This window comes from Bactrocera dorsalis, chromosome 3 (genome assembly GCF_023373825.1).
Source record: "Bactrocera dorsalis isolate Fly_Bdor chromosome 3, ASM2337382v1, whole genome shotgun sequence".
NCBI lineage: Eukaryota > Metazoa > Arthropoda > Insecta > Diptera > Tephritidae > Bactrocera > Bactrocera dorsalis.
In genome coordinates this window covers 30,615,969-30,760,147 of record NC_064305.1, presented here as the reverse complement: position 1 = coordinate 30,760,147, position 144,179 = coordinate 30,615,969, and the positions used below count along the sequence as shown (strand labels likewise).

At 37.8% G+C, this 144,179-nt stretch overlaps 1 protein-coding gene across 1 annotated transcript; it reads left to right on the top strand.

Moving 5' to 3' along the window:
• Positions 1 to 32,786: 32,786 nt before the first annotated feature.
• LOC125777530 (uncharacterized) lies at positions 32,787 to 95,555 on the top strand. The gene is made up of 5 exons (XM_049452634.1): positions 32,787 to 33,029; positions 33,171 to 34,119; positions 34,183 to 34,737; positions 34,926 to 35,365; positions 95,484 to 95,555. Exons 1-5 carry the CDS (start codon positions 32,787 to 32,789, stop codon positions 95,553 to 95,555), a joined length of 2,259 nt encoding a protein of 752 aa, XP_049308591.1.
• Positions 95,556 to 144,179: the final 48,624 nt, after the last annotated feature.

The window sequence follows — 144,179 nt, the reverse complement described above, 5'->3', positions numbered from 1 at the left end:
GTCTTTTTGATCTGACAAAGTTGTTCCTTTCGTTAATGCTTAATTTTTTAAACTTCTCGCAAGTTTTAAGTTTATGCCCTCTTTTACATAGTTCGCATGGCGTATGTTTTCTTTGTTCGGATGTGAACGATTGTGTTTTGTTAAAAATTATGTTTGATATGTTTTTGCTTCTAGCTTGGGGTCTATTGAAGCTTACATTGAGGTCGTGTTAAATGTTCTTATTTTTTATTATGTTTTCTTCTAACCTTTCCGCAATTTCATATTGGGTGGTGAGAAAATCTTTCATTTGTTGCCACGTTGGGCACTTTTTTCGAGATGAGAGCGATTGCTCCCATAGAAGTAACGACTTTTCTGGTAATGCGGCGGTGCAAATGTTTACCAGAATTGGGTCCCAGCTGTCTGTGGGAATATTTTGTGTCGATAGAAGCGACAAACAATTAGAAACAGTGGATTGTAGTGTCACAAATTCTTCACTTGTTCCTTTCTTGATGTTAGGCAAGTTTAGTAGTGTCGTTACTTGTTTATCGACCAGTATTCTTTCATTTTCGTATCTAGCTTTTAGAGCTTCCCAAGCCAAATTGAAATTATTGTCATTAAGAGCGAACTGTTTTACTATTATGCCTGCTTGACCTTTAGTTTTGTATCTGAGGTGATACAATTTTTGCGCTTGTGATAATTGAGGATGGTTTATGTACACGGCCGTGAACATGTCCCGGAAGGACGGCCATTCTTCATAACCTCCGTAAAAGGTTTCTGTGTCATAAGCGGGCAACTCGAGTTGGATGCCTGTACTTGCCTCTTGATATTGTTGCATTTGTGGCAGCTCTACTCTCGGATGTGGAGTAGGTGCAATTGCTTTTATTAGCTTTAATTGATCGGAGATCATAGCTTTTGTTTCTTCATATTGGTCTAAGCAGTTTTCATATATTGCGTAAGCCGATTGTTTCAAATTTTGTGGTACGTTTGAATCGTCAGATTCTACTATGGCGTCATGAGCCGCTTGGAGACGAGACCAGAAATTTTTAAGATTTTGGCTTTTTATTTCTAATAACGATTCAAAGTTTTCTTGAATCGGTGAAGAGGCAAATCTAGTGCAGTATCTTGTTAAACTGTCACTTTCTGAAATAAATTTAGCAACCTGTTTTGGGCGTGTAGCTCCTGCAGGTATACTTTGATTTTTGTTATTGTTCATTATTTTGGTTGTAAGTAGAAATATTTTTAAAATGAATTAAAGGTTTCTCAGTGTGAACTGAATATTTTTTTTTAAGTATATATACGTTTTTTTGTAAAAGACGGGTTATTTTCTTTTTTTTCTTTTAATTTTATTTTTATTTTATATGCTTTACTTTCAAACCGCAATATTAATTTTAAGTGTTTTTTATATAGGTATATAGGCACACCCTAATGATTGGCTTGCCTGTACTTGTTTTTGTGCAATTGAGAGCTCGTCGAAGAGATCAATATGCTTTGTACATGCACGAATTGTTTGTGCTAATGATTTTATGTTTATGTTTTTGTTCTTAAGGAATTGAGCGCTCGATAAAGAGATCAATTCGCTATTTGTTCGTGAGTATGCACAAAATGTTTGTGCTAATACATACTATATGTCTGTTTAATTTCGGTTTTTTTTTTAGTGCAATCCTGCTTGTTTTGTTTGATAAAGACCAAGAGGTATTGAGAATCAATGTGTGCTTTGAATATACATACATATGTTTGTGTATGTATAGTAATGTACGGACAATTGTAAATGCACCAATAATATATTTATGTGTATATAGTGTTCATTTAATTAATAATTTAAATAAAATTACAGGCAGATTCTATGATATTATATATGTACAAATATATGTATGTATGTACATATGCGCAGGTATGTTCCTTTTGCACTTATGTATATATTTTTGTATATAGAAATATACATATATGTATATCATAATTATGTTTAGAGACGTACAGAATTTTGCATATATGTATGTATGTTTGTTTTTTGTTTCTCTTTTCGTTTTTAATTTATGCAACCCTGGTTATTGTTCTTGTTAAACAAAGGCGGTATTGCCAGAGAGTTTTTGTTAGTAAGTATTTGAATTTATGTAAAATGTTTGAGTATATGTATATTTTTTACCAACTGTGCCGTATTATATTGATAAACGGATTTGGTGTTACATACATATGTGCATTTAATAACTAAAATGTGAAATTAATACTCTCATTCTGATTTTGGGGTTAATGTACGTATGTACATATGTATATGTGTATGTATCTCTCGCCAATTTTGTTCCTCCGCTTCTTCCAGTTGGTTGGACCTGTTGTGTTTGTTGTATGTATGTATATTTGTTTTAATCTTCGCGCCCGTTTGTTTCGTTTTGTTTCGTGTTGTTTGTTTCATTAGTGCTTTAGTTTTTGGCGGCCGATTTAGGTTTTGTTTTTAGGTTTCGCGCGTTTGTGTTGTTTGTTTTTTTTTTCTATTTGTTTGTTGAAATTGTTTTATATATTTTGTTTTTCCATGTAATTTGTTTTTGTCACATTTGTTTTATCCACCGTCGTGAATCTTTACTGCACAGTTCTGCACTTTCTTTGTTTCTTTATTTTTTTATATATTGTTTTATTATTGTTATATATTTTTTTTTTTTTATTTTTGTTTTTTTTTGGTTCGCCACTGCATTTCACTGCACTTTCTGTTGATTATTATTTTTGTTTATTATATGTATGTATATAAGTACATGGGTATGTTTTTTTTCTTGTTGGGCCAGCACTGTTTTTTATTCTGTTTTTGTTCTTTTTCTGACTGCACACTTTTATTTGTTTTTTTGTACTGCACAAGTATATAATGTATTAATATATTTATATGTTTATTGTGGTTTATGTTTTTCCACTAGTGCCTTTCTTTGAGGCTCGAAGGACCATATTTAAATCTCAAATTGGGTAGGGTATGCACAACTCACTTACACCCGCGATTAAGCATACAAATGAAAATGCGCGAGTAATTTTGTGTACAATTAACTTTAATGTTTAAGATAAGTATTTAAAATACAATGCAATTCTCAAAATACACATCTAACTGTGGTGTTTAAACCATCACAGTGCGAAATTGTTGTTGAATCACGTAGAGTTCTGGCGAATTTTGTACGACGAACGAAAGCTGCCAACAGCGAGGTATAGAGCAGTACACTCAAACGAACGTAGTGTTTACGCGGCGCAGTGAGGAATCGAATGGTTGATCATCGAATTGGGTGTGACGAAGGAATTGTGTCAAAAGCTGCCGACGCGGCCCAGTGAAGAAGCGAATGTTGATGCCCGGCTTGTATAAATCGAATTGTGTCAAGCAAATGTGCCTGCTTTCTCTTTGCCCATCCTTTTTGTTAAGTGGGTTTGCTGGTGTGGTGAGTTATGCTGTAGTGTCATCAGCTGAGGTGAATGGCAACGTAGCATTAGAATGCGCCAGTTTTACCGAATAGAGGGGGTGGATGCTTAACTCATTTAACTCAATAAAAAAGAAGTTTTTATTTAGGTATGGAAGGAAATTGTGGTAAACTCAATGTTTATTTGAAGTGTTTAATGCAAAACTCCCAAATAGAGATTAAACTCGAATTTGTTGCGCAAGTAGTAAATTAAATTATGGTAAACTCTTCCTTTTTTAAGACGAATTGAAAAAAAATATGTTAAACTTTACTTATATTTAAAGGGTTTAATGATAAACTCGAAATGAAATAGACTATGCGGCGCAGATAATTTTTTTGTAAGCTGCCACGTATGACTGCATGGTTTGCACCCCATTCTTAAAACTTCTTTACACATATTAAATGACGTATACGTATACTTGTGGGTCGTCCCTAAGTTGCCACTTAAGTACTTAAAAAACATATGCTTAAGTACAGGGATTAAATAAAATTGTGGTCAAAAATAGAATAGCAATTTCAAACAATGTATGCTGGAAGGATGGAGTCATGTGTAAAAGTTCACGCAAGGAAGGAAAGTTCCCTGATCGTCATTCACTTGGGCGTGGCTATAAACGATTGTTTTACATATGGCTCAAGCAGCTCATGACTTCCGGTCTTTGACCGACGAAACATCCCTTGCAAAAAGTTATGCGCTGGGTTTGGGACCCGCCACGTAAAAAAACACCCCCAACGAAAAATTACCAACAGCCTCAGAAGAGAAACCCCCCTTTTGATGACGACCATGGCAAACGAAACAACGACTATGAATTGAGGGCATGCACCTGGTATGTCCGGTCCCTTAATTGGGAAGGTGCCGCTGCCCAGCTGGTTGATGTCCGCGTGAAAATAAAGGCTGACATCACCGCCGTCCAAGAAATGCGATGGACGGGACAAGGACAGAGACGAGTAGGTCCTTGTGACATTTACTACAGTGGCCATATAAAGGAGCGCAAGTTTGGTGTTGGATTCGTAGTGGGAGAGAGACTCCGTCGCCGAGTACTATCATTCACTCCGGTGAATGAACGTCTAGCCACAATCCGCATCAAAGCGAGGTTCTTCAACATATAGCTGATTTGCGCCCACGCCCCGATGGAAGAGAAGGACGATGTGACCAAAGATGCCTTTTATGAGCGCCACGATGTCAAAATCGTACTTGGCGACTTTAACGTCAGGGTGGGTAAAGAAGGTATCTTTGGCACTACAGTCGGTAAATTCAGCCTCCACGACGAAACACACCCAAATGAGTTGAGGCTGATAGACTTCGCCGGAGCCCGAAATATAGTTATCTGTGGTTTTTGATTCCAGCACAAGAAAATACATCAAGCTAACTGGCTGTCTCCGGATCGAAAAGCCACCAACCAGATCGATCATGTTGTGACAGACGGAAGACACGTCTCCAGTGTTCTAAATGTGTGTACGCTTCGAGGTCCGAACATCGACTCGGACCACTATATTGTTGCAGCCAAAATTCGCACACGCCTCTGTGCAGCAAAAAACGCACGCCGTAATCAGCTGTAATCACAGCAGACAGCCGAACGATTTTCTACTCGGCTTGCACTCCAGCTCTCTGAGAGCACTCGTCAACAACTCGGTATAAGGGAACTGTGGGATGGCATTTCAAACTTCTTACGTACAGCTGCAACCGAACCATTGGTTTTCGGAAAGTGCAAAAGAACAGCTGGTACGACGAGGAGTGCAGTGACGCAGCGGAGAGAAAACAGGCTGCCTACCTCGCAACGTTACGATCGACCACATCACGTGCGGGATGGGATAGGTACCGAGAGTTGAAGAGGGAAGCGAGACGCATTAGCAGACAGAAAGAGAAAGAGGCCGAAATGTGGGGGTACAAAGAGCTTGATAAGCTAGCCGATAGGGGTAATGCTCGAAAATGCTACAAAAAAATGCGGCGGCTTACCGAAGGTTTCAAGACCGGAGCATAATCCTGTAGAACCCCCAAAGGTAATCTAGTCACCGATGCCCAGAGCATACTTAAATTACGGATGGAACACTTCTCCGGCCTGCTAAATGGCAGTGTACGTTCAATGCCAGGATAAGGCGAACCCGATTCCCCAATCGATGACGATGGAGCTGACGTTCCACTGCCCGACCATGAAGAAGTTTGACTAGCAACCCGCCTGAAGAACAGGAAAGCGGCGGTGCCGATGGATTGCCGGTCAAGCTATTCAAACACGGCGGCGAAGGACTGATGAGGAGCATGCATCAGCTTCCTTGTAAAATATCCATAAAAAGGTAAACCCCACAATCTGCGCCAACTACCGTGGGATTAGCCTCCTCAACATCGCATATAAAAAGGAGCTTCCTTTATGCCGTGATATCTGAATTTGGTATCTCGGCAAAACTAATACGGCTGTGTAAAAAACTCAGTCCGGAGCGGAAAAGACCTCTCCGTGTCGTTCGATACCAAATGAGGTTTCAGACAAGGCGACTTCATATCGTGTGACCAAACTCTATAAGTCACTCATAGTTCCCGCTGGCTAGGTCATGTAGTCCGAATAGATAAAAACATTCCAGCTCTAAAAGTGTTCAACGCAGTACCCGCATGGGGAAGCAGAGGAAGGGAAGGACCAAGTGGAGAAGGACATGGCTTCGCTTGGAATATCCAATTGGCGCCACGTAGCGAAGAGAAGAGACGACTGGCGCGCTGTTGTTAACTGGTTTATAATCGCGTAAGTGGTATCTACGCCAGTAAAGAAGAAGAATGCTTGTAAATGGCTATCACCAGTGACCTGCTCACATATACACACACACACCCAACGCACTTCAAAGGAGACATTTATTTTAAGTAAAACCAAAAGCAAAAATAAAATGGAAAATGAAATGGGCATAGACCAAAGGAAGTAGCACTTGAATTCCCGAAAAGATTGGCTACTCGCAGCAAAAAATATGTGTGTGGTCACAACAGTGGGTCGACAAAGAAACTAGCACAAATTAGTTTTTATTTTTAAGTTCTCTTTTGCGTGGCACGAACAGGCAAGAAGAAGAGTACTAAGTAGCAGGAAATTGAGTATTTGCACAGCCATTGGAATTGGATAATTACAGGAAATGTTGTACTATATATCGAAACGATACGTCGAACATACTCGTATGTATGTATGTATGAGTTGGAAGAGAAAGTAGAAAGGAGGCAAGAACACTTCAAGTGTGCTGAAGAAAAATGGAAAAAAATTATAGAATAGTTGTATTTAGGAGGGTACGTTTGTGTGTTTGTAAAGAATGAGCAAACAAGTGACCGACAATCCCACAAGGACTTAGAAAGTCATATATAAGAGCGTGCATCTGGTAGGCAAATACGGTGAATGTACGTGGGCTTAGAAATGTGGATTCTGCGCTTGTGGCGTGGCTGCAACTTAGATGTAATTCTGTTTACTGTTAATGAGAAGTTCGTTCGTTTGTGTGTGAAATTAAAATTTTTTTAAGACCTCCAGTTTGGCTTTTTCTCAAATAATCTGTGTTCGCTTTTGAACGCGCCTACATTAAGAAAGTAGTTCCGATCCAGCGCCTAGCTAGAAACTGATCAAGTAAGGTCAAGTTGAAGGTCGAGTTAGAGGTCAAATGAGGTGCCGGCCAACCTGCCAACCAACCCTTCTGTGCCTTCATAACTGGATGTCTCATTTAGAAATCGTTAACAGTCTTGATATAGAGCTCCAGCTGAACTGTCATCAACGAAGTTCAAGCTGGAGGTCGAACCAGAATCCAATTGAGGTTCCAGCCAACTAGCCAGCCAGCCACGACAATGAGACCTTCGTTATCTTGGGTTGAAAAGTACGGGAAGTTTTTCTTAATTCATATTTAAATTAGTTTGAATCTACCTGACATAGTCTGTATGGTGGAGTTTAAAATGTTTTCATATTACGGTAGGCGTGGTTTTCGTGCTATTTTGTTCAATTTAAAAGAATAATACGGCATTTTGTAAGCGTGATAATGGTCCGGTTTCACTAATCGGCCATATTAATCTCCTCAGAGAGCCAAGATACATAAGTTTTATAGAGCTGTCTCAATTTCATTCAAGTTAAACCTTGCACGGGCAAATGGATAGATAATAATATTCTGTTTTTTTGATATAGAAATTAAATCTTTCTATGGACTACCCTTTTAAGCTTTTAAATACTTTAAAAATGAGTTCCGATGTTTTAACTAGGTTTCTAAGACCACCAGCCGAAATAAGTGCTTGTATGGACGTCTTTGTAATATTTCACTATGTTTGAGTAATTACAGCTTTCGAAAAAAAAAATTCTTAACTTATTCAAGAATTCGAAGTCTCCGAAAGCTTTTGTGAGGACCTATAACAGGTCAAAACTGTGATTCTATCAAAGATTCCGCCATGGAACTTACTACAGGTTGCTTCCTTACATGAACTGTAAATTACTTGAAGGACAACTAAAATTTCCACTTTCCGTGACATGACTATATTTGACCATGGTACTCTATTTGACGTCCGCGTCGAAAATTATGGTTATCTCAGTAAATTTCTAGGGTTGTCCGAAACTCGAATTAAATCTCCCAAAAAGGTTTTATTGCACTTAAGTCGACGTGTAAGCTCTACAGTCATAGATTTTGATTGTGTTTTACGTTATTGGTCACAACACAGTATCAAAAATGCACCCAATAAGACCTTCAAAGTTTCTTTCCACAAATGAATATAATTGACTAAAGGTTCTGCGATCTACATCTTTACCTTAGTAGTCAATAACTTGACTATTAGCAGGTAACTAGGTTAATATTATCTGGGTTCCAAGTCATGTATGTAGGAATAAATAGAAGTAATAAAAAGATAGACGAGTTACTCCGCTCGGGGCAGTTGGAAACACAATTCCCTTAAGCTGTTCTGGATTCATTCACTCAACTATTTCAAAAGTTGTTTGAAGCAATAGATCCTAGAGCACTAGTAATACCCTACTTCTAGGAAAACGGGAACTAAGTAGTATTGTAGAGATCTTAATAGGGCACCTACCCTTAAGGAGGATGGTGAGCCGTTGGAACATCACCACGGCTCACAAAATTCCCAAAATCTGATTTTTTACCTAATGATGATTTTGAACCAACCAACAGCCACTTTAAACTTCCCTTATTTGTGGAAAGAAACTTTCAAGCAGCTACCTCTAGCCGCTGGCTTCCATTCGTCCAAACACTTGCTATATTAAGTACCGTTACTTTCCTGTACTACAAACGCAATAGTTAATGCATTGATTGCAAAATGAAATCGCCAATTGAGTTTTAACTAAAAATTTAATTACAATTCACACAATTAAGTAATTCACACATACTCAAACAAAAATATTTGCGATGTAAACAAGCCTTGTCCGGTGGTCAACGGCTTGGTTGTTAAGGGCTAAAGATCAGCAAGCGGCGAATGAGGATGGTCAAACGAATTCATACATATGGGAATGTGTGAGTTTTTGTACTTATGTGAGCATGTTTGTGTTTGTCTCCTTGCATTCAGTTGAACTTGTTAATACCTTTAGTGCACTTTTGTTACTTACGCTCTACTATTGTTATTGTTGTTTTACGCTCTGCCTCTAGTCCCCGCTCGTAACTGTTCTGTTCACTTTTTCTTCCATTTTAGTAGCCTCGTTAGCAATATGTTTGCTGTTTTAGCAGTCATTTTAAAAATAGCCATACTTACGAGCAGCCAAACCCGCGTCCTTACAAACCCACGCGCACACGTGAGCACGTACATACATCTACAAACTTAACACTTGCATGTAATGACTGCTGTTGCTTTTGCTTCAAAACTAGCAATTTTTCTACGATTTCGTCGTGTGCTTTTGCTTTAGTTGCTTTAGTTAATGTCTGAGTCTGCTCGCCTCGCCTCAATTCGCACTGGTCAGTCGTTAATGCTTCAGGCGCTGAGTGAGTGAAATGATGTTGTTTTTGTTTTTGCATTTTTAGCCCATCTAAAAGTCATTACTGCTGATCTAGTTTGTGGGTTAGTTATTATTGGCACTTTCGTGTTCCTTTCACTGGAATTGCAGTACTGCGTCGAATCAAGAAGACCCCTTATAAACAATCTACCGTGACATTATTGTCGTTTCGCCACTTCAAGACGAGGTGAAAACAGCTCTAAGGCGGATCAAGATCAACGAAATCCCTGGGGCTGATGGGTTACCGTTGTTGTAAGCTGAAGGTGAACCGGGAAGACCCTCTCAGAATCGTTCAATGCCCGATAAGATTTTAGAAAGGGTGATTTTTTTCCCGTTCGTCTTTTTCAACTAATCTGAACCGAAGTGGGACTGTCTACTTTAAAACTACAAAATACTGTCGATAGCTATATAGTAAGTTTAAAAAAAAGTTAAAGATTTGTATATTTCGAAACTAGTATAGATTCAACCAATAACCTAAGCCAGGAGATCAGGCCCTTTCTTGATGAACAAAAATTACACCCTATAAGCCTCTCATCATTATAATCCAATTACATGGCGCAAAAACACGGACGATATCAAACCAAGATAAGAAAGCAATTGAAGAATTCGAATTTAAGAATGTATAGACCTTCACTCAAAATTATTTAGTGACTCCACAAGGTCATTAGTACTCTCTAAAATCAAGGGATTTAGCGTTATTTTGAATTTCTCTCTAATTTGTTTTCAAGGAAATTATGAGTAGTATTTTTATAGAGTTTTTCCAAGCCAACATTGACTAATTTCGATTTTCAGTAACCTAGTTTTACTGAGAGACTTAACAGATGTCCTTTTACTACTTTATCAATATATTGAGTATATGAGCCTAGGAAACATAATTAGATTAAACCATGGTGCGAAAGCTCTTTTTCCACTTACGGTTTTGTGGACAATACGAACCCTGTCGCAACAGAGCAAAAAATAGTGGCCATTATATACTCCTAACTCAAATGCATGGCCCTATGCTAGACTTTTCAGGTCAACCGCATCACGATATTGTTGGTATTTTTATGGGATCATGAGATTCATTGTAAGCGCTCTCTAGTGACCGTAGATTCTATCATGGAATGGTTTCGAAGCTCTTCAAAGGTCTCATAAGAAGTGTCCAAATGTCTTATCCGATGAAAAGGTTATTTTGGGGTGAAGAATCCTTAGATAACGTTTAGAAAAAAATGTCACGATCGTCTCTGATAAATCTATTTGCTAATCTTCTAAACAGCTGCCATTCCCCAGCAGGTTCGGAGTGAGACAACTTAAAGCTATCAAATGTACGAATTTCTGACTCCGTAAGAAGTAGTTGTTGATTCCCAATGGATAAATTCCAATCGGAGTCGCAGGTAGAAAAACCCTTTCTATTATATCAAAAATTGGTTGATTTCTTTTAGAATTCTATGTATCTTTGAGAAATAAACACTCCTTTGTTTATAGGTACCCAGAGATTTCATTACAAACGGATAAGGATGAAATGAGTCGGAGTCTCTTGAGCATAACGCATGTCTGACTAAGCTTTAAGATCACAAGAAGAAAACCTTTGTATCTAGAAATGTTCGTACTCTCATAGGATATTATCAATCTTTAAGGCTCTTAGAATCTAAAATTTCAGAATTCACCATTTGGTGAACAATAATAAGTTGAGGATCAAAGTCACCAATCTCCGCATTCCAAACTATTGTTCTTAACAACAGGACGCCAGTCGTTTCTTCCTTCCGCTACGTGGTCCCAATTTGAGATTTCAAGCGAAGCCAGGTCCTTCCATCTGGTCTTCTAACGGAGTGGAGGTTTTCCTCTTTATGTGCTTCCCCCCGCAGGTACTGGCCTAGCCAGCACAGTCGCTGTTTCTTAATTCGTACATCTTTCACAGAACCTTTCTCTCAAAAACTCGTAACGTCGACATATCATGTCATCGTCCATGTCTCTACACCATATAATAGGACGGGAATAATGAGTTGATTTATAGAGTTTGCTTTTTTTGTCGAGAGAGGACTTTAGTTCTCAATTCCCTACTCAGTCCAAAATAACACCTTTTAACAAGAGTTATTCTGCTTTGGATTTCGAGTCAAAATATTGCTGCGACATTATGCCTCCAGTCCTATGCTGAAGAAAGTAAATGTATGTGTTGAAAGGTATCAAAACAAACGGATATTTTTGTGTTGTGTATGTATGTAGGTGCTCGAAGTTGTTGTTTTAAGAGCCACTTATCTGAAACGATTTTTCTTTGTCCCAACGAGTGTAATAAAAATTGCGAACACCCGCTAGCAACCAACAGCCAGCAGCCGCCAAGTAACTAACTAAACGACGAAACAGCCAAGCTTCCAAGTTAGAGTAATTTACCCGTAGTCAAGGCATTCAGCCAGATACATTTCCTCGAATATATCTACAACGTGCACCAACAACTACAAATATTTTAGAATTTTCCTCTATATGTGACCTACGAAAAGGGAGCTAACGTGCGAAAACTAGTTTTCTGGGAAACAGCTGTTAAAAATAAACAACTCGTTTCGTCAGTTTCTCGTTATCTCATTAATTGTTCTCCTTTCCAGGGGCTTCAAGGACGTCTAGTAAGTGTTGTTTTTGGTCGGAATATTATTATAGTTCATCGTGTAATTTGCTAGTGTGGAACATTTAAAAAAGTAACACTGAAGAAGTGACGTTTACTCTAATACCGCGCAGCTGCTGTTGTCTTGTTTTCATTCGTCTCTCTTTCCGGATGTTCTGTTATCACATTTGTGTAAGTGTTTCTGTTGATTATCGTCTTCGAATTTCGCATGAAATGAAACATGAGTGTTGATGAGGAGTTCAGTGCCGTATACGGACAATATTTCCATGAAAAGGATGATGGAAACAATGAAGAGAGCGATTATGATGAAGACGAAGTATGTGTATCTCAGGCAGAAGATGATACCGAACAAACTTTTGTTAAGATTGACCTGTCTGTTGTTGAAGTAAAGGAGGAGGATTTTTGATTTTTAGTAGATGTTTTTGCTATTGTAGTTGTCGACTCGCACTTCTTTCAGCAGGGATAATAATTAAGCGCGAGCTTCCAACGCGTGCAGACTGTAATATCCACGCAAGTACACGGTGTGATCCCTATTTGGAAACTGAATCCGACACTCTTTCTCTATTGCGGAGCAGCTTCTCTATGGTATGACAACTACCCGCAATACATAGTTAGTTCCGGGCAAGTTCGTCAGACAGTTCATTTCCGGCTATACCATTGTGACCTGGCTGAGTGCCGAGGTGGACTGAGTTGGGATCTGATAGGCTATTTAGGCTATATCAGATGAGTGCTTTTGTAGTTTTGACTATAGACAGATCCACATGATGCTTCCAATGAAGAGTGGAATTCCGATTCAGACGCAGATATTTGACTACCTGAGTCATTTCTAACTATCTGCCGCTAAGGATAAGTTCCTATGTACTGACACCAAGACTTCCTGGACCATCATCATCGATCATAATAGATGAGACTTAAGGCTTGTAATTTCTGGACATGCCCCATACGGCTTAGAATCCTAAAAATCCAGTCTTTAGACAGTCTTCAGATCACACCGAATCAATTTGCTGATCGAGGATTTTCACGGGGTTCGAAGGCTGTTAACGGATTTAACAGCATTTGTACTCCTTACAGAAAAAACGAAATGGTAATATCTCCCTATTAAAATGTATTAAAGCTGTTTAAACCCAAAATACAAGAGTTATAACAGTCCTCACTTCTTCAGCTCTCTTTAAAAAAATATTCTCCTTAGACACATCACTTGTTAGGTATGCGAGGATGTACATAAGTGTGAAATTTCCGTAGGTTAAGGGCTCCATATGTTTTTTGAGAGAAATACGTTTTTTTTTAAGATATAATAATGCAGTGATACATAGTGAGATCAGTTTAAGATTGGTTCTGAAAAAATCACTTTGAGGTAATATGCTAAGTTATGGTTATAACGGGTGATTTTTTTGAGGTTAGGATTTTCATGCATTAGTATTTGACAGATCACGTGGGATTTCAGACATGGTGTCAAAGAGAAAGATGCTCAGTATGCTTTGACATTTCATCATGAATAGACTTACTAACGAGCAACGCTTGCAAATCATTGAATTTTATTACCAAAATCAGTGTTCGGTTCGAAATGTGTTTATCGACAAATTTTGTTCAGCGATGAGGCTCATTTCTGGTTGAATGGCTACGTAAATAAGCAAAATTGCCGCATTTGGGGTGAAGAGCAACCAGAAGCCGTTCAAGAACTGCCCATGCATCCCGAAAAATGCACTGTTTGGTGTGGTTTGTACGCTGGTGGAATCATTGGACCGTATTTTTTCAAAGATGCTGTTGGACGCAACGTTACGGTGAATGGCGATCGCTATCGTTCGATGCTAACAAACTTTTTGTTGCCAAAAATGGAAGAACTGAACTTGGTTGACATGTGGTTTCAACAAGATGGCGCTACATGCCACACAGCTCGCGATTCTATGGCCATTTTGAGGGAAAACTTCGGACAACAATTCATCTCAAGAAATGGACCCGTAAGTTGGCCACCAAGATCATGCGATTTAACGCCTTTAGACTATTTTTTGTGGGGCTACGTCAAGTCTAAAGTCTACAGAAATAAGCCAGCAACTATTCCAGCTTTGGAAGACAACATTTCCGAAGAAATTCGGGCTATTCCGGCCGAAATGCTCGAAAAAGTTGCCCAAAATTGGACTTTCCGAATGGACCACCTAAGACGCAGCCGCGGTCAACATTTAAATGAAATTATCTTCAAAAAGTAAATGTCATGAACCAATCTAACGTTTCAAATGATGAGATTTTGCAAATTTTATGCGTTTTTTTTAAAAAAAAAGTTATCAAGCTCTTAAAAAATCACCCTTTACTTATAAGATTTGATGTAGAGTAATGTGCTATTGAAAGGCGATGTATCATGTGATATTATTCTTTGGAGATGATATGACATTGTGATGTGACGCATTTGAGTAAGATTTTGTATTTTTGAGTTTGGTTTTGAAAAGTTCGTGGTTGTGTTCACCAATAAATAAATAGCATATATTTTCACATGATGTGAAAACAAGGAAAATAAGTAAAAACAACGGTTAAATCAAGGAAAAATGTGATGTGATCTAGAGAAAATTTACTTTTAATGCTGAAAAATTTACATGTTATTTGGATTAAAACGAGTAATAGCACTGAAAAAATATGTATTATCTGAAGGTAGTCTTGTGATGTGATAACACAATATCAAAGATATGATATTATGCTTTGACGTGACAGAATATAAATGTTTTAGTGCTATAGCGGCATGGAGCTGTGAAGCTGTGGTTGGCGTAAGCATCGTAATTTTTTTTAATTGGTGTAGCGCAATGGAACGGAATTCTGGGTTAATGTGAACATCAGAAGTGAGCCTATGTGATGTGATGTAATAACGTTAAAATGCTAAATAAAATATACTTTCATGAATCAAGTGCAACCACTGTGCCAAACTAGAAATTATAGAAAGATGTGCGAGCGTGTGTGTGTAAGTCTGTTTCTAAAATCAAACACTTTGAGCGGCTTCAGCTGCTTGAGTGGTTATATCCGTAATCACCATGCGTACATGTAGTAAGTATATATATTTTTTCTACTCTAAATTGTTGCACATTAATATTTGTCGCACTGCAATTTGCGGTAATTAGTACCAAGAAGCATTGTTAAGGGAATTTGTGCGAAAAATTTGCCACTGTATGCACTCGCTCTTTGCTAAAGTTTGCAGTAAATTGGCTTGTGAGTCTGTGTAAAATTACTCGTATTTTAATAGTGCAAAAGTAAGCTAAGTGCTAATATAATTTTTTTTTTTTAATTGGTATCAATAAATTTGTTGTTGGTTTTGCTATAAAAAATATCGCATCGTCCATCGTTTGCTTGCATGCTTATTAGTACCAAAGGAAGAAGCAATCGTCGCTCTTCGAGTGGATTGTGCAAGTTCGTCCTAATGCATTAGTTGAGAACACACCTGGATGTCCATCTACTGGTTGACCTTTCTTTCTGCCTAACTATTTCTTCGACGATGCATTCCATGTATAATATCAAGATATTTCCAAATAGAGAAATGTTCTCGCAAACGAATCACTGATGCAAGTTGAGAAAAAACTCGTCATTGTCAATTTTGTTGTTGGAAGTGTTTCCGCTCACTATACAGTATTCTCTGGGTTGAAATACACATTTTAGCCTTCTCAAAATGAACTGCGAGATGCACAACAGTCGGAAAACGTTCATGAATTGCAAAAGTAAATATCTTACAAAACACTCCATTGCTGTTCACGTGTCCATCAAACGTCGTAGCTGTTTTTTGAAAAGCCGAGCTGTGACATCGTAACGATCATACTGATTGATCGCGATTCAATAACTGCGTAATCTATGATATGCCCATTTTGCATTGCAAGTGAATCTAACAAACAAATCCGCCCCAATCCAACTGCCGTTTATCGATTCACGAAAATTGAACTCATCACGAACGTTTATCCGAACATTGGCTAAATTATCTTAACTACAGTTCATTGAGTGCACGCGCAATGATAGCTGCCAAAAATACCGATGTTGATCACTTAAACTGGAAGACTTGCGCTCATACAAATTGATCGATCGTCTTGACAATGAAGACGACGCCGTGAATTATCCAGTGGAATTTCTAAATTCTTTGGAGAGGTATGGTATGCCATCGCATCACTTGCGTCTCAAAGTTGGATCTGTCGTTATTATGTTTTGCAATCTGCAAGCGCCGAAACTGTGTAATGGAACCCGACTGATTGTGACACACCTATCGAATACAAGGGGCAGAATGCTTGATTCTACGAATTCTTTTAAGTTCTATCGATTTGCCATTTCAGTTTAGACGGATTTCGTTTCCAGTAAAAATTGACAATCGGCAGTACACAAGGATAGTCGCTAGAAATGTATGGCATAAATTTGGAACTGCTATGTTTTTTACACGGCCAAATAATCGTGACGTGCTCACGAGTTGAAAAACTACCAAAAAATGTTGTTTATCAAGCTGCATTACATTAAAAAAAACAAGTAAGGAAGGGCAAAGTTCGGGTGTCACCGAACATTTTATACTCTCGCATGATAAAGTGATAATCGAGATTTCATTATCTGTCATTTACATATTTTTTTATTCTGCTGTAAAATTAATTAGAATTAAATTCTGAGAGATTCGGTGAAAAATTAGGTTGGGTTAGGTTAGGCACTGAGTTCTTCGTGTTCGATATCGGGGACCTTGAAAAGTTATAGCCCGATCACGACAATTTTTCCACAAGGGATCCCTCAGCTCAAATACCGTATTTGTGTAAAGTTTTATTCCGCTACCATCATTGGTTCCTAATGTACATATATATTATACAGAGAAGGCATAAGATGGAATTCAAAATGGCGTTGAATTGGAAGAAGGCGTGGTTGTGAACCGATTTCGCCCATATTTCGTACATGTCATCAGGGTATTAAGAGAATATTATATACCGAATTTCATTGAAATCGGTTTAGTAGTTCCTGAGATATGGTTTTTGGTCCATAAGTGGGCGACGCCACGCCCATTTTCAATTTTTATTAAAAGCTTGAGTGCAGCGTCCTTCTACCATTTCCTCGGTAAAATTTAGTGTTTCTAAGGTTTTTTGTTAGTCGGTTAACGCACTTTTAGTGACTTTCAACATAACCTTTGTATGGGAGGTGGGCGTGGTTATTATCCGATTTCTTCCATTTTTGAACTGTATATGGAAATGCCTGAAAGAAACAACCCTATAGAGTTTGGTTGACATAGCTATAGTAGTTTCCGAGATATATACAAAAAACTTAGTAGGGGGCGGGGCCACGCCCACTTTCCAAAAAAAATTACGTCGATATATGACCCTCCCTAATGCGATCTTTTGTGCTAAATTTCACTTTAATATCTTTATTTAAGGTTTAGTTATGACACTTTATAGGTTTTCGGTTTCCGCCATTTTGTGGGCGTGGCAGTGGGCCGATTTTGATCATCTTCGAACTTAACCTTCTTATGGAGCCAAGAAATACGTGTGCCAAGTTTCATCATAATATCCCAATTTTTACTCAAGTTACAGCTTGCACGGACGGACGGACAGATGGACTCTTTTAGTTTTAGGACTTACAAACAACCGTTATGTGAACAAAACTATAATACTCTCTTTAGCAACTTTGTTGCGAGAGTATAAAAATATGGTTTAACTTTCTTTTCATTTCAAAACACGTATGTAATTTCACGCAGGAAAACGTCTGCGGGGTCAGCTAGTATAATTTACAAATAAATCAATTGGAAAGCAAAAGAAAAAACAATTTTGTATAGAAAAAAAGTAAATTTTTGTAAATTTCTAATTTTTCGACTTTTCCTCATGAAAATTAGAAGGTTTTTATTTCTAAACCTTCCCAGATCAACAGCGAACAACCTCTGAATATTTCATCAAGATTGGTTCAGCCGTTCTAGAGCCTTAGCGATACTAACAAAGAAACATTCGTTTTTACATACATACATACAACACAAAAGAAAGAGATAGAGCTGTTTTTAAGGGTTTTCCGGCAATTATTTGTCACTGTTGAAAACATCTTTGAAGTTCAACGAAGATTAAAAAAAAAAGAAAGAAGAGACCAATTTGAATAGGTCCAGGCGTTGTTGAGTTATGCGCTTAGCAACACATTTTTTGATTCATTATTATATTATACATAGATGTATTGTTTTTAAAGATTGTTTTTAAAAATATTCTCCATTTCTTCAAATACATTTTACTTCTTTCAAAATTTATACACTTGTAATTATATGCGAAGAATTGTTATATACGATGGCTTAGCACTTTATCGATTTTTAAGTACATTGTTTTCGATATTGATCTTAAAGTATTTTATCTATCTTTTATTTCTATTGAAATTTATATATTACTAGCTGACCCCGCAGCCGTTGCCCTGCGTGTTTTGAAATGAAATGAAAGTTAAATTTAACGTTGCATTTTTTTCAATGATAAACAAAATTTCTTGGTTTTTGTTCCGGTATACAGAAAAGATAGTTTTCCAGTGAGTACGCCACGTATATCTGACCGTGTGAAAAACAGAGCATTTCCAAATTTATGCTACATGCTATGCGACTATCCTTGTTCCCTGTTGATTGTCATCTCAAATGCAATTTTCACTGGAAACGGAATACGTTTGAACTGAAATGGCAAATCGTTATAACTCAAAGGAATTATTCGAATCAAGCATTTTTCCCCCCTATATTCGATAGCGCAGATTGCGGAACATAATAACGACAGATCCAACTTTGAGACGCAAATGATGCGGTGGCATATTACCAAGCCTCTCCAAAAAATTTAGAAATTCCACTGGATAATTCACGGCGTCGTCTTCATTGTCAAAACGATCGATCTATTTGTATGAGCGCAAGTCTCCCGGAACTTGACTTTGAATCTTCCAGTTGAAGTCAACAGCATCGCTATTTTTGGCAGCTAACATTGTGCGTGCACTTAAGGAATCGTAGTTATGATAATTTGGCCAATGTCCTAACATTTGTGATGAGTTCATCCTTCGTGAATTGATAAAGGGAACATGGAATTGATATCGAACCACCGGAAGTATCAACCGAAATTGAACCATTTCCAATTTTTAGCGAAGGCGATGTAAAATGTCTTCGGAAATGTTATTTTTGTTCGTATCCCATAATAGGTGCGGATTTGAAGGCTGATACATATGCCGAAATGATTATCGCGAAAAGTGTGCGAACTTCATTTGCATTCCAGTGATTGACATTTTCCAGCAATTATAATTGGGAAGGGAGAGCAACCGTCGTTTTTCGGGTGGATTGCGTAAACTCGTCCTAATGCATTAGTTGATAACACACCTGGATACCCATCTACCGGTTGGCCTTGCTTTCTGCGCAACTATTTCTTCGACGATTCCAGGTATAATATCAAGGTATTTCCGAATAGAGCAATGTTCTCGCAAACGGATCACTGACGGAAGTTGAGAAAAACTCGTAAATGTTAATTTTGATGCTGGCGGTGTTTCTACTGGCTGCACTGTATTCTCTGGGTTGAAATACACTCCTTGGCCATTCCCCAAATTAACTGCAAGACGCACAACGGTCGGAAAACGTTCATGAATTGCAAAAGTAAATATTCTACAAAGCGCTTTATTGCGGTTCACGTATCGACCGTATCGTATTGCTTCCTTTGTTGACGTACTTACAAACGCATTATATAGATTTACCAAACTGCAATACTCAACATTGATATGAGTTTTGAATGTGAATTAAACAACAATGGGGAATATAGTACGATCTATGTGTTGTCAGCTTTGATATTCACTCTTCTAAATTGAATGCTGAATGTTCTGTCATTGTTATCTGGTGAACGATGCCGATAGAGTGGATATTTTCAGTTTGTGTTTCCGAGAGAAAGGCACATGTGCAGTGTTTCGTGCATTTATTGTCAGATATACAAATAGAAAAGGGATTGTAGTGGATGCAAGGTCCATGAACCATATTGGTTTCCACCACTTCGTATAATACTGGATCTTTCTCTGGATCAGGAATTTCCGCAGAAATGGTTTCATCAATTTGATCTCGTGTAACCACCATCCACTATCCAAAGAATAATATATGCGTGCGGCAAACCTCTCATTTTCCACTCAAAACAGTGCATCTACCATCTAACAGCACCACATGTACGTTGCTGTGCTGGTTTTAAGGGTTTTCCTTCAATTATTCGATTTTTTCTTGCCGTAAAAACCTTCCTTGGAGGATGGAGTCATGTGTAGAAGTTCACGCAAGTGAGGAAAGTTCTCTGAGTGCCATTCACTTGAGAGTGGCCAGAAACGATTCTTTTACATATGACTCAAGCAGCTCACGACTTCCGGTCTTTGACCAAGTATCCTCTGGGTAGCGTAAGAACATCCGTTTGAAGGCGAGCTAAAGTGAGAAGGCGAAACATCCCCTGCATAGGGTTGTGCGCTGGGTTTGGGACCCGCCACGTAAAAAACACCCCCAATGAAAAGAAAAAAACAGCCTCGGACGAGAGACCCCCCTTTTGATGACGACCACGGCAAACGAAATAAGGACTATGATTTGAGGGCATGCACCTGGAATGTCCGGTCCCTTAATTGGGAAGGTGCCGCTGCCCAGCTGGTAGATGTCCTCGTAAAGATAAAGGCTGACATAACCGCCGTCCAAGAAATGCGATGGACGGGTCAAGGACAGAGACGAGTAGGTCCTTGTGACATCTACTACAGTGGCCATATAAAGGAGCGCAAGTTTGGTGTTGGATTCGTGGTGGGAGAGAGACTCCGTCGCCGAGTACTATCATTCACTCCAGAGAATGAACGTCTAGCCACAATACGTATCAAAGCGAGGTTCTTCAACATATCGCTGATTTGCGCCCACGCCCCGACGGAAGAGAAGGACGATGTGACCAAAGATGCTTTTTATGAGTGCTTGGAGCGCAGTTATGAGAGATGCCCCCGCCACGATGTTAAAATCGTACTTGGCGACTTCAACGCCAGGTTGGACAAAGAAGGTATCTTTGGCACTACGGTCGGTAAATTCAGCCTCCACGAGGAAACATCCCCAAATGGGTTGAGGCTGATAGACTTCGCCGGGGCCCGAAATATGGTTATCTGTAGTACTAGATTCCAGCATAAGAAGATACATCAAGCTACCTGGCTGTCTCCAGATCGAAAAACCACCAACCAGATCGATCATGTTGTGATAGACGGAAGACACGTCTCCAGTGTTTTAGATGTGCGTGCGCTCCGAGGTCCTAACATTGACTCGGACCACTATATTGTTGCAGCCAAAATTCGCACACGCCTCTGTGCAGCAAAAAACGCACGCCAAAAAACACAAGGAAGGTTCGACGTCGAGAAGCTGCAATCACAACAGACAGCCGAACGATTTTCTACTCGGCTTGCACTCCTGCTCTCTGAGAGCACTCGTCAACAACTCGGTATAAGGGAACGGTGGAACGGCATTTCAAACTCCTTACGTACAGCTGCAACCGAAACCATTGGTTTTCGGAAAGTGCAAAAGAACAGCTGGTACGACGAGGAGTGCCGTGACGCAGCGGAGAGAAAACAGGCTGCCTACCTCGCAACGTTACGATCGACCACAACACGTGCGGGATGGGATAGATACCGAGAGTTGAAGAGGAAAGCGAGACGCATTTGCAAACAGAAGAAGAAAGAGGCCGAAATGCGTGAGTACAAACAGCTTGATAAGCTGGCCGACAGGGGTAATGCTCGAAAATTCTACAAAAAAATGCGGCGGCTTACAGAAGGTTTCAAGACCGGAGCATACTCTTGTAGAACCCCCAAAGGTGATCTAGTTACCGATGCCCAGAGCATATTTAAATTATGGAGGGAACACTTCTCCAGCCTGCTGAATGGCAGTGAACGCACAACACCAGGAGAAGACGAACCCGATACCCCAATCGATGACGATGGAGCAGACGTTCCATTACCCGGCCATGACGAAGTTCGAATAGCAATTGCCCGCCTGAAGAACAACAAAGCGGCAGGGGCCGACGGATTGCCGGCCGAGCTATTCAAATACGGCGGCGAAGAGCTGATAAGGTGCATGCACCAGCTTCTTTCCAAAATATGGTCGGACGAAAGTATGCCCAACGATTGGAATTTAAGTGTGCTATGCCCAATCCATAAAAAAGGAGACCCCACAATCTGCGCCAACTACCGTGGGATTAGCCTCCTCAACATTGCATATAAGGTTCTATCGAGCGTATTGTGTGAAAGATTAAAGCTCACCGTCAACAAACTGATTGGACCTTATCAGTGTGGCTTCAGATCTGGTAAACCAACAACCGATATTCACCATGCGCCAAATCTTGGAAAAGACCCATGAAAGGAGAATCGACACTCACCACCTATTCGTCGATTTCAAAGCTGCTTTCGACAGCACGAAAAGGAGGTGCCTTATGCCGCGATGTCTGAATTTGGTATCCCCGCAAAACTAATACGGCTGTGTAAACTGACATTGAGCGGGACCAAAAGCTCCGTCAGGATCGGGAAGGACCTCTCCGAGCCGTTCGATACCAAACGAGGTTTCAGACAAGGCGACTCCCTATCGTGCGACTTTTTCAATCTGCTGCTGGAGAAAATTATTAGAGCTGCAGAACTGAACCGAGCAGGTACAATCTTTTATAAGAGTGTACAGCTGCTGGCGTATGCCGATGATATTGATATCATCGGTCTCAACACCCGCGCCGTTAGTTCTGCTTTCTCCAGACTGAACAAGGAAGCAACGCAAATGGGTCCGGCAGTGAACGAGGGCAAGACGAAATATCTCCTGTCATCAAACAAACAGTCGTCGCACTCGCGACTTGGCCCCCACGTCACTGTTGACAGTCATAACTTTGAAGTTGTAGATAATTTCGTCTATTTAGGAACCAGCGTTAACACCACCAACAATGTCAGCCTTGAAATCCAACGCAGGATTACTCTTGCCAACAGGTGCTACTTCGGACTGAGTAGGCAATTGAAAAGTAAAGTCCTCTCTCGACGAACAAAAACCAAACTCTATAAGACGCTCATAATTCCCGTCCTGCTATATGGTGCAGAGGCTTGGACGATGACAACAACCGATGAGTCGACGTTGCGAGTTTTCGAGAGAAAAGTTCTGCGAAAGATTTATGGTCCTTTGCGCGTTGGCCACGGCGAATATCGCATTCGATGGAACGATGAGCTGTACGAGATCTACGACGACATTGACATAGTTCAGCGAATTAAAAGACAGCGGCTACGCTGGCTAGGTCATGTTGTCCGGATGGATGAAAACACTCCAGCTCTGAAAGTATTCGACGCAGTACCCGCCGCGGGAAGCAGAGGAAGAGGAAGACCTCCACTCCGGTGGAAGGACCAAGTGGAGAAGGACCTGGCCTCGCTTGAAATATCCAATTGGCGCCACGTAGCGAAGAGAAGAAACGACTGGCGCGCTGTTGTTGACTCGGCTATAATCGCGTAAGCGGTGTCTACGCCAGTAAAGAAGAAGAAGAATGATTTTGGTTTTTCTAACAAATCGAATACCGAATATGTACTATACATATGTAGGTCAGTATATGAGTTATATATGGTGTAGATATATATAAAATTGCTTAGATTCTGATCCCCTGATTGACGTTTTACATCGTAAGGTATTTCCCTGTTATTGATTCGAGAATATCGGTCAAGTTGCAAGAGTATAAAATGTTCGGTTACACCCGAACTTAATTAACCCTTTCTTCCTTGTTAAATGTCGACTTATATGCTCACAGCTCGCGTAGTTGTTGCTGAAGGCGGTGTTTTTTCCCTGGAATTTTAAATCATTAAATTATTATTTTATTTATGACATTCCACTATAGCTATCACAGCGCCTGAGCAGCAGATTATGGCTTTGTTTGCTTTCTGTTTTTTTTTATTTTTTTTTTGCATTTTGCCTTTATTGTTTTTCGTTTGCTTGGGTTGCTGCTCTCCATTTGCCAGTCTCACAGGCTCACAGCTTCACGCTTTATTGGTAGGCATAAACAAATATTTATAGGAGCTTACACTTACACATACACATATACACTCACACACATGTATTTAAGCTTGGAAGCACAAATTACACAGCTACATAAATATCTCAGTTTTGAGTAGATTTTCATAATTTATTTCTACCGTAATGTTGGCTGAAATTTATTCAAAGTTCTTTAAATGTAAATTATTGCTTTGGCGATTCAGCGTAGCACAGCAGCGTATAGTGAATTCTCCCCTCGGCTATAAAGCGTATGCATTTTAAGTGGTCTTTAAAGTTTATGTTGATTGCAGGTAATCCTGAGAAGTGTTTATGACTTCCTACATATATATGTATGTATGCTGCCTGTATGTATTACATGGTTTAGCAAGAAAAAATGTTAGTTAACTACCATATCAGAATTTACAGTAGCCTTCTCAAATACGTTTCGTATAGTTCTATCAGTTGAATGTAGATCTGACAAATAAGCAGCTTCCTGAGGAGAAAAAGACGTGTACATGATAAGCCTCCGATGTTTTCTACTGGGTGTTACAAACTTCGCGGCAAAGTTCTTATCCCCTGTTCAGGGTCTAATATCCATTGGTTTTTGTTTTTAGATTACTAAGTGGTACATAAATAATAAAATAAATAAAGTATCTTTCTCTAAGTTAGTTTTGTGGCATAAATTGATTATTTTGTGAGAATTTGCGGCGTAGAATTTCTTTAAAATCAAAAACAGAGAAAAATATTTTTCAAAGCTTCATTGAATGCTGTCTCTTCCACTTCCAGTATTTCTGTGGTGCACTAAAGACAATCCCAACAATAGCAGTCAATGCCATTTTATATGGTACACCTTAACATAACTGGTAAGCGCTTAGCGGCGAAGTCTGCTATTAGACTTAGGGAAACTGGGTGTATGGGGAGCTCGGACAGAGACAAATTGAAATTGTCTACTGCTTCGATAGCATTTCTTTCAATATAGATAACTGCATCGCAGAATCCTTCCTCGGCGATCCTTCTCAGAGAAGGGTCGGCTATAATTTCAGACTATCAGACCCATTTGTCCTTCAAGCGCAGGTAGCTGTCATGTCATTAAATGAACTGCTTCGAAATTCAGCTTCCAGCTTTTTCCATATTAGACTTGTATAGGTGCCCGGTAACAGAGAAATCACCGAAAACTACACCGCAGATGAGCTAGCTATGGAGGACACCTTTTTCCCAATATAATCGAATTGGAAGCGCGTCTTCCAACGTTCTAGCGTTGGAGCTTTATTCCGCCAGTGAGCTCAGCAAGCGCTGGTCAACATCCATCTTAGCAAAGTTTTCTCGCCACACTTGTAAGTGTTCTGATTAGAGACTGTCCAACAGGTTTACTCGCAGTGCTATTAAATATTGTGGCGAACGCTTTTTGCTAAAGCTGCGTGGAGCAAGGCGAGGTGGACTTATCTTGTCACTTCCTCTTCTATTGCTGGGCTTTTGCCAGACGGATATTGAAATATCGCCGTAGACACACTTTTGGTGAATCTACCACAATTGATTGATATTTACCGCCTTTATAAATTTATTTTAATCTCTTCTTTCTCCGAACTATGATGATCTGGTGAGGAGTTGAGAAGTTCAACCCCATTATCTAACCTAACCTAACATCTTTTTAATATTTACTATAGCCGTATATCGAACCGTATATAACTATTATACAAATTTATCCTTAGCCGATCTGTAAATATGTAAGCTCTCGCAGAGAGTTTCATAAAATCTAACCTAAAAATGCTCGGAAATGTTTAGAAATTATAGTTTTTAGACTTACAAAATGTGTTGTTGATAAACTTATAGAAATTAATATAATTTTAGCTCGTTTTCAACCGTAGCTTTATCGGTATTTCTAAGATTTAAAACTCATCTTAAAATTATTGTCTTTACGAAATTTACTAAAATGAGTTGTTCATTTAGAACTCCATACTGGCATTGGTTACTCGAAATATTGAGGTAACTACAAATGTATGAGCACCCTAATCGAATTTTATTAAACCGTAATCGCAGCTTAGCTGGTGAATCCCAGTAGTTAAATCAATTTCTTCATATGCAAAATTATTCTAGGAACTTTTCGAACTTGTAAAGGGAATTAACTCGGACTTTTACCATTCCCACAGTAGTCGGATCTGGATTTCGTTCCGTCCGAGGACGGTTATCTCGGCATCATTCCTGGAAATTACTTCAGAAATGTATTCTGCCAGCACAACAACAACTAGGCTTCAGAGTCTCCGAAGAACAACTTAATTTCGTAGCTATCACAGTTTTGGATGAATGTCTTTTAATAACGTACTGTGACAATTTTATCGTAAGTTGGGTTTAAATTTATTTTTCAATATGCATATGGTATTAAAATTAATATTATCAGCTTATTGTTCGGAGAGGTGACATAATTTAACCCACATATTTTTTAACTCGATTTCTTATGGGATGTTAAAAGGTTCTAAGCCATTATACAGCAATGCTTAGAAGTAATGATCCAGTTATTTGCTGACCTACCTTTATGTCACAAGATTTTATGATTCGATATTCCCAGAAATTTTCTTTTCTCGTTTTATGATTTTGCAAGAAAGCTGGAGCACTGGTTTGAGGTTAGGAGTCTTTTATTCATCAATAATTTGAAATTATAATCGGATGTAATTAGCATCAGAATTTAGAATCTGCTTTGTCAGAAATGTGATATGGAACCGAGTTGAATCTCCATTTGATTTTTGTGTTCTAGAACTTTGCTAGAGGATCTCATGTGCGTTTATCAACCGCTATTTGACTACCTTCTGCTATGTTAATGGAAGATCTTTTCGGTATAGAGTAAATCGAAGGATGTAATTTGAATTACTTATCTATAGCATTCATTTCGGAGTGGCCAGAAACGATTCTTTTACATATGGCAAAAGCAGCTCATGACATCCAGTATTAGACCACGTATCCTCTGAGTAGCTAAAATGAGAAAACGAACATGCAAGCCACGCCCCCAATGAAAAGAAGAAAATAGCCTCGGATGAGATACCCTCCTTTTCATGACGACCATGGCAAACACATTAAGGAAGGTATGCATCAGCTTCTTTGTAGTATATGGTCGGGCAAAAGCATGCCAGACGATTGGAATTTGAATGTGATCTGCTCAATCCACAAAAAGGGAGACCACACAATCTGTGCCAACTACAGTAAGATAAACCTCCTCAACATTGCATAAAAGGTTTTATCGAGCGTACTGTATGAATGATTAAAGCCCATTGTCGACAAACTTATTGGACCTTATCAGTGTGGCTTTAGGCCTGGAAAACCAACAACTGACCGGATATTGTAAAGCTGATGCATGCTAGTTATCAGTTCTTTGCCGTAATATAAATACGTATATATAATATGTGTACATATTGAATCGTTTAATTAAATTGCTGATATCACGGATTCTTGTGGAGCATTAAAAAAATTCCTCAGGGTAGTGTTCCTACTTTAGGGTTTTTTTTCAATTAAAGAATTGCTAGACTTAGAAGCTTTCAAGAGCGAACATAACAAAATATACTTGGCCAGGATATGTTTTTCTGTGTATAAAGCTTCATTTATATCCATAAGTTTGAAATTGGATTTTCGGGTCACCCTAATACCAATCCATACTATTAGTTTTTATTACATGCATATAACAATTAAAATTAATGCCAATTTTGAAATAACTTACATCGACCAACATTGATTGTTAATTTCGTCGTCCAATAAATATCTGTGGTTTTCGACATAGTATTGACCAGATAGATATTAATTGCAACCCAATTAGGCGCCTTAATACGAAAAGTAATTATAAGCAAATACGATCTATTCATATCTATGGCAAGTGCATATAAACATATGGTCAAAATAATGAGTGTATTCCTTTAGGCTGCAGTCATGATTGAATTTTGAATGTTTGGTGAAGTACACGAATGCAACTATGGGTTGATTTTATTAAATTCGATATGGTAGTACCTTTAATAGTGAAAATAAAATGCTGAATTCCCTCTTTAAAGTGGTTGATGCAATTGATTGTTAATGTTCGTTTTCTAAGTGGTCAAAATTATAAGTACATTGTTAATTATTTTAAGATTTTCAGCAAATCGGACGATTAATTGTATTGGTTTGCTCTTTCGGGTGTATAGCTCCATGTTTAAAACGCCTTAAGAACCAAAAAATTGTATGGATGGGTAGAAAAAAGCATTGTAGTGCGGAGAAAAAGGATATCGTCTTAAACCTCAGAAAAGAGGGCCAAAGCCTTAGGAATATCGCTAAAACATTAGGCGGTTCATTGTATTTCGTGCAGAGTGCCCTAAGGATGGAAAATAATGTTGAAACTCGCAGTCGAATTAAAAAGACATCAACAATAACGGACAACCGTATCGTCATTCTTGGTTAAAATGACCCATTTATATCTTCAAAGATAATATCAGCCGATATTGGTAACATACGAGGTTTGACAATTAAATAATGAGACTGACTTTATTACCACGCTTGTGGGAAACCTGTGATCTTAAAATTCTTTTTCCGGCATCCCTCCCCTCTCTAGCTTGTTTAGTTCGCCTGCTGGGTCAAGTTGAGTATACGTGAGTTTGTAGCGCTCGTCACGAAAATGTAAAAACGAAATCAAGAGCAACGCATCGCGATAAAATATTGCGCCAGGTTGTGCGAAACAGCTTCGGAAACGTACGCTAAAATTGAAGGAGTGTATGGTGATAGTGCTCTGAGTCGTGCCCAAGTGTTTCGAGGGCACAAAGCCTTGCGAGAATGTGCGCAAATTTCACAATTGTTTGAAAGACAAAGAATTGCATTCATAGTCTATAAAAAAGACTGTTAAGCACGGTGACGGCAACATAAGTGGAATCATATCGCCCGATAACTCTCCTCTCCCCAGTAGTGAAGACACTTGAGGCCTTGCTACTCCCGACTTTCACTCACCACCTGAGCCTAGCCAGTCACCAGCATGAATTCCGGAAAGTGCACAGCACCACCACAGCACTTTGCGTCATAAACGCTCAGACAGTCCGCGGCCACAACCAGAAACCACCCTGTGAGAGAACGATCCTCGTAGCGTTGGACTTGTCAAAACCCACCAAATCCACAGCGACCATATTTACAAACCAGACGAAGGAGTATAGACTGGAGGTTAATATTACAATCGATGGCGTCAAAATTCCGACTGTCAATAATCCTAAGAGTTTAGGCGCAACCTTCGATAGTCTATGCTCCTTCTCTCCCCATACGACCGCAATTATCGCCAAGGTACAGAGCCGCAACAAAATCTTCAAGTCGCTAGCCGGCAGCACATGGGGAAAAGACAAAGAAACGTTGTTGGCAACTTACTAGGCAATCGGCCGGCCGGTCCTTAACTACGCAGCACCAATATGGTCGCCTGGATGCAGTGGTACGCAGATCAGAAAATTTCAGCCCTGCCAGAATACTGAACTCCGGACCACGACGGGATGCCTTTTGATGTCTCCCATGGAACACTTTTCGTGGTATGGTGTAGGACCATCGTATTTCAACCACCATGAATAGGTTCCAATATAAAGATGTCTTGGAAAAGATGATGCTGCCATATGCTGAAGAAAGTATGCCACTAACATGGAAATTTCTGCAGGATAATGTTCCTGCACCAAAAAAGCACCTTTTGGTAAAATATTACATCCAGAACAATGATGTGAGTTCTGTTAAATAGCAATGTTAATCTCCCGACTTGAATGCAAATGAAAATCTTTTGGGGGAGCTTAAGCAACCGATTAGGAAGTAATTGTTCCAAAATAAGGGCCAGTTAGGGATTTTGTTGAAAAAACCTGGTATAAGATTCCAATTGATACGTGCCGCATACTTATCTCGAGTATGCCAAAACGAATCTCAAACGGAATTGAGAATAATGGTGGATATACTAGATACTGATATAAGAATTAAAAAAAAAATCATACTAGAAATTTAAGCATCTAATTCAACTATTATTACAAATATCTTTATTTATTGTGTTATTTGAACCATATATGAAATGAAATATATATACATATATACTAGCTGATTACATTTCCTTGGTAATCTTATAACTCAAGAACCGCCGAATCGATTGACACAAAAATTTTAGAGTTCGTTCCTACCTATAAGGAGGTGGTTTGTATGAAGTTTGTTTGGAATCGGTGCAGCCGTTCCTGAGCTTGACATTTTTTGTGAGTAAATACACTGTACCAATATCAAGTATTTTCAATACGATTTATCAATTTTACATCGTGCTCTCATTGCGAACAGAATATTAATTTGCTGTCATTGGAATTCAGTTGACAGTTTTCTTATGTGCTTTGAGTTCTTTTATATCTTGCTCTCATTTTGAACAAACATACTTTTGGTGAGTGTTAACCATGTGTTTCTTTTTTAATTGGTTCATTTTTATATATGTACTTCAACTGCCAAGCGTTACTTAATTTTCACAATTTTAATTTGATCTCATTTTCCGGTGAGTGTTTTCTTTATTTGCACAATTGAGGTTATGTCCAGTGAGAGTGTATGTGAATTCATATTTCCACGCACACACTTTGAAGTTTGAATTAAATGTATAATTTTTTCTAGAAATAATTTTCAATGTATTGCTTTTACATTCAATCAGTCATACACTGTACTGAAAGAATGCTACGTTCAAGACGACCAAACATTGGCAGACGTTCACGTCAATCAAATGCTACAGCGTTAAATCGAAGATCACAAAGTGAAGAAGATCCTGTTCAACGAAATGAAATGGAAACACAACGACACAGACGGATAACTCACTTGGATAATAGTGAAGCACCAAGAAACCGTCGTGGGCGTACGTCCGTTTATGATATACGTCAAATGGAACACGCGGCTTTCAATTATGATGCCACCATTGATTACAGCATGTATGCCTACATTGGCCAGATGAATATAGAATGTATACATTGCAAAGCATTTAAATTCATAAACGAAACGCCTGGCATGTGTTGTGCTGGTGGGAAAGTCAAATTACCGGTGCTAGAACTTCCGCCAGAACCTTTGCATTCATTGGTTTTTGGTAATTCGCCAACGTCAAAGCATTTCCTCTTAAATATTCAAAAATACAATTCATGCTTTCAAATGACATCTTTTGGAGCTACAAATATTATAAAAGATGGATTTATGCCGACGTTTAAGGTGATTTCTTCGTGTGGAATTAGCAATATCATTTTTAATTTATGTGCCGTCCCTGTGTTCGATGTTTTTAGAAATTAAGATCCGTTATCATCTATATGTATTTCTCGACTGTTACAGATTCAAGGTCAAATATACCATAGAGCTGGGTCTTTGCTACCATTCCCAGATGGTGATCATAAATTTTTGCAAATATATTTCATTGATGGTGAGAATCCTGAATTAAATAAGCGCTGTGCAATTTCGACGAATACGAGAAGATCAATCGTGAATGAATTGCAAACATTTTTTCATCAACACAATGAATTGGTGAAATTGTTTAAAGTGGCACTCGAACGGATGCCCTCCGATAGCCACAAAATCATAATAAAAGCCGATAAAACACCAATTGGGGAGCACACCAAACGATTCAATGCACCAACGATTGATGAAATAGCCATTGTTGTGGTTGGCGAACAGTTTCAGTCACGAGACATTGTTTTGTATCGTAGAAATAAGAATTTACAACATATTTCAGAACTCCATCGCTGTTATGATGCATTGCAATTCCCTATTTTGTTTTGGAGAGGGGACTATGGCTATCACATCAACATACCAATGATAAATCCAACAACTGGTACATATACATTTTATTTTGTTTAACACGTTCGCGTTCATTTGAATTTAGCGGGTGGCTGCCAGATAATCACTTAATTTTTCCATACAAAATTGAAGAGCGGGAATTCCCGCTTTTTTTCTACAGGTTAATTTTTTTAAATAGTCTGAACAAATTAGGGAATTCCCGCCATTACCACATGAATTTCCTATGCACTTTTGTCGGGATTTCCCGCATTTCGTTATATTGAAACTTCCCCTCAACAAACCACAAATGACTGGCACCTTAACTTTGAATGGGGATTCCCCAAATTAAATTTGTTTGAATTGCGGTTGGCCTGTCAGGGATGGTAGTTCACGACTTTACCAACACTAAAAATGTGCAGTGATAAGAAGTGAACCATTTTTGACGGTAGAAAAGCCCGATTCAAATAGCGCGGGAATTCCCGAAATTGTTTTATTGAAGGAAACATGAATGACGGGAATTCCCGCAATTTACGCGAATGTGCTAAATATGATTTATAAATCATTTTCATTCGCTAATTAATTTTTGCAATACAGGTCAAGAATCAACAAAAAAAGTCAGTGCGATGAATTTTTATTCGTACCGATTGATGATTCGCCCTCAAGAAACAAATTTTATTTTGCGATGCAATCAACTTTCGCATCAATATATCGTCGATATGTACGCCAAAATTGAAAGTGAGCGATTAAATTTCATCCGTTACAATCAAGCCCGATTAAGATCAGAGGAATACATACATTTGCGTGACGCAATAATCAATGATGTAAATGTGAATGATATCGGCCGTTTAACAATTTTACCATCATCATATGTTGGTAGCCCACGTCATATGCATGAATATACGCCAGATGCGATGGCATATGTACGAAATTATGGACGACCGGATCTATTCATAACATTTACGTGCAACCCGAAGTGGGTCGATGTATCTGATTGTTTACTTGATGGTCAGGTGCCAAAAGATCGGCATGACATAACTGCCCGTGTATTCCAACAAAAATTGAAAAAATTAATGGATCTGATTGTCAAACTCCGTGTATTTGGAGAAGTGCGGTGCTTTATGTATACCATAGAGTGGCAAAAAAGAGGCTTACCTCACGCACATATTTTGATTTGGTGCGTAAACAAAATAACCCCTGATATGATTGATACCGTCATATCGGCCGAAATTCCAGATCAAACCATCGACCCAGGATTATTCGAAGTTGTCACGAAAAATATGATTCACGGTCCCTGTGGTGATATTAATCGAAATTCACTTTGTATGATTGATGGTAAATGTTCGAAACGTTTTCCAAAGCAATTGATTGCTGAAACAATTACAGGAGATGATGGATATCCACAGTATCGTCAACGATCAACTGACGACAACGGTAAATCAACTGTAATTAAAATTAAAAATTAAGATGTTGAAATCGATAACCGATGGATAGTTCCGTACTCACCGATGCTGTCAAAAATTTTCAACGCTCACATCAATGTAGAATATTGCAATTCTGTAAAATCAATCAAATATATTTGCAAGTATGTGAATAAGGGCAGCGATATGGCTGTTTTTGGAGTGGCTCCTGAGAATAATCATGACGAAATTTTGCAGTACCAAATGGGGCGCTTTATTAGTACGAATGAAGCTGTATGGCGTATTTTATCGTTTCCAATTCATGACAGACATCCGGTTGTTGTACATTTGGCAGTTCATCTTGAAAACGGGCAACGTGTTTACTACACTGCTGCAAATGCCGAACAAAGAGTAGTAGAGGAGACACCAGTAACTACACTGACAGCTTATTTCCAGTTATGTGAAACTGATGAATTTTCCAGGACTTTGCTATATTCGGAAGTGCCTCACTATTTCACATGGAATGCATCAACAAAAAAATTTCAACGTCGCAAACAAGGCACACCTGTTGATAGTTATCCAGGTATTTTTCGAACAGATGCTTTGGGACGCATTTATACAGTTAGTCCAGCTAATGTTGAATGTTTTTACTTGCGACTTTTGTTGGTGAACGTACATGGTCCTCAATCATTCCAACATTTACGAACTGTTAATGGTCAATTGTGCGCAACATACCGTGAAGCATGTCAACACTTGCATTTGCTGGAAGATGATACGCATTGGGATGCTACGCTTCGTGATGCATCAATTGTTTCTCCACCAATTCAAATTCGTATGTTATTTGCGATCATAATATCAACATGTTTTCCATCAAATCCACTGGAATTGTGGAATAAATACAAAGATTTTATGGCTGAAGACATTTTGATTCGACTTCGACATCGTTCCAATGATCCTGCATTGCTGCTGACATTGGAAATGTATAATGAAGCCTTGATAATGATCGAAGATTTGTGCCTTACGATTGCAAATAAGGCATTAGGGCAATTAGGATTGACTCCACCAAATCGTCCAATGCATGATTTATTTGAACGAGAATTGCAACGCGAACTGCAATTCGATCGTAATGAATTGCGTGCGTTCGTACAAACGTATACTCCACAATTAAATGATTAACAAAAATATGTATATGACACAGTGATGCAAGCTGTCAATGACAACACTGGTGGATTGTATTTTTTGGATGCACCTGGCGGCACTGGAAAAACATTTTTGATTTCATTAATACTGGCAACGATTCGGTCGGAACAAAAAATCGCATTGGCACTTGCTTCTTCCGGAATTGCAGCTACATTACTTGATGGCGGCCGCACAGCACATTCCGCCTTGAAATTGCCATTGAACATGCAAGCAATTGAAACACCAACATGCAATATTTCAAGGAGTTCTGGAATGGCTAAAGTCTTGCAACAAACATCCATTATTTTATGGGACGAATGTCCAATGGCCCATAAAAAATCTTCGGAAGCCTTAAATCGAACATTACAAGATTTGAGACGGAGTTTACAGCTGTTTGGCGGTGCATTAATATTGTTATCTGGTGATTTTCGTCAAACGTTGCCTGTTATTCCGAGATCAACACCAGCTGATGAAATTAATGCATGTTTGAAAAGTTCATTTTTGTGGGCACACGTACAAATGCTTTCGTTGACGACCAATATGCGTGTGCGTCTTCAAAATGATTCTTCAGCACGTGAGTTTTCAAAGCAATTGCTGAAGATTGGCGATGGAAAAATGGCAAGTGATCAAAATGGGTTTATCACGTGACCGAATAATTTTTCAATAATTGTATCATCAAAAGAAGAACTCATTGATCACGTTTTCCAAATATTGCTCAAAATTATAATAACCATGATTGGTTACGAGAACGTGCAATTTTAGCACCAAAAAATGTCAATGTCAATGAAATCAATTTCCACATCCAGGAAAAATTGCCAGGTAATTCGGAAACGTATAAATCCTTTGATACTGCTGTGAATGATGAAGACGCAGTCAATTATCCGGTTGAATTTTTAAATTCTTTGGAACCACCAGGCATGCCACCGCATAATTTGAATTTGAAAGTTGGTTCATCGAATATACTTCTTCGAAATCTTAATGCACCGAAACTTTGTAATGGGACGAGACTTTCAGTGAAGAAATTGATGCCAAATTTATATCAAGCAACAATTCTCACTGGCAAAGCAAAAGGTGAAATTGTACTAATACCGCGCATCCCATTAATACCAACGGGCATGCCATTCGAATTTAAACGTCTTCAATTTCCTGTTCGGCTATCTTTTGCTATGACCGTCAACAAAGCCCAAGGGCAAACGCTCCAGGTGTGTGGAGTTAATTTAGAGGAAGCTTGCTTTTCTCACGGTCAACTGTACGTTGCATGTTCGAGAGTTGGAGCCACGAAAAATTTGTTCATTTATGCACCACAAAATAAAACAAAAAATGTTGTGTATACAATTGTATTAAATTGAACATTGCTTTTCTTTTTCATTATTGTGTTAAGAAATTAAATCTTTTAAGCAATCAATTTTTTGCGTAGAGAAGCGCGCCGGGTAACGCTAGTTTGTTATAAAATTAATAAATTTTGTGGTTGAAGGTTAAAAATAAATAATTTTTAAAAAATTTCAAAAATCAAGTGTGTAAACATCTCTGAATAATGAAATGTATAATATTTTGTGACTGTCACTTACAGAATAGCAAAATCGTCTCAAGTTTTAAAAAATTGTCTCTAACTTAAAATCTCAAATTTAGAGACTTGAGACTGTATCACAAATCGCACGGTAGGCGTATGTAAACTTTATTGGTCCACTGTATGTCCGGGTGGATGACATTCAGGATGAGAGCACCCCAGCTTTGAAAGTATTCGATAAAGTAACCACCGGTGGAAGCAGAGGAAAAAGAAGAACGTCACTCCGTTGGAGAGATCAGGTGACGAAGAACTTGGCTAAACTTGGAATCTCCAATCGGCGCCACGTAGCGAAAAGGAGAAACTACTGGCGCGCTGTTGTTAAATCTGATATGACCGCGTAAGCGTATACGTCACTAAAGAAGAAAATGAAAAAATTCATCTGTTCATTGATTTGAGATTATCAAAATTTTTTTATATCGATTAGGTCACATCCGTCTGTCTGCATACGCGTGAACTAGAACAACCTCAGGTTTAGAGATATCGATCTAAAATTGAAAACGCGTCCTTTTCCTTAAGAAGATGGTAGTTTGTTTGAACAGTACATGTTGGACTTCTATTGGATATAACTGCCGTACAATCTGTCCGATTCAAATCTGGTTACTGATACGGAAAATTTTTCCTGACAAGATGGCTTCACAAAATGTGGCAAGGATTAATGACCAAGGAAAAGATTTTATCCCTTTTGGTGCACCCGAAGTAATTTTTTTCGTATTTTCTTTCACCTCCGCAGTCAATAGTCTCAGCTGTCAGTTGTCGTTTGTTCGGTTGTGTCGGTCATCAGCACGTCCATTCGCCAGCCTAATGATCGCATTTTGTATGACTGCGATGGTAGCGTTAATTATTTTGAATATTATTGTTGTTGCGCACGTTTCGCGACAAAAGGCTTTGTAATTGTTCATATTGTTATTTTTGCCGGTTTGTTGCCCATTTCTTTCCTACATTTTGCAGCATATGCAAATGAGCATTTCTTGTTGCCAAGCAAAACCAAAAGTTTTGCTTTTGTTGCCTTCATTTATTGGCATTCCAAAGGTACATTCGAAGAAAAGTTCAAGCACCATTCTAGTGGTTATCTTTATACCTTCACATTTAGTTTCCCTGCGCACGTGTTCTTACCTTTTGTTATTGTTTCCGGTAGTGCGCGCTGGACCCAGTGGTCCTTAATTTCCCTACTTAGCAACGTCAAGGCGACGACTTGGCCGAGTGTCATTAATAAAGCAGTATTAGGTCAGAAATTTCTCATCGTTGACACGCCTCTCAACATGTAAGTGTTGTTTTTATTTATTTTAATTTTCATCACTTATTGTCCGCAACCAAGTCGATTGCTACAGTAATATGCTAAGTAGAAACAAAAATATTCCTTAGTGACCCTGGCCTCTCCGACAGCTTATCCGTTCGCGGCTCCCGTGTTTGCAAATAAAGAAAAGCTGAAATGACTGGTGATAAGCAAAATGATAAGATAAGCTAAAATGAAGTCAGCAGTATCGGATTTCCTTTCGCCTAAGCCAAATGAATGAGACCAAAGTTGGAGAATAATAAATTTGTAATTGCTAAAAGTGACTAGAAGTTTTTGAACCGAATTCGGAACGATAATTGGTTGGGGAAATAAATATTCGAAATACATGAGGCAAAGAAATGATCAATACTCCCAGGAGATCGCAGCTCTTTTACAGAAAAGGTCTAATGTGCACAGACAGACATTCGCTCTTTTATTATTTTAAACTTCCTCTTTGATATGAGCAACGTTAGATGAGTCAAAGCGATCGTCACTCACTCGTACATTTTCAATAAGTAGATTGAACTCAGACAATTCAAAATTTACCACAAAACTCAGTTTTTGAATTGGTCTTTGGAGTTCTCACTAAAAACCTCTCAGCTGATTTTATTAGATTCTTAAACTTTGTGTGTTTGACTTGACTTCCCATCGTCTAATGACTTCAGACCAGATGTCCAACCACCGGTCGCCGACAGAATACGATTCGATCACATGCAAGAATGAAGCGTCTAATAATTTATGGAGATCACCACGTATCTACCCTTTTAGTATATGGAACCAAGACGCTTTAATGATTATCTCGGATTTTGGGTACAAATGAACGGACCAGTTCGCGAACGCAAGATTAATGAACGCAGACAAAGCATTTGACCACTTATTAAGGTTGTAGCGTTCCCTTTCCTAACTGTAACCTATACATGAACTTTTAAAAATGCATAAATTGAGACGATATATTGACATACACCTGTAGGTGACACAAGTTTGATATTTTTTTTCTACCACACGGAAATTTAATTTTTAAATTCTGCCACTATTGTAGCAAAGCCTATTAATAACACTAATTATTATTTTTTTCTGGCAACACTAGTCAAACGTCATTTGTCAAATTCGTTCATTTGTTTAGCGCGATACTTGAACAGTCTGAGTTTGTGTGATTTCTTGCGATATAAAGTGAAATAAAAATGCCTAGACCGTAAGTATTGATTATTTTGTTATTACATATAATAACCAAATATATAAGCTGTAATACAAATATATTTTACAATAAAAATAACTTGTCGTATCATTGCTATAACTTTGGAAATATGCCGTGGCACCTGCAGGTGACACTGGGCAATATAATAACTTTACTGTTGTTTGAATTCATAAGTAAATAATAAGAAGAGTATTGTTTATAATAAGGTCTTGTTGCTATGCGGTGATGTTGCTTTATAGCTTGTTTACGTATTACAGGTTGACGTTATATGAAATTTCCGAGGAGTTGGAGGCCGGGGACGACCCAGGCGATATTATTTTATTTCCTCCTGATGATGGTGCGGTAACGGACGAAGACAGTGGGGATGAAAATGAAGCTAATATTCTTCATCTTTCTAGTCGCATGCTTCGATCTCAAGTAGAAATACAAAAGAGACCTTCCATCTCTGGAGACAATTGTTTAGATAATCTGGAAGAAGAAGGGGAAGAAGCACCGAAAAAAAAAGGAAAAAGGAAAATACTATAAAGAAATGGTACAGCAATGTCAGCAATACTTCTTTTATTACTTGCGGTAAAGGAGACTGTGATGAAGAAGTTTTCTTGAACTCTCAGAAGGAGATGTCTGCCGTCGAATGTTTTGAATTGCTCTATAGCGACGACATAGTAAAGTTCATAACTGATATGAGTAATTTGTATGCTTTGCAGAGAAATCACACTCTAAATGTGACTAGTGAAGAAATTAGAGTTTACATTGCTATATTGCTACTTACGGGGTATTTGACGCCAAAGTAGATGCGAATGTTCTGGGAAGTAAAAAGTGACACGCACAATGAACTAGTGGCATCTAGTATAAGGCGGAATAGATTTTTTGAAATTCAGCAGTACATTCATCTTTCAGATAGTACATCCTTGCCACCCAACGACAAATTCGCTAAAGTTCGACAATATTTCACGAAACTAAACGTAAACTTTACTGCCGATTTCGAAAAAGCTGGTTCTTCACACATTTCCATAGGCGAAACTATAGTACCATACTTTGGAAGGCACGGTACCAAGCAACATATACACGGAAAACCAATAAGATTTGGTTACAAGCTCTGGTCAGCAGCTACACGACATGGATATTTGGTCAATTGTGAGCTTTATCAGGGCGCGTCCGGCCCTGGCCTGAAAATGCAGTCTGAGTTAGGCCTAGGAGCTGCTGTTATTTTAGAGCTCTATTCAAGATTACCAATTGAGTTAGGACCTTACAACTTATATTTTTATAATTTTTTTACTGGATTACCGTTGCTAAAGTATTTGCGAGAGCACAATGTTGGGGGCACAGGTACTGTTCGGGAAAATCGACTGGAGAACTGCAATTTGCCAAACTCAAAGGATATGAAAAAAGAGCCAAGAGGTAAGCTATGTCATAAAGCTTCGGAGGAGGTTATTGCAGCTAAATGGCATGATAATAGTATCGTCACCATTACATCCAACTGCCATGGATTAGATCCCATCGCAAAAGTGGATCGAATTGGATTTGTGGACAAAAAGCGGGCTAAAATTCAAGTTGATTGCCCAGCCATTATCAATATGTACAATAAGTACATGGGTGGAGTAGACCGTTTTGACGAAAACGTTCACTCCATGAGAGTAGCTCTTCGCGGCAAAAAGTGGTGGTTCCCGCTCTTTGCTTTTGGTTTAGATGCTTAGATGCTGAAGTTGCCAAAATGCATGGCTAATCAAACGAAATTCAGATAACAACTGGACCTACTGCGATTTCCGTCGAAATGTGGCAACTATCTACCTGCAAAAATATGGCAAATCTCCCACCCGCAATTCCGTTTGTGGTGTTCCTGTGCAGATGAGAGTGCCTTTCGAGGTGAGGAGTGCAGGAAGTGCGGATGATCACTCGCAAATCGACTGTTCTCAACAAAGATGCGGATTTTGTCACCAACGCACTAGAAAAATGTGTGCCAAGTGTAATATTGGTTTGCATGTAAAATGCTGGTACAACTTTCATAATAAATAAGTGTTAATTTTTTTGTAATAAGTACATAAATAAAGATTACCTATCATAATAAAACTGAAGCCTTATTCCTACAGAAAGAAAAAACGCCTGTCTTTTTGAGTTTTCATTGCCCAATGCCCAGTGTCACCTGTAGGTGACACCCCCCTAAAAAAAAATAGGGGTAGGTTACATATTTTTTATATTTTTTTTTTGTTGTATCCAAATGTACCCAAACTGTTTTATATAAAGAGATAATATTTTTTTTTGCTAACTTGGACATGGGAATTGAAGAGTTAAGAACACAAATTTTTTTTTTCTGAATTTTTATTATTTTAACACAAAAACTTGCGGTAAGTTGTATAAATAATTTGTACATTAACTAAATATTCAAATTCAAATAACAAAGCTGTTAGACAGGGGTCAAAACAGAGTTGTACTCCAGAACTGAGAAAGAGATTATTTACAAATACGTGAAGGAAAAACGTCCATTAGAGCAAAAGAGCTTTTGTGCTCAAAATCAATGGTTCACAATGCTTTGATTCATTATGGAAGTACAGGAACTACACGGAATAAAAGAAGAAAAAGAACGACCCAGAAAAACTACTTCAAAGGACTTCCAGGCAAATTCTGGGCACGATAAAGGATCAATTGACCAACGATGTAACATCACGAACCATCAGACGTTGCACATAGCGATTTCCGTGGCTGAAATTCAAAAATGGCATGTTGTCTGATTTGAATGAAAATTTCTGCATTAGTTTTTTGTCCAGAACTGCCCAAAATTGGTGAATGTGAAGAACATCAAAATTAGCAAAAAATTTACTCAAAAGTCAAAACATTGATACAATAAAAAACTATTGAAATTCAACTTTATTATTAATATGTATCAAAGAAAAAATTTGCATCAAAATCCATTGAAAAAAATAATGCATAAAAATTTTTGTGGAACAACATAATTTGGACGTCAAAATTTCAATGTTCTTCAAATTCAAAGTGGTGCATCTTTTTAGCGCTGTCTACCGCTGTCAATATACATATACCGAATTGAAGCCTGAAGTCTCAGCTAAACGTAAAAAAAGTTCAGCTGCCCCCAATTGCCCCCCTCGAAAAAAACAATGAGATACTCTAAAGTGGCAAGTTACCGGCCAAAAGTATGCAATATATAGCGTACTTTATAAACGTTTGCCTTTGAATGTAATTGTTTTTGGCACTGATTTCTTAACATTTTGTTGATATTTTTACCGTAATATTAAATATTGTTGAACAACAATATTGATCAAATTACATTAATTTGCGAAGTGTGAAAGTGATTAGAGGTCAAGTGATATCAAGTGCTGCAATGGAAAGTTTTAAAATTTCTTATTTAAGAATATATGAACTTTTAATGGATACCAATAGTGATATTGACATAGTTGTTGAAATTATTGCGACTAATAATAGAATAATGACTCAAGTAGATGTTGCGAAATTTGAAACATTTAAAAAAAAAAATTTTGTGACAAAATTTAAAGAGAAATGGGAAAGAGCAAGACGTACGAGAACAAGATTTCTTGAAATGAATGAACAGTGGCTTACAAGTGGTTATGTAGTGGAAGTTACTAACGAGACAGAAGCACCGAGCTGTTCTAGCATGATTAAACGCGGACGACCAACTATTGCCTTCGAAAGCAGTAAGCCGCGAACAAAGAGAACAAAACTGCATGAATTTTATGAAAACACCTCGGAAGAAATGGTTTTGTATGCCGCAAAAAAACATGGTAGCGCAGATATGAATAAGGCTTTCACTCCAGAAAATGCCCTGGCGTTGAGTCTCGATGCTTCTTTATCTAAGCACTAATATAAGGTTTTGCGCAGCTCCGCTAAAGAAATTGGTAGAGATATTTTCCCCCCTTATTATGTTTCTTGGATGAAAAAAAAATGTTATCCTGAAAATGTGCAAGTGACTGAAAGTTGCGGTCAAATAGGTCTACAGGAGTTACTGGACCATACAGTGACAAGAATTTTATTTGGTTTCAGAATGGGGTTGTGATGGTAGTTCAGGGCATAGTGAATACCAGCAAAAGTTTACAGATCCCAATACGTCAGACAAATTAATGTTTTTGACTTCATTTGTCCCGTTGGCTCTCACTGAGCGCAGCAACATGTCAACGATGTTGTGGAAAAATACTGAGCCTTCATCAAGAAGATTTTGTCGGCCACTGAAGTTCGAATTTATAAAGGAAACTGCTGATGTGATAAATGCCGAAGTGAACAGAGCCAATGCTGAAATAGGGAATTGGACGCATATCCACTAACGAAGATGTGATGCATCACTTATTAATGTCTTCGGGTCCGTGCATAAACATTTTTCGTACTAAAATAAAATTAAAAAAATTAGTATGTCACGAAGATGTAAAAAAGTTGCTAAAAGAGACTTGATAAAAGAGAATTTAGTTGTATGGGAGGTGGGCGTAAAAGTGGGCGGATATTACTGAAATTTAACACCAACATATATAATGTCATAAATATGCTATGTACCAAAAATCAGTGCTGTAGGTCAAAAATTAAGTTTCACCTTGTATGGGAGGTGGGCGTAAAATAGGGGGAGTGATTTTGATTTTTTCATTTTTTTCTTGATTGGAATCCAAAACAATGATGTACCAAATGTCATTGTCCTGCAACAACTCCTTATATTTTTAGCCGCAGTATGCACTAGGGTGGGTCGATTCCGGAATTTTTTCGATTCGGGTTTTCTAATAGTGCGGAAAAGTTGCCTTAGTACTTCCTGATTCCAATGCAACTTTTTGATTTGAGATCGGATTGCATCTTCAACCCCAACTCCAGCCTTGAAATTTCGGAAGTTCGCCTAAAATCGTAAAATTGTCTACCTAGCGCCTGAAAAACGCATCTCATGGCAAAATGTATAAAACAAAATTTATTTGTCACGTCATTTGCTACCGAAATGGTATGTGATCATGGCCGTAGGACGAACCGTTCCCGAGATATGAGCAAAAAGGCGGCGCGCCACAGCGCAAGGTGAAAATTGTTGCAGCTCTCAGCTAACCTGTATTGGTCACCCAGAACCCACCGCGGGGAGGTGGCTGCTCTTTGGGTTCCTCCCACGCCCAACCCATCCAACCAACCATAAGTCAGGCTTGTTTTAGTCTGAATTTGTGTCAAATTTATTGATAAAATCAGATTTTGTACTAAACTTTGGCACTTGTTGCCTAGATTTCAGTGTAGAGCGTATAAAAAGATCACGAGGTTGGGGGCCAATAACTTTAGAAGATGCCGCTGTCACCAGTTTGACGGTTCTCTCAACTGCCCTTTTATGAGTTCTTCGTTAGAAACTGAACAAAGAACTGGTGGAACAGTCAAGGTAATAGTCTTCCAGTTAATCATATCGTAATAATTATTAGCTTTGAAATTCAGCTTTGGCACTTTATTACATCTAACCCTTCCATTTACAGTGTCAGACTCTGCTTCTCTGGCTGCCAGAAGACGGTCATGAGCCAACTTTCTGACTTCTATCCGTTTGTCAGTCATCATACTAAGGAGAATGTTTTCTGGAAGAGCAAAGAAAGCATTCTGTTGAATGGATGAATCGACAACCTTGCGCAGTTGAACAGGTAAGTATCTCGGCCTTTGAATTGCAGCATAGAGATGGCGCGAGCCATCTTTGATTGAACTGTTGAATCTTATTGAGAACCACAAAGGTGAGTAAACTGTAAGTATGTACTTGACCAAAATCTTTATTTTCTTTATTGGTTTGTCAGTAGAAATTTATAATCTCAGAATTCAATTTGCACAGGTGAGCCAGCGAGATTTGCACATGTGAAATAACAGCTTCTGATATTTTGTAGAGATAAGCTTGGTCTGTGCTAAGTTGGGTCGGATTAATAACCTCAGAAGGTAATTGGCAGGATGGAAAACTTTCAAATTTGACAACAGGCAACTTCTCACAATCAGGGAGCAGTTTATCTATGTCGCCAGAGAATGTATTTGGACTCTTTGAGACATCATCTATGTGTTCGAAAAGAGCACGAAATGGAAGTTCGTTGAAATGTAGAATACAAACAACCCACTGTAATGGCCTACCTATTCTTTCTTCTAGTTTCCGAATGATTCCACCTTTCCAACCTGTGTTCGTGTTGGCGCCATCAGCACCGACAACTTCTAGATGTTCCACATCAACTGAATTGTCTTGTAAGCGTTGCCATATATGTAGCTTGCGTCTAATCCTCAGCTGACCCGGAAGGAGAGGTGACGTGGCCAAAGTAATGACAACCAGGTTCCGCTATAAGAGAAATATGCTCCTCTTTAAAAGTGTCGCGGTAGTACTTTTCACCTTCGGTGACTTGTGTAAGTGTATTGTCTTTGCGGCCGTCAAAATACAGCCCATATACAGAGTCAATACATTCGGTGTTTTGGAGCTTAACTCCAACACTTTTTTTTGCCCGACTAATCTTGCATTTGCCAGTGACAAAGCTAGCCTGATTCTCTGTTATCAAACCTGCTTTTTTGGCATCCAGAAAAGCAGATGAAACAATCAAGGCTGCTGCTCTATCACTTATTCCAAATCTTTGGGCAGCTAAAGCAGTGTGTTCTAATACTAGTGTGTTTTGTTTGGTTTTAGAGGATGGAAGAGAAAATTCATCATCAGCATCGTTTTTGGAAGAATCCATGTGCGACGCACCTACAATCTTGTCGTCTGTATGAGAGTCTGGCTGATCTGAATGGTCACGTGTTCTAGCTGATACTTTTCTGGTAAGTGTTGATGTTGAATTACGTTTTGAAAGCTTTTCCTTTCGTGCATTTTTCTTTGTAATCTTTTTGGTTTCAGGTAGATCAACACTTCCAATGCGACCAATTCTTCTGGTTCTCTGGTCCAAGAGAAATGGTTGTTCATTGATAGGAACTTTCCTTTCCTTTGGACAAGTGCAAGAAGAAAAATAAATGCATTTACAAGCAGCGATGTCAAATAATTTTCCCGCAGAAGAGACAAAGTTGTCTCTTTTAGAGCTCAAACCTATTGGGTTCCTTAAAATCATTTGTTTAAGAGTCAGAAATTTCTTATGGTATGTGGTGAGCATTTGTACAACTCTGGTGTGTGAAACTATCGAAATAGATGACTTTTTGAAAGTATTTTCAACCTTTTTTGCAACTATTTCTGTAACCTCTTTACTCCTAGGTTCATAGTTGTCGCCTCGGAGTCGCCCTATACGAAATCTTTCAAATTGGTAACACAAAAGAACATCCTGGTAAGTAGGTAACTGGGACTCAGAGAGATTGTACGGATTTATGCCAAACACAGAACATTTCTGTCTAAATTTAAATTTAGATACAGACATTCAGAGTTCTGTGTTCTGTTGAGAGAATATAAGTGATAGCAATCGGCGAAATCAACGACAAGAGTGAAGGAACTCGATGAAAAAATATTTATGTATGGCGCAGGGAAATGAATGTAAGTGATAGAACTCGGCGAAATCACCGCCAAGAGTGAAGGAACTCGATGAAAAAATATTTGTGTGGGGACCTATCCGAACGTGTCCTTTGGCGTAGGTGAATGAATGTGAGTGATAGCACTCGGCGAAATCAACGTCAAGAACTGTGGCCGCACCCTGCGCTGTGGCGCGCCGCATTTTCGCTCGTATCTCGGGGACGGTTCGCCCTACGGCCATGATCATATACCATTTCGGTAGAAAATGACGTGACAAATAACTTTTGTTTTATACATTTTGCATTGAGATGCGTATTTCAGGCGCTAGGTAGACAATTTCACGATTTTAGGTGAATTTCCGAAATTTCAAGACCGGAGGTGGGTTGAAGATGCAATCCGATCTCAAAACAAAAAGTTGCATTGGAATCAGGAAGTACTAAGGCAACTTTTCCGCACTATTAGAAATCCCGAATCGAAAAAGTCCGGAAGCGACCCACCCTAGTATGCACCAGCACAAACCTATGTGCGTCGTCTTCTTGAAAATTGCCTACGGGGTTGTATCGCAAGAAAATAACCGCACGTGTCAAACAAAAACTTAAAGAGTCGTAGAACAAAGACAGTGGAGCGATGAATCCAAGTTTAATTTGTTTGCTTCAGATGGGAAACAATTTGTTCGATGCCCACCAAACAAGGAATTTCACCCTCGATACACTTTAAAAACGGTTAAGCATGGTGGAGGCAGTATTATGGCTGCATTTTCATGATACGGTGTAGGTCCTATTCTTAGAATAGTTCCTATTCTCTTATATACTTCGTCTTATTGTACCACTTTTCATTTCATGTGGAACCTTTTCTCTACAGTACCCGGGAAAACAAAGAACACTTCAGCTTCTTCGACAAAGAAATGCAATTCTCCCTCATAATATCACTTTTCAACTCGGAAACAAACTATTTTTTAATCTTTCTATTAATTTTGTATTTATTTGTATTTCATTTCTGTAGAGGAGCTCATGTGTAGAAGTTCACGCAAGTGAGGAAAGTTCTCTGATCGCCATTCACTTGGGAGTGGCCAGAAACGATTCTTTTACATATGACTCAAGCAGCTCACGACTTCCGGTCTTTGACCAAGTATCCTCTGGGTAGCCTAAGAACATCCGTTTGAAGGCGAGCTAAAGTGAGAAGGCGAAACATCAACTGCATAGGGTTGTGCGCTGGGTTTGGGACCCGCCACGTAAAAAAACACCCCCAATGAAAAAGCAAACACAGCCTCGGATGAGAGACCCCCTTTTGATGCTACTTCGGACTGAGTAGGCAATTCAAAAGTAAAGTCCTCTCTCGACGAACAAAAGCCAAACTCTATAAGTCGCTCATAATTCCCGTCCTGCTATATGGTGCAGAGGCTTGGACGATGACAACAACCGATGAGTCGACGTTGCGAGTTTTCGAGAGAAAAGTTCTGCGAAAGATTTATGGTCCTTTGCGCGTTGGCCACGGCGAATACCGCATTCGATGGAACGATGAGCTGTACGAGATATACGACGACATCGACATAGTTCAGCGAATTAAAAGACAGCGGCTACGCTGGCTAGGTCATGTTGTCCGGATGGATGAAAACACTCCAGCTCTGAAAGTATTCGACGCAGTACCCGCCGCGGGAAGCAGAGGAAGAGGAAGACATCCACTCCGGTGGAAGGACCAAGTGGAGAAAGACCTGGCCTCGCTTGGAATATCCAATTGGCGCTGTTGTTGACTCGGCTATAATCGCGTAAGCGGTGTCTACGCCAGTAAAGAAGAAGAAGAAGAGGTGCTCTAAAGAGCTCAAAGTGACATGCACTTTAGTTTTCGCCTCAAAAACCATTAAACAACTTCCAAGAGGCAAAGTGAGAAATCAAAGTAGTAAAGAAAACTGAAGGCTGACAAAACTTTTTATGTTAAAAGTTCAAATTAGATTAAATAGTGACAGTGGTAGTTATTTCACATGATAGTTATTGTCGGTCATGTCAGGCAAATGTGCGACGAGTGGTTGTAGTGGCGCGTTAAGTAGCTGCCCACTTGACTGCAATAAAATCTGTGCGTGCCAACAAAGTTGGTAGAATGCAGCACAAAAAAAGTGAGTATTAAGTTTTAGCCCAACGGTAATAAAAATAGTATAAACTAGAAAAATGTGCTGACAAATACAGACAGGCACGATGAACAAGCCAGGGCATATTTTGGATGTAAAACAAGTATAGTCGAACCCTTTAGGAAACGTTAGCGCTAAATTTATGGCTTCCGAATTCAGTCAAAATCAGATTAGTTGACGTAAGCTCTTAAATATATGTAAGCTCTGTTTCGAGTTTTCGTAAAATCACACCTTTCTGGCATGTGTGAACGGTATTTCATAGATAGAGATCTTTTTACGAGTATGTCCTTTAATCTCCACCTTTCGGACCATATTGTTTAGGTCTCTGAAAGAAAGAAAGTTCATAATACTATGGAAATAATATGGTGTGTAAAGCTGCAATAAGTGCTAGGCGTAACACTATTTAGACAACGTATGAAGTTATTTTATGTATGCACCTGGAAGAATTCATAGGAGCTTTAAATAGATAACACTTGACATATAGTCCAACAACATTGGTTCTCAGTCAGTACAGTACAAAATGTGTTCGATTTTAACCTAACAATGCTTTACCTTTGATCCATCAAGAAGTAGATCTAAGCGCTAAAATGCTCATTTAAGAATCCTTGTAACAGCAACTCCAGCTACCTTACCTTCCGGAAATGAAATAGAGGAATCACGGCATGCTGAACATCTGATTTTAGTGAGGCCACGAATAATACCACTTAGACTGCTAGAGACGCTCGTCCATTGTGATGCCCACAACACCTAAGTATGGTTAAAAAAGATTAGTATATCTGCAAAGCGCTTAAGACTAGCCAAAAATTTATTGAGCCCAGTGGTATTTACTTCAGCCAATACATCGGGTTCATAGAAGGTATGACAACCAAGATGATTCAATCTTAATCTGGAGAAAGCTGGAAAGATGATCCAAATGTTTCAATCTCATCTTCCTCTCTGCAGATTTAACAAGTTGTGTTCTCTACAATATCTGGGCTTACCGCTTGAAAAACAATAGATAGGGTCCATTTAGGATACTGTCATTGAGGCTATATGAACCTTGCTATGATTTAGTAGTTCAATGGACTTGCGTTCCACTCTGCCAAATTGCTCTCGCAAACCCACAAAACTAACGCTTATTTAGCTCGCCAGAGGCGTTACCAGCGAGCTTAAGGTCTGTATTGCAGTTCTGCTATCAGAAAATATTCTTTGTAACTTACCCAGCACTTTTGTCTTGAAAGAATTCAGTTTCAAAAGTGAGATAATTAGCTATAAACCATTATTCGCGAAAATATTCGTATCGGACGTAAAACGGAGCAAGCAATATTGTCGTACATACTTTTCGCCGTGTTCTTGGAAACATAAATGTATAGAACGGGATCATGTTTACTTATTTTTAACAACTACTTGATATTTGCTAAATACTGCAAAAATACAACCTCATTTAACAAATTTTTAAGATGAGAAAACCTTCCGTGAATAGTATTTGGAAGCGCAAGTACGAGTTAGTTCAGGATTAAGTGCATATGGAACCAATTGTCGTGGAAACTGGACGCTACCTCAAAGATTTTTTCCTTCCATATTTCTTACAGATTTGCAGCCGAAACCACCCTCAATTCCGACGAACTTAGTTCCCATTTCGAACGTAATTTTTCTAAATGGGTCTGTACTAAATATAGCATTTCTCCACTCATTTCCCAAACTATGCGCTGCAACCAGCAAAGCTACTGCCGCTGTTGCTCAGGCTCCAGCGCTGAGTGCCTCCAACACTTTTTGGCACATGCATAAAAATGAAAAAACCGAAAAAAGTATTAGGTTGTCAAGCAAGTCTCGCGGTATTTTTATTGAATTTTTTTTTTATTGAAATTGAAATGAATTTTTAATGATTCATGCCCAGCTCTTGACCGATGCTACGGCTGCTATTATGCCGGTCTCATTCGACCAATTCAGCGATTTTATCGCAATTTTCGACGACAGGCCTTCCGGAGCGTGGCGCATTTTCGACCACCTCTACACCAGAACGAAAACGTTGAAACCATCGTTGTGCGGTGGAAATGGAAACTGTATCGGGTCCATAAACTGCACAAATTTTATTGGCGGCTTGAGATGCATTTTTGCCTTTATCGTAGTAGTACTGTAAAATATGCCGTATTTTTTCTTTATTTTGCTCCATGTTTGCGACGCTATAACTCACGAACGACTTAAAAGAAACTACAATTAATCAAGCACTTGTTAGCGCGTGAAATGAGCTTTCCAAAAAAGTATAGCATGACCCGATGCGACGAATAAAACTAGAACTACCTAATATTATACCTAAGCATCTTTACGAGTACAACTGCTAAGTATGCAACTGGTGCGGAGGTAATGATTGTGAACTAAATATATTTCGTATTCGAAAAGTGCATAAATCTTAAAGAGAATTTTCAAAAACTCAAAAGTAAAAAATCGAAAAAATGGTATTGAATTTAAAAATTGGAAGTATTACGTAGGAAACAATCGAAGTTGGGAGGATCAAGTGAAGTTTTATTTTCTTTGATTATTGCGGTTGCTATTGCATTTTTATTATTTGCAAATTTGGTAGTCCACCACGACTTTGCGAAGTACTCAAATAGCAAAGTAAGAAAATAGTGGCTTCGAGTATAAAAAATGGCAATAAAATAATAAGAGTATTCAACGAAGGGACTGGTTAAAATTTATATCTCTAAGTTGCGCCAAAAAGAAGAAAAGGAATTGAAATTAACATCAACTAAATTCTGCAAACCGATCTTAGCAGTTACTCTAACCTAACTTTACCGCCATCAAAGCTGCTGTCAAAGCTGCTGTCGCACTAGTTCTTCTAGCCCAGAAAAATGCCTCATGTCCGACAGAGTTAGGCCGGTTCGTAAATCCTCTTCTTAGACCTCAGAAGAAGCTCAGTTATGAAAAAATAATATGTTTATCTTGCATTAGTTTTAAAAACTTTTGGTTCTTGCTAGAGTCTTCGGTCCCAAGAGCTGAAAATACATATAGTGGAGTTCTACGGTGAGATTGATCGAAGGTTAAAATTTCTCACCGGAACGCCCATTTGAGTTTGCTATATATGCTATAGAAGTCATACGGAGATAAATCAGGCGAATACGGTGGGTGCGGACCTTCATATTGTTTGAAAATTATACGATAATCGAAGAAGGCTGTCAACAGAACCTTGATTTCTGACATTATTTGACATGTTTTTTACGCCTTCGGCTCACCTTTGCCACGACATTCGGCTGATTGGTCTCCGTTTCCAGGACGTAAGCATAAGTCCAAGACTCATTGCTAGTAATGAAACGTTTCATGACATTCTCTTGGTCGGAAAGCATTGTTTCACAGATGTTAACGTAACGGTGTTTTTCGAAAAAATTTAGTGATTTTGGAACAAATCGTACTTCTACTTTTCTTAGACCCAAATAATCTTTCAAAACGGTTTTTACTGATCTTTCCGATATTCCAACAATTTCAGTGAGATCTGTGACTGTTAATCTTTGATTCTCAAGCACTAATTCTTTTATTTTATTGACGTGTTGATGTTGATGGCTGTCCTGGACGTGGTTCATTCTCAACGCTTTCTTGATCCTTTTTGAACAATTTATTCTAATCGAAAACACTTCCTCTCCACAAACAGTTATCACCGAAGGCCTTTTAAAACATTCTGAACGTTTCGCCACTAGAACTTTAATTCCGAACATAAAATTTGATGGAAATTCTTTGTTGAATAAATCGCCGAATACACTTGATGTACTCTAGAAAGAGAGGCGTATACTAAACAAAAACATAGAAATTTGGCACAGATATTACTGACAGTCATACCAGCCTAGAAGAAAAATATTTCGACGAATGAATTTTCGTGCGGAATTTAACTTAAAAAATCTTACTAGTTTTTGCCACATCCTTTCTGTTACCCATAAACTCCAAAAGTATATCACGGAATCTCAGAAACTACTATCTTCAGTCTATCGCGGTATTTTAATTTCACTCTGGCAAATATCGATTGAACAATGTTCACTCAGTATTTCGAAAGACCTTTTATGGTTCACTCTGGATAAAAAGGATCTTGCGTTCATGGTTGTTGACCAGCGCTTCCTGAAGAAGCTGAAGGAAGGTTTTAGCTATTGCAGTCCTTGACTAGTCAGCGAGCTGGTAGTCTGAAACTAGAGTACCACCACCCGCTCTCCTAATAAGTCGTAATGAAGCACAACGACTTTGCAGCAAAATGCTTAGGATTTCGACAGATTTTGTGCAAGTTTTGTATGGAACCTTTATGAAATTATAAACATATCTCAGAAGAAACATAATACAAGGAATTAAAATATGAATCCACCGCTTAACTTTGGATAAGCTCTATCAATCGCCAACACTGGCCAAATAAGAGTATAAAATATAGGTGTGTTAGCTACACAAAACCCCTGCCTTCATCACTCATGCTAATATACTTTTTCTCATTTAATAAAGGGTGATTTTTTAAGAGCTTGATAACTTTTTTAAAAAAAAACGCATAAAATTTGCAAAATCTCATCGGTTCTTTATTTGAAACGTTAGATTGGTTCATGACATTTACTTTTTGAAGATAATTTCATTTAAATGTTGACCGCGGCTGCGTCTTAGGTGGTCCATTCGGAAAGTCCAATTTTGGGCAACTTTTTCGAGCATTTCGGCCGGAATAGCCCGAATTTCTTCGGAAATGTTGTCTTCCAAAGCTGGAATAGTTGCTGGCTTATTTCTGTAGACTTTAGACTTGACGTAGCCCCACAAAAAATAGTCTAAAGGCGTTAAATCGCATGATCTTGGTGGCCAACTTACGGGTCCATTTCTTGAGATGAATTGTTGTCCGAAGTTTTCCCTCAAAATGGCCATAGAATCGCGAGCTGTGTGGCATGTAGCGCCATCTTGTTGAAACCACATGTCAACCAAGTTCAGTTCTTCCATTTTTGGCAACAAAAAGTTTGTTAGCATCGAACGATAGCGATCGCCATTCACCGTAACGTTGCGTCCAACAGCATCTTTGAAAAAATACGGTCCAATGATTCCACCAGCGTACAAACCACACCAAACAGTGCATTTTTCGGGATGCATGGGCAGTTCTTGAACGGCTTCTGGTTGCTCTTCACCCCAAATGCGGCAATTTTGCTTATTTACGTAGCCATTCAACCAGAAATGAGCCTCATCGCTGAACAAAATTTGTCGACCATAAATCGGACGTAAAGCGCGAAACACATTTCGAACCGAACACTGATTTTGGTAATAAAATTCAATGATTTGCAAGCGTTGCTCGTTAGTAAGTCTATTCATGATGAAATGTCAAAGCATACTGAGCATCTTTCTCTTTGACACCATGTCTGAAATCCCACGTGATCTGTCAAATACTAATGCATGAAAATCCTAACCTCAAAAAAATCACCCGTTATTTAGTTTTTGTAGGTTTTTAACCTACCTAACTTTACTTAATACTAGTATGTAGTACATTATCGCTAGTGTCAGCACTTGTTTTAGTTAATATATAAAACTATTATGAAAGCATTTTTCGTGTACAGGTTTCTTATGGATGAATCTAAAAGGAAATTTGCATGTAAAATTGAATTTTATTAAACAGTTCTGCAAAAACAGAATTTACAACGAAGACAACAACGGCAACAGGCACATGCATAGCAAATGAAAATGAAAAGAATAAAAAGAAGACAGAGGCAGTTGCCGGCCTGGCGTAACCTGCTGCTATAGAATCACTTTAGTTTATTTGCGAGTACATAGCACACAAGTAGCACGGCTTGAAGACAAAGGCAAAGCAGAGTAGGGGAAGTCCGAAATTATGCAAATAGCAAGAAGTAAGTAAGTAAATATGTGAAACAAAAGCGAGTGAAGTGACGCTGATGAACACACACACGCACTTTCATAAACTCACTCACACCCCCGCACATTTATATGAAATTAAATAGTAAGAAAATTAGAAGATATTTGAGAGAAATTTTATTAAAGTTTGCTATATATTAATCCATACAATGTAATTTCCAATATACTTAGGCCAAATCCTGAATAGAAGCAGATAATTTGCTTCGAAGAGTAGAAATCTAAAAGTATTTAAACCAGTTTAAGCTCTCGACAATTCAACTGGTTGATTACATAACACCCGTTCGGTAACTATTTTTATGATTCTTTAATAGTGCATGCAGATTGCAGCTATCTCTGGCTAGAAGCGTTCTGCAAATAAAAAAAAGCCCTTAGGGTTTTGTCGAAGCTTATATACTATTCCGAAATTAAAATTTTGTCCATTTCATCTCCTTCAAATTAATCCCCTCCCGCTGCAATACACTTATGTCAACGATTTTCCCAGTCATCATAGCACTTGGAAAAATCCGCCGTCGTGATGGCCATCAGAGCATTCTTCCATTCAGCTTTTATATCCTCAGTTGAGTCAAAACGGTGTCCTTGGAGTGATCATGTGAATTTGCTGAATAGTCAGAATTTACACGAAGGTAAATCAGGCGAATTCGGTGGTTGCGGCACGATATTAGTTGAAAATGTGGTGAGCTGATTACGAATAACCAATGAGATGGTGCATTATCGCACTTCTTTGTTCAATAAATTTAGTCCTAGTGAAAATCGAAGAATTCACTTTTGGAGCTTCCCAAAACGATGCGCATCTCAAACACTAATGAATATTTTACCGTGAAATTTAGCATAGATGTCATTAACAGTACGTTACTACCAACTTATAAAAAAAATTACCGATTTGAAAAAAACGCGAGATAAAATTAAAAATTCACCTTTCAATTTGATCGTAGTAGTAAGTTTAGAAACATAACATAGAATTTCGATAGAAAGTAATTCCTTATAAAAGCTAAATTCTAAGAAAGTGGCTATATTAAATTTAAAAATTTTAAAATTTTACTATTCAGTTTTTGAAATTTAAAATTTTTAATATTTTAACACAAATTTTATTTCACTTTCTAAATAGTTGATCGTTGGCAATGAATTTGATCAAATAATATCCACCTGAGAGTTGCCTTTCCAAAAGCATTCAAAAAAGTCTGTTTAGGCCAGCGCCTAATTTCTTTTTACCACCCTCTAGTGAGTGCATAACAAACCATTGCCAGTTAGCTGTTGATAGTTTTCACTCAACTGTTAACAGCTTTCACTCAACTGGCAATGGTTTCGTTAAAAACTCCCACTTAGCAAGCGATTCTGCTAGTGAGGCTAAAATACTTCTGTTTAGAGAGCGAAGCGAACCAAGACGTTTTTTCCACCGGCCACCACACCAAGCATCACCACAACCTTAAATGTAAGTATTTTGTGGTAATCAAAAATTAATAAAATAAAATCTAAAACATTTTAATGTGCTATATGAAACACAAACTTTGTGGTTTTATTCACTAATTCTGTTTTCCCGTTTTTTTCATATTCTCAACGATCGACGCATCGTCCGCAATTGATTCGTCGACCGTACGAGATATATTCAAAGTCTAATAATTTTCAAAGCTTTATAAAAGTTCTTAGAGCTAGCCAAAAGCTCTTTGCAGATAAGGCAGGCAGAAATGTGTGAGTACGAAGAACACGAGATATTGGCTAATATAAATGCAGCCCGAGTATTTTATCAAAAGACAAGTCTATCATAGACCAGATTTTCAAAATTAGTTAGATATAGTTGATTAACAAATCGATACCCATCACATTTTTGTCGATTTCAAAGCCGCTTTCGACAGCATTGACAAAGGCTGCTTATTTGACACCATTTCTAAATTTGATGTCTCTGCAAAACTCATTTATAATGGAGAAAACTGTACTAAATATTTTTCTCATCAGTTCCGTCAAACTCGGAAAGAACCTCGCCGAACATTTTAATATCAGACAAGATTTAAGACAAGGGCTTTCATCTTGTGTGTCTTCTTTAATAAACTTCTTTAATAAAATGCGGGAAATGTAATACGTGCCGCTTATCTAAACCACTGTGAGATTGTCTACTCTGAAAGCACCATACTACTGGGGTGAGCAGTTGGTATTAAGATCGTTGGTCTGACCAACGGAGCCGTCAGCGCAGCCTTTTCCAACTTGGAGAAAGAAGCGAAAGAGGTTGATCTTGTAGTGAATGAGAGCAAGATAAAGTTCCTGGAAGGCACACACAAAGATTCTTAGCGTCTGGGGTAATACGACACTTTTGGCATTTGGGCTCTCTAGCTGGGCTCTAAGCTAACTGGGGGGTCGGCAGGTCGCGAACGGCCCATAGTAGCAGGTCAGTTGCGAAATAAGATAAAACAAATAAGCAATCTCCGACGATGAGTGGCAGGAGTGGAGGATGCGGCATAAAATCTAGCAGATCCGCTGAAGCTCCTGTGATTGTGGCGAATCGGCACGTTCTCCGCGATTTCTCTGCTGGCGGGATGAAGAGAGTGATGTGAGCATACTCTGCCGATGTGTCTGCTGCGGTGTGTATCAAGAACCAGCCCATTCGGGCACTGGTCAGGGAGAGTGCATTGGACGCAGGAGTAGTAGCCTTCGCTGCCCCGAGCGAGCGCCGGTCCGTCTGTGTTTTCCGGGGCTGGTAAAGCGATGGGCAGGCCTCAGGGAACTGATGTAGGGGCAGTGCCCCCGAATGTACACCCGTTCCTGTTTATTTCGGCCCGCCCCCCTGCACACGATGCACTGATAAAACAATCATATGGAGAATAACACGAGAAACAAAAACACTAACAACAACTGCAGAACATTTTTGGGTTTATAGGGGACAGCAGCACTGGAAGCCTGAGCGATGATGGTAATAAAGTGCAAAACTCCCACCGAAGTACGACTATTGCGGAAGCAGATCCCTTTAAAAGGGCACCAAAATTGGGTAGGTCTCCAATTAAAAACATTGGTGTTGACAAACCTTTAAGAGCGAGATCATCCCCACCAGCGTTAGGCGACACCACTCCCCTGGCAAAGGCGATGCAACCTCGTGGAGACTGTATGACTAAACTAGGGGATGCGTTTAAGAAGTTGATTGAAACAACGCGCCCATCACAGCGGTCTATCAAAAACACCATTTTTTTTTTTATTGCATATCTTTATTTACAATCTGTCGTAAAACAATAAGTAAATGTAATTGACTGATATAATTCACATTGATGCATTAAGTGCAATTTGGCCTTAAAGTAAGGGTGATCAGTAAATGTATCGTATGATTATTTTTGCATTAACTACTTAATTAGTTCTTACGTGTGTCTTTACTGTTATCTAATAAGTTTATGGCGTGTGTATTGGGATGGAAATTTAGTCTTGTGATGTATTTAGAGCTGTATCTTTTTATTTCGTCAATCACCGTAGATGTGTTCAGATCCTTGTGGAGAAGGATATTTTTGATATACCACAGAGCCTTAGCAATCAGTCTAAGAGTTTTTGACTGGTATCTTTGAATAATATTTATATTGGATTTACTTGCAGTACCCCAAATTTGAATGCCATAAGACTACGCAGGTTTTAACACAGCTTTGTAGAGAAGTATTTTGTTTTTCAGACTAAGTTTAGACTTGGGGCCAAGCAACCAATACATTTTTCTTGTTTTTTTTGAGCTGTGTTCTCTTGGCTCTGATATGTTCACGCCAAGTAAGTCTTTTATCTAAATGTAATCCGAGGTATCTTACACTATTGGATTTAGGAATTATGACTCCATTAAGATTTACGCTAGGGCACTCTTCTTTTCTCAATGTGAAGGTGATTTGAGCAGATTTTGAGGCGTTTACCGAGATGTTCCAGTTTCTAAGCCAGGATTGCAATTGATCTAGCTGTGCTTGTGCGGTTTCAGCAGCTTCACTAGCCGAGTAGGAGGATGAAAGTATAGCAGAGTCGTCTGCGTAGGTGGCAACTATTAATTTATCGTCTTCTAGTATTGGCAAGTTTGAGGTAAAAACTGTGTAGAGCGTTGGTCCCAGAATACTACCTTGGGGGACTCCTGCTATTATCTCGTGTATGTCCGATATTTCGTCTTGAATTTTAACGTAGAAATGCTTGAAACTCAGATAGGATCTGAGGAAGAAATAGAGCGGGGTAGGTAGTATCTTTTTAATTTTGTACAGTAGGCCTGAGTACCAGACTCTGTCAAATGCCTGCTGAATGTCTAGGAAAATTGCACAACAATACTTCTTCTCTTCCAGGCTACAAAGTATAGATTTCACAATACGATGGCATTGTTCCGGTGTACCGTGCATTTGTCAGAAACCAAGTTGATGATCTGGGATGATCGATTGCCTTTCCAACTCTGGCAGTAATCTTCGAAGAAATATTCTTTCGAGTATTTTCGACAATATTGTCAGTAGGCTTATTGGTCTATATGAAGATAACTCATTTTCCGGCTTGTTTGGCTTTGGTATCATAGTTATTTCAGCACATTTCCACTGCGTAGGGAAATGACTTAGCCTGAAGCTACAGTTAAAAAGCAACACTAAAAATAACAGGTATTCCTTGGAAAGATTTTTGATTGTCCATGCGTCGATATTGTCGTGACCTGGAGACTTTGAATTTTTTATCCGAAATTTCCGACTGAACTTCTGAGAGTCTTACACTTGTTAGATGTTTATCTATTGGGCATGGACTGTCAATGTATTCTTCAACATCCCGGCGTTGGCTGGTACTGTTGAAGTTAAATGGTTCAAATGAAGCTTTAAGATGGTTGGAAAAAGCATGAGCTTTGCGTGTGTTTTATCTACACCAAGAATTTTTGGCATCTTTTACCGGAACCTGTCTTACGGTGGGTCGTTTTAGGTATTTGGTGGCCTTCCATATACTATAGTCCCCGTCCTTGTTTGGATCAACATTTTTGAGGTATTCTCTTATCGATTCTTCTTTAAGTTCAGCCAACTTAGTTTTAAGCTCCTTGATTGCTTTGTTAAGGGCTGTTTTGCCATTTGGATTCCTGCTGTTGTGCCAAATCCTTCGAAGTCGCCTCTTGTGTTTAACCAATTCAGAGACTTCATCAGAATATGGTTGCCTAGTTCTTTGTGTTCGACAAGGTTTTTTACAACTGTTCGGTGACGCTAAAAAGGCGGCTTCATGTATTTTGTTGGTAAATATTTCCACAGCATCATCTAAACCTCTTGTTGAGTTAATCTCCATGTTGAGATGAATATTGGACTCAAGTCGGGCTTGAAAAAGTTTTATGTCAGATCTCTTATTTAATATACGCTGCTTCTGAGCAGTGACTAAAGCAGACGAATTAAAATTAATAATGAGAGCGGAATGATCTGAGCTAAGATCGTCATCATTGATTATTTCGAGGAGATTGGAATCATTTCCTAAGTGAACAGCAAAATCGATTAAATCAGGTATCTTGTTAGGATCAGTGGGCCTGCCGGTAGAAAGAACGTTAAAATTTTTTTCTGTTGTACATCTGTATAGTTCGCGACCTTTCGGATTAGTAAGACGAGATCCACACCATGGATGTTTGGCATTGAAATCACCACCAGTCAGAAATCGACTGCCCAGTTTGTTGAAAAACGTAATAAATGACTTTTTATCTATTTTGAAACGCGGAGGTAGATAAAGTGCGGTTATGGCGATTCCTCCATTAATGCTTGTGATTTCAATAGAGGCTGCTTGAACTGAAGGCAACGAGATTGGTTCTAGTATCTTATATTTTAAAGCGGACTTAAAAATAATAGAAGATCCATCATGTGCTTTACCATCAGGATGGTTGCAAGTAATAAGGTCGTAACCATTAATTTAAGAAAAAAAACTTGATAGTGAAATGAGTTTCGGATATCATAAGTATATCTATGTTTTTAGTTACAATGAAATGTTCGACTTCTACTCTATGATTACTTAGTCCATTGGCGTTCCAGATAGCCATATTTAGACTTAATTGCATAATTTTGCAACAAGGGAAGACATCATGGTTAAAAGCGCTGAGGTCAGCTCAATTTGTTTAAAGATCAGAGCTTCTAGCTTTTCTAAATTATTGTGTTGTCCTCTTGTGATATCTGCGTAGCTTAAGTTGTTGTAAAGTGGTTGCTCGGTATTTAAACTAGTACCGACTTTAGGCCTTGGATTATTATTAGTCGACTTAGTTGGATCTCTTTTGCATAGAAGTGCCTGATAGACTTGACAACCCTTGTAATTGGAAGTATGATTTTACAAGCAGTGTACACATTTTGGTGGAGTACCGACGTCTTTTTCGCATTGAGCGGTGGAATGGTCTAGATCTCACTTCACACACCTGAATGGCTTTTTACAATAGCGTTTAGTATGTCCAAACTCCTGACAACGATGGAAGTGAATTAAGTCATTAAATTTTCGAGGAGGCTCAATTTTGACTACTGCATTACATAAGCGATTAATGTCGAATGCACTTTTGTTGTTTGCTGATGGCTCTAGGTCAGCAAAAAATATTGACATTGGCATTTTTGTGGCTTTACTTTTTGCATTAACAATGTTTCTCACAATGTGGCCTTGTTGAGCTAAGCCAAGTTTAATGTCATCTATCGGTGTGGAAAAATGAATATTTTTTATAACAATTCTATTCTTCTATTCTCGGTGTGATAGCAAAATTGAACGCAAGTGCTCAGGAGGAGCACATGTCAAATAAGGAAGCACGATCATTTCTGGATCAATGGATATGCCTTCTTTTTCTTTATTGGCGTAGACACCGCTTACGCGATTATAGCCGAGTTAACAACAAGTCGCTTCTTCTTTTCACTACTTGGCGCCAATTGGTTATTCTTAGCGAAGCCAGGTCAGGGTTTGGTTTTAGTTCGTCGACAGAGGACTTTACTTCTCAATTGCCTACTCAGTCCGAATTAGCACCTGTTGGCAAGCGTTATCCTGTGTTGGATTTCCAGGCTGACATTGTTGGTTACACTGGTTCCAAAATAGAAGAAATTATCTACGACTTCAAATTTATGACTGTCAACAATGACGTAAGAGCCAAGTCGCGAGTGCGACGAATGATTGTTTGATGGCAGGAGATATTTCGTCTTGCCCTCATCACTGCCAGATACATTTGCTTTGCTTCCTTGTCCAGTCTGCATAAAGCAGAACTAACGGCGTGGGTGTTGAGGCCAGCAGCTGTACACTCTTATAAAAGATTGTACCTGCTCCATTAAGTTCTGCAGCTCGAATTATTTTCTTCAGCAGCAGGTTGAAGAAGTCGCACGCCTTGTCTGAAACCTCGTTTGGTATCGAACAGCTAGGGGAAGTCCTTCTCGATTCTGACGGAGCTTTTAGCGTTGCTAAACGTCAGTTTACGTAGTCGTATTATGTACCAAATTCAAATTCATGAGATCTGAAGTGCTGAATATTCAATATTTTTGTGTAAAAATTTCACAAAGTATTAATTAAATATGTATCATTAATATGCCAAACTGTTAAATAAATAATTTGATTACAAATATTATTAAAAAATTGAAAAAAATACCCATTTTTTGAGCCTTTGAAACCCATGTAACCCCTTAAATTCCAATCGTTGGGCATGCGGTCACTTCTGCTAGCCGCCGGATTTTTTCGTAGAATATTCGAGAATTACCCCTGTCGGCCAGCTTATCAAGCTCTTGTGGTCGATCGTGACGTTGCGAGGTAGGCAACCTGTTTTCTCTCCGCTGCGATACGGCACTCCTTGTCGGACCAGCTGTTCTTTTGCACTTTCCGAAAACCAATGGTTTCTGTTGTGATTGCAGCTTCTCGGCGTCGAACCTTCCTTGTGTTTGTTGACTTGTGCTTTTTTCTGCACAAAGGCGGGTGCGAATCTTGGCTGCAACAAGGCGGTGGTCGTAATGGAGACGTGTCCTCCGTCTATCACAACATGATCGATCTGATTGGTGGTTTTTTATCCGGAGACAGCCAGGTAGCTTCATGAATTTTGTTATGCTGGAATCTAGTACTACAGATAACCATATATCGGGCCCCGGCCAGGTCGATCAGCCTCAATCCATTTGGGGATGTTTCGTCGTGAAGGCTGAATTTACCGACCGTAGTGCCAAATATACCTTTTTTGAATGTATAAGCAAAATTTTTCCATTTGAGATAAAGAGCAACCTGAAAGGATTCAAGAGCGCCATGATAAACAAATATTTTATGACTGAAATATAAGATCGTGATCTTGGCGACATTTGGTTTCAACAAGAGGGCGCCACTTCCCACATATCGCATCAATCAATTGGTTAATTGAGATCTATGCGGAGAATCCCGCTCCGTATCATGTCAGGGAGCAAAACATCACGAGTGTAATTTGCCAGAGAGTTTGAGAGTTATAATCTCCAAAAAATAAATGCCAATGAATGTTCTTTCGAGTGATAATAAACATTTCCCAATAAATTTGAAGTTTCGAAATGATCTAATGACTTCAGATCACAAAGCCATCAAAGGCAATGAGAAAATGAACGAGATTGCCAAATCGATAAATAAATTACAGTATGGTGGAGGCACACGTCTACATAATGGCGCTAACAGATCGAATGGCTGCAGGCAATGTCAATGGCAACACACTATTCCGCACTTGAGCAGCATTTACAAGGCGCACTTCAAGAATTTGCGGCTCCACGGTGTGAGACTCCACGACGTGAGACGTTTAAAGAGGGATCCTAAGTAGGGATAGTAAGTATGGCACCTAAAAGAACTAGAGACTTACTGATCTCTTTTCATTGGAATTCACTAAATGCTTTCGGATAATAACTGAAATAAAATTTAGAAATGAAATGTTATACAACAAAGTTACCATTTTTGACCACTGCTACGGAATAAAATTCATCTCTGGTATTGGCTTGCAAGTGGTCTCTTGAAAGCTCAGTATTATGCAGCTTATTGGGAAACTTAGCCAGACAAAAACATACAGAATACAGTAAACTGAAGAACCTAAATGTAAGCACACATGAAATAACCAAACAGATTCTGCAGTTTTGAACAAAATAATAATAGTACGCTTATTAAACTCTTCCAGAGACAGCAAAGATTCTTCATTAAAAAAAGGGTTCACTAATGTCCAATAGTTATGTACAAGTGTATATACTAAACATTCATCAGATAAGAACTCCGTAAACTCAATCTGAAGTAATATCTTCAAACATGAGAAAATAATAACCAACGTCTTCCCACTGCACCACAAAGACTTGAGAGGGCTAGGAACATGTGGCTGACATGAACTTAAAAACAGGCTGTTGCTCAAGTTGTAAACCATTTCTTTAACAGAAAACCGTTCTTACCTCAAAAACATTAACAAAAGTCTAAACTATTTTTTGATAGAAACCCGCTCTCATCAGATCTTTAGATCCATTAACTAAAGATCGCCTGAAAGTAACTTCAACTTTAATTAAAAAATCATTGCCGAAATTAAAATTAACTTAAATGCAGCCGATTGAATTTAAAACAGCCGCGGGGGTGTCAATAAAAAAGCTACCAATAACTCACGTATTAAATAATTCATTACGAAAAAGGCATTTCATCGAAGCGATAAATGAATGTGAAAGGAATATAGTTAAACATCATGTTGTCACATGCCACAGAATGCTGCATGCAAAAAGCTCTGCTTGAAATCATAAATTCTTATGCATGATGCATGGCGATGTCGGTGAGGTGCTGGTAAAACCAATGAAGGACGACAAACAAAATATGTGCCAAAGAGATATGGAAGTGAGCAAGGTGCAGAGACGAGCCGAAGCAGTCAAGGTGTGAAGCTTGCTTAATGAAAATCTAATTGCCAACTCGCCACTCGCAGGCAAAAGGAAACGCAAAAAGTTCAGAGACGCGTAAAAAGCTAGAGAGAAATGCTACTGGTATAGTGAGGAAGGGGATTCGAAGAGCATTGTTAGCGTCTGTGAACAGCTCACTGCAGCCGCAATGCACATAGAGCGCGGGAAGACAGAGTCGGTAGGAATGATAGCACAGGCCAACACTCAATTTCCTTCTTTGAATTTATCAACTGATTCTAGTTAATTTGGGTGCGCTGAATTCAAATATGTAATCAGTTTGTCTCTATCAGGTCTAGTTTTCTTAACTTATGACCTGAAAAAAAAAATCGCATTAAAAATTTACCAACTTATTCTAATTAATTTGGGCGCGCTTTTAAGGATTCTATTTCGAAGATCAACATCATCATCATTTCAGGAAAAGAGTTTTTCTAAGTTTTTCTGAAATGACTACGGAGTTATTTATTCATCAGTTTTCCACGTGGCACACATGACCGTCTTCTGCATTACCATCAATTCCGGTGGCTGTCGCTTCTTCACCCACCATTCAAACTCTATCTTCTTTCCTACTTCCACATTGGCACGCAATGCATAGCATTCCATGATGAATTGCAAGCGGAAATGCAACAGTGGTGCGGACTGAAAGTGCGGCGATAAGCAAGAAATGGAACAAAACGTGTCGAGACATGCATAACGCGGCCATTCTGAGCGCCGATATGACCTCCTGTCAGCACCATTACTTTTCTCTATCCACCCCCAATTGCGCTGAAAATCAGTAATTTATGCTTCCTTTTCTACTTGGCTGGGCAGAGCTCACTCCATTGAATCGTCTGTTTGACAGTCGCGTACCCGTTGTCCAGCTTTTCATAATCAAATATCGTTGAACGTTTCTCCAACAATGCTTTCATTACAGGTGGTAACGCAGCGCATTCTTGTGACGCCACCACTTGCTCCTACTCATAGAAACACGTTGAGTTGTGCGAGCTTTTAACACGGCACTGCAAGCAGCAGTGCTCTTTCACACCTCGCTACTTCAGCTCGTCATCTACGCTACATACAACCCACCTCGCTACCTAACCACTGCTTGCTACCCCCTTCTTTTTCTCTCTGCTTACTACCCACATTAATCCAAATACTTTAACAAGTCATTTTCTCACCTCACTCTCATCATCTTTTCACTCACTTGAGCAGCTCAGTCACCATAATAGTGTATAGACACATATAAAAGCCCTTGAAGACACCCTACAACAACACAAACAACAAACCAGCGGGAACTCACTGAAGATGAAGTGTCATAGTGTTGTTTACTGTCAACACCTACTACAGTAGGCACGCACTTATCAATGCAAAAATGCACGCACATAGTACATACAGCTGTTGACAATTAATTAGAAATGCTCCCTTTTTTGAAAGTGGCTGATGAGTATAATGATAAAATATTTTGATATACCGTTATATATATTCCTAAAAGTCTCGCATTGTTTGTGTTACTTTATATACTATTAAATTCACTCAGTTTTGTAGTTACGCAGTTGAAGTTCTGTTAATTTTTTCCCAAATAGTAAATGCGTTACGATATAGAAGTTTAATTAAGTGCGACAGCCAATTACACATAGTTATTTTAAGAATCAAAATTCCTCAAGTTGTTAGTTTTTAGTAATAATATTATCGATTTCTGGTATCGATATATTTCAAAGTTGTGGTTTAAAATGTATTTTTCAAGTTTTTTTGATGAGAAAAAGTTGCAGCTGTCCATCTGCCCTACTTGTTACATTTTTGACTTTCGTCAGTCTGTAAAGACTTACAAAGAAATTTTGAGTCAGGTCAAATGCTTAAAAGAATTCGTTTTCAACGTCGTTAAGCTTATACAAATTTTAAAACTATTTCCAATGTTACACGCAAAGAAAAACCCTTAAAATCTTCAACAGAAATAGACCACTGAATTACTAGTATCACCCGAAGAGTCCCAAAAAAGAGTTCCACTGACATTCAACATGAAATTCGAGGCGCATATAATGTCAAATTATCCAAGAAATCAATTGCCCGGCGTTTAGTAGAATTTGGATTTCACGGCAGGGCACCACGCAGGAACCCACTTCTGACTAAAATTCATAGTAAACAACGCGTAGACTTTTCCAATGTTTATTAATCTTGGACAACAAATAAATGGAAGTATGTATCACATAGATCGTGATGACCAATGTTTGCCAACCAATCTGTCAGGAATTTGTTCCTCGCTATGTTTCACGCGTAGTGAAGCCTGGTGGAGGATTAATTATGGTGCGGAAATTTTTTTACTGGAATGGGGTAGGTCCGCTCCATATGATTGATGGAATTTTAAGTAAGAAGAAAAATGCCGACATCCTTAAAAATGTCATTATGCCATGGACTAAAGAAAATTTGCCTTTTATATGGAAATTCCAACAAATAACAATCCAAAGCACACGGCAAAGTCAACACAAAAGTTTTTTGTTGAGAATTCCATGAATGTTTTGGAGTGGCCTGAAGAGAATACATCTGGGTTGATGTCAAAAGAGTTCTAGGTACCAAAACTATCGCAAATATGGATGTCCTTTTTGATGAAATTGGGAAGGCATGGCAAGCAACAGTACTGGTGTCCTGTCAGAGTCTTATAGCGTCAATTCGCAATCGATGTGAAGCAGTATTAAAGCAAAAAGGTAAAGTACCAAAATACTAACAGAAAATAATAATTTTTTTTTAATAGTACCATGTTTTTCTAATAAAATATTTTAAAATCGGTCGTTCTACAAATTTTTGTTAAAATCTTCAAAAAAAAAAACGGATTTTTAATTAAAATTTTTACTACTAGAATTTAAGTTTAACGTATGTAAGTTTTATAAAAATGAGTGAAAAAAGGGTAAAAATATGTGATTAGTTGGAAAATAACATCATTTACTTCAAACTTTGTAGCGTTTCTAGTTAGCAGTCAATAGCTGTATATACAAACATAGCGCCGTGAAGCCGCGTGAACTATTCTTCAAGTGCGCTCGTGTCAAAATGTCGATCGTTCGTATCTGACAAATGCAGAATGTCAGTGCGAGATACATAGAGGGTATGCCAAGAAGTGCAATAACTAAACAAAATTTATAATAAGAAAATTGTTAACTTCGGCTCCACCGAAGCTATGAAACCCTTCACAACTGCAAAAGATTCCTTACAAGAACTTTGATCGAGCATTTTGTATGACAGATATAAGCTATAGTGGTTCGATATGAACAATTCATTCAGATTCCTTATTTATATTATTTAATACCATAAAATACTCAATTTTCACGGTTAGCGATGCGTATACATATATAAAATCTTAAAATTAGGGACACTACCGCGTATGAGCAACACGAATTACAAAGGGCAAGGCATTTGAATGAATCCGCACAGAATTTCCATTCAGAAACTATTTACCAGCAGAAGTGAGCTATTTTAAGAAGTCTATGAGGTCCACCTGAAATATAAAACCGATAACAGAAAGAAATTTATTATAAACCGTTGATAGCATAAAAATTATTTAATTTTCATCTGGTTCATAAGAAACATTTTATAAACCAGTTCACAGCTATTTCCGTAGAGACTAGTTCACAAATTAAACAGCAAAATAATTACATAATTATATATGCTAGAAGGTCTAAGCACTAGTTTAATTCACAACTAACGTTTAATAAGCTAGTTCCCCACTAATTCCATAAAGACCAGATCACAATATAATCAACAAAATAAAAAATTATTAATTTTCTAAAAACTAATTTCAACAAATTTGAATAAAATGTTTTCTAGACCAGTTCACAACTAAATATGTAAAGCCTGGTTTACAAAATATAAAGTAAAAGAACAAAATTGTTTATGATTAAAAGTTTAAAAAATCGCTTATTTCCATCATATTTGCAACTAGTTTTTCATAAACCAGTTTCCGTATAGGAAAAGTAAAAGTACAAAATATCTATTCTATTCATAGTCTTAAAACTAGTGTATTTTCAACTGAATTGCAACTAGTATTTTATTTACCAGTTCACAACCTAGCTTTCATATTAACAAATTTTAATTCTACCTAATTTATAAATCAATTTTAATTATAAATTGTGTTCGATAAATTTTATTTGATGTAGTCTACAACCCACTCTCTCTCTCTCACACTTTCAGTTCACACTCATATACTAACATCGCAAACCTCATATGGGCACTTATTTCTACACAAGTATCAGCTTGAGGGGTGACACATCATTGCTGTAATTATTGTAATCGAGTGCACGCGAAAATAACAACAACCACTTACATTTCCACCTATGCACTCGTATGCATGTCTATCCGCGCACATATGCATTTATTATCAGCGTCATATCATATCATGTCCAACAAGCACATACAGTGGGTGAAAAACTCATTTTCTCCAACGCTAAGTATTGCGCTATAAATGTTTGTAAGTCCTTTCCTCCAACATTGTATTTGCAACGAGAGGTCAAAGTGTCATTCTTCTTCTTTACTGGCATAGACACCGCTTACGCGATTATAGCCGAGTCAACAACAGCACGCCAGTCGTTTCTTCTTTTCGCCACGTGACGCCAATTAGATATTCCAAGCGAGGCAAGGTCCTTCTCCACTTGGTCCTTCCAACGGAGTGGAGGTCTTCCTCTTCCTCTGCTTCCCGCGGCGGGTACTGCGTCGAATACTTTCAGAGCTGGAGTGTTTTCATCCATCCGGACAACATGACCTAGCCAGCGTAGCCGCTGTCTTTTAATTCGCTGAACTATGTCAATGTCGTCATATATCTCGTACAGCTCATCGTTCCATCGAATGCGATATTCGCCGTGGCCAACGCGCAAAGGACCATAAATCTTTCGCAGAACTTTTCTCTCGAAAACTCGCAACGTCGACTCATCGGTTGTTGTCATCGTCCAAGCCTCTGCACCATATAGCAGGACGGGAATTATGAGCGACTTATAGAGTTTGGTTTTTGTTCGTCGAGAGAGGACTTTACTTTTCAATTGCCTACTCAGTCCGAAGAAGCACCTGTTGGCAAGAGTAATCCTGCGTTGAATTTCTAGGCTGACATTGTTGGTGGTGTTTACGCTGGTTCCAAGATAGACGGAATTATTTACAACTTGAAAGTTATGACTGTCAACTGTGACGTGAGAGCCAAGCCGCAAGTGCGACGACTGTTTGTTTCATGACCGGATATTTCGTCTTGCCCTCGTTCACCGCCAGACCCATTTGCTTTGCTTCCTTGTCTAGTCTGGAGAACGCAGCACTAACGGCGCGGGTGTTGAGACCGATGATATCAATATCATCGGCACACGCCAGCAGCTGTACACCCTTATGAAAGATTGTACCTGCTCGATTCAGTTCTGCAGCTCTAATAATTTTCTCCAGCAGCAGGTTGAAAAAGTCGCACGATAGGGAGTCGCCTTGTCTGAAACCTCGTTTGGTATCGAACGGCTCGGAGAGGTCCTTCCTGATCCTGACGGAGCTTTTCGTGTTGCTCAACGTCAGCTTACACAGCCGTATTAGTTTTTCCGAGATACCAAATTCAGACATCACGGCATAAAGGCAGCTCCTTTTTATATGCGATGTTGAGGAGACTAATCCCACGGTAGTTGGCGCAGATTGTGAGGTTTACCTTTTTATGGATATTTCACAAGGAAGCTGATGCATGCTCCTTATCAGTTCCTCGCCGCCGTGTTTGAATAGCTCGGCCGGCAATCCATCGGCCCCTGCCGCTTTGTTGTTTTTCAGGCGGGCAATTGCTACTCGAACTTTTTCATGATCGGGAAATGGTACATCTGCTCCATCCTCATCGATTGGAGAATCGGGTTCGCCTTCTCCTGGCATTGTACTTTCACTGCCATTCAGCAGGCTGGAGAAGTGTTCCTTCCATAATTGAAGTATGCTCTGGGCATCGGTGGCTAGATCACCTTTGGGGGTTCTACAAGAGTATGATCCGGTCTTGAAACCTTCTGCTAGTAGACACATCTTTTCGTAGAATTTTCGAGCATTACCCATCGACCAGCTTGCTTCGTACTCACGCATTTCGGCCTCTTTCTTTTTCTGTCTGCAGATGCGTCTCGCTTCCCTCTTCAACTCTCGGTATCTATCCCATCCCGCACGTGTTGCGAGGTAGGCAGCCTGTTTTCTCTCCGCTGCGACACGGCACTCCTCGTCTTACCAGCTGTTCTTTTGCACTTTCCGAAAACCAATGGTTTCGGTTGCAGCTGTACGTATGGGGTTTGAAATGCCGTCCCACAGTTCCCTTATACCGAGTTGTTGACGAGTGCTCTCAGAGAGCAGGAGTGCACGCCGAGTAGAAAATCAGTTCATTGTATGAGCTTCTACACATGACTCCATCCTCCAAAGGGTCATTAGCTTAAGTGAGTTACAAGCAAAATCAATTTAATGCACTTCTTCCTTTCCACTCTTATTTGGCGAACGCAACATTTTACATTAATTTGCGATAGTTAAACGATTGTTTTGCGGTAAGTATGTGCCATAAATTTCAATCAATATTAGTGAATGTTTATCGAGTGAGTGATAATTGTTAGTTGAAAAAACTTGCAATTGGAGTCGAATGCTTTAAGATTGTAAAAATAATTTTCTGTGGGGAATTCGGTGAGACATGTGTGTGAGGTCACACTTTCAACAGTTATTTTGTTAATGGGAGACCAGGAAAAAATCAAAATCTTTAACAAAATATCAATAGTTTTAAAGCAAGCTTCTAAGCTACGGTTTCTACGGTAACTTTCCAAACAGTTCTCAAAAATGTGATGAAATATTAAAAAAATCCAAAAACAATTCTCAAAAGTTCTCAAAAGCTTTCACAGGCCTTTCACAAAATCTTCCAAATTTCATAGTTCATTAAAACTGATTTGTAATAAAATTCTTTAAAAAATAGAAAATGACTCGCCTAGAATATTTTGGAAATCTTCCCAAAAATGTTGATAGATTTCCACTAAACATATCGCTTTAAGCTTAACAATGATAACTTCTGCCATTTCTTCTTTTATTGCCACCGATGTTAATGACTGCATTGAAATTGGAAGTCTGAATTCAGCACTAATAAACAGTGCCTTCATTATAGCGACAGCTGACGTTGCAAACTATAATTGCTGGACAACTAAATTCAGAAAATAACAGCTGTTTTACTATCCGGCAGGCTATAGCATGCTTTCTTTTTGACTCTTCTTTATAATCCCAACACTTCGAACTAGTTTGTGTAGTCGCTTTAGCCAATTGAAGTTCCAAGAACTGCCAACTGTGGGTGCTATAAAAATGTCAGTGTCGTAAAGCGAAATTTATGTCTTAGCGACACTTCCATGAATACTAATATACACTCACACGGTCTATCATGTAAATATACAGATAAACGTGCGCTGCCACTTTTAGTGCTGAAATTTATAACCCAAAACTTAAGCAGCCTGTTTAGTCCGCTATTCCACTATATATGTAATATAGCTGAGGATTAAGGGACTAAAAGTGTGCTACTCCATGCATCAGCGGAGTAGTTTGAGTGAGCCAGCTTGCTTATTGCAATAAAATTATGTTGAAATTAAATTAATTCAAAGGCAACAGCGAAAATTAAACTGGATATATGTACATGCGTATATATGTATATGCGAACAATATGTAATTCTTGTGTGAACACACACTATACAAACATACATAACATTTCGCTCGAACAGCAATTCTCTCGATGTTATTCTTTGTCATTAATTTTCTTCCGCTCCACATACGCCTCCCATGCTGCGACTTTCTTAAGTCTACTTTGCCCTCTTTCAGTCCTTACTTCGCATTTATTTGACTTGCAAGTATTCCCAATTTCATTAAGATTCTCCCCTTTCCTCAGTAATCTACCCTTCTTCTATGCCTAGGCCGCTTACTGCCATCGCTGCTTTATAGTGACAGCCATGAAATTAAATATGTTGTAGTGTCACTTTCCCATTAATAAATTTACTCAACTACACTTTAACCAGTGGAAAACACACAAACAAAAAAGCAGCACAGCTTTATTGCGTCAGAGATATTATGCAGGCGGCACGTAACGCTTCGCGGCGGCCATAATTTTTAATTAATCTATTAGTGTTAAGCACTTTTTGATGTTTGCCTTTGTGTTTAAGTAAAAAACGAATAATTAATTGTTTTGCTTGTATTTGTAATAAATAAATACATTAATTGTTATTGCAATACATTCTGTATATGACATTTATAATTTACAGATCTATCAGCAAGTCTTATGGATAAAAAATTTTGTATCAATGTAACCCATCAAGTAACCTGAGTCACACTTTTCTCTCCCGTACCTTGATTGGTTGTTTAGTGTAAACGTTGTAAAACTGCCGTAAATTTACCACTGCCCACCATAACTTATAGATAGGCGGACTGACACTGCGTATGAGTAACCTGAGTCACAGTTTTCTCTCCCGTACCTTGATTGGTTGTTTACTGCAAATGTAATACAACTACCGAAAAATCGTATTGGTTCAAATTTGATTAAGGTGTCTTCTTAAAATTCTGCATCCCATCTTTCATAAATGAGATAAATTTTTCAGCTGAATTTATACCTAATTTATACTGAGTATGTTTCTCCAGAAAAAGTTAACCTTTTCAAAGTACTATATCTTTCGCTATCACTTTATCCTTTAAGATAAACTTAAATGCAAAATCAATTTTACTGCTTTGAAAGTATCTGAATATTTAACAAAGGAAATAAAAATATTTCCTGGCAGTTACTGTTCAGCCAAAGCGCACTTCAAGCTGCAAGAAATGACGAAAATATATGTATGTCAATTTTAAATAATACACCTTTGAATTCAAATTCATGCACAATAAAGCAAAGAGTCTAATGGTTCATGAGAAGAATAATAGAGTAGCATGTATGCCTGGGATAAAATATACATAAATCGATTATTTTACGAGAAAACTCGATTTTCGAGTAGAATGGGAATCGAGTTTACCATCCCTACTGGCAGCTATCGGGGCACATATAAAACCTCCGCACAATAACCACCACAAAAAAAAACGATTTTTTTCCATATAATTTATATGGAAAACAGAAAATTTGAAATAGGCACCTCTTAATATTAATATTAAGAGCTCATCTTTTGAGTGACTTTTTTTTACACATTTCGAAAGTTTTGAGCCTGTTTTTCAATTGAGAAAAAAGGTTGCCTCAGAATGACACACCCTAATGTACATGTAATGATTGCAAGTTACTAGAGAGAAATTAGCCTACAATATAATTTACTTACCTCGCCACCAAATAAATATAAGCCACACGTGATCTTTGCCCACATAATTTTTCTAAAAACGATGGATCCGTTCTTGAGTTTCTGAAGGCTGATCCTAAATATTCTCTTATTGCAAACAAAAAAAATGTATTCATAGAATACGAGGTCGAATAGTACACGTATCAAATTATATTTTAAGTTAGCTATATTACGAGCTACTTAAGCGCTATTTACTCTCTACTTTGTAAATATAAACTGACTAAAGATTATACATACACAATTTCAAGAAAAACGTCGACCCCTTAGTGAATTTCTGAAGGCTAATGTTCAACATTCTCGTTTTAAGAATGTTTTTATGTAATTTGTTGCAATATGTAGTAGAAATTGCGTTTATATAATATATCAGAAATGCAACTTAAAATGAATGAAATATAGACTAATTGGAACTCTCGAACCATCTTATGTGTAAATTTTTCCAAAAAAAAAATATTTATTATTTTCCAGTACTAATCTAACGCCTGCTCTAGACTAATCTTAAATTAGCCATGTCCATCAGAACACCATTTATAGATATGTATTTTAATTTAACACGAAATGAAACTTAATTAATAACTATTACAATGTAATCTATTCCCTATTTTATAAATATAAACCACTCAAAGATCTCATACACAAAATCTCACCAAAATCTATCGACCCGTTCTCTAGTTTCTGCAGGATAGTGCTCAATATTCTCGCTTTATGAATGTTTTAATGCTATGTTTTTGGCACTATTATCATTCTTGTAGTCTATATCATTGGCCAAAATTAACTTATTACTAAATCGCATAAACCATGATGAATTACACACATATAATCTAATTCTCAATATTCAAGGTTTACGAACGATGTGATGCTCGTTTGTCTCAAACAAGTATTTAAAGAACTTGTTCGTTTTTCTAATAGATATATTTATATACTTAGTTCCGCGAACGAATAATGAAGGATTTTGACCTAATCTTTCACATCGTATTGTTTCTTCAGCGGGCCATTTAGCAAAACATTGTAAGAGATATTATAAGTCGCTTTCATGTAAGTTTTTACGTACAAACACAGTTTTGATCTGAAATTCACTCTAATAAACATTTAAGAACATTAATCTTCTTCTCTTCACAAATCTTGTTTATTTTATATATAATATATGATCATACTGCCTCATACTAACAATGCTTTTATATGCTATGTCTTCTTCATTGACTATACTTACTTTCTATTTTACTTTCCACTTACATTACTTTGCTTTCTTGTATCGTAGCCAACACACTTATTGTTAGTTCATCGTACTTAAGCTGCCATGCATCGCCTTAATGACTTACAAGTGCTATTATAATCGCATTTATTACTCATTAAATTGTGAAACTACATATGCATGTGAGTATATATGTATTATGTATATAGTAATATATGAAATTCAATTTAAACAAAACTTTTTTCGCAATGAAAAGAAGAAGTTATAAATATAATTATATAAGATATGCTCATATATATATGTATACGTATACATGGGTATGTGTACGCATTCATTCTTATAAAAGCGAAGTTTAATTTTAATAAACTCGCATCCTTGTTGAATATACAATATTTGTATGTACCAGTATACTATGTATGTGTAAATACCCGTTTATACCCGTATTTATAGGCATTTTTCTATAGTTCCTGTATATATACATATATGAACATTAATCACAAAAATATAAGCATCCGCTTCTACGAGCCTCTTCACAAAACAAAATTAATGGAAATTCTTAAGGATAAATCTTTATTACATACAGCCAAGAATAATGAAGTTATATGTATAATAACGACAACCGCAAGAATGTTAAGCTGAGTATGCAGAAAATTTCCATGAAAGTTGAGTTGAAACTGAGTATTCTTGAATATATAATATTTACTATACATGACCTACGACCTTTTCGGTTGGTTGAAAATTATCATTTTGGCATTAAAAACACGACCATTTTTACTTAACTACGTCATTTTGTTAATTTTTGATCTTTTTCAAAAATCGTTGGTTGCATTGCATTGTACCTTACTACGTACGTACTTAAATAACCTCTTTGAATTTTTTTGTTTCAGCTACTTATTCAGCCGGGATCATGTCAGCAGTGCGGAAACTTTTTTGTAAACCTCCGAAGACAGCAAATAACTCGGTTATTTATCAATATTTTTGCAAAACAAAATATTAACATATTATATCTGAAAATCTACCTTATTATGTACAAAGAACTTGAAAACATTCAATCCAGTACCTTCTTTAAAAAAAATTACGAAAATCGCCTTCTTTTTCATGGGTTACACTGATATAGCCCTTCTCCCCCCCCCTACTTCTAATTATAAATAAATTTTTCTTTCAATATCCAGATCTCTGAAAATAGGTGTGTGGTGGTAAAATGGATCTTTCTCATATCTCACCCCCGAAAATGGCGACTTCCCAAAAAAAAATCGATATTCATTAAAACAATTCTTACTATACCTACGACAAAAGGTTTATTAGAAAATCAAAACTCATTACACGTATTTAAAATATGCGAGTTGGGAGTAATATCGACCTGGTTTTGCCTATTTTTGCCAATACTGTATACTATGCCACATAATAATAAAATGTTCCTAGCGTTTCATTAAGTTACCTCACACATATGCTATATGTTTGCTATATGGGGGCTAGATCAAGTTTCGCTTTGTTATCAGTACAACACGCTCTCTCTATTTTATTGAGATAACTCACATATTGGCCGATATATGCGGTATAAAGTCACCTGGTAGTTCGAAAATCGTTGTGTTATGTAAATTTGAGCTAAAGGAGTATTGAATTATTAGTGCTAAGTTCATCTCGTAATGTTACCAGGGTCTGGATTTAAATACTAGAAACTGAATCCAATGTAATTTGAAGTTGTGTTATATGGTAAGTAGGCAAGGTTGTAGTTCTATTTCGCGCTGTGGCATAAGAATTTTTACAACAGGCTATATAAAATCCTCTGATAACATCCCGAAAGAAAAATTGAATGCCTTTGGCGTTTTTATTTATTCATTTACCGCGCTTCAGTGGAGTTTATCTAATAGTTTTTAAAAGTATCGGGTTTGTCTTTCAAATTCGTTCATTTTTAAACTGTTGGCAGTAGTTCTTATAATATTTGCTCTCGGCCAATTTTTTGTGTTTGTTGCTTTAGTGATTTAGTTGATATGTATATTAAACTTAAAAGAGGACAGAACCACGCCCACTTTTTAACCCTTTCACTACCATGGGGATCATGCATCCCAAGAGAAATTTAAAAAATCGTCAAAAATACAATTCAAGCTCAATTTAGATAGGAAAAGGTCCCATTGGTAGTTTACAGTATTTTTCGTTCAATATCAGCTGATTTGGTTTCGTTCAATAACTGTACTGCCTTTTATTGCAATTATCCGACAGCAACCTTCAGTGAATGTGCACGTGTTTGCCTATTTGTAAATGTATAAAAGTGTTTCTGTTTACTAAATTAATTTGAGTGAATAAAATAAGTGTTTTTCAATATAATAAGGTGAGTTCGCAACAAAATGTTGTAAATAAATTCGTTTATTTGGGGTTTTGTCCAGTTGGGATATATGATCCCATTGGAATTGTATAATTCAAATAAGCGGGACACATAATCCCATTGGTATACATTTCCGAAATGGAAATATTCATAGAATTTATATCTTTCAATTTTACAGAATGAATAATAGAAAAAAATCTGCCAGAATTATGAGGGAAGACGACATTTTGGCGATTATCAACTCCAGCGACTCTGACGTAAGTGATTTTAGTGCTTCTGACTCAGAGTATATTCCGGATTCCGAGAACGAAGTAGACGAGTCTCCGAGCGAGGATGATGAAGTAACGGATATTGATAATGCAATAGTGTTATCCACTGAAAGTTCCAATCTTCCAGTAGTATGGGGAGAACCATCAGTTTTATTTTGTCCTCGCTTTTCTATCACTGAAGACGTTGAGCCCATTCTGTTGGCTCAAATTTCAAGGAATGCAACTGAGTTCGAAGTCTTCAAATGCATTTTTCCAGAATCATTATTTATTTTTATCGCGCAGTGCACAAATGAACGATTGAGCATTCTAAAAAAACAAAAAAGTTATAATATTGCACCAACTGATGCATCAGAAATTAAAATTTTGTTGGGCATTACGCTTATAATGGGTTATAATCAACTTCCAGAGATTTCTGATTACTGGTCCCAAAATGAATCCATGGGAAATGAGTACATAAAAAAGGCGATGTCGCGAACTCGTTTTCAGACCTTAATGTCAAAATTATATTTTAACTTCCCTGAGAAACCTGAAGCAGCATCTAAGCTTTATTATATAGAAGAAGTTACCAATTGTTTGAAATATACGTTTGTCAAAACTCGTACCGATAGTTTGCGTCAAAGCATCGATGAGTCCATGGCAAAATTTAAAGGTCGATCTTCTCTAAAGCAATATCTTCCGATGAAGCCGACTAAACGTGGCATGAAAATTTGGCAAATGTGTGATTCTAAAACTGGTTATACATATGATTTTAATATTTATGCGGGTAAAGAGGAATGCTCAACATTATCAGGAACTTTAGGGGAGAGAGTCGTTTTTAAATTGTGCAAAACTATTCGAAATCCAGATACTGTGTTGGTTTTTGACCGTTTTTTCACCTCATATAATCTGATGAAAACTTTGCCATTTGCTTGCGTAGGAACATGTATTCAAAATAGAAAGAACTTGCCAACCATTAGTGACCGTTTGAAGAAAGGTGAATGTAAATTTTGCATTAGCGAAACCGGTATAATGGTAGCAAAATGGCAGGACTCACGTGAAGTTATTGTTATGAGTAACTGTCATAGTCCTACAATGTCCGTAGTCTTCAGAAAGCAAAAAGATGGTTCAAGGGTTGTTACTAACTGTCCTAAAGCATTGGCTTTCTATAATGAGAACATGGGAGGAGTTGACATATCTGATCAAAAGGTTAAAATTTATGAACAGAACGGAAAATCAAGCAAATGGTGGCGTAAAGTATTTTTCAAGCTTCTCATGACATTTATTGTAAATGCCCATATTGTTTATCAGGAAAATATCCACAAAAAGTTTCAACTGAAAAATTTTATTGTTCCACTCGCAGAACAGCTCATTGCGCAAGGAAGAGTTGGGACAAAAGTCAAAAGGACATCTACAACAAAAGGACCCAGGTCAAAAAGAGCAAAAAAAATGTTAAACGTGGGAGATCATATGCCAGTAAAAGGTGATCGCCGCAGACGCTGTGTTTTATGCACCTCAATAAAAAAAGAAAAACGCACGTATTACATTTGTTCAATGTGCAAAGAGCCCTTATGCTTTGAATGTTTTGGCATGTTCCATAAATAAATAAAACTTAAATTGAGTTACAAATAAAAAGTAAATTTTATTATTCTCAAAAAATTATACCAATGGAATATATAGTCCCAATTAATACCGTGTAAATATGCCAGTGGGACATATTATCGCAGGACATATCTTCCTTCTGAAGGATACGAAAAAAAAATTGTTTTATTTTTCTCTTTTAGAAGATTATATCCATCCGAAAAAACGACCTAAATTTTTTTAACATCGCTGCGTATAGTACGGTAGTGAAAGGGTTAAATATTTTTCGCTCACAGGTGTCCCTTGCTATTGCTATCAACCGTGTCAAATAAGAGTTTTATATCTTGATTTAGTGCATAGTTATGTTTCTTTATACGTTCCCGGTTGATAACGTTTTATGGGCGTAGCAATGGAACGCGCATACCAAGTTTCATTAACATATCTCAAACGCAAAAATAAACATGTAGTGCAACCTTACCTGACAAATCTTCTACTAACATTTTTAAGTAACATTGAAAGCAAATTCACAAGCATAACCCCTAAAATTCAGTATTACTAAACAACAGCAATCATACAACTGAATAAGTGACACATACTACAATTTTATTAAAGAAACGAACCAAGGGAAACACCTAAAACCTGAACATGTGAAATACAATACATACTTTCAATACCTTGTACGACTGAGCTGCAGCAGTAAAACAACAGGCAAATATATGTATATATATAAATAATATTTATCAAAATGACATTACAGAAGAATGAAATTCTCGAAGCACCACTATAAAAGCTTTTGTTTCTGTTTGTTATATGTGATTTCTGCTGTACTTTGATGTGTTATACGGAGAGGTGGAGGGCTTGCAGTATGGAAAGTGTAGCAGTTAGTTAATACAGACGTTTCACCTAAAAACTATCTGGCTAATGAATGATGATTAGGAAGTTGCGTTGGTAGGCACACGCAGAGCCGGGAACTTGCGTAAAGCGTCGGAGACAAGTGATGGCTTGCTTGTTATCACAGAGTGCGCTTAAATTACTTGCTGTTTGGTGTAATGAAATATATTTTATTTAAGACGCAAAAATATATATTACTTAGAGTATAGTTACTGTTGTTAGAAAATTGGAAATGATATATATTAATTAATTATTTACTCGAACTATATATATTTTAGATTAAAAAACATTTGCAATCATTTATATGTCGAAATTAGAACGCAAAGTTAAATAGAAAGAAGATTTTTTTTCTTTTAAAGAATTTTCAAATATAACATTGAAAAAATATTTTGGAGCGAAAAGGTTTAAGGGTTTCGGCTTTCCTAAAACTTTAGCATTTTAAAGCAAAAATAAAAAAAATTAATAAGAAAAATTTTGGGAAAATGAAATTATAAGACTGGCTAAATTCACGGAAAAGTAATTTTTATAACCTAAATAGTTCTGGTTTAAGAAATCTTAGAACAATAACTTCTTAATGTAAACGAATAATTTCACAAGGGTAATACATAATTTTTGGGCAAGATATTTCCTGGCAATAAAATATACGTACAAAAATTTCCAAAAAACTACATATATTTTATTGGAGAAAAAACTATGACCTGAGGGTCTTAGGCAATACATTTGGAAATAAGTTTAAACCTAAATATGTTATGTTGAAAAATAAAAACAGTTTTCGAACGAACAATATCTAAAAACAAGAAAAGACGTTAACTTCGGCTGAACCGAAGCTAATATACCCTTCACAGGTGCATTTCTTTGAGTAATTATGTGTTCAGTTTGTATGGGAAGCTATATGCTATAGTAATCCGATCTGAACAATTTCCTCGGAGATTACATTGTTGCTTTAGAAAATAACCTGCGCTAACTTTTGTGAAGATACATTGTCAAATATGAAAGTTATCCATACAAGAACTTGATTCCAATCGTTCTATTTATATGACAGCTCGACAAAAAAAATGTATCGGCAGTTCGGACAAATGAGCAGCTTCTTGAAGAGAAAATGACGTTTTCAAAGTTTCAAGACGATATCTTAAAAACGGATGGACAAACAGACAGACGGACATGGCTAAATCGACTCAGCTTAACTTACTGATCATTTATATATATACTTTATAGGGTCTCCGACGCTTCCTTCTGGGTGTTACAAACTTCGTGGCAAACTTAATATTTCCTGTTCAGGGTATAACAAGCAGATATACCGAAAAAATATTTTTTGGAATAAATAATTTTTTTTTTTAACCAAAATATACCTTTATTACCCTTCACAGGTGAATTTCTCCTAACATAAAAAGGCTCAAGAAGGTCTTTAACTTTATTTTGTTTGGTTAGTTTGGCAGTTATATGCTATAGTCGACGGATATGAACAAATTTTTCGGATATAAAAAACATGTTTTTCCCACAAGATCTGGAGACATGAAATAAGAGCCGAGGAGCGCTTATTACCATCGAATCATACTAGCAGAGGTACTAAGAGTAATGCCAAAAACCGTCCACAGGTGCTAAAAAATGTTTTATATCAGTCTTACAGCAGGCATGTTCCCAAAAATTTGGAAAAACGTAAGCTCTTTTTTATTAGGAATCCATTTAAAGAAAATCCAGACAGCCGGTAAAATTTTCGAAATATTGCTGAAACAAAGAGTAGAAAAAGCAATCACTAGGGCATGCGATTTATAACCCAGACAATACGGGTTTAGACCCGATACTGGGCGCAATTCAGAATGTCGTGAGGAGTATGGGTAAAGTGCACAAAAGACCCAACAAATGGACATGATGTACAAAATGCTTTCCACATCGCTCTTTATAAAAAAGGTTGAGGCGTTAGCGTTTACTTTTAGCGTTTAACTTTAAAATATCTACAAATCTCAGCCTAATGGTGAGGAGCCACTTAAAACACAGAATCTTGCTGCATAAAACCTTCGAGGGGCAACGACACTTAAGGCGAACGTAAGGGCTGCGTAGGGTTCAATTATCGGTCTATACCTCAAGAACGTCCATTATGAAGGCATATTAAGCCATAATATGCCCAACAAAGCTCACGCAGGCGACATTGCTGCGATAATCACCAGCAGAGGCACTGAAAACGCGTACAGGAAATTAAACCAGGATATGAACAGAGCACAAATGAGGCTTTACATGCGAAGTCTTCACTTGCCACTGAAAAATGGGTTAGTATTGCTAAATATGAGGACACAAAACGTTTTCAACTATCTGGGTGAGAACCTAATTCCAGACTAACGTACTGGGCACAAATCCAACACGCTGCGCAAAGGGCGTCTGAACTAAATTTCCAACTTAGCAGGCTGACGGCGAACATCGAAGGATCGACACAGCAGAAAATAAGATTGTAAAGTCGACCTCACCGAATGTCTTGCTCTACGGAGCAGAGATATGAACTGCTTCATTGAGAAAAATGGAAGAGCTTAAGGACTAGAAAATGTATATCGAACAGTTGTTCTAAGGGTAGTATCATCATACCGCAAAGTTTTAGGCGAAGCTGTACCGACAATAAACGGAAGCATGCCCATCGACTTATTAGCATTTGAATGAAAGAAAGAAAAGGTGGAACAATTTTTACCACACCAAAGGATATAAAGAACGAATATGTTTCGTCGTAAACTTATATACGTTAACGATATATAATAACAAACTTAAATTTGATGCACATTCGGGACAAAGCAAGACTTGAACTAAAACAATTAAGACCAAAAAATGAGGCAAATAATGTGAGAAGACGGTGCGAATTTCATACTCCTTTCTACCAGATCTGTTGTTATTACTGCTTCCACATTACAGGAACTAATATTTAATTCCAATAAAAAAATTACCATCTTCACCACTCTTCCTCTCTTTTGCTCTTTTCAAATGCTGTCCTCTACTTCTCAGTTGCTCATTTCAATTACTCTCAACTACACAACAATCGAAATTTTTACACTTCATTTTGCTACCACTTCAGACATTTTCAAATATCATTTTATGCTTGCTTTTGTTATTTTTTTCTTAACATTACTGCTGGCAGGGCTAAGCTGCATAAGAATTTAATAATATCAACACATTCCGAGGGATTTGATGCGATGTGTCACGCATTGCTGCAGGTAAAAAGCAAGACTACAACAACAACAGATAAGAGTATTTGTATTCCTTTGTTGTTGTTTTCACTTTAAATGTATGCATTAAGAGTGTAATATGGCGGCAAGAGCCAACAGATTAGAAATAGAAAAAAAATTGCAAAATAGAAAATAATATTGCTCTACGTGGTGGTGTGGCAAGTTCAGTGTGGGGCTGTATGTGTATAGTTAGAAAAAATTCCAACCTACAAAGAAAGCTGTAAAGTAGCACTCTGTGTGCTTACTGTTGCTCAAAGCATGTGGATTTTAGGTAAGCTGCCGCACTTGGCACCCGCCACAGTAATTCCAATAGCTAGGGTTTTGCCACTTTAATTGCATTAGTAGCATGCAATATAGTCGGGAAACACTTTTATATTGTAGCTAACGCTAGGTTGCACAGGAAGAGTCTGTGTCACAATGCGTTGTCAGCAGCAGCATAAGCAAAAACAACAACTGTCTATCAGTCAGTCAACCAGGCAGAGCAAGCAACAAAGCGGAAGTGCATTACAATTTAAGGCGTCAACTGGTTGTATGCATGCTAGTGCGCTGACATGAGTATGCGCATGTGTGATTGTAGCATGCAACGGCTACGTTAAGAACTGCTGTTGCAACATGGCTATGTGGCGCTAACTCGCCGTTGATTGCTGCTGCGTTTTGATTTAATTTTTTTTACACTATATTTTTATTGCTCGCACTCTTTCTCTGCCTCTTCTCGCACATTGTACGCTTTTAAGCGCAACTAAAACATTTGAACAATATGGCGCAAAATTTTATCGCGACTCGTTGCTCTTGATTTCGTTTTTCTATTTTCGTGACGAGCACTACAAACACACGTCTACTCAACTCGACGCAGCAGGCGAACTAAACAAGCTAGAGCGATGGTACATATATCAATGGAGAGAGTAGGGATGCCGAAAAAAGGAAAAGGGAATTTCAAGGTCACAGGTTTACCACAAACACAGAAATAAAACCAGTCTCATTAGTAGCTTGTCAGCGACAATGCAACCCAGTTGTTAAGCACAGAAATGCATTTTGGAACAAGGTGCCAGATATCAGGAAGACAATTGCTTGTTTGTCAATTTTTGGCAGCTTCCCCACGTGATTGCAATGCAGTTGTATATGTTTATGACTATGTGTGTGCGTATGTGTAGTGTAGTCGAAATTCAATTGTACTGTTGCTGTTTAGCAGTTAAGTGCATGGTGGGTGTTGAAATCAATTCCATTTTATTGAGTGAGAACTAAATTCGAAAGCAGCTCTAATCAAATTGTTGTGCTAAGAGTAATCGAGTCTCTGTTTAGCCACTAAATGCAGACTAAATTTGCACCGTATTTTTTAATAATTAAACTGTGGAACATTTTTGGGATTATTATCTGTGGGTGCGAAATTCCAAGTCAGGGTGATGGTACTAGGTCAGTATAGTAAAACTATCAAAAGCTTTGGCATTCGTATGTGTCAGTTTTTTTATGACCTTTTAAATTTTTCCTTATCTTGATGTTTTTTCGCTTAGTTGTAACACTTTGGCAAACACGTAGTTTAACATAACTCGCGAACCACTTGTCCGATTTTGATGAAACAAATTTAGAAAAATTAAGAATTACAGTTTCTGGGTTTTTCTTCCTCTTCTTTACTGGCGTAGACACCGCTTACGCGATTATAGCCGAGTCAACAACAGCGCGACAGTCCTTTCTTCTCTTCGCTACGTGGCGCCAATTGGATATTCCAAGCGAGGCCAGGTCCTTCTCCACTTGGTCCTTCCACCGAAGTGGAGGTCTTCCTCTTCCTCTGCTTCCCGCGGCGGGTACTGCGTCGAATACTTTCAGAGCTGGAGTGTTTTCATCCATCCGGACAACATGACCTAGCCAGCGTAGCCGCTGTCTTTTAATTCGCTGAACTATGTCAATGTCGTCATATATCTCGTACAGCTCATCGTTCCATCGAATGCGATATTCGCCGTGGCCAACGCGCAAAGGACCATAAATCTTTCGCAGAACTTTTCTCTCGAAAACTCGCAACGTCGACTCATCGGTTGTTGTCATCGTCCAAGCCTCTGCACCACATAGCAGGACGGGAATTATGAGCGACTTATAGAGTTTGGTTTTTGTTCGTCGAGAGAGGACTTTACTTTTCAATTGCCTACTCAGTCCGAAGAAGCACCTGTTGGCAAGAGTAATCCTGCGTTGAATTTCTAGGCTGACATTGTTGGTGGTGTTTACGCTGGTTCCAAGATAGACGGAATTATTTACAACTTCAAAGTTATGACTGTCAACAGTGACGTGAGAGCCAAGCCGCGAGTGCGACGACTGTTTGTTTGATGACAGGAAATATTTCGTCTTGCCCTCGTTCACTGCCAAACCCATTTGCGTTGCTTCCTTGTTCAGTCTGGAGAACGCAGCACTAACGGCGCGGGTGTTGAGACCGATGATATCAATATCATCGGCACACGCCAGCAGCTGTACACCCTTATGAAAGATTGTACCTGCTCGATTCAGTTCTGCAGCTCTAATAATTTTCTCCAGCAGCAGGTTGAAAAAGTCGCACGATAGGGAGTCGCCTTGTCTGAAACCTCGTTTGGTATCGAACGGCTCGGAGAGGTCCTTCCCGATCCTGACGGAGCTTTTCGTGTTGCTCAACGTCAGTTTACACAGCCGTATTAGTTTTGCGGGGATACCAAATTCAGACATCGCGGCATATAGGCAGCTCCTTTTTGTGCTGTCGAAAGCAGCTTTGAAATCGACGAATAGGTGGTGAGTGTCGATTCTCCTTTCACGGGTCTTTTCCAAGATTTGGCGCATGGTGAATATCTGGTCGGTTGTTGATTTACCAGGTCTGAAGCCACACTGATAAGGTCCAATCAGTTTGTTGACGGTGGGCTTTAATCTTTCACACAATACGCTCGATAGAACCTTGTACGCGATGTTGAGGACGCATATCCCACGGTAGTTGGCGCAGATTTTGGGGTCTCCTTTTTTGGATTGGGCATAGCACACTTAAATTCCAATCGTTGGGCATACTTTCGTCCGACCATATTTTGCAAAGAAGCTGATGCATGCACCTTATCCATTCTTCGCCGCCGTATTTGAATAGCTCGACCGGCAATCCATCGGCCGCTGCCGCTTTGTTGTTTTTCTGTCGGGTAATTGCTATTCGAACTTCTTCTTGGTCGGGCAATGGAACGTCTTTTCCATCGTCATCGATTGGGGAATCGGGTTCGCCTTCTCCTGGTGTTGTGCGTACACTGCCATTCAGCAGGCTGGAGAAGTGTTCCCTCCATAATTTAAGTATGCTCTGGGCATCGGTGGCTAGATCACCTTGGGGGGTTCTACAAGAGTATGCTCCGGTCTTGAAACCTTCTGTAAGTCGCTGCATCTTTTCGTAGAATTTTCGAGCATTACCCCTGTCGACAAGCTTATCGAGCTGTTCGTACTCACGCATTTCGGCCTCTTTCTTCTTCTGTCTGCAAATGCATCTCGCATTCCTCTTCAACTCTCGGTATTTATCCCATCCCGCACGTCTTGTGTCCGATTGTAACGTTGCAAGGTAGGCAGTCTGCTTTCTCTCCACTGCGACACGGCACTTCTCATCGTACTAGCTGTTCTTTTGCACTTTCCGAAAACCAATGGTTTCGGTTTGTTGGCGTGCGTTTTTTGCTGCACAGAGGCGGGTGCGAATTTTGGCTGCAACAATATAGTGGTCCGAGTCGATGTTAGGACCTCGGAGCGCACGCACATCTAAAACACTGGTAACGCGTCTTACGTCTGTCACAACATGATCGATCTTGTTGGAGGTTTTTCGATCCGGAGACAGCCACGTAGCTTGAGGGCCCCGGCGAAGTCGATCAGCCTCAGCCCATTTGGGGATGTTTCCTTGTAGAGACTGAATGTACCGACCGTCGTGCCAAAGATACCTTCTTTGCCCACCCTGGCGTTGAAGTCGCCAATCACGATTTTGACATCGTGGAGGAGGCATCTCTCATAAGTGCGCTCCAAGCACTCATAAAAGGCATCTTTGGTCACATCGTCCTTCTCTTCCGTCGGGGCGTGGGCGCAAATCAGCGATATGTTGAAGAACCTCGCTTTGATGCGGATTGTGGCTAGACGTTCATTCTCCGGAGTGAATGATAGTACTCGGCGACGGAGTCTCTCTCCCACCACGAATCCAACACCAAACTTGCGCTCCTTTATATGGCCACTGTAGTAGATGTCACAAGGACCTACTCGTCTCTGTCCTTGTCCCGTCCATCGCATTTCTTGGACGGGGGTGATGTCAGCCTTTATTTTCACGAGGACATCAACCAACTGGGCAGCGGCACCTTCCCAATTAAGGGACCGGAAATTCCAGGTGTATGCCCTCAAATCGTAGTCCTTATTTCGTTTGCCATGGTCGTCATCAAAAGGGGGGTCTTTCATCCGAGGTTTATAGTTGATTTTCATTGGAGGTGTTCTTTTACGTGACGGGTCCCAAACCCAGCGCACAACCCTAAGTAGGGGATATTTCGCCTTTCACTTTAGCTCGCCTTCAAACGTATGTTCTTAGGCTACCCAGAGGATACTTGGTCAAAGGCCGGAAGTCGTGAGCTGCTTGAGTCATATGTAAAAGAATCGTTTCTGGCCACTCCCAAGTGAATGGCGATCAGAGAACTTTCCTCGCTTGCGTGAACTTCAACACATTACTCCATCCTCCCTTCTGGGTTTTTGGGTTGTCAAAAAAGTCTTGCGGTATTTTCGCTAGTTGGCGCTGAAAGCGTGTAATTCTAGTTTTATTCGTCGCATCGGGTCATGCTATACCTCTACACCAGAACGAAAACGTTGAAACAATCGTTGTGCGGTGGAAATGGAAGCTGTATCGGGTCCACAAACTGCACAAATTTTATTGGCAGATTGAGATGCATTTTTGCCCTTATCGTAGGAATACTGTAAAATATGCCAGCATATTACGCCCGTTGAAATACGTATTGAAATCGAGAAATTGTCTAACAAGAGAGCCCCAGGATATGACAAAATTGATGCCAAAGTAGCTAAATGCTTACCTTAAAAGGGAATTATGATGCTTACACTTATATATAATTCTATTTTAAGGCTTAACCATTTCCCTACTTAGTGGGAGTGTGCTGAAATTGTGATGGTGCCTAAACCAGCTAAATCAGAGAACGAAATCACTTCATATGGACCAATCAGTTTGTTGTCACTATTCTCCAAAATATTTGAAAAAATATTTTTGCGCGGAGGATTGCCAATACTAAAAGAGAATAAGGTGATACCTGAATACCAATTTGGGTTTCGTCGATATCATGGTACTCCCGAACAATGCCACCGCGTAATTAATCACATTATTGATGCTTTAGAACGTAAAGAATATTGTTCAGCCGCGTTTTTAGACACACAACAAGCATTTGATAAAGTTTGGCATCATGGTCTACTATACAAATTAAAAAAAAGTATTTTACTCTCAGGTTTATTCAATTCTCAAGTCTTATTTAACAAGCAGGTCGTTTTATGTTAAAATAAATGACGAAACGTCTGACATAAAATACATAAATGCAGGAGTACCACAGGGAAGCGTTCTTGGCCCTGTACTATACACCATCTTTACATCTGACATTCCTGAAATTGAAAATGTATTAATTGCTACTTATGCTGATGATACTGCTCTATTGTCGTCAAGCCAGACGCCAATTGAAGCAACTAAGTAAATCCGTACGTGTTTTATTTACATTAAGGAGAAGCGACTGCCCTCCATTGCTTTTAAATGGCAATACTATTCCTAAAAGTGATAGCGTTAAATACCTCGGCATGCACTTGGACAAACGATTAACTTGGAAATAGCACATACAAGTCAAAAATAAAAACCAAACAACTTTATTGGCAACTTGGACATACATCGCAGTTACATCTTGAAAATAAATTACTATTATTTAAATCTATACTAAAACCTATATGGACATTCGGTGTGCAACTTTGGGGCACTGCTTGTAATTCAAATATTGAAATTCTACAAAGATACCAATCGAAAACTCTAAGATTAATTACAAATGCGCCCTGGTTCATAATAAATAAAGCTATTCATTCAGACCTGAATGTACCTTTTGTTAAAGATGAAATTAAATGATTTAGTTCAGCATATTTGCACAGGATAAGTTATCATGACAATCCTTTGGCAGTCATGTTATTAGTGATAGTAATGAAACTATTAGACTTAAAAGACATCATGTTCTAGATCTCCCATTTAGGGATTAAGTTAATGTTTAATTGTATATGTTGCTATGATTTTAAATGTATAATTAAAATTTTTTATATAAACTTTTGTATTTAGAGTATATTGTTTTATTGTATATTATTTTTGATCTCATGGGAGATCGAGACGAAAACGAGAAAAGACGTCAACTTCGGTGCACTGAAGCTAAAAAAATAGTCTCCAGACAAGGACTTGATTTTGTTTATTAAGTTTGTATGGCCACTATATGTCCGATCTAAGAAAATACTTTGACATATGTTCTGTTACTTTTAAAGACAATTTATTTAAAGATCCAATAAAAAAGTTTTTATTCGTAGATTATATCGTTGCTTTTTATAGTAATACATGCCAAATTTCGAGATGATATATTTTCAAATAAAACAGTTTTCCAGACAATGCCTTGGTTTGGGACGATCAGCTTTTATGGCAACCATATGATATAGTGATCTGATATGGGTTTTGACAAACGAGTAGCTTCTTATGAAGAAATCGTTCCATTAAAAACGTTTGGAAGGATATTTCAACAAATTGAGGGAATAAATCCCGTATATGTCGCGAAACGATTATGGCTAAATCGGCTCAGCTCTCTCAACTGATCGCTAAAACGCTTTTACACGGTATCCGTTGTTTCCTTCTGTACCCTGATCAGGACATTTATATTGAATTTTAATTTATTTATTTTTCTAGTAACTAATTTTATTGAACGCCACTGAGTGTTACTATGATTACAGATGTTAGTATTTATTGCTGATTATGGGACCATGGCTTTGACTTCTGACTAGTGACTATTGAATGAACTATAAAAGTCGGAATATAGATTTAAGACTAAAGAAGTCAGATTTTTAATAATCATGCTTTATTGGATTGGGACTAATGACAATTGAATTAAGACTACAAGACTTATATTTTGTTATATTGGTTTCTGATATCTGAAAAATTTTCTAATTCCATCAATTAACATTTCCAATAGTTTGGTACTTTGAATCTTGCGAAATTGATTCCTGATTTTTGGCCGATGATTACTGAACTAAGACAAAAACAGTCGGAATAATGTTGGTGCTAAATATTAAACTTTTTTTGACTAATGATTATCGAATGAGGGGAACACGCCACGCGTTTTAATATATTGGTTTCTAATTTCTGAATTTCAAATGAATAGGTATTTTGAATTCCGACTAATGATTGCAGAATTAATTCTAAAAAAATCTGCCTGTTTAGTAATATCTAGGCGAAATTGATTTCAAACTTCTACACATGACTAATGAATTAAGACTGAAGCTGGCGGTTCACGAGTATTGGTGCTGACTACGCAAGATTGACTTTTCACGTATGACTTTTGAATCATGACTAGACAATTTATATTCACTTATATTGGTTTCAACTTCTAACACATGATTTTATTATTCAATAAATTAAGATTTCGAATGATTTGGTATTAACTATGTGATATTGATTTCGACTTCTGACTAATATGAAGTGAAAAAGGACTTCATATTTAGGATTATTATCTTACATATAAAAATGAAACCGTTTTCGTTGTCACGGCATTACGCGTGAATGGCTAAACCGATTTGGCTGATTTTTTTTTTATACCCTGAAGAGGGTATATTAAGTTTGTCACGATGTTTGTAACACCCAGAAGGAATCGTCGGAGGCCCTATAAAGTATATATATAAATGATCAGTATGTTGAGCTGAGTCGATTTAGCCATGTCCGTCTGTCTGTCCGTCCGTCCGTCTGTCTGTCTGTATATATACGAACTAGTCCCTCACTTTTTAAGATATCCTTTTGAAATTTTGCAAACGTCATTTTCTCTTCAAGAAGCTGCTCATTTGTCGGAACGGCCGATATCGGAACACTATAACATATAGCTGCCGTATAAACTGAACGATCGGAATCAAGTTCTTGTATGGAAAACTTTCGCATTTGACGTGCTATCTTCACGAAATTTGGCATGGAGCACTGCTTAAGGTAACAATATAATCTCCGAAGAAATTGTTCAGATCGAATTACTATAGCATATAGCTGCCATACAAACTGAACAGATAGTTACTATCAGAAATGCACCTGTGAAGGGTATTTAGCTTCGGTGCAACCGCGAAGACATCGCGCTAATATCGGTCGGCGTTCTTTTTGCCATCAACGTATGGCAACTCAAGACACATGAACTACATGAGACTCCCAGGATGCGATGACTTATCTGTGGAATTATGGATCGCTGTCAATCAGCAAGCGATCATCACGATAATACAGCAAGATTTTTCAAACAACAGCTACGATGTTTGATGGACTTTATCTTGAAGCAACGTATGCATATACAAGTATGGTGCAGTCAGATGCTGGATGTACTCTGTTGAGTTGCAAAAGAGAGGTTTGCCGCACGCACACATTCTTCTTTGGTGGATGGTGGTTACACCAGATCAAATTGATGAAATTATTTCTGCGGAAATTCCTCATGCAGAGAAAGATCCATTATTCTACGAAGTGATGAAAACCAATATGGTGCATGGAACTTGCGGACACCACAATCCGTATGGATCGTACCATATTCGCCACTATTGTCTAATTCACTCTCAAAACTCATGCCAATGTTTGATATTTTAGTTTGGTGAAATCGACTTTTCCGACTGTTGTGCATTTCACAGTTCATTTGGAGAATGGCTAAAGAGTGTTTTTCAACCCAGAGAGTACAGTACAGCCAGCGGAAACACTTCCAACAACAAAATTTACATTAACGAGTTTTTTCTCAACTTGCGTCAGTGATTCATTTGTGAGAACATTGCTCTATTTGGAAATGCCTTGATATTATACATGGAATGCATCGCCGAAGAAATAGGTACGCAGAAAGCAAGGCCAACCAATAGATTGACATCCACGTGTGTTCTCAACTAATTCCTTAGGGCGAATTAACATAATCCACCCGAAAAACTACGATTGCTAATACCTTCGGTTGCTATTAATAAATGTACGTCGTTCAGTTTGATTTGAGTCATTGCGCACACTTTTCGCGATGGTCATTTCGACATATCAGCCTTCAAATCCGCGTCAATTATGGAACACGAACAAAAGTACATTGCCGAAGACATTCTACATTGTATTCGTTAAGAATTGGAAATAGGCAAATTTCGGTTCCAGTGGTTTGATATCAATTCCACCTTCCTTTCGTCAATTCACTTCAACGAAATATGAACTCATCACGACTGTTTATGCCAAATTGGCCAAATTATCGTAACTACGATTGCATGGGTGCGCGCCAATTATACGTGGCGTTTTCCCGAGTTGGAAAACCATCTTCTCTGTACATTTACGCACCGGAATAGAAACCAAAAAATGTTGCTAATCAAACTGCGTTACATTGAAAAAAATTTAGAAAAGTCGAAAATAAATGATTTTTAACACAACGTAAATTCAACTTTTTTTTCATTTCAAAACACATAATTTCACGCAGGACAACGCATGCGTTGTCACGGCATCACGCGTGAATGGCTGAACCGATTTGGCTGATTTTTTTTTTCGTAGTTTTCTAATACTCTTTACAAGGTTCTTGTGGAAAAAAATATTAAGAAAATCTCTCAGAAAGATTGAAAAATATACATTTCATTTCGCATATTTTAAAAAACCCGCGTAACGAATGTAAACGTAATTCTATTAAAAAAAAAAAATTGTGGTAATCTGTTTTCATGTAAATTTTAATAAGTATCTATATAAATAAAAATGAATCGCCAAAATGTATGTACGCTCATAACTTTCATACGACTGAACCAAATTCGATGATCCTTTTTTTATAATGTTCGTTGAGGTTCAGGGATGGTTTCTGCGGAGAAAAAAATTCGAATAATTGCCGGAAAACCCCCCAAAACAGCCCTTTTCTTTTCCTCATACAAACGAATGAACGTTTGTTCGTTAGTAACGCTAAGAGAACGGCTGAACCAATATTGATGAAATTTTAAGAGGTTGTTCTTCGTGGATCGGGAAAAGTTTAGAAATAAAGAACCTGTATGTCTTTCATGAGGAAAAGTCGGAAAATTGAACAATTCCAAAAAGTTAATTTTTTCCATACAAATGTTTTTATTAAATTTTTTTGTTTTGTTTTTAAAATGTATTTAAATCTTTGAAATTTGTCGTTCGCTTCAAAAAATCCGTGAAAATGTTATGTGTGTTGCACATAAAGTGATCAATTGCAGATTGAAATTTGACACGATGCCATGAAGAGGTCGCGCTTATATCGGTCGGCGTTCTTTTTGGCATCAACATACATTATCAGCCCAAGCCACATGAACGAGTACTCCCAGGATGCGATGATACACGTGCGGTATTATGGGTTGCGGTCAATCAGAAAGCGATCGTCACGATGTCATAGCATGGCTTTTCATTATCTTGAAGCAACGCATATACTCGTATGGTGCTGTTAGATGCTAGATGTACTCTGTTGAGTGGCAAAAGAGAGGTTTGCCGCACGCACAGATTCTTCTTTGGATGGTGGAAGGTGGTTACACCAGATCAAATTGATGAAATCATTCAATAATGCGTCAATTCCTAATACAAAGAAAGATCCAGTATTATACGAAGTGATGAAAACCAATAAGGGTCATGGACCTTGCGGACACCACAACCCCACTTCGGTTTAAATGACTGTCAATAAATGCCCGGAACAGTGTTCACGTGCTTTTCTTTCGGAAACACAAACTAGAAATGATGGATATCCACTCTATCGGCGTTGGTCACCAGACGACAATGGCAGAACATTTAGCATTCAATTTAGAGGCGTGAATATCAAAGTTGACAACACAAGGATCGTAATGTATTCACAATTATTGTCTAATCACATTCTAAACTCATATCAATGTTGAGTATTGCAGTTTGGTGTAGTCGATAAAATACGTTTGTAAATACGTCACCAAAGGAAGCAACATGGCGGTTATTGGTCTTGAACGATACGGCCGAAATGTGAACTGCAATAAAGCGCTTTGTAGGATATTTACTCTTGCAATTCATGAACGTTTTCCGAGTGTTGTGCGTATCGCAGTTAATTTTGAGAACTTCCAAAGAGTGCATTTCAACCCAGGGAATACAGTACAGCCAGTGGAAACACCGCCAGCAACAAAATTAACATTTATGTGTTTTTGCCCAACTTTCCGTTTGCAAGGACACTCGGAAATACCTTGATATTATACATGGAATGCATCGTCGAAGAAATAATTACGCAGAAAGGAAGGGCAAGCAGTAGATGGACATCCAAGTGCGTTATCAACTAACGCATTAGGACGAATTTACACAATCCAACCGAAAAACGACGATTGCTTCGACCTTCGGTTGCTATTGATAGTACATTTATCGGTTCAACTTCATTTGTGTCATTGCGTACTGTGAATGATACGGTGTGTGCAACTTTTTGAGAAGCAAGCCAGCAATTACAATTGCGGGAAAATGATAATCACTGGAATGCAAATGCCTTCAAATCCGCGTCTATTATGGGATACGAACAAAAATGGCATTGTCGAAGACATTTTACATCATCTTCGCTAAAAATTGGAAAGGGATCAATTCCGGTTGATTTTTCCGGTGGTTTGATATCAATTCCATCTGCCGTTTATCGATTCACGAAAGATCGACTCATCACGAATGTTTATCAGCACATTGGTCAAATTATCGTAACTACGGTTCCTTGAGTGCACGTGCAATGAAAGCTGCCAAAAATACCGATGTTGATCACTTAAACTGGGAGATTCAAGGTCAAATTCCGGGAGACTTGCGCTCATACAAATTGATCGATCGTCTTGACAATGAAGATGACGCCGTGAATTATCCAGTGGAATTTTTAAATTCTTTGGGGAGACTTGGTATGCCACCGCATCATTTGCGTCTCAAAATTGGATCTGTCATTATTATGTTTCCCAATCTTCATGCATCGAAACTGTGTAATGTAACCCGGCTGATTGTGATGCACCTATCGAATACAAGGGGGCAGAATGCTTGATTCTACAAATTCCTTTGAGTTCTATCGATTTGCCATTTCAGTTCAAACGAATTCCGTTTCCAGTAAAAATTGCATTTGAGATGACAATCATGAGGACACAAGGATAGTCGCTAGAAATGTGTGACATAAATTTAGAACTGCTATGTTTTTTACACGGCCAAAAATACGTGGCGTGCTCACGAGTTGGAAAACTATCTTCTCTGCACATTTACGCACCGGAACAGAAAGCAAAAAATGTTGTTTATCAAGCTGCGTTACATTGAAAATAAAATGTAGAAAGATCGCAAATAAAAGATTATCGACGCAGTATGATTTTTTGTCTTTTTTCATTTCAAAACACATAATTTCACGCAGGAAAATGGCTGCGGGGTCAGCTAGTTTAATGTATTTTTCATTTTAATTCGCCTTCTGACTAATCGCTACTGAGTTATGACTTTCTATTTCAAATGTTTAATTACTAATTTGTGACTTTAATATACAATTGTACATAATTTATTATACTTTCACAAAAAAATGTTGTCTACTGGCTGTTATATAATGATTTCGGTTTTTTAGCTATTGACTGCAAGGATTTTTATTATTTTCTACAATATAAAAGCGAATAATTAGCTCCAGTAATAATTCGATTTAAATCGAATATAAACCGCGTGTTCCGACTTTTTTTTAAACAACAAGCATGTTCGTGATACTGATTTCGATTTTATTAATTGGTACTGAATTTAAATTTCATGATATTTTGTAAAAGTAATCAATTTTTGACCTTAAGGTTTTATAGTCTACTGTCAAGTTTAAATTGGCCAAAGATTATTAGCTATTTAAAACAAGGACTCTATTTTATATTTTTTTTCTACTACATCAATAATAACTTTTGGTAACTACACTAAGTCAGAGTGTTGTTAGAAATTGACTCCAGACATTAAAGATTGATTAACACCTGCAATAATTGGACTAACGATTATTTCATGTTAGTTTTAACTTTCGACTAATGACTACTTAATAGCAAGAATTTGTAAGTAGAAACATATATCGGATTTTTTACTACTAAATAATACCTTTTGAGTTAAAACTATACATTATACTAACTAGTATAAGCGACTAAAGCTTTTGGGTACAAGAACTCTCTATTTTTGTTTTACTAAATAATAAATTTTATATATTTCAACCTAAGGAAACATTTCCTTCTAAATTCAATAACTTTTCCGGCTTCTAGGTGACACCCATCAAAGCAGTTGGCCAAAAAGTCGCCAGCAAACTCAAACGTCGCCAAATACGCTGTGACTAAGTGTATCGTTTATACACTTTATTTAATTTGTTGTTTTTGTAACGTCAAATTCATGTAGCTGTAGTCTATATTTTTGCAATTCCAATCGCAACAAACGCCGGAATCCAGTAGTTGCGGCACATTCACGTTACGACTGTATATATATGTGTTATATATCTATATTTAATACCTCTGTGCATCAGTTCTTATAATATTGATTATTTTTGTTAGAATTTTAACTTACTTCTTTTTCACGGTTGCAAATTCATTGTATGAAAGAACTGGATGTAATTATTCAGATTATAATTTGTTTCCATATCTAAAGTCAGCAAATCATTAAATTATTTTGTAAATTACAACAATATTGTAATGAATGCTAAAGAGTTCATAGTTCTTACAAAACAGATGCTTTAGCTTTTAATAATCAACAGTCATATATTGATTGTCATTCGTTCATAGTCGACTAACTCTGAAAATTTCATACCCAACAGTAATCAATAGTTAAATAAATCATTTGTTCAATAGTCACTAATTAGTAACCTCTAATCCATTTTCGAAGCAAAGTCAGTGTACATTTAATTAGTGGCGATTATTTAATATGTTATACGAGGGCTACTATATATATTTCTGGCCTAATAATGAATATAGGCATATTTATCAACGAAAATGTCTTTTTTTTTTTGTTTTTTTTTTTTCACGGTCGATTGCTGTTTTCAGCATTTCTTTACACCAATCCACACGAACCTTTTTTTGAGCGATTGTCAAATTGTGCGGGATCCAACGAGAACAAACCTTTTGTACGGCCAGGTGTTCATGCAATATCGAATGTATGCTGGTGTGAGATCTGAAGGAATGTTACATGACGGTCTTGCATTATCAGTTCACGTACGGCATCGATGTTTTCTGGCACAACGGCTGTTTTTGGACGACCTTCACGGAATTCGTCTTTCAGTGAGCGTCGGCCACGATTGAATTCGTTGTAACAGTTTTTCACAGTGCTATAGGATGGTGCTTCATAGCCATACAAAGATTTTAATTCATCGATGCACTCTTGTCGTGATAATCCACGTCGAAAGTTGTGAAAAATGATCGCACGAAAATGTTCACGAGTTAATTCCACTTTTTGGCCAAGATGAATTTTTTAATTCCCTGTAAATAAAACAATTCACTATTAAATGACAAAACATTCTGAGTGATGTTATGCTAAAAAATGTCAAACTTTCCAATGGAAATGTCAGATTTCACCTGGCAACACTTAGTGTTGCCTAATCCAGAAATATATATAGCAGCCTATGTATTAATTTTAAATTGTGTAAGTGTATACTCAATAGGCTGATTACAAAATCAAAAAAACTTTTTTAAAATCTAAAGCGAACAGTCATTAGCCAACTTCCGATTTCTTAAAAAGTCTAAAGTGAACATTTTACAGTATTTCAGTTTTTAAGAGTCATCACTATTTAATTGAATTGAATTCTTAACGATTATCAAATCAGTATGAATTAGTCGATATTCCTTAAACCACAATGCAATAAATTATAGTCGAATTAGTCTCAAAGAGAAGTAATCTTATAAAATTTGTTTTAGTTAACATTCATTCATTAGTATTTAATTACTAGTCAATGCTTATTGATTAATGCACATTTAAGTCATTGCGAAGTATTCTTTCTGATATTAAATATGGTTTGAGCTTTAGCAATTAAAAACTTGTCACCCAGGTAGTACAAGGCAATTCTCGCACTTTTCAGATTCAGAAATTGAAATTTCTAGAAATAACTAAATCAAACATCTACTTCTTTTTTGGACAGCCGCCATTTTGTCAAATAAAAAAAAAATCGAAGGTTCTTCGATCATATCGTAATAATAAATTTTTTTCTGCTTTCGGATCTGGGATAATATCGTCCTCACCTCCGAAACATAATTACGGGAGTCGTTTTGCAATATGTCTACGGGATTAAGAGAATACAATTTTTTTCAAAAAGAATCACCGATTTCTAAGCGCTTATTATTTGAATTAATTATTAAATAAAGGTACTTTTAAAAAAATATAAAAAAATGCACTTTTCTGACTTACAACCCTAAATAGATTGATTTAGTATTCGGTAGTTTGATAACAAAAATGGAAATGGATGAAATCGGGCCATGAGCTGTCACAGTTTTCAAATAAATACCTTACCGAGATAAATATGGATATCTACATATATCTGTTATATATCGTCTGTTTATCCTGATCACTTACATATGTATATATATGCTGCATATATATATATATATATATATATATATATGTATATATAAGTATATCTGCTCGACCAATTTCAACCAAATTTCGTATATAATACTTCTTCTTTACTGGTGTAGCCACCACTTACGCGATAGCCTAAAAATTTTTATGTTCCATATTAAGTATACGCTTGTCTTTCTGAAGTATAGGGTGGCTGATGAAAGCCGCTACCAAAAAAAATTAAATAACTTTTTTTCTATTTAATGAATCTGGTTAAAATGGCAAAATAATTGCAGATTGACTTTTACATTTAACAAAAATGGATAACTGGGACACTGAAACAAGAATTTGGATTGTCCGCCGCTATCACGCACTGGAGTCCGTAGTTTCGGTTCAAGGAGAGTATAGGCGCACTAGGGTGTGTCATTCTGAGGCAACCTTTTTTTTCGAATGTCAAGAACCGATTCTTAATCCACTACTGAAAATCGATTTTTAAAAGTCGATTATTTTACGAGAAAACTCGATTTTCGAGTAGAATCGGAATCGAGTTTACCATCCCTACTGGCAGCTATCGGGGCACATATAAAACCTCCGCACAATAACCACCACAAAAAAAATGATTTTTTTTCCATGTAATTTATATGGAAAACAGAAAATTTGAAATAGGCACCTCTTAATATTAATATTAGGAGCTCATCTTTTGAGTGACTTTTTTTTTATACATTTTCGAAAGTTTTGAGCCTGTTTTTCAGTTGAAAAAAAAAAGGTTGCCTCAGAATGGCACACTCTAAGGCGCACGTTTGTCGGTAATCTTCCGAACGGATGGACCATAATGAGACTTGTAAACAATTTTGCCGAGCATGGGACAGTCAACGGAAGACCTTACCATCGAAACCCTTCAGTTCGAACGGAGGAAACAATCGCTGCTGTAGCTGCCATACAAAACAATCCACGTGTTTCGACAAGAAGCTTATCTGCTCAAATGGGTGTAAGCAGACAGTCATTAGAGTCAATTATGTACAAAGATTTGGACTTATTCCCATATAAAATTCAAATGACCAACAAACTGAACGCTGCAGACTTGCCGATTCACTTGGAATTTTGCCAAAAGATGCTTCAAATGGTGGAAGAGGATGGAAACATGTTGAACTGTCTTTTCATGTTTGACGAGGCCCATTTCGATTTAAATGGCAACATAAACAAATAAAATTGTCGAATATAAAGTGCTTCCAACCCACAGATACTCCATGAGACGGAATTGCATCCACTTCATGTCACAGTGTGGTGTGCAGTTTCATCACGCTGCATTGTCGGGCCCTATTCCTTCAAAGAAAACGGTCACACCGTTACGGTTACTGGAGACCCTTACTTGAGCATGTTGAGAGAGTTTTTCTATTCAGAATTACGCCGAATGAGAATTTCTTTCAACCCTGTACGGTTTCAGCAAGATGGTGCAGCTCCTCACATAGCCCAACCTATTATGACAGAATTGCGACGAAAATTTCCCAATAAGCTGATATCCAGAAACTCCACATTCCGTTGGCCACCCAGGTCGCCTGATCTTACTGCATCTGACTTTTTCTTTTGGGGTTATTGCAAACAGAAAGTCTACAAAGCAAAACCAACTAATTTGAATGAACTAAGGCAATCCATTCGAGAAACAATCCATTCGAGAAACAATCCTGTCTCAACTCTCCAAGCAGTAATGAAGAACAGGGGGGGCATTTAAATTCCATTATTTTTAAAACTAATTAAGCTACATTTAATAAAACTGAATGAGCTTTAACACGAATAAAAGAAAAATGAATTCCATACACTGAAAAAAAAAATTATTTGAGTTTCTTAATGTAGCAAAATTCATCAGCCACCCTGTACATAAAATGCAATCGGCGATTTTTATACTCTCGCAACAAAGTTGCTAAGGAGAGTATTATAGTTTTGTTCACATAACGGTTGTTTGTAAGTCCTAAAACTAAAAAAGTCAGATATAGGGTTATACACACCAAAGTGATCAGGGTGACGAGTAGAGTTGAAATCCGTTCGTCTGTCCGTCCGTCCGTGCAAGCTGTAACTTGAGTAAAAATTAAGATATCATGATAAACTAGGTACACGTATTTCTTGGCTCCATAAGAATGTTTACTTCGAAGATGGGCAAAATCGGCCCACTGCCACGCCTACAAAATGGCGGAATGCGAAAACCTATAAAGTGTCATAAATAAGCCACAAATAAAGATATTAAAGTGAAATTTGGCACAAAGGATCGCATTATGGAGGGGCATATTTGGACGTAATTTTTGTGGAAAAGTGGGCATGGCCTCGCCCCTACTAAGTTTTGTGTACGTATCTCGGAAACTACTATAGCTATTTCAACCAAACTCTATAGAGTCGTTTCCTTCAGGCACTTCCATATACAGTTCAAAAATGGAAGAATTCGGATAATAACCACGCCCACCTCCCATACAAAGGTTATGTTGAAAATAACTAAAAGTGCGATAACCGACTAACAAAAAACGTCAGAAACACTAAATTTTACGGAAGAAATGGCAGAACGAAGCTGCACCGAGGCTTTTTTTTTTTAATTGAAAATGGGCGTGGCGTCGCCCACTTATGGACCAAAAACCATATCTCAGGAACTACTCTACCGATTTCAATGAAATTCGGTATATAATATTTTCTTAACACTCTGATGATATGTACGAAATATGGGTGAAATCAGTTCACAACCACGCCTTCTTCCAATATAACGCTATTTTGAATTCCATCTCTATACAATATATACGTTTGGAACCAATGATGATAGCGGAATAAAACTTTACACAAGTACGGTATTTGAGCTGAGGTATCCCTTGTGGAAAAATTGTCGTGAACGGACTATAACTTTTCAAGGTCACTGATATCGTACACGAAGAACTCAGTGCCTAACCTAACCTAACTTAATTTTTCACCGAAAATATCGGTAAATCTCTCACAATTTAATTCTTATTAATTTTACAGCAAAATAAAAAAATATGTAAATGACGGATAATGAAATCTCGTTTGTCACTTTATCATGCGAGAGTATAAAATGTTCGGTGACACCCGAACTTAGCTCTTCCTTACTTGTTAGGATTGAAATTATTCAACATAAAAGTTCCATTAAATTCTGTGTATAAAATCAAATTTCTGGTGTCGAAACATTAAAAATATTGGGAAAGGCCTTCGTTGATAATTGTTTGTCGCGAGCAAGTTTATTTGTTGAATGCAAATTATTCAAAGAGGGTCGAGAATGCGTTGACGATAAACCACTTTCAGGATGGCCATCAACACTAACTAATGACCAACACGTCAATAGTATAAAGGGTTCGCTGCTAGAGAATCGGGGATTTACAGAGAGAGATCTTAATGGCATCTTTGGAATATCGAAAAAATCAGTGAACAGCATTTTAAAAAATAATTTATGCCAAAGAAAAGTTAAAGCATGATTGGTTCCTAAATCACTAAATTTTTTCGAAAAATAGTGTCGCATTAGCAAATGTGAAACAATGATGTCCGACTACCAATATGTCATGAAACGTATTGTTACTGGCGAAAAGTCTTGGATATATGCTTAAGGCCCCGAAATCGACAATCAAAGAAAAACAAAAAAAGTCAAAAATCAGATGATTAGCCAGGTTTGGTGTACTCCGAACTCCTTCCGACCAGCCAAACTCTCAACAAGGAATACTGTTTGAGTGTTATGTGTCATTTGCGAGAAGCTATTCGTAAAAATAGACCGAAATTATGAGCCGACAACTCTTGATTTTCATACTACGATAATGCACCATCGAATACTGCATGGATGGACTTTAACAATTGTATCGGGGACTGGAAAAAGCGTTGGTACAAATCTATTGGAGTCAAGGAGGACGACACAGATTTTGAAGAATAAATTAAGAATTAAAAAAATGAGTAGTGTTTCTATTTTTTGTCCATAGTAGTACAAAATACAAAGATCTCAGATCTTTAGGATATTTTGATGTAAATAAGTAACTCTCCGCAGTTCAACAGACCCAACAACTATACCACCCTGAAATTCTTCGCGAAGAAAATTGCTGAGGTGTCGGATGATGAGTGAATTTGGAAAACATTGAATGTGGCAACAACAACAATTAAAACAATAACAATGACATCGACAACAATAGCGATTCCCATAACAACAAGACCATTACAAAAACAACAAGTCATTACAAAAGAAACAACGATCAACATTGAACATTGACGTATAGTATGCAATGACAACAACAAACACAAAAAACCCTTACTCTTGCAATATCAATTACAAAAACAACAGCAAAAACACAAATATCGCGCTATGCCGTACTATTCACTATGACAACAACAAAGTGCAGCATTTACAACAACAATAACCGAGTTAACGATGCACGTTGCCATGCACTCAGCAATAACAACAATAACATGACGACAGGAAGCCAGAGCAAATAACAACAACAAGTGCCAACAACGGCGGCAGCCATGAAAGCTTGGCAAATATTACCTGCTATGTAGCTACAACAACACGACGAGCAGGCAGGAAAAAGCACAAACATCGCTTGGCACAATAATAACAACAAGCACAAAAACAATAACTACAACTAAAGTAGCAGCAGCAACACCAAAAGCATCATGATAGCTAGCAATCCAATTTCACGACAAAACAATACGGAAACGAACGAAAATCATTCGAGTGCGCTCAGCGATGATTGAATCAAGGAATTGCATTGCGATTTCGTAAGTCCTGGGGCCGGTTTGGTGGAGATAACCGTCCGCTGTTAGAAATTTCAGCTATCTAGTATTGTAGAAGCAGGTTGGAACAAAATTCTAGTAACCGATTATCCAACCTTGTTTGCATACAATGACTTGATTTTAATCGGTCCGTTTGTATGGCAGTCATAATTGTTAGATATTGGCAGATCGGACAAATTAACAGCATCTTCTGAGGAAACGGACGTTTGCAAAATTTCTGATCGACATCTCAAAAACTGAGAGGTATATGTTGAGAAAATAGAGTTTGAGCTTCTGCAAAGCGTAGGTAGCCACTGACATTAAGAATGTGGACAAATATTCGCGTTTATATAACTGTAATGTAGCTCTATTTACTCTTATGGAGAATAAGTGTTGCGACCTCAGCGGAATTCCTCTCAGATTGCCTTGTTATGAAGTCGCAGCAAAGTTCTCACTAGAATAAAATAAAATGTTAAACTGGCTTTAAATTAAAAAGAAGTTAAGACTGTTACCAAGCCCAACCAAGCCACAATTACCTAATTTTTCTAAAATCTGAAAGTTTTGCATTAAGAACAAGAAGACTCACCGAAACAAGAACAACAACTATCAAATTCTTTATTTACTCTATAAGTCTACTGATGTTTGGAGGGCCACAAAACCATTCGCGAGATACTGAGACATTTGACAGCCGAATGTGTATACTCAGCTGTCACAGGATCTGGGTCATTTCCAAAATCGGCAGGTATTGATTAAGGCCTCGACCGAGGAGTCCGAAGCTTACTGAAGAAAGGAGTTTGCTAATTTCTGTCGACTGCCGCGGTTAGTCCGAAATTTAATAGACAAGAAAGTTGTAACCACTCGAAACCACGATGAGAATGGATGGAAGAAAAGGTGCCACAATACTAACTCTGTTCATTGGAACATTAACCATTGAAAGTCACGGATTTTGATTGGCCCTCATGTTGAACGTCATTTATGCCTTAGAAAACGTTGAAACCACTCGTGTACACTACTATTCTCGTAAAATAATCGATTTTTCGAATGTCAAGAACCGATTCTTAATCCACTTCGACTACTGAAAATCGATTTTTAAAAATCGATTATTTTACAAGAAAACTCGATTTTCGAGTAGAATCGGAATCGAGTTTACCATCCCTACTGGCAGCTATCGGGGCACTTATAAAACCTCCGCACAATAACCACCACAAAAAAAATGATTTTTTTTCCATGTAATTTATATGGAAAACAGAAAATTTGAAAAAGGCACCTCTTAATATTAATATTAAGAGCTCATCTTTTGAGTGACTTTTTTTACACATTTTCGAAAGTTTTTAGCCTGTTTTTCAGTTGAAAAAAAAAGGTTGCCTCAGAATGACACACCCTAATGTATATACATACATATGTCTATATAAATAAAAATGAATCGCCAAAATGTATGTACGCTCATAACTTTCATACGACTGAACCAAATTTGATAATTGTTTTTTTAAAATGTTCGTTGAGGTTCAGGAATGGTTTCTGCGGAGAAAAAAATTCGAATAATTGCCGGAAAACCCCCAAAAACAGCCCCTTTCTTTTTTCCACAAACGAATGAATGTTTGTTCGTTAGTAACGCTAAGAGAACGGCTGAACCAATATTGATGAAATTTTCAAGAGAATGTTCTGTGTGAATCGGGAAGGTTTAGAAATAAAAAGACCTGTATGCTTTTCGTGAGAAAAAGTCGGAAAATTGGATTATTCCAAAAAATTAATTTTTTCCATACAAATTTATTTTTCAATTTTTTTGTTTTGTTTTTCAATTATTTGAGTCGTTCAAATTTGTCGTTTGCTTCAAAAATTTTTGAAAATTATTCAGTGAAACTGTTATGTGTGTTGCACATAAAGTGATCAATTACAAATTAAAATTTGTTACGATGCCAAGAAGAGATCGCGCTAATATCGGTCGGCGTTCTTTTTGGCATCAACTTACATTAGCAGCCCAAGGCACATGACCGAGATGCGATGACATACGTGCGGTATTATGGATCGCGGTCAATCAGCAAGCGATCATCACGATGTCACAGCAAGACTTTTCAAGCAACAGCTTCGATGGACTTTATCTTGAAGCAACGTACATATATATGGTGCTGTTAGATGCTAGATATACTCTGTTGAGTGGCAAAAGAAAGGTTTGCGCACGCACACATTCTTCTTTGGATTGTGGATGGTGGAAGGTGGTTACACCAGATCAAATTGATGAAATCATTCAATAATGCGGCAATTCCTGATGCAAAGAAAGATCCAGTATTATACGAAGTGATGAAAACCAATAAGGTTCATGGACCTTGCGGACACCACAACCCCACTTCGGTTTGAATATCTGTCAATAAATGCACGAAACAGTATCCACGTACTTTTCTTTCGGAAACACAAACTAGAAATGATGGATATCCACTCTATCGACGTTGCTCACCAGACGACAATGACAGAACATTTAGCATTCAATTTCGAGGCGCGAGTATCGAAGTTGACAACACATGGATCGTACCATATTCGCCACTGTTGTCTAATTCACATTAAAAATTCATGTCAATGTTGAGTATTGCAGTTTGGTGTAATCGATAAAATACGTTTGTAAGTACGTCACCAAAGGAAGCAACATGGCGATTATTGGTCTTGAACGATACGGTCGATACGTGAACTGCAATAAAGCGCTTGGTAGGATATTTAGTTTTGCAATTCATGAACGTTTCCCGACTGTTGTGCGTCTCACAGTTAATTTGGAGAATGGCCAAAGAGTCTATTTCATCCCAGAGAATACAGTATAGCCAGTGGAAACATCGCCAGCAACAAAATTAACATTGACGAGCTTTTTCTTAACTTTCGTCAGTGATGTGTTTGTGAGAACATTGCTCTATTCGAAAATACCTTGATATTGTACATGGAATGCATCGTCGAATAGTTACGTAGAAAGCAAGGCCAACCAGTAGATTGACATCCAGTTTCTTATCAACGAATGAATTAGGATGAATATACACAATCCACCCGAAAAACGACGATTGTTTCTACCTTCGGTTGCTATTGATTAATGTACCCGGTTCAACTTTATTTGAGTCATTGCTTACTGTGAATGGTATATAGGAATATGTGCAAGTTTTGGAGAAGTAAGCCAGCAATTACAAATGCTGGAACACGCTAATCACTGGAATGAAAATGAAGTTCGCATACTTTTCGATATAAACCTCGACATTGTCAAAAACATTTTACATCGTCTTCGCTAAAAATTGGAAATGGTTCAATTTCGGTTGATACTTCCGGTGGTTCGATATCAATTCCATGTTCCCTTTATCAATTCACGAAGGATGAACTCATCACAAATGTTAGGACATTGGCCAAATTATCATAACTACGATTCCTTAAGTGCACGCACAATGTTAGCTGCCAAAAATACCGATGCTGTTGACTTCAACTGGAAGATTCAAAGTCAAGTTCCGGGAGACTTGCGCTCATACAAATCGATCGATCGTCTTGACTATGAAGACGACGCCGTGAATTATCCAGTGGTATTCTTAAATTCTTTGGACAGGCTTGGTATGCCACCGCATCATTTGCGTCTCAAAGTAAAATTGTGTCATTATTATGTTTCCCAATCTTCATGCGCCGAAACTGTGTAATGGAACCCGACTGATTGTGACGCACCTATCGAGTACAAAGGGACAAAATGCTTGATTCTACGAATTCCTTTGAGTTCTAACGATTTGCCATTTCAGTTCAAAAGTATTCCGTTTCCAGTGAAAATTGAATTTGATATGACAGTCAACAGGACCTAAAAATAATCGCATAGTGTGAGGCATAATTTTGGAAATGCTATGTTTTTCACATGTCACATCACAATTATCGTTTAAGTTTAGTATACGCTTACCTTTCTGGAGTACACATATGCATTCGGCAATTTTTACGTTGAGTGAAATTACTCAATAAAGAAGTTCCATTAGATTTTGTATGTAGAATAAAATTTATGGTGCTGAAACGTTTAAAATGCTGCAAAATGCAAAATCACAAAATTTGTTCGAAAAACAGCGTCGCATTAACGCCTGTGAAACAATGTTTCCGTCTACCCGAATGCCATGAAACGTATTATTACTGGCGATTAGCCTTGGATCTATGCTTACAACCGAAAACAGACGAGCAACCGGCCGCATATCGTGGCAAGGTGAGCTGAATTAGAAAAAACACGTGAAAGCTAGCCAAAAATCAAAGTTATGTTGACAATTTTCGTCAATCATCCTTCCGATTGCTTATTATTTTTTCTAATAGTAGTACATCACAAAAAGCTCAAATTGTCCATTTCCCAGAGTTTTTTGTTATGTACCCGAGCCATCTATCATTAAAGAGATCCGAGTGTTCGCTGTAATTCTTTCAATATACTATGTACTTTAAATCACACTCTGGCAACGATCTTTTGAAACCAAATAGCTCGTAGTAGTATAGCTGGATCGCGGGGTTTTAGAAGAGCATTCAAATATCATATATATATAATGTCCATATAAAGATATAAAGATCAACAGATAATATGGCAGCGTCTGGTAAGTTTTAGTGACGTTAAATTTATCTAATAAGCTCTTTTTTTTCATGATTTTCAAAATACCTTACATAATATAATCATTATTCTCTTTTAAAAAACTTTTAGAAAAAAATCTATTTTCAAGACTAATCAGATCTTATTTTTTTCAACAAGCCAGGCAGTCTACAGTTTGAAAATAAAAGGTTTATAATTCCTAAATATAAAAATTATACATATCTGCCCTCCAAGGTAATAAGGCTTATCAAAACCCATGTATATCCGCGGAGAATGAACCTGCGGAGCTCGAAATGGCCCAGCACATCAGAAACGGCTTCGAACCATTTAAATCCCCTGGAATCAAAGGTATTTTTTCAGACATAATGTATAAACAGCGCTGTTACTTAACTATGTATCTATCCTATGGAGAGTGGTGAGAGTATTAATCATTCCGAAGGTGGGTATACTGTCACAACACCTGTGGTCAATGAGCATCTCAAAAAATTATAAAAGAAAGCACCCTTATAGATAGCCTATACTGATGACATACACCCTGTCAAGAAATTATCTGGAATCGCTTATATGAAAGACAGCGCAATCTGTCAACCAGTGTATTTACAGCAGCTGTTTATGTCAGTCGACCTCAGTAGTGTAGCAAATTTGGCAATGACTGAAAATATTGATCAACGTATTTGTGTTTCGTGTGCCGATACATTGAAAATGTTGCAGGCCGCTTTTGGTGAATCAAAAACGCGCACTTCCGAGTGGTACAGAGCAATGAAGGTCAGGAGACCGTCGGTGCCTCGTTTTAGACGGTCTTCAACGAGTGTGACTGATGATAACGTTGAAAAAGTGAAGGAAATTGTTGTTATATAATATAATATATATAATAAAGGGTGATTTTTTAAGAGCTTGATAACTTTTTTAAAAAAAAAAAACGCATAAAATCTCATCGGTTCTTTATTTGAAACGTTAGATTGGTTCATGACATTTACTTTTTGAAGATAATTTCATTTAAATGTTGACCGCGGCTGCGTCTTAGGTGGTCCATTCGGAAAGTCCAATTTTGGGCAACTTTTTCGAGCATTTCGGCCGGAATAGCCCGAATTTCTTCGGAAATGTTGTCTTCCAAAGCTGGAATAGTTGCTGGCTTATTTCTGTAGACTTTAGACTTGACGTAGCCCCACAAAAAATAGTCTAAAGGCGTTAAATCGCATGATCTTGGTGGCCAACTTACGGGTCCATTTCTTGAGATGAATTGTTGTCCGAAGTTTTCCCTCAAAATGGCCATAGAATCGCGAGCTGTGTGGCATGTAGCGCCATCTTGTTGAAACCACATGTCAACCAAGTTCAGTTCTTCCATTTTTGGCAACAAAAAGTTTGTTAGCATCGAACGATAGCGATCGCCATTCACCGTAACGTTGCGTCCAACAGCATCTTTGAAAAAATACGGTCCAATGATTCCACCAGCGTACAAACCACACCAAACAGTGCATTTTTCGGGATGCATGGGCAGTTCTTGAACGGCTTCTGGTTGCTCTTCACCCCAAATGCGGCAATTTTGCTTATTTACGTAGCCATTCAACCAGAAATGAGCCTCATCGCTGAACAAAACACGCGCGCGAAACACATTTCGAACCGAACACTGATTTTGGTAATAAAATTCAATGATTTGCAAGCGTTGCTCGTTAGTAAGTCTATTCATGATGAAATGTCAAAGCATACTGAGCATCTTTCTCTTTGACACCATGTCTGAAATCCCACGTGATCTGTCAAATACTAATGCATGAAAATCCTAACCTCAAAAAAATCACCCGTTATAATATATGTATCTTTATATATATAAATTTTCTGACGGTGTGTTTGCATTTGAACTGCTCCTAAACGGATGGACCGATTTTGATGAAATTTTGTGTGTATGTTCAAGGAGATTCGAGAATGGTTTAGATTTACAATTTGGTCCACTGGAAAATGTTTTTTAAATTATTTTTTGTATTTTTAATCAATTGTTAATTTTGGAATGTTTGACCGATAGATGGCGCTACCATCGCAGTATCCAATATTCAAACCATAAATTGGCTTAAACGTGCATTAAAGAAATCGATGCCAAAATAAAGGCGAAATCTGTGGATCAAGTTCTTATATTGTTGACAGAGTTGTTCGTTCTTAAGTAATAAATTGGGTGATTCACTACATCTATGGGTAGCTACAAACATTTTTTTCATACCTGCTAACTATTGGAGGGGGTATCTTGACAGGCAATTTAAAATTGCAAAAGGTCTGGCATAAAAAAAAGCGGCATAACTGAAGTGTTGGTAAAAAATTTGAGATATACAGAAATCTTTTCGAAGCATTGCACAGAGCAATGCAATATTTAAACGGGAACGATGAATACATATGTACATGCGTACAATTTCAAACTGATCCTTCCTGAAAAATAATAAAATTGCTAAATATTGGGAATGGTAGAATAGAACTGCAATCAAATACACAATGCAATGAATTAAAACTGGCTCATTTATCATTCGATGAATAATATACCACAGGCATCCCAAAAGACTGATGCCATAACCTTGCCAGCCGATTTTTTTGTCTTTCCACGCTTGAGAACCGTTTCTTAATATGCAGTCCACCAGGCTGACAATCGATTGGACTCGATTGATTTCACTGATGCCAACCCAAATTCAATAGTATTTTTACCCCAAAAACCAATTCTTTCTTAACGCACGAAATGCTTTTTGATTCATTTTTGTTGCTTCATCAAAAATGCGATTATTCTTTAACTAATACTTATAACCTAACTAATAGAAATCATATAGATGGTATTAGTAGTACTATCTATGTATCAGCCACAGTAAAACGTAAGCGGGTCCTCTATCTTTATATATATAAATCTTTTGACCGTGTGGACCGATTTTGATGAAATTTTGTGTGTACGTTCAAGGAGATTCGGGAATGGTTTATATTTACAATTTGGTCCACTGGAAAATGTTTTTTAAATTATTTTTTCATTTTTAATCAATTTTTAAATTTGGAATGTTTGACCGATGGATGGCGCTACCATCGCAGTATCCAATATTCAAACCTTAAATTGGCGTAAACGTGTATTAAACAAAACGATGCCAAAGAAAAAGGCGACATCTGTGGATCAAGTTTTTATCACATCGCTTAATATCTATAAAAGAAAGTGATGTTAGTTACTACGCTTATAACTAGAGAACGCCTGGACCGATTTCGGTGATTACCACCAATTCGGATAGGTCTCCTCCCAAACAAGGAGAATACTTTTTTTTTTAGGATAATTCCAAAAAGTATCTTTTTTCCATAAACAATTTTTGTTTGTTTTGTTTTTCAATATTTTGATTTGTAAATTATTTGAATAGTTCAATTTCTGTGGCTTGCTTTTTTATTCCGGCTATTCAAAAGAAAAATTATTCAGTAAAAACTTTACGTGCGTTTCACACAAAGAGGTCAATTGCAGATTGAAATTTGTTACGAAGCCACGAAGAGGTCGCCCTAATATCGGTCCATCAAAGTATGGCAGCCAAAGGCAAGGCAAGGCAAGAAGTACTCCCAGGATGCGGTGACATACATGCGGAATTATGGATCGCGGTCAATAAGCAAGCGATCGTCACGATGTTACAGCACGACTTTTCAAACAATAGTTACGATGTTTCATGGAGTTTATCTTGGAGTAGGGTAGGTACATATATGTGGTACTGTTAGATGCTAAATGTACTCTGTTGAGTGGCAAAAGAGAGGTTTGTCGCACGTACATATTCTTTGGATGGTGGATGGTTGTCACACCAGATCAAATTGATGAACTCATTTCTGCGGAAATTAATGATGCAGAGAAAGATCCAGTATTATATGAAGTGATGAAAACCAACATGGTTCATGGACCTTGCGGACACCACAATCACACTTCGGTTTGTATGCCTGACAATAAATGCGCGAAACATTATCCATGTGCTTTTCTGAAACACAAGCTGGAAATGATGGATATCCACTCTATCGGCGTAAATATCGAAGTTAACAACACATCAAAGTTGACACATCAACACATGGGTCGTACCATATTCGCCACTATTGTCTAATTCACATTCAAAAGTCATGTGAATGTTGCGTATTGCAGTTTGGTGTAATCGATAAAATACGTTTGTAAATACGTCACCATAGGAAGCAACATGGCGCTTATTGGTTTTAAACGACACGGTCGATACGTGAACTGAAATAAAGTGCTTTGTAGGATATTTCTTTTGAAATTCATGAACGTTTTCCGACTGTTGTGCGTCTCGAAGTTAATTTGGGGAATGACAAAGAGTCTATTTCAACCCAGAGAATACAGTACAGTCAACAGAAACACCACCAGCAACAAAATTAACATTAGCGAGTTTTTTCTCAACTTCCGTCAGTGATCCGTTTGCGAGAACATTGCCCTATTCGAAATACATTGATATTATACATGGGATGCATCATCGAAGAAATTGTTACGCAGGAAGCAGGGTCATCCAGTAGATGGACATCCAGGTGTGTTCTCAACTAATGCATTAGAATGAACTTACACAATCCACCCGAAAAACGAATGCCACTGAAGTTCGCACACAATTCGCGATGATCAGCCTTCAAATCCGCGTTATGGGATACGACCAAAAATTACATTGCCGAAGACATTTTACATTGCATACGCTAAGAATTGGAAATGGGTCAATACTGATTGATACTTCCCATGGTCTGATATCAATCCTATATGCCGTTTATCAATTCACGAAAGATGGACTCATCACGAATGTTTATACGAACATTGGCCAAACTGTCGTAAGTACGATTCCTTGAGTGTACGAGCAATCTTAGCTGCCACAAATACCTATGTTGTTGACTTAAACTGAAAAATTCAAAGTCAAATTCCAGGAGACTTGCAACCATACAAATCGATCGATCGTCTGACAATGAAGACGACACCGTGAATTACCAGTGGAATTTGTAAATTCTTTGGAGAGGCCTGGTATGCCACCGCATCATCGCAATCTGATTGTGATGCACCTATCAAATATAAGGGACAGAATGCTTGATTCTACGGATTTCTTTTGAGTTCTAACGATTTGCCAATTCGGTTCAAAAGTATTCCGTTTCCAGTGAAAATTGAATTTTAAATGACGATCAACAGAATAGTCGCATAGTGGGTGGCATACATTTGGAAATGCTATGTTTTTCACACGGCCAGATATACGTGGCGTGCTCAAGAGTTGGAAAACCATCTTCTCTGTACATTTACGCACTGAAACAGAAACAAAAAAGTTTGTTTATCAAGCTGCGTTACATTGAAGAAAAATGTAGACAAATAGCAAATAAATGATTATCAATAACATATGAATTTTTGTCTTTTCATTTTAAAACACATAATTTCGCGCAGGACAACGGCTGCGGGGTCAGCTAGTTATATATATATGTCTTGTGTGTGTGTATTTCCCTAAACTCCCCTTAAACGACTGGACCGATTTTGATGAAATTTTTTGTGTGTGTTCTAGCAGATTCGTAAGCAGTATTTGTCCCAATAAAGAAGAAGAAGCACCTCTTTAAGCTATTGACACATTTATTCGCATCTTTTATTTTGTCCAAACTTTACAAAAAAATCACTCGACTGTCTGTCGAAACAATTAAAATTTCACAGTTTATTTGATTCTCTATTCAACAGCTTCTTGCAGAATCAATTCTTCCCTCTCCTTGTATTGGTTTGTCTTTCTTTCTCAGAGTTTTAATTAAGACCTTCTCATCGTTTTTCTATAGTTCCAATTTCCACCGCTTCTTTTGTTTGTTTACCTTTCGTCCTCATATTTTTATTGAAGAGTGTAGGAGCCCAATAATAAATTAATGTCCAGTTAATAAATTTGATTTTTATTTAATTTAAGTTTCACATTAATTTTATTTCACTCTTAACTATCCTAATGTTTTACTTAATATTATGCTAGCACGGGTTTTTATCCCTTCTTGTGCTTAATTTTCTCATTAGCTATGTAAGCTTGTGCGTATATGCTTATGAGGGCGTAGGTTTGAAAAACGTATGTTTGTGCGTATGTATATACATACATACCTGCTTGCAAAGTGCAAGCGAAAATTGGGAACAAAAAAAATGCAATTATGTACAAATAATAGAAAACCGTAACATATGTATATGGATGTAAAATTGATATTCATATGCTTAAGCCGTGCTCTCACAAAGGTGAATAGCCTAATTCATGGTCACGGTCATTCGATTTTGCACAGTGACATACTTCTGACCAAACAAAGAGTATGACAATTAAGTAATGAGACTGATTCCATAAAAACCGTATATTTGAAAATTATTCTACAACTCTACAGCAATTCCAGCGCGTTTTCCATGCTTCGTAACATTTCTGGAACGCTTCGACTGGGATGTCCGCGAGTACCCTCGTCACGGCCGCCTGGATGTCCGTAATCGACTCAAAATGGGTTCCTTTGACCACCGATTTGGTTTTAGGAAAGAAAAAAAGTCACAGGGTGACATGTCGGGCGAATAAGGCAGCTGTTGCAACACGGCGATCTCTTTAGAGGCCAAATACTGGGACACGCTGAGGGCGGTGTGGCACGGCGCGTTGTCGTGATGAAGGATCCAGTTACGAGCGATGTCTAGGCGAACCCTGTTGACTCGTTTTCGCAATCTTTCCAGTACTTGGCAATAGTAGATTTGATTCACAGTTTTTCCTGGTGGAACGAATTCTTTGTTGACGATTCTACGGCTATCTAAAAAGGCAATATTCATCGTTTTCAGAATTGACTTGCTCATGCCATCTTTTTTCGGCCGGGGGGTGCGCGGAGACAATCATTGTGAGCTAAGGTACGACTAAGAGCATTACCCCCATACACTCTTACACTTTTAGCGTACGTTTCGGAAGATGTTTCGCCCAATCTGGAGCAAAATTTTATCGCGACGCGTTGCTTTTGATTTCGTTTTTCCATTTTCGTGACGAGCACTACAAACACACGTCTACTCAACTTGACGCAGCAGGCGAACTAAACAAGCTAGAGCGATAATGCATATATCAATGGAGAGGGAAGGGATGCCGAAAAAAGGCAAAGGGAATTTCAAGGTCACAGATTTACCACAAGCGCGGCAATAACATCAGTCTCATTACTTAATTGTCAAAACTCGTATGTTCGGAAATCTTTTTTATCTTATTTGTGCATATCTACCAGCTGTAATAATTTCCATCTCCTTTCTGTATATATTATTATCGAATACTAATTAGTTTCTAGAATATTCTAGTAACGTGTATATGTTCGCTTCTTTCTATTGGAGGCGATATAGCTGTTATACAAACAAGCGATCAAAATCTAATACTTGTTTGTGTGTTAATTGTTATAAATATTCACTATGTCTCCGTAATAAAACGACAAATAATTATATATATATGTGAGTGTATTAGTTTTTGTGTACGCCAAGAAATATATGCATGAAGTAGTGTGCAATTTTTCCTTGAAAGTCCAATGAAGGGTTATTTAGGGAAAACCAAAGACTAAGGCCATAAAACAAAACCAACAGCAACAACACGATGAAACAAGTCACACAACAATTCAGTGGTGTTGCGTTGCAGGATAATAATATTAATTTATTATTATCAACGATAAAATTACGAAACTTTCTAGTTGAAATGAAGAAGCTGTTGCGGTTTACATAAGTTTACAGTTAAGAGTCGATTTTTCAGCTAACCAAGGCGGGTTGTGGAGCTACATACGCATAGTATGTGGACTTGGTTAGGCTTCAGAGCTTGCCGCTTTCAGCTTACATGCGAGCAGCTGAACGTCTTTCTTGTTCTTACACCGTAAAACATATGTATGTGTATATATGTGTGTAGTGAAGATAGGGTGGTGTATTTGTCGTCTTAGAGAACACTCACCCATTACCCGATGTTTTAGGTGCTTTCAACTGGGTCATATAGCACACAAATGTGTCAGTCAGACTGATCGGTCAGCCCTTTGTACACGCTGCGGTGCTGCAGGGCACTAAGCAAAAGTGTGCAAAAATGCCCCGAGCTGTATGCTTTGCAAAGGAGAGCACTCTGTCTTAAGTACGACATGTCCGAAGTGCGTAGAAGTGATGAAAATAATGAAAAAAATGAGGTTATTACAGCTAAATCTTAATCACTGCAGCACAAGATCTGCTAAAACAAACAATTCAAGAAGAGAACATAGATATCGCCTTACTAAGCGAGCCATATAGACAGCGTTCGGAAAGCTCTTGGTGTAAAGATAAAAGTGGCAAGGCAGCAATATGGGCCTGCAAAGGACAAGCTTTCTCATCCCACTCCAAAGAAGATCATAATGGCTTTACATGGGCGAAGATACAAGGTATATATTTTGTAAGCTGCTATGCTCGTCCTAGCGCAACAATTAGAGAATTTGAAGATTTTCTCCTGGAGTTGTCTCTAGAGACTAGAAACAAATCGCCAATAATAATAGCGGGTGATTTTAACGCATGGTCTACTGCTGGGGGTAGCAGAATTACAAATCACCGTAGTCGCCTCATTCTAGAATTTTTGAGTCAAACAAACCTCACGATTCTAAACAATGGCACAAAAAATACGTTTCAAAAGGGTAATAAAGGTTCTATAATAGACCTAATGTTTGCAAACGACACGCTTTGCAGACATATTAAGTGGAAGGTATCAGATATTTACACAAATAGCGACCATATGGCTATAATCGCTGATTTTTCGTTATCCCAAGAAAGGGAACTGTTTCAGAGAAATACCTCCCGAAAATGTAGTTGGCGTGAAAAGGAATTTGATACTGACGTCTTTGAGAGCATCTGGAGTGCGGCAAAGACACCAGACGAAGACGCCACCCACTTAGTATCCGCTGTGCAGAAGGAACTAGTTGCAGCATGCGACGCAACTAAGCGCAGGACGAGATACAATAACAAACGAAAGCCGGTATACTGGTGGAGCGCCGAAATTGCCAAGCTGAGGAAGCTCTGTCACTTAGCGAGACGTCGCGCACAGAGAAACCAGGTAGGGGAAAACGAAATCCGCCTCAGAGAGGCCTTTAAATGCCAAAAAAAGCTCCTGAAGTCAGCCATTATCCGTAGTAAGAGATCCTGTTTCGAAAAGCTATGTGAAGAAGCAAACATAGACCCCTGGAGATCGGCATGCAAAATTTGTATGTCGAAATTCAAAAATAAGTCGCAGCAACCTAAGCACGCATTCTTTATGAAAAATGTTGTCGAAACGTTATTCCCGACACATGCCTTCATTTCTTATATTAAGCGAAACGAAGCTACGGAGCCACCCCTATTAGTCACAGAAGACGAATTATTGGCTATTGCGAAAAATATTAAAAACTCCAAAGCGCCTGGAATAGATGGTATACGAAATAGAGCCCTTAAAGAAGCCATAGCTCTTAGACCCAGTTTATTTGTTAACATGTACAATGCGTGATCCGTGGAAGATATAGCGCCTGGTTCTACTCCCGAATCCAAAAAAGCCACCAGAAGAACCTTCATCTTATGGACCTCTTTGCATGCTCGACACGATTGGGAAAGTGTAAGAAACCGCTTGGAACTAGCAATCCAAAAAGCCGGCGAATTATCAGAGAGACAATATGGCTTCATAAAAAAGAGATCCACTATTGACGCTTTACGAGAAGTCATCGATATTGCGAAATGTGCAGTAAGTGGCAAAAGATGGAAAAGTGGCACAAAAAAGTACTGTGCTCTGATTACCCTGGATGTCAAGAATGCGTTCAACTCGGCGAAATGGGCAGACATAATCAATGCCCTGGATAAAATACGGGCCCCTGAATACCTCATAAATATAATAACGAGTTATTTTAAAAACAGAAAGCTGATTTTTGATACGGACGAAGGCACCAGGAGCTACTCTATCTCGAGTAGACTACCACAATGCTCAGTGTTAGGCCCACTATTATGGAACCTTATGTATGACGGGGTGCTAAGAAGTCAGCAACCAACAGACGTGAAACTAGTAGCTTATGCGGACGATCTCATGGTGGTAGCAGTCGCCAAACAATTAGCCGACCTGAAAGATAGCGAAGGCAATGAGTTCCGTAATACCGTATGCGGCACCAGTATGGATACAAGCAATGCAAAACAAATAATTGCAGTGCATAGGCTTTCTGCAATTCGGGTAATAAGTGCTTTCCGGACTATATCAACCGACGCTGCTGAAGTATTTGCGAGCATGCTGCCCATTGACATCCAGGGAGATGAACTCGAGCGTTTATATCAATTATAAACGCCTAAAACAGTATCGGTAAGGACAGAGGAGAGAAACAAGAGCACTAAAACGTGGCAGGAGCGGTGGAACTCCTCTTCCAAAGGGCGCTGGACCCATCGACTTATACCGGACATCCACTCGTGGATAGACAGACGACATGGGGATTTAGATTTCTATCTGACCCAAATACTTAGTGGACATGGTTGCTTTAGAAGCTACCTTTTCAGATTCCACAATGACATTAATCCGAACTGTCCGACGTGTACAGAGTATAAAGAAGACTTTGAACATGTATATTTTATTGTCCTTGATTTTCGAATACAAGGGAAAATCTAAAAACCACACTCGGTGGTAGTTTTACGATCGATAATTTAACGACACTCATGTGTCATTCGACTGATAAATGGAAAGTTGTCAGCGTTCATAATGACCAAACTGAGATCTTTTCAACAGACGAGGCGTCCGCACTTCGGCCTTCGATGCTTCCCCCTACTTCAAAAAAAAAAAAAAAAAAAAAAAATGTGTGTGTAGGGATTTGGTTTGTGTGTAGGGATTTGGTTTGTAGTAAAATATTAGTTGTGTAAATTAGTTTGGGAACTTGGAGGAGACCTCTTGTTTGGCAAGTTCTTCTAACTGCTGCGTAAGCAATTTTGTTTTCTTTTGGTGTTACTCACTTCTTCAAAGGATTGAGGCGGGATGTTTCGTTAATAAAACCAGCAGAATTGATTTACGGTTTTCGAGTCATTAACTTAATTGTTGGAAAAAAAACAGTAACGAGACGCAATAACCTTCATTTTGTGTATGCAATGTATTCCTATATGTGTATACGGGTTTCTACGAGTATCAAAGGAGGCTGAAAAAATTTTTGAATTTATCTAGTTTTTGAGGTTTTACGGTATATGCAGTAACGGGAGGTGGTTGGATAAATCGAACCAAGCTCCGGCAACTTCTGGCGAGTCACTCTCGATATGTATTGCCTAAAGTTGCCGAGGAATATATATTCTCTCCTCACGGACAAAGCTTGCAGCTTCTGAACGACACAGCTCGGAATTAAACGTTTAGCCTTAGAGAAGTATGAACTGATTCCCTGCCAATCCCAATCGTAAGTGATATACTCCTCAACACTACTGATTAAAACGTTTTTGAAATTCAGCACCGATTCGCCGATTAAAATTCGTTCTATGAGGGTTGCGCGTTTCCTTGTATGATACCTATAAATGAAGCTTTATTTATGTCAGGCGCATTTTAATGTTTTTAAACAAGTTTTATTCAATATTTAGCTCCTAAGTAATCGAAACAGTATTTACATAACGGTCAAAGTGGAAAAAATATATATATTTTTTTGGTTTTAATGCTTTGGTTCAAGATTGTAATCAAAAATTTTACGTATCAAACAGTGAAATAGAAACAGGAGCAGGCTTCTTCTGTAGAAATCCATACGCAGAAAGCAGCTCAAATCCGTTGAGTTGCTGGATAAGACTTAATTTGGTAACCACTCGGCCTAAGGACAGCCGCTTGCGGTCTGCGCTCCTGCACCTCCCTTTTTAACCAACGAACCAAATTTGTAGTCTAAATTCATTTTGATCATTGTAGCAATTTCAAATAAAACCATAATATATTGCATAGCGGTAGTAAAGTTAATGATGCAAGCAAAATGTGCAGGTTTACATTAACCATGTGGCCTAAAAGAGAGCTGCTGAGAAAAATGAATGCCAACAAAGCTACCTTAGAATATACAAGTTAATGGTTGTGTTTTATGATGGAAATACCTACTGTTTATTACTCGGGCGTAACGCATGAATAGTACAGTGTAAGTCTGTAAGCAGATTCTTGCAAACAGTTCGTTTGTGGCGCTTTTATATATGACGTGTGATCCAAGTAGAGGTAATTATTTCAATAGCCATAACAAATCACGCGTTAGTTGTATCAAGCTATGTTATTTTTCTTCAGTATTGATTTGGCATTTCATCGTGGACAGACTTAAGCCTGAACAACTGTTATAAATCTTGAGAAGTTCCAAGAAGGTCCGACGTTTACGAGCCAAATTTTATTCAGTGAAATGCCGCCTTTAGGACGAAGACCAGCCTGCAGAGATTTAATTCAGAATTTTTAATGAAGATTTTCTAATCGGTTTTCTTTAGTATCAATTCTTATCGCTTCTTTTGTTGGTTTTCCTATCGTCTTCTGATTTCTATTCAAAGGTATATTATGTTTTTATCCTACTTATGTATATCCGCCGACCGCAGTGGCTCCGCGTTACCGTCGGATTTATGTACGTTTCCTGAAGTGAAGTTATACGTAAAGTACGTGCAATATCTATATTCGTATGCTTGTACTCGTATATGCATAAAAAAAGCTCCAATAAAATCTGACTTTTTGCCTGTTTTACATTTTTTCTGGTTGGTTGAATATTCCAGCTGGAGTCATAGTACTAGTATCTGATGATTAGTAACTTAACTATTCGTTCAATAACCAATATTGTCATTTTTATTTCACACTTAAATAATTTTCATGTTTTTCTGTATTTATTACTAGCTGACCCCGCAGCCGTTGTCCTGCGTGAGATTATATATTTTGAAATGAAAAGAAAGTTAAATTTATCTTTTAATTTTTTTTTTTTCAATGTAACGCAGCTTTATAAACAACGTTCCACGTTCCAACGTCCAACTCGTGATCACGCCACGGCCGTGTGAAAAACATAGCATTTCCTTATTTATGCCGGAATATGTTTGAACTGAAATGGAAAATCGTAATTTGGCCAATGCCCGAACATTTGTGATGAGTTCCTCTTTCGTGAATTGATAAAGGGAAGATGGAATTGATATCGAACCACCGGAAGTATCAACCGAAATTGTACCATTTCCAATTTTTAGCGAAAAAGATGTAAAATGTCTTTGGCAATGTCGATGTTTATATCGAAAAGTATGCGAACTTCATTTTCATTCCAGTGATTAACGTGTTCTAGCAAATGTAATTGCTGGCTTATTTCTCCAAAACTTGCACACATCGAACCATTCACAGTAAGCAATGACTCAAATATAGTTGAACCGCGTACATTAATCAATAGCAACCGAAGGTAGAAACAATCGTCGCTTTTCGGGTGGACTGTGTAAAATCGTCCTAAGTCAGTAGACACCTTGATGTCAATTTACTGGTTGGCCTTGCTTTCTACGTAACTATTTCTTCGACGATGCATTCCATGTATAATATCAATGTATTTCCGAATAGAGCAATGTTCTCACAAACGGATCACTGACGAAAGTTGAGAAAAAACTCGTCAATGTTAACTTTGTTGCTGGCGATGTTTCCACTGTCTATATTGTATTCTCTGGGATGAAATACACTCTTTGGCCATTCTCCAAATTAACTGCGAGACGCACAAGATTCGGAAAACTTTCATGAATTGCAAAAGTAAATATCCTACAAAGCGCTTTATTGCAGTTCACGTATCGACCGTATCGTTTAAGACTAATAATCGCCATGTTGCTTCATTTGGTGCCGCACTTACAAACGTATTTTATCGATTACACCAAACTGCAATACTAAACACTGATATGAGTTTTGAATATGATTTAGACAATAATGGTGAATATAGTACGGTCCATGTGTTGTCAACTTCGATATTCACTCTTCTAAGTTGAACGCTGAATGTTCTGTTATCTGGTGAGCGACGCCGATAGAGTTGATATCCATCATTTCCAGTTTGTGTTTCCGAAAGAAAAGCACGTGGATACTGTTTCGTGCATTTATTGTCAGACCTACAAACCGAAAAGGGATTGTAGTGTCCGCAAGGTCCATGAACCATATTGGTTTCCACCACTTCATATAATACTGGATCTTTCTCTACATCAGGAATTTCCGCATGATTGAGTGATTTCATCAATTTGATCTGGTGTAACCATCATCCACCATCCAAAGAAGAATGTGTGCGTGCCGAAAACCTCTATTTTGCCACTCAACAGAGTACATCTAGCATCCAACAGCACCACATATAAGTACGTTGCTTCAAGGTAAAGTCAATCAAACATCGCAACTGTTGTTTGAAAAGTCGTGCTGTGATGATCGCTTGCTGATTGACCGCGATCCATAATTCCGCACGTATGTTACCGCATCCTGGGAGTACTTCTTGCCTTTCCTTGCCTTGGGCTGCCATACGTTGATGGCAAAACGAACGCCGACCGATATTATGGCTACCTCTTCGTGGCTTCGTAACAAATTTCAATCTGCAATTGACCTCTTTGTGAAAAACACACGTAAAGTTTTCTCTGATTAATTTTCAATAATTTTTCTTTTGAATAGCCGGAGTAAAAAAGCAAGCGACCGAAATTAAACTATTCAAATAATTTACAAATCAAAATATTGAAAAACAAAACAAACAAAAATTTAAAAAAAAAAATTGTATGCAAAAAAGTTACTATTTGGAATTATCCAATTTTATAGACTTTTCATTGTTTTTAATATGTATTCTGCTATTCGGGGTGGAGACAAATCCAACGAATCAATAACCATGAAAATTGGTTCAGCAGATCTCGAGTTATACTTAAGTGTTCGAACAAACCTCTTTGTTTTATATACATACATATACATATACTCGTATGTAGATATATAGATGTGAGCAAAGTGTGAATACACTTTGGATGTGAGGTTTTTTTTTATTGTTTTTATTATCGTTTTTTTTTTAAGAAATGAAATATTCAAATATTCCTACAAACACGAATTTTGAACAAATGCTTACGATTTGAAATATAAATTTTGTATTTATGAATTGTATTAAATTTTGACATAAAGAGATAAACGGTATCCTATGTCCTTACCCTGGTTTTAAGCTACCTCTCCACCAATTTTCAGCTAAATCGGTTCAGCCGATCTTGAGTTATAAATGGTGTAACTAACATTAACTTTTTTTTATATATATAGATTATCGAATACTAAACATTTTCTAGAATATTCTAGAGATTTTCCTCATAATAACTTATGTTCGCATTCTTCTATTGGTGGCGACAATGGCATAACTTTGATAAGATCTATCTGTTGCATCCAAAACCTTATTTATTTCAAAGCGCAAAATGTTTTCCTTGTAAACTACTAAATCCGCTAGAAGGGGCGAAGAGTACTCTTATTGTTTTACACCTGTAGCATCGATTACTGCCTTTTTGGGGGCTTGAGGATCTTCCAAATTAAAAGAAGTCTCAGATCTTCTCTTCAATTTTGGTACTAACTTGGGGTCTACTTTAGCTCAAAGTACTGTTCTAGTAGAAAATTTTCCCACCACTGGCTCATAGAGCTAACAAAGAAATCTATTTCTCATCAGGATTCCATATTTTGGTTGATTGGTTTTTTTGTACACTGAATAGGCTATATTAAGTTTGCCACAAAGTTTTTAACACTCAGTAAAAAAATTTGGAGTATATAAATAAATGATAAGCTTGACTTGCTGAGTCGAGGTCATCCAATTGCTTGCGTAGAAAGTTTTTCATTTTACGAGATATCTTCAAGAAATTAGCGATAGGCTCTTGCGTTAGGCGATAATGTAATATTCTATCGAAATTGTTCTAATCGGATATAGTATTACATATAACCGTCATAGAAACTGAGCGATCTGAATAAAGTTCTTTTAAGGAATCTTTTGCATTGCATTTGAAGGGTATTATAGACTCAAGAACAAAATTAACGTTTTTTTTTTGTTTTAATTATTATTTGCTCACAGTCGTTTATATTAACAGTAATCTTATCATATTTATGGTCCTTTGCGCGTTGGCCACGGCGAATATCGCATTCGATGGAACGATGAGTTGAAAACACTCCAGCTCTGGAAGTATTCGACGCAGTACCCGCCGCGAGAAGCAGAGGAAGAGGAAGACCTCCACTACGTTGGAAGGACCAAGTGCAGAAGTACCTGGCTTCGCTTGCAATATCCAATTGGCGCCACGTAGCGAAAAGAAGAAACGACTGGCACGCTGTTGTTAACTCGGCTATAATCGCGTAAGCGGTGTCTACGCCAGTAAAGAAGAAGAAGAATCTTATCATCTATGTTAGGATTCTTGAGCCCTTCATCCATTTCAAGCTTTCGACTACTGTTTCGGCTTATTATGTTGAGGAAGTGTCTAGAACTTAATTCTTGTAGGTTACATTTCCACTAGAATCCTCTATTTAAGTTTTTGACAACGTTACTGTACATTTATAAACATACAATATGTATCTAGGTAAACAAAAGCCGCTTAAGCAACAATTAAGAAAATTAATTGAAATTTATTAACGTGCGAAACTATTTGATTGTTGTTTTTGTTGTTGTTATGCATAATAGATTGTATTAGGTTGTAGGAAGGAAATATCATTGATATTTGCAATGGACACGTTCTGACTTGCATACATGTACACATACACAGCCGCATGTTGCTAGACGCATTTCAAATGCATATCGAAAGCTGTCCTTCACCTCATTTATGGAAGTGTGGGCATATTTGGTTGTATATATGTATGAAGATGCATTTGTCTGAGCGTATATATATGATATTTTTATCTATCTACGACTCATATCTATGGCGTATAGTTATGTATGAATATGTTGAATGCCTATGTGTTCAGGCTTGTTAGAAAAACGAAAACCCTTGTATGTAGCATATGGAACTTGGGGTAGTATCGACATGCTACTAATCTGTCATTTACTAAAAATATATATTCGCTCAAATTTATCTATTTTCGGCACAAAAATACACTATTATGAATAAAACAAGCTATCTTATTTTCATTGATATAACTCACATATTGGCTAATATATGCGGTACAAAGTCACCCGGGAGTTCGACTATCTTTATGTTAGGTATATGGGGGCTCCGTATTACTTCCCGTATTGATCCGATTCAACCCAGGATTATCCCTGAATTTCAATTATATACCTTAGACATTAACCGATATTTTCGAACAAAATGAAATTATTCGTACAAATTTTAATCCCACTTCATTAATTGCTTCTTGATTTCTGTACCGGAAAGTAGAAGAATAAAGTGGAATTTAAAATTGTGCTATATGGAAAGTATGCGTTTTCACAATGTGACATAAAAATATGACAATAATGCCACATACCAAGTTTTTTCACCAAAAAGTGGGGGGTGCCACGCCCGTCATCCAATTTTCACATCAGATTTCATAAGGCTTTCTCATACCATTTCGGTGGTAAAATTAATGTCTCTGGCGTATTTAGATATTGATTTATCGGGATTTTACTAGTTTTTAATACTCCTCATTTATATATGTATATCTATATCGATTAGTTTTAGGTGATACGTACAACCGTTAGGTGAACAAAACTATAATACTCTGTAGCAACTGGTTGCAAGAGTATAAAAAGCAAAGGAATAAAATCACACATTTTTTACCCAAAATTTGTTACATTAAATCTTTTTAGTTAATAAATTACAATTTCATCTTCAATAAGTAACCCATATACATTGTGTATTATTTAACAGTTTCTTATTTTTACAGCAAAATGCTTGGAATAGCAAGAAATATTGGTCGAGGGACTCGGAACGCGCAATTGGTCCATGAACGTTCATTTACAACACGCACACGCTGCGCTTACGCAGATGGAGGAACGAAAAATTATGTACATTTTGGAAACGATTTTATTCAATTGTGCAAGACCCTTTCTAACAGGCTGCAAGTCCAGAACTACGTCATTTTCATTAACGCAGACAAAGTGCCCTATGGTGCGTGCTCTGCAGATGTTATTTTACAAATTTTAATGAAGTTGCAGTTGTTATGGCTGGTCACTTATGTGAACGTCGATACATACGCATACAACGCAGAGATAATACGATGCAAATAATTCAAGACAATCATCGTTCTTACGATGCTTTGCCGTATCCTTTGATATTTTGGGAAGGAGAAGATGAATATCATTCAAATATTAAACATACAATTTTTTTAAGTCAATTATTTCCGTTTATCTCATAAATATACATATTCATTTGTCAGTTAGTGCTATGAACTTTTACGCATATCGGTTAATGATTTGTGCTAATGAAGACAACAACATTCTCCGATGCAGACAACTATTTCATGAGTATATTGTGGATATGTATGTAAAAATCGAAAGTGAGATGTTACGATATATAAAATTTAATCAAGTAAAACTTCGTACTGAGGAGTACGTTAATTTGCGTAATGCCATAATCGGTAACGTAGATGCAAGAAATGACGTTAACAACATCGGTACTGCATATCCTCCCATCATCATACATTGGTAGTCCTCGTCATATGCAAAAATACATTCAAGACGCTATGACTTACGTACGTGCATACGGCCGACCAAATCTTTTTATCACATTGATCTGTAATCCAAACTGGGATGAAATTAAAAATTTACTATTGTCAGGTCAAATGGCGATGTAACGCCAGAAAATTCGTGTTTCTCTCACGGTCAATTATATGTTGCATGTTCCAGAGTTCAAAAACCTTCGAATTTGTTTGTTTATACGCCTCAAGGATTAACTAAAAATATTGTACATCCAATAGCATTACGATAATATAAGTTTATGTAAGTAACAAAAAATATATGTTGTAAAAGTAGTTTGAGTGTACGTTTTTTCACCTTTAGTTAAAACGACTTAAAATTTTTACTAACATAGCTTCTAGATTTCATTTCACTCATACAGTATACGCATACTCACACGTTATGGATTGGTTGAATTTTGATAAATGTACGGTCCAGATAATTACAGCTTATTGTAAAAAAGATTGAAATTTTCAGATTAAAGACGTGCGTACAGGACAACGTCTATCGGGTCCGCTAATAATATACATATATAGTATATATACTATACTATAGAAATAACTAGGAACTTGGTAGGTACAATCAGTAACATGATGAACAATCCACTATGGGTCAAACACCGATGAGCGTTATCGGCTAACCTAGACGTACATGCCAATAAGACGGATACTGTATTTTTTGAAAGAACAAGTCTCCATAGAAACCCATATTGAGCCAATGGGGTTGAGTTAGAAATTAAGAAGCTTTCCGAAACCCTGGGAGTAATTTTGGACATGCGATCCGGATGACCACGAGTAATGACAATGCATGCATAAAGTGCAGGTAAGTAAGTGAGTTCAAGGTTCTTGGTGAATATCACAATTAGATATTAGTCACTTGACCATCAGCTCAAATTTAACTGAACTTCTATCTAGCATTGGCAGCAGGTTCATATATGGGGTGACTGCCAGTCAGTAGAATCTAACCTAACCTCCTGTAGTCGATGTCCACGAAGATATCTTTGAAAAGGTGTCTGCGAAAATTTTTCTGCTTAAAATTATCTCAAATCGAATTGGTTACGCAAAGGTTTCTCAGCATCGTAACAAATTGAACGGTTTAATCAAAAAATCTGGATTCCTAAATGAAAAAATGTCGTGCGCAGTGTTTTTCAAGCCGAGGTTGCAGCAAGATAGCAGTATATTTACTGCTTCGGAGTGCAGCCTCCTTCAGAGAAGTGAACATCAACTCAGATAGCAGGCCGGGGACACTAACCTTGAACTCCTTAACAAGGAGTGCCTAAACGTATAATCAATAGCATCGTGTCTCTTTGTGATAAGACTGGTATGGGATGATGATGAGCTATCAGGTAGCTAGGTACTCTAGAACCGCTATCAGTAGAAGGGGGCGGGGCTGTGCTCTGGGCCACCATAAGTATATGCGATGTAGCAAATAGCAAGATTGAAAGCAAGAGATCTAATAATCTCTTTGTTCTCGGTAGGGCTGGCCTCTCCCTAGTTGCGGGAGTTTTTGCAGTTCATTGCCGTCTTTGCGTTCATGCTGTACGGCTGGGAATATTACCAGACGCCATCAGCAGAAGTTGCATGAAGGAAGTCTAGGTGGAAACAACTCAATTATTCCTTCTTGAGTGTTCCACGTTTGGGCGAAAACAGGACTTCTTCATTCCTATGGTTTCACAATGGACTACATGTACTTCGTAGTCGACGAGCGATCTCTCTAGATCATCTTTCTTACCTAACCTAACGAGCCGATGACACTACACAAGTTTAAATTTTTTTTACGAATACGCTCATAACGCTGACATTTTTTATCTGATCGAAAGCAAACTCTCGAAAAATATTATTTAATATATCTAAATTCGTCATATGTATACTTACAAAAGAAAAATAGATTTCGATTTTTTAAGTTTATAAGCGGATATAATAACTAACTGACCTTTTTTTAATTTTTTAAATTTTTTTCCTGCTCTGTCCTTTTCTACTGTCTAAGTTATGCTTCTAACGGGTGATTTTTTTGAGGTTAGGATTTTCATGCATTAGTATTTGACAGATCACGTGGGATTTCAGACATGGTGTCAAAGAGAAAGATGCTCAGTATGCTTTGACATTTCATCATGAATAGACTTACTAACGAGCAACGCTTGCAAATCATTTAATTTTATTACCAAAATCAGTGTTCGGTTTTTTTTTTTTTTTTTCGGACAAATTTTGTTCAGCGATGAGGCTCATTTCTGGTTGAATGGCTACGTAAATAAGCAAAATTGCCGCATTTGGGGTGAAGAGCAACCAGAAGCCGTTCAAGAACTGCCCATGCATCCCGAAAAATGCACTGTTTGGTGTGGTTTGTACGCTGGTGGAATCATTGGACCGTATTTTTTCAAAGATGCTGTTGGACGCAACGTTACGGTGAATGGCGATCGCTATCGTTTTATGCTAACAAACTTTTTGTTGCCAAAAATGGAAGAACTGAACTTGGTTGACATGTGGTTTCAACAAGATGGCGTTACATGCCACACAGCTCGCGATTCTATGGCCATTTTGAGGGAAAACTTCGGACAACAATTCATCTCAAGAAATGGACCCGTAAGTTGGCCACCAAGATCATGCGATTTAACGCCTTTAGACTATTTTTTGTGGGGCTACGTCAAGTCTAAAGTCTACAGAAATAAGCCAGCAACTATTCCAGCTTTGGAAGACAACATTTCCGAAGAAATTCGGGCTATTCCGGCCGAAATGCTCGAAAAAGTTGCCCAAAATTGGACTTTCCGAATGGACCACCTAAGACGCAGCCGCGGTCAACATTTAAATGAAATTATCTTCAAAAAGTAAATGTCATGAACCAATCTAACGTTTCAAATAAAGAACCGATGAGATTTTGCAAATTTTATGCGTTTTTTTTTTTAAAAAAGTTATCAAGCTCTTAAAAAATCACCCTTTACTATCAGAGAAATCCCTTGGTCGTTCTTCGAATGCTTTTATCGTTCAAACACTTGTGCTAATGAGCAACAAAACGCTGTTTTATTCTAATTCACATAACTCACTGCCAACTCTTTCCATATACTTATAATTTTTTCATGTAAAAAAAAAAAACTAAGCAGACTAATGAAATCCCTCAAATCCAATCTGCGCATAAATTGCTAACTTCAGCAACCACACATCATCGAACACCCATTTTTCGACCTCCAAACGCTTAACGCATTTGCGACTTTTTTGTCTTGGGATTTTCTTAAATTTTTTTTTGCATCCTTTCTGTTGGTTCTCCTGCATTAGAGGTATTCCTGCCGCAACGTCTATGGCATTATGAAGTTCATATCTGCAAATTGTGCACAACAAGTCGTCAAAACATTAGCGTAATTTTGACCACAAATTTATGCGCACAGCAACAGCATAGAAATAACAAAAACAACAATAATAACAAAAAATTCGCAGGCAACAACCAATTTCCAGTTGATTAAACATAACTATGATACCCAGCAACAACAGCAGTTTGGGTACAAACAACTATATAGCAAAAATATAATATATACTCGTAGTATGTTAACTCAAGCTTAGTTTTTCATATGTTTACACGCTTCTATATTTTCACCATATACATATATGTGCGTGTGTGTGTGTCTATATATTGTATATAGTATGTCTAGTGCTAGTAGCAAAATTCTCCTTAAATTTGAGTCAGCTCAAGTGAAGGCACAAAAAAATTGAATAATCAGTTGGAAATCACTGCTGCGGCGTCAGCGTGGATTGTTTATCCAGATTATACCCTATTTAGCACACACACCACGCAGCAGCCTTAGCGCATTCAAGCTAGCTTGATATTGAGCTTGCTTGATATTGAGCGTTCTGTTCGTATGGCAGATATGTATATGCTGTGGTGTCCCATCTGAACAATATTACCGGAGTTTTAGCGCTGCTTGAGCAAAATGCTTTGCCAAATTTCATGAAGATCTATCATGAAATAAAAAAGTTTTCCATACAAGAACTTCATTTTGGTCAGACACTGTGTATAGCAGCTGTATGCTATACTGGTCTGATTCGAACAATATCTACGGATATTATAACACAGTCTTAGATAATAGTCTACACTAATTTTGAAAAGATATGTAAAGATTTATCTAACAAAAGTTTTCCATACAAGGACTTGATTTTGATCATCCATTTTGACCTGATATCAACGCTCGCAACAAATGAGCAGCTTATTGAATCTTCTGGGTATAAGAAACTTTCTCGCAAACTTAATTTAACCTGCTCAGGGTATAAAAACTATCGACTTAACTCAATTCATGGAAGCAAATCCTTACATTTTTGTTGCTACGCAAATTGTGGCAGCCGCAAGGAAAACAGAATGCATCGGGTAGGAATAGCATAAGCAAACACACGTCGTTCACCAACATTAATTTGCTAAATAAATATGTGTGTGCATTTTTATGTTCCACATTTGGTGCGAATGAGCCAGTTGGGCTTTCTTTGAAGAGCTTGTATGCTTGTATAAAGAAGTTTGTGTGGTTGGAAATGTATACGAATTGGCTTACGTCGGTGCGGATATGCGCGTGTGCATGAATATTTGCAACACACACTAATCTATTTATCAGTTATCAACAGGATTTACAAGGGCTTTTCTGGCGTGCGGAGATTTTTAAATGGGTACCATATATGTACATATACATACATGCTGATGAACATACATATAATATCTTCTATATATATAAAAAGAAGTTACATTTCCTTGGTAATCTTATAACTCAAGAACCGCCGAATCGATTGACACAAAAATTTTAGAGTTCGTTCCTACCTATAAGGAGGTGGTTTGTATGAAGTTTGTTTGGAATCGGTGCAGCCGTTCCTGAGCTTGACATTTTTTGTGAGTAAATACACTGTACCAAAATCAAGTATTTTCAATACGATTTATCAATTTTACATCGTGCTCTCATTGCGAACAGAATATTAATTTGCTGTCATTGGAATTCAGTTGACAGTTTTCTTATGTGCTTTGAGTTCTTTTATAACGGGTGATTTTTTTGAGGTTAGGATTTTCATGCATTAGTATTTGACAGATCACGTGGGATTTCAGACATGGTGTCAAAGAGAAAGATGCTCAGTATGCTTTGACATTTCATCATGAATAGACTTACTAACGAGCAACGCTTGCAAATCATTGAATTTTATTACCAAAATCAGTGTTCGACAATTTTTTTTTTTATCGACAAATTTTGTTCAGCGATGAGGCTCATTTCTGGTTGAATGGCTACGTAAATAAGCAAAATTGCCGCATTTGGGGTGAAGAGCAACCAGAAGCCGTTCAAGAACTGCCCATGCATCCCGAAAAATGCACTGTTTGGTGTGGTTTGTACGCTGGTGGAATCATTGGACCGTATTTTTTCAAAGATGCTGTTGGACGCAAACGTTACGGTGAATGGCGATCGCTATCGTTCGATGCTAACAAACTTTTTGTTGCCAAAAATGGAAGAACTGAACTTGGTTGACATGTGGTTTCAACAAGATGGTGCTACATGCCACACAGCTCGCGATTCTATGGCCATTTTGAGGGAAAACTTCGGACAACAATTCATCTCAAGAAATGGACCCGTAAGTTGGCCACCAAGATCATGCGATTTAACGCCTTTAGACTATTTTTTGTGGGGCTACGTCAAGTCTAAAGTCTACAGAAATAAGCCAGCAACTATTCCAGCTTTGGAAGACAACATTTCCGAAGAAATTCGGGCTATTCCGGCCGAAATGCTCGAAAAAGTTGCCCAAAATTGGACTTTCCGAATGGACCACCTAAGACGCAGCCGCGGTCAACATTTAAATGAAATTATCTTCAAAAAGTAAATGTCATGAACCAATCTAAAGTTTCAAATAAAGAACCGATGAGATTTTGCAAATTTTATGCGTTTTTTTTTTTTTAAAAGTTATCAAGCTCTTAAAAAATCACCCGTTATCTTGCTCTCATTTTGAACAAACATACTTTTGGTGAGTGTTAACCATGTGTTTCTTTTTTAATTGGTTCATTTTTATATATGTACTTCAACTGCCAAGCGTTACTTAATTTTCACAATTTTAATTTGATCTCATTTTCCGGTGAGTGTTTTCTTTATTTGCACAATTGAGGTTATGTCCAGTGAGAGTGTATGTGAATTCATATTTCCACGCACACACTTTGAAGTTTGAATTAAATGTATAATTTTTTCTAGAAATAATTTTCAATGTATTGCTTTTACATTCAATCAGTCATACACTGTACTGAAAGAATGCTACGTTCAAGACGACCAAACATTGGCAGACGTTCACGTCAATCAAATGCTACAGCGTTAAATCGAAGATCACAAAGTGAAGAAGATCGTGTTCAACGAAATGTAATGGAAACACAACGACACAGACGGAGAACTCACTTGAATAATAGTGAAGCACCAAGAAACCGTCGTGGGCGTACGTCCGTTTATGATATACGTCAAATGGAACACGCGGCTTTCAATTATGATGCCACCATTGATTACAGCATGTATGCCTACATTGGCCAGATGAATATAAAATGTATACATTGCAAAGCATTTAAATTCATAAACGAAAACGCCTGGCATGTGTTGTGCTGGTGGGAAAGTCAAATTACCGGTGCTAGAACTTCCGCCAGAACCTTTGCATTCATTGGTTTTTGGTAATTCGCCAACGTCAAAGCATTTCCTCTTAAATATTCAAAAATACAATTCATGCTTTCAAATGACATCTTTTGGAGCTACAAATATTATAAAAGATGGATTTATGCCGACGTTTAAGGTGATTTCTTCGTGTGGAATTAGCAATATCATTTTTAATTTATGTGCCGTCCCTGTGTTCGATGTTTTTAGAAATTAAGATCCGTTATCATCTATATGTATTTCTCGACCGTTACAGATTCAAGGTCAAATATACCATAGAGCTGGGTCTTTGCTACCATTCCCAGATGGTGATCATAAATTTTTGCAAATATATTTCATTGATGGTGAGAATCCTGAATTAAATAAGCGCTGTGCAATTTCGACGAATACGAGAAGATCAATCGTGAATGAATTGCAAACATTTTTTCATCAACACAATGAATTGGTGAAATTGTTTAAAGTGGCACTCGAACGGATGCCCTCCGATAGCCACAAAATCATAATAAAAGCCGATAAAACACCAATTGGGGAGCACACCAAACGATTCAATGCACCAACGATTGATGAAATAGCCATTGTTGTGGTTGGCGAACAGTTTCAGTCACGAGACATTGTTTTGTATCGTAGAAATAAGAATTTACAACATATTTCAGAACTCCATCGCTGTTATGATGCATTGCAATTCCCTATTTTGTTTTGGAGAGGGGACTATGGCTATCACATCAACATACCAATGATAAATCCAACAACTGGTACATATACATTTTATTTTGTTTAACACGTTCGCGTTCATTTGAATTTAGCGGGTGGCTGCCACATAATCACTTAATTTTTCCATACAAAATTGAAGAGCGGGAATTCCCGCTTTTTTTCTACAGGTTAATTTTTTTAAATAGTCTGAACAAATTAGGGAATTCCCGCCATTACCACATGAATTTCCTATGCACTTTTGTCGGGATTTCCCGCATTTCGTTATATTGAAACTTCCCCTCAACAAACCACAAATGACTGGCACCTTAACTTTGAATGGGGATTCCCCAAATTAAATTTGTTTGAATTGCGGTTGGCCTGTCAGGGATGGTAGTTCACGACTTTACCAACACTAAAAATGTGCAGTGATAAGAAGTGAACCATTTTTGACGGTAGAAAAGCCCGATTCAAATAGCGCGGGAATTCCCGAAATTGTTTTATTGAAGGAAACATGAATGACGGGAATTCCCGCAATTTACGCGAATGTGCTAAATATGATTTATAAATCATTTTCATTCGCTAATTAATTTTTGCAATACAGGTCAAGAATCAACAAAAAAAGTCAGTGCGATGAATTTTTATTCGTACCGATTGATGATTCGCCCTCAAGAAACAAATTTTATTTTGCGATGCAATCAACTTTCGCATCAATATGTGAAATATGAAAGTGAGCGATTAAATTTCATCCGTTACAATCAAGCTCGATTAAGATCAGAGGAATACATACATTTGCGTGACGCAATAATCAATGATGTAAATGTGAATGATATCGGCCGTTTAACAATTTTACCATCATCATATGTTGGTAGCCCACGTCATATGCATGAATATACGCCAGATGCGATGGCATATGTACGAAATTATGGACGACTGGATCTATTCATAACATTTACGTGCAACCCGAAGTGGGTCGATGTATCTAATTGTTTACTTGATGGTCAGGTGCCAAAAGATCGGCATGACATAACTGCCCGTGTATTCCAACAAAAATTGAAAAAATTAATGGATCTGATTGTCAAACTCCGTGTATTTGGAGAAGTGCGGTGCTTTATGTATACCATAGAGTGGCAAAAAAGAGGCTTACCTCACGCACATATTTTGATTTGGTGCGTAAACAAAATAACCCCTGATATGATTGATACCGCCATATCGGCCGAAATTCCAGATCAAACCATCGACCCAGGATTATTCGAAGTTGTCACGAAAAATATGATTCACGGTCCCTGTGGTGATATTAATCGAAATTCACTTTGTATGATTGATGGTAAATGTTCGAAACGTTTTCCAAAGCAATTGATTGCTGAAACAATTACAGGAGATGATGGATATCCACAGTATCGTCAACGATCAACTGACGACAACGGTAAAATCAACTGTAATTAAAATTAAAAATTAAGATGTTGAAATCGATAACCGATGGATAGTTCCGTACTCACCGATGCTGTCAAAAATTTTCAACGCTCACATCAATGTAGAATATTGCAATTCTGTAAAATCAATCAAATATATTTGCAAGTATGTGAATAAGGGCAGCGATATGGCTGTTTTTGGAGTGGCTCCTGAGAATAATCATGACGAAATTTTGCAGTACCAAATGGGGCGCTTTATTAGTACGAATGAAGCTGTATGGCGTATTTTATCGTTTCCAATTCATGACAGACATCCGGTTGTTGTACATTTGGCAGTTCATCTTGAAAACGGGCAACGTGTTTACTACACTGCTGCAAATGCCGAACAAAGAGTAGTAGAGGAGACACCAGTAACTACACTGACAGCTTATTTCCAGTTATGTGAAACTGATGAATTTTCCAGGACTTTGCTATATTCGGAAGTGCCTCACTATTTCACATGGAATGCATCAACAAAAAAATTTCAACGTCGCAAACAAGGCACACCTGTTGATAGTTATCCAGGTATTTTTCGAACAGATGCTTTGGGACGCATTTATACAGTTAGTCCAGCTAATGTTGAATGTTTTTACTTGCGACTTTTGTTGGTGAACGTACATGGTCCTCAATCATTCCAACATTTACGAACTGTTAATGGCCAATTGTGCGCAACATACCGTGAAGCATGTCAACACTTGCATTTGCTGGAAGATGATACGCATTGGGATGCTACGCTTCGTGATGCATCAATTGTTTCTCCACCAATTCAAATTCGTATGTTATTTGCGATCATAATATCAACATGTTTTCCATCAAATCCACTGGAATTGTGGAATAAATACAAAGATTTTATGGCTGAAGACATTTTGATTCGACTTCGACATCGTTCCAATGATCCTGCATTGCTGCTGACATTGGAAATGTATAATGAAGCCTTGATAATGATCGAAGATTTGTGCCTTACGATTGCAAATAAGGCATTAGGGCAATTAGGATTGACTCCACCAAATCGTCCAATGCATGATTTATTTGAACGAGAATTGCAACGCGAACTGCAATTCGATCGTAATGAATTGCGTGCGTTCGTACAAACGTATACTCCACAATTAAATGATCAACAAAAATATGTATATGACACAGTGATGCAAGCTGTCAATGACAACACTGGTGGATTGTATTTTTTGGATGCACCTGGCGGCACTGGAAAAACATTTTTGATTTCATTAATACTGGCAGTTCCTATCGTGAATTCAATGAGTGCGGTCATAGACAAAACTCAGTGAGTGCAATCATAGGCAGAACTTTTGATTTCATTTGGAAAAGTGCACTTGCATTATTCTAGTAAACAAAAAATCGTGTGAAATAAAACGCGAAAAATCGGCACAAACAAAACCTCTACCTAATGGATGAGGAAGACGTTGTGGCGGGCGGAATGTGTGATAACAGCGGAGGCTGGCAAAGCGCTTACCAGCATAAAGCAGTGAAGCGCAAAACTATTGAATCTCCAAAAGTATTAAAAAAACAACTAAAGACAAACAATACTCTAAACACATCAAACCGATTTTCAGTCTTGGACACAAACACACAAAGCGACATCAATATCAGTGATAACAACAGTGAGCAACAAATAGAGACAACTACGAGTGTTTACAAACCACCACCAATTTTCATACCACAAGTTAACGACATAAATAAAATGATTATTAGTTTCTCAGCTCTAATTGGCAGAGAAAATTTTTCGTACAAGTCCGGTAGAGACGGACAAGCCAGAGTTATGCCTGCAAACAGTGACTCTTATAGAAAGCTTGTTAATTATTTAGACTCTAAAAATAAAATTTTTCACACTTATCAGCTAAAAGAAGATAAGCCCTATAGAATTGTCATAAAAAATATTCATTTTTCCACACCGATAGATGACATTAAACTTGGCTTAGCTCAACAACGCCACATTGTGAGAAACATTATTAATGCAAAAAGTAAAGCAACAAAAATGCCAATGTCAATATTTTTTGCTGACCTAGAGCCATCAGCAAACAACAAAAGTGCATTCGACATTAATCGCTTATGTAATGCAGTAGTCAAAATTGAGCCTCCTCGAAAATTTAATGACTTAGTTCAGTGCCATCGTTGTCAGGAGTTTGGACATACTAAACGCTATTGTAAAAAGCCATTCAGGTGTGTGAAGTGCGGTCTAGACCATTCCACCGCTCAATGCGAAAAAGACGTCGGTACTCCACCAAAATGTGTACACTGCTTGCAAAATCATACTGCCAATTACAAGGGTTGTCAAGTCTATCAGGCACTTGTATGCAAAAGAGATCCAACTAAGTCGACTAATAATAATCCAAGGCCTAAAGTCGGTACTAGTTTAAATACCGAGCAACCACTTTACAACAACTTAAGCTACGCAGATATCACAAGAGGACAACAAAGCACTGCTGCATGCAGTCACAATAATTTAAAAAAGCTAGAAGCTCTGATCTCTAAACAAATTGAGCTGACCTCTGCGCTAATAACCATGATGTCTTCCCTTGTTGCAAAATTATGCAATTAAGTCTAAAGATGGCTATCTGGAACGCCAATGGACTAAGTAATCATAGATTAGAAGTCGAACATTTCATTGTAACCAAAAACATAGATATACTTATGATATCCGAAACTCATTTCACTACCAAGTCTTTTTTTAAAATTAATGGTTACGACCTTATTACTTGCAACCATCCTGATGGTAAAGCACATGGTGGATCTGCTATTATTGTTAAGTCCGCTTTAAAATATAAGATACTAGAACCAATCTCGTTGCCTTCAGTTCAAGCAACCTCTATTGAAATCACAAGCGTTACTGGAGGAATCGCCATAACCGCACTTTATCTACCTCCGCGTTTCAAAATAGATAAAAAGTCATTTATTACGTTTTTCAACAAACTGGGCAGTCGATTTCTGGTTGGTGGTGATTTCAATGCCAAACATCCATGGTGGGGATCTCGTCTTACTAATCCGAAAGGTCGCGAACTATACAAATGTATAACAGAAAAAAATCTTAACGTTCTTTCTACCGGCAGGCCCACTTACTGGCCCACTGATCCTAACAAGATACCTGATTTAATCGATTTTGTTGTTCACTTAGGAATTGATTCCAATCTCCTCGAAATATTCAATGATGACGATCTTAGCTCAGATCATTCCGCTCTCATTATTAATTTTAATTCGCCTGCTTTAGTCACTGCTCAGAAGCAGCGTATATTAAATAAGAGATCTGACATAAAACTTTTTCAAGCCCGACTTGAAACCAATATTAATCTCAACATGGAGATTAACTCAACAAGAGATTTAGATGATGCTGTGGAAATATTTACCAACAAAATACACGAAGCCGCCTTTTTAGCGTCAACGAACAGTTGTAAAAAATCTTGTCGAACACAAAGAAATAGGCAACCATATTCTGATGAAGTCTCTGAATTGGTTAAACACAAGAGGCGACTTCGAAGGATTTGGCACAACAGCAGGAATCCAAATGACAAAACAGAACTTAACAAAGCAATCAAGGAGCTTAAAACTAAGTTGGCTGAACTTAAAGAAGAATCGATAGGAGAATACCTCAAAAATGTTGATCCAAACAAGGGCCACCAAATACCTAAAACGGCCCACCGTAAGACAGGTTCCGGTAAAAGATGCCAACAATTCTTGGTGCAGATCAAACACAAGCAAAGCTCATGCTTTTGCCAACCATCTTAAAGCATCATTTGAGCCATTTAACTTCAACAGTACCAGCCAACGCCGGGACGTTGAAGAATACATCGACAGTCCATGCCCAATGGATAAACCTCTAACAAGCGTAAGACTCTCAGAAGTTCAGTCGGAAATTTCGCGGTTAAAAAATTCAAAGTCTCCAGGTCACGACAATATCGACGCATGGACAATCAAAAATCTTCCCAAAAAATGCCTATTATTTTTAGTGTTGCTTTTTAACTGTAGCTTCAGGCTAAGTCATTTCCCTACGCAGTGGAAATGTGCTGAAATAACTATGATACCAAAGCCAAACAAGCCGGAAAATGAGTTATCTTCATATAGACCAATAAGCCTACTGACAATATTCTCGAAAATACTCGAGAGAATATTTCTTCGAAGATTACTGCCAGAGCTGGAAAGGCAATCAATCATCCCAGATCATCAATTTGGTTTCAGACAAATGCACGGTACACCAGAACAATGCCATCGTATTGTGAAATCTATACTTTGTAGCCTGGAAGAGAAGAAGTATTGTTGTGCGATTTTTCTAGACATTCATCAGGCATTTGACAGAGTCTGGCACTCAGGCCTACTGTACAAAATTAAAAAGATACTACCTACCCCGCTCTATCTCTTCCTCAGATCCTATCTGAGTTTCAGGCATTTCTACGTTAAAATTCAAGACGAAATCTCGGACATACACGAGATAAAAGCAGGAGTCCCCCAAGGTAGTGTTCTGGGACCAACGCTCTACATAGTTTTTACCGCAGACATGCCAATAGTAGAAGACGATAAATTAATAGTTGCCACCTACGCAGACGACACTGCTATACTTTCATCTTCCTACTCGGCTAGTGAAGCTGCTGAAACCGCACAAGCACAGCTAGATCAATTGCAATCCTGGCTTAGAAACTGGAACATCTCGGTAAACGCCTCGAAATCTGCTCAAATCACCTTCACATTGAGAAAAGAAGAGTGCCCCAGCGTAAATCTTAATGGAGTCATAATTCCTAAATCCAATAGTGTAAGATACCTCGGATTACATTTAGATAAGAGACTTACTTGGCGCGAACATATTAGAGCCAAGAGAACACAGCTCAAAATTAAAACAAGAAAAATGTATTGGTTGCTTGGCCCCAAGTCTAAACTTAGTCTGAAAAACAAAATGCTTCTCTACAAAGCTGTGTTAAAACCTGTGTGGTCTTATGGCATTCAAATTTGGGGTACTGCAAGTAAATCCAATATAAATATTATTCAAAGATACCAGTCAAAAACTCTTAGACTGATTGCTAAGGCTCTGTGGTATATCAAAAATATTCATCTTCACAAGGATCTGAACACATCTACGGTGATTGACGAAATAAAAAGATACAGCTCTAAATACATCACAAGACTAAATTCCCATCCCAACACACACGCCATAAACCTATTAGACAACAGTGAAGATACACGACGACTTCAAAGACTGCATCCTCTAGACCTGCCCTTTAGATCGTAAGAACTAATTAAGTAGTTAATACAAAAATAATCATACGATAATCATTTAGATCGTAAGAACTAATTAAGTAACTAGTTAATACAAAAATAATCATACGATACATTTAATGATCACCCTTACTTTAAGGCCAAATTGCACTTAATGCATCAATGTGAATTATATTAGTCAATTACATTTACTTATTGTTTTACGACAGATTGTAAATAAAGATATGCAATATAAAAAAAAAAAAAAAAAATTAATACTGGCAACGATTCGGTCGGAACAAAAAATCGCATTGGCACTTGCTTCTTCCGGAATTGCAGCTACATTACTTGATGGCGGCCGCACAGCACATTCCGCCTTGAAATTGCCATTGAACATGCAAGCAATTGAAACACCAACATGCAATATTTCAAGGAGTTCTGGAATGGCTAAAGTCTTGCAACAAACATCCATTATTTTATGGGACGAATGTCCAATGGCCCATAAAAAATCTTCGGAAGCCTTAAATCGAACATTACAAGATTTGAGACGGAGTTTACAGCTGTTTGGCGGTGCATTAATATTGTTATCTGGTGATTTTCGTCAAACGTTGCCTGTTATTCCGAGATCAACACCAGCTGATGAAATTAATGCATGTTTGAAAAGTTCATTTTTGTGGGCACACGTACAAATGCTTTCGTTGACGACCAATATGCGTGTGCGTCTTCAAAATGATTCTTCAGCACGTGAGTTTTCAAAGCAATTGCTGAAGATTGGCGATGGAAAAATGGCAAGTGATCAAAATGGGTTTATCACGTGACCGAATAATTTTTCAATAATTGTATCATCAAAAGAAGAACTCATTGATCACGTTTTTCCAAATATTGCTCAAAATTATAATAACCATGATTGGTTACGAGAACGTGCAATTTTAGCACCAAAAAATGTCAATGTCAATGAAATCAATTTCCACATCCAGGAAAAATTGCCAGGTAATTCGGAAACGTATAAATCCTTTGATACTGCTGTGAATGATGAAGACGCAGTCAATTATCCGGTTGAATTTTTAAATTCTTTGGAACCACCAGGCATGCCACCGCATAATTTGAATTTGAAAGTTGGTTCATCGAATATACTTCTTCGAAATCTTAATGCACCGAAACTTTGTAATGGGACGAGACTTTCAGTGAAGAAATTGATGCCAAATTTATATCAAGCAACAATTCTCACTGGCAAAGCAAAAGGTGAAATTGTACTAATACCGCGCATCCCATTAATACCAACGGGCATGCCATTCGAATTTAAACGTCTTCAATTTCCTGTTCGGCTATCTTTTGCTATGACCGTTAACAAAGCCCAAGGGCAAACGCTCCAGGTGTGTGGAGTTAATTTAGAGGAAGCTTGCTTTTCTCACGGTCAACTGTACGTTGCATGTTCGAGAGTTGGAGCCACGAAAAATTTGTTTATTTATGCACCACAAAATAAAACAAAAAATGTTGTGTATACAATTGTATTAAATTGAACATTGCTTTTCTTTTTCATTATTGTGTTAAGAAATTAAATCTTTTAAGCAATCAATTTTTTGCGTAGAGAAGCGCGCCGGGTAACGCTAGTATATATATACTAGCTGACCCGGCGAACTTCGCCCCGCCCAATTTTTATTTTTTTTTGGAAGTCATAGACTCATATAACTTTACCACAAATAATATAAACTTCAAACAACGCATTTTCATTTAATGTTTTTAATGTTTGTAGCGCCATCTACTGTAACATACCGCACTCAATACCGCTCTTAGCGCCACCAACTGGTGGATAGCTCTTTGCTAATAATAAACAAATAATTTGCAATAAATAAATAATGCGACTATAAGGAGAGTTATAAACTATCCTATCTTTCAAGTTGGACCAAACTGCACACAGTGTTGAAAATTTCATTAAAATCGGTTCAGTAGTTTAGGAGTCCATCGAAAACAAACATCGTGACACGTGATTTTTATATATTAAGATTATTTCTCTTTAAACATGAATAAAAGAGAATTTATTAGTAACTGAATGCTACACGGGCATATGTACTTATTATTTTGACCAGGTGTGTGCCTAAATACAGTTATTCGCGTATTTGATTGGATATGGCGGTATAATTGAGCGATTATATCTGCATGCATAGCAATTGAAGTGACGTAAATCTAAAAACGGCCAAAGGAGACAATCTTGTTTGCATTTAAACATAACTATATTTATGTATGTGTAATTATGTGTATTTATCTATGAAGATAACTAAATTTGTATTTGTAGAGGAAACATCTGCACGCATACATACACCTCATACGTACTACCAATATGCGGGGATTTATTTGCATTCTATGAATAAGCGTTCAAAGTTTAGTTTCAACAGGATACAGATATAAATTTATCAGTATGCTTGCGAGAACGTACGCGAATTTCACAATTGATTAAGCAATTTATTAAGAATGTGGAAATTTCTTTGACCTGGGAGAGTATTTAATTGAATTGCAAATACGACTTCTTCTTCTTTACTGGCGTAGACACCGCTTACGCGATTATAGCCGAGTTAACAACAGCGCGCCAGTCGTTTCTTCTTTTCGCTACGTGGCGCAAATTGGATATTCCAAGCGAACCCAGGTCCTTCTCCACTTGGTCCTTCCAACGGAGTACAGGTCTTTCTCTTCCTCTGCTTCCCCCGGCGGGTACAGCGTCGAATACTTTCAGAGCTGGAGTGTTTTCGGACAACATGACCTAGCCAGCGTAGACGTTGTCTTTTAATTCGCGGAACTATGTCAATGTCGTCATGTATCTCATACAGCTCATCGTTCCATCGAATGCAATATTCGCCGTGACCAACGCGCAAAGGAACATAAATCTTTCGCAGAACTTTTCTCTCGAAAACTCACAACGTCAACTCGTCTATTGTTGTCATCGTCCAAGCCTCTGCACCATATAGCAGGACGGGAATTATGAGTGACTTATAGAGTTTGGTTTTTGTTCGTCGTGAGAGGACTTTGCTTCTCAATTGCCTGCTCAGTCCGAAGTAGCACCTGTTGGCAAGGGTTATCCTGCGTTTGATTTCCAGGCTGACATTGTTGGTGGTGTTTACGCTGGTTCCCAAATATACGAAACTATTTACAACTTCAAAGTTTTGACTGTCAACAGTGACGTGAGAGACAAGTCGGGAGTGCGATGATGTTTGGTATCGAACGACTCGGAGAGGTCCTTCCCAATCCTGACGAAGCTTTTGGTGTTGCTCAACGCCAGTTTACACAGCTGTATTAGTTTTGCCGGGATACCAAATTCAGACATTGCGGCATAAAGGCAGCTCCTTTTCGTGCTGTCGAAAGCAGCTTTGAAATCGACGAAGAGGTGGTGTGTGTCGATTCTCCTTTAACGGGTCCTTTCCAAAATTTGGAGCATGAAAATAATAGGGAATAAGTTTAAAGCTCGAGTAAATCGCATTAATAACTTGTGCATTATAACGGGTGATTTTTTTGAGGTTAGGATTTTCATGCATTAGTATTTGACAGATCACGTGGGATTTCAGACATGGTGTCAAAGAGAAAGATGCTCAGTATGCTTTGACATTTCATCATGAATAGACTTACTAACGAGCAACGCTTGCAAATCATTGAATTTTATTACCAAAATCAGTGTTCGGTTCGAAATGTGTTTATCGACAAATTTTGTTCAGCGATGAGGCTCATTTCTGGTTGAATGGCTACGTAAATAAGCAAAATTGCCGCATTTGGGGTGAAGAGCAACCAGAAGCCGTTCAAGAACTGCCCATGCATCCCGAAAAAAAAAATGCACTGTTTGGTGTGGTTTGTACGCTGGTGGAATCATTGGACCGTATTTTTTTTTTTCAAAGATGCCTGTTGGACGCAACGTTACGGTGAATGGCGATCGCTATCGTTCGATGCTAACAAACTTTTTGTTGCCAAAAATGGAAGAACTGAACTTGGTTGACATGTGGTTTCAACAAGATGGTGCTACATGCCACACAGCTCGCGATTCTATGGCCATTTTGAGGAAAACTTCGGACAACAATTCATCTCAAGAAATGGACCCCGTAAGTTGGCCACCAAGATCATGCGATTTAACGCCTTTAGACTATTTTTTGTGGGGCTACGTCAAGTCTAAAAGTCTACAGAAATAAGCCAGCAAACTATTCCAGCTTTTTGGAAGACAACATTTCCGAAGAAAATTCGGGCTATTCCGGCCGAAATGCTCGAAAAAGTTGCCCAAAATTGGACTTTCCGAATGGACCACCTAAGACGCAGCCGCGGTCAACATTTAAATGAAATTATCTTCAAAAAGTAAATGTCATGAACCAATCTAACGTTTCAAATAAAGAACCGATGAGATTTTGCAAATTTTATGCGTTTTTTTTTTTAAAAAAGTTATCAAGCTCTTAAAAAATCACCCTTTATTTGTTCGTAGTTGGCATAAAGCTTAATTCCGAAAAGTTGTTTGTTTAAGTGAATGTTGAATTAAACACTTTTAAATGGTAATCATTAAAATATCAGATTCTTGGTAGTAACGAAATTTCGAGATCTCGTGTTATTTTTGGGACTGCTCGGAATTGTATTATCTTTTACTGTATTTTGATTAAAAACCAAATATAGTGTTCAAAAAATAGTAATTTTGGTT

Coding starts and splice junctions, on each gene's coding strand:
- LOC125777530 (XM_049452634.1), top strand. CDS start 32,787: ATGATTGATACCGTCATATCGGCCGAAATTCCAGATCAAACCATCGAC. Junction 34,120..34,182: donor ATTCGATCGTAATGAATTGC/GTGCGTTCGTAC, acceptor TATATGACACAG/TGATGCAAGCTGTCAATGAC. Junction 35,366..95,483: donor CCCAAGGGCAAACGCTCCAG/GTGTGTGGAGTT, acceptor TCCGGCTTCTAG/GTGACACCCATCAAAGCAGT.